General features: G+C 51.5%; 4 protein-coding genes and 1 long non-coding RNA gene across 8 annotated transcripts; 1 reads left to right on the top strand and 4 right to left on the bottom strand.

The window, feature by feature from the left end:
* Nucleotides 1-53,839: 53,839 nt before the first annotated feature.
* On the bottom strand, nucleotides 53,840-71,101 carry LIF (LIF interleukin 6 family cytokine). 2 transcript variants are annotated; one of them, XM_059140136.1, is made up of 4 exons: nucleotides 70,577-71,101; nucleotides 60,199-60,318; nucleotides 58,179-58,357; nucleotides 53,840-57,456 (listed from the first exon to the last, which is right to left on the bottom strand). In XM_059140136.1, exons 2-4 carry the CDS (start codon nucleotides 60,215-60,217, stop codon nucleotides 57,046-57,048), a joined length of 609 nt encoding a protein of 202 aa, XP_058996119.1. In that variant the 5' UTR covers nucleotides 60,218-60,318; nucleotides 70,577-71,101; the 3' UTR covers nucleotides 53,840-57,045. The 2 variants fall into 2 exon arrangements, with proteins under 2 accessions (XP_058996119.1, XP_058996120.1); XM_059140137.1 differs by lacking the exon at nucleotides 70,577-71,101 and adding an exon at nucleotides 62,551-62,724.
* Nucleotides 71,102-75,103: 4,002 nt separating this feature from the next.
* Nucleotides 75,104-79,066, bottom strand: OSM (oncostatin M). Its single transcript, XM_059139704.1, has 3 exons — nucleotides 78,894-79,066; nucleotides 77,196-77,329; nucleotides 75,104-76,654 (listed from the first exon to the last, which is right to left on the bottom strand). The coding sequence occupies exons 1-3, from the start codon at nucleotides 78,925-78,927 to the stop codon at nucleotides 76,106-76,108; spliced, it is 717 nt and encodes a 238-aa protein (XP_058995687.1). The 5' UTR covers nucleotides 78,928-79,066; the 3' UTR covers nucleotides 75,104-76,105.
* LOC131811309 (uncharacterized) lies at nucleotides 78,094-88,245 on the top strand. Its single transcript, XR_009345874.1, has 3 exons — nucleotides 78,094-78,208; nucleotides 83,407-83,764; nucleotides 85,804-88,245. It is a non-coding gene; the product is annotated as an uncharacterized LOC131811309 (long non-coding RNA).
* A 3,723-nt stretch (nucleotides 88,246-91,968) lies between these two features.
* On the bottom strand, nucleotides 91,969-96,708 carry CASTOR1 (cytosolic arginine sensor for mTORC1 subunit 1). Of its 2 annotated transcripts, none has more exons than XM_059139701.1 (9): nucleotides 96,461-96,708; nucleotides 95,776-95,846; nucleotides 94,204-94,391; nucleotides 93,985-94,117; nucleotides 93,590-93,716; nucleotides 93,090-93,203; nucleotides 92,836-92,918; nucleotides 92,640-92,734; nucleotides 91,969-92,509 (listed from the first exon to the last, which is right to left on the bottom strand). In XM_059139701.1, the coding sequence occupies exons 1-9, from the start codon at nucleotides 96,571-96,573 to the stop codon at nucleotides 92,441-92,443; spliced, it is 993 nt and encodes a 330-aa protein (XP_058995684.1). In that variant the 5' UTR covers nucleotides 96,574-96,708; the 3' UTR covers nucleotides 91,969-92,440. The 2 variants fall into 2 exon arrangements, with proteins under 2 accessions (XP_058995684.1, XP_058995685.1); XM_059139702.1 differs by having other exon boundaries at nucleotides 93,590-93,713; nucleotides 96,461-96,703.
* A 2,312-nt stretch (nucleotides 96,709-99,020) lies between these two features.
* On the bottom strand, nucleotides 99,021-130,534 carry TBC1D10A (TBC1 domain family member 10A). 2 transcript variants are annotated; one of them, XM_059140532.1, is made up of 9 exons: nucleotides 129,908-130,533; nucleotides 110,585-110,684; nucleotides 106,265-106,372; nucleotides 102,542-102,648; nucleotides 101,745-101,859; nucleotides 101,600-101,665; nucleotides 100,711-100,900; nucleotides 100,448-100,602; nucleotides 99,021-99,886 (listed from the first exon to the last, which is right to left on the bottom strand). In XM_059140532.1, exons 1-9 carry the CDS (start codon nucleotides 130,225-130,227, stop codon nucleotides 99,395-99,397), a joined length of 1,653 nt encoding a protein of 550 aa, XP_058996515.1. In that variant the 5' UTR covers nucleotides 130,228-130,533; the 3' UTR covers nucleotides 99,021-99,394. The 2 variants fall into 2 exon arrangements, with proteins under 2 accessions (XP_058996515.1, XP_058996516.1); XM_059140533.1 differs by lacking the exon at nucleotides 106,265-106,372 and having other exon boundaries at nucleotides 129,908-130,534.
* Nucleotides 130,535-136,584: the final 6,050 nt, after the last annotated feature.

Genomic DNA, 136,584 nt, shown 5'->3' with positions numbered 1-136,584 from the left:
TGGGTTTATTATATCCTTGATAGAATTGTAGCCTGAGTCACCACAATTTCTTTTAAGAGAATCATTTATAAAGAGATTAGCTGTCTAGTAGAGGGATTAAGTTTATTTTGTGTCTCTCCAGAGGGTAGATCTAAGTCCAAATTGGTGAAGCTATAGGAGGTCAATCTGGCTTGGTATAAAGAGGAACTTTTTAACTCCACATGTTGCCAAAATTTTGAAATGGGCTACTTATGAGGTAGTTAGCATTCCTCCACTTATAAGTGTTTGAATTCAAAGGAATTTTACAAAGATTTTAGGAGTCCTTGACTCAAAACAAATTCATTATATGGAGTAATTGGTCAATCCAGATTTCAGGAGAAATAATTTTGTTTAAAAGGGGAATTTTACTCTCAATCTATATTTATAATTTTCATAACTTAGCCTAAGATATTTCAAGTTGAAGCATAGAATCTGAATTGCCTAGAAAATTTCTGTAGTGATTTTATTGTCTCCATTATAAACACCCCTCCTCCCCCAAAGGAACAGTCTTTTATCAATGCCAATAGGTGGAATGTGTTGTGTATATCCTATGTGGTGTGTGTGTGTGCGCGCAGATAGAGGTGCCCTTCTTGTGCCTGGGCACAAGCACACAAAGAAGGACATCTATTGTAAGAGGATCTAAGGGACACTTGGCTGGCTCAGTCTGAAGAACATGCAACTCTTGATCTCGGGGTTGTGAGTTCATGCCCCATGTTGGGTATACAGAGTATTTAAAAATAAAATCTTTTTAAAAAGAGGATTTGAGAACCATGAAAATGTGAACCGCCGATTATATACAGCAGAGTTCATATATGCAACTAGCTATCAAGATTAGAGGGTATTCAATTCTATTTATTGAATAATTTCTGGTCTTATATAGGAATGGAATGAGTAAACAAGTTCATCAAGGAGCTGGAATTTCAGTGAAAAGAATGAAAACTTGGACCCTGAGCTGGGGAGTCTGAACTGTATCGCACTAGCCATTCCCTCACCCTGACTATGCTTGGTTCATCAGTGCGCTTAGAATGACTAGATGACGACAGCTTGGAAACTGGGACATTGTTAAATTAAAAATGATACAGGGGAAATTTGATTTCAGCTGTTTGGGGTTTTTCTGTCTTTACAGAAAATTGGTTTAGCTGGAAAGAGATGGGGTTAAGCTCATGATTGCTGCTAGCCTTTGAAGCCAGGCACCAAAACCGCACCTTCATTTCCCCTCTTGCAGGTCCCTCTGGTGTCTGGTTCTTTCATTCTCCAGCTCACTTCTGCCAGGAAGAGGCTGGAAATGTTCATCGGTATCAAAGTTGCATTCACACAAGTTCAAAGTTGTGTATGTGTTTCAAAAATAACCCCATTAGAACCAGTTTGTTAGAATGTATCAGAATTGTCAATTATGGTTGCAAATCCAATCATACTGGATCTTTAGAGATTTCCACAGATTCTTATAGTACAAATAATTCTTAGTTATAATCATCACCATTCAGAAGGAAGATCCAGTTGATAAAATGAGGCTTAGCATACTGCTTGTAAGAGGTAAGGCACGGTCCTCTGCACTGTATGAATGTAGAGTCTATACAAGTGAGAAAATGACTTTGTTTATCCCAGACATATCCTCTTTTTTTTTTTTTTTTTTTTTAAGATTTATTTATTTGAGAGAGAGAGAGAGCATGAGCGGGAGGGGCAGAGAGGGGGGGAGAGAGAAACCCAAGCAGACTCCATGCTGAGTGCAGAGCTCCACATGGGGCCAGATCTTACAACGCCGAGGTCACAACCTGAGCCAAAACTGAGTAGGACACCTAGCGAACTGTGCCACCCAGGCACCCCCCAAATGTATACTCTTCAGAAATTATTAGCTTTTTTTTTACTTTAATTTTTAATTTTTTATAACACATAATGTATTATTTGTTTCAGGGGTACAGGTCTGTGAATCATCAGTAGTTTGTGTTTTTTTAAAAAGGCAATATTTTAACTATGATTTTATGTTGTGTAATGAGACCCTGGCTGAGAGTTCCTAAGCACTTTTCAGTTTCTGTAGGGGATGAGGACACCCTTGATGGCCTTAATTAACAAACTCTTGGGTTATGCAATGGTAAAGCCAAGATCCTATCCTGAAATGGAGAAGCTTGAGATACTCATCTGGTCATGTAACTCCCCCTTGGGTGCACTACATCTCTGCGAATAAGGTTTTACCTTCTGGGAGTGTCACAGTTGTTGAGACTGACTTTTGTAGGAGGTGGTGAGCTCACAAGAACTACTGGCTGACCATGCGGGAGGTGGTAGGTAAACATCCCTGCAGCCTGGCTGAAAATTGCATGTGAGACTTGCTCTGTGGGGGATCCTGGGGGAAAGTCTCATTAAACATTATAGCCTGGTCTTAATCATGCCATGAGGTTCAGCAATACTGGGGTTTCCTCATGGCAGGGGTTGTGGGGACAGATTGACTGAGATGGTCAGAAACGTCTAGGACAGACTGATGGATCATGGAACTTTCCTTGGGAACTGAACTATTTAGGGACAGGAACAAGTGAAGGAGTGGACTTTTGGGGATCATTATTTGGGTATTGCAGAACTCCTTAAGGCTACAGAAATCCTGGGCTTCTGAGTTCCATTTAGATAATTACTGGTCAGCTTTGGGGTAAGCAGGCAAAGTTAGGTCTTCATCTTCCTTTTCTCAAAGTAGTATAGGAAAAGCCTAAGCTGCTGGCTTCAAAACCAGACTGCCTTTTTCTAGACAAGTTATTTCACCTACTGGCTCTCAGATTACTCAATCTGTACATGTAGATAATGATGGTACCTACCTAGTGATCCTGTTGTGAGGATTAAGCAAAGTGATGAAAGTTAACTTGCCAGCATACATAGAGCCAGTGCAAAACAGGTGTTCATCGCTTTTGCTATTTTTTAAGTCTTGGCATGTCCCCTTCCTTAGTCTCAGGAACTCATGATGACTGCTTTGCTTTTTGGCTACCTGGAGATCCTGCACCAACACTCCATCCAAACCTGTGCTAGCAGTTGATCCATGCTCCCAGCTGCCTCTGTTCTCAACACCCTCCCTGCTCCTTTCCCCAGATCAAAACTACCTTTCTCTCAAGACAGTTTGATGGCAGGGAAGCATCAGATTAGGTTTAATGTGGGGCGTCTGGCTGGTTTAGTCAGTTAAGCGGCTGCCTTCAGCTCAAGTCATGATCCCACAGTCCTGGGATCAAGCCCCACACTGGGCTCACTGCTCAACTGGGGGGGTCTGCTTCTCCTTCGCCCTCTGCCCCCTCCTCCCTGCTTGTGTTCTCTCTCTCAAATAAATAAAAACCTTTAAAAAAAATAGATTAGGTTTAATGTGGTGCCCTCCCACATTTGCATTTTGAAACAAGCTTGTTAACAAGAAAATTGAATCTCACTTAGGGAATGTGATCTGAGAACAGATTGAATAAACAGGGAAGAAGAGAGTCTAAGGAGAAGTTTGTAGCTGTCTTCAGATACATATGGGGCTGTCATGACATGTAGGGAACCACAGACGCAATCTGCACTCCAAAGAGCGGAACACAACCCAGTGAGAAGAAGTTGCAGAGAGGCAGATTTGGGTTTGGCATATTGAAGAATTTCTATTCCATGCTCTAGCAAAGGGCCTGGCACGTGGAAGGCAATCAACATTTTAGTGTTTTTGTTAACAATTAGAGATGTCAGCTAGTGACTACTTCCGGCTGTAATGAGTTCCTCATCACTAGAGGTGTTCAAGCCAAGTAGTCAGGATGTCGTCCTTTTGGATAAGAATTCAATCCAGTGAATACTGAGATCTCTTCCACCTGTAGAATTTTATGACAATTTTAATTTTTAAAAGTTTTTTTTATTTATTTGTGAGGGTGAGAGAGAGGGGGACAGAAAGAATCCCAAGCAGACTACCTGCTGAGTGCAAACCCTCAGCTCAAGATCTGGTTCAGTGCCCCATGACACTTTTATTAATGGTAGAATTTCAACAGCTGTTTTGGAGCAAAGGGACATTTTATAAATCCTGTTCTCAAAAAGTAGTGAAGGGGTTAAAACAAAGGGTTCTGGGGTTAGACATTACCTGGGTTCAAACTCTGGTCATCTGCTTCCTAGCTTGGTGACTCTCTGGGCAAGTTATTTGTTCTCTCTGTACTTCAATTTACTCATCTGTAAAATGAGGCCAATAGTAGTGTCTTCATCCCGAAGTTATTATGAGATGTGAGTGAGTTAATACAGGTAAAGGGCTTAGAAGCATGCCTGGTACATGGAAAATTAATGCCCAGTACTTGTTAGCTATGAGGTATTATCTGATATCCTTGCTACTCTACACTTTCGATGTCTTTTCAGTATGTGGAAGGAGATCCTTGACCCTGACCTGGTTTTACCCTAAATCATATGCCAGCTATGACCAGTGCACTTTCAATCTCCTATAAGCAAGTCATAGAGCTAACCAAGCAGACAGGGCCCATGACGCACTGTTTGTGAAGGATCCTGCTGATGAAACACCATGATGGCCACGGACACGTTAATTCTGCTATATGCTTGGCAAGTGGTAGGTGCCCAGTAAATATTTGTTGAATGAATAGATGAATTTGGCAGGGTTCTTATTATTTCCTACATTTTATTTATTTATTTTTGATTAGGTAATACATCCACATGATTTAAAATTCAAAAGGAACAAAAGACTTTATAATGAAAAACATCCCTCCCACCTTGTGCCCAGCCACCAAGTTCCCCTCCTCGTAGGGTAACTAATATAACCACTTTCTCATATACCTTTCCAGACCTATTTTAGGCATAAATAAGTAAACATACTAACATATGCACTTTCATTTCTTTCCCTCTTTATTAAATAAATGGCAACGTACACCATTCTAGGCCTGTGTGCTGAAGGGGCCCAAAGGGGTTGAGCCTGGGCACGTTAAGGAGGAATTAGAGAAGGTGCTCCTAGACAGAAAATCAACCAGGAGACTTTCGCATTAACCCATTACCCATACCCATAACGCATTAACCCAGATACAGAGTGATTAGGGCCTGCACTACGACATAAAAAGAGTTTGTCAGGGAAAGAATTGTTTGAGTGGGTTTTTTTTTAACTTTACCCCAGGGTAACCGCCACCACAATCAGGATATAGAGCATTTTTTGTCACTCCCAGAAGTTCCCTCATGTCCTTTTGTAGCTAGTGCCCCTCCCTGGGCCCACACGCCCACTCCTCTGCTTTGTCAGTTTTTCAGCCTCTGTGTTTCGGGCCTACGTGGAGTGGTGGGACCTCCACTCCGCAGAGCTAATCACTTTATTAGTCAACACTAGGGGCGCTGACTCTGGGCCAGACACTCTACTAAGCACCCACACGTGCGCATTCATTTGATCCTCTCCAAAACCAAATGTGGTAGGTACTGCTGTTATCTCGATTTCAGAGGAGATACTTAAGATACAGAGAAGTTCAATCACTTGTCCAAGGTCACTCAGTCAGTAAATAGCAAGAGGCAGAATGTTGAACCCAATGACTCTGCTTCCAGAGACCATATGTGAAAATAATCAAGAAAATATTCAACCTCCAACAGAAGGACTTCATTACTATTTCACAATATCAAAGGAGGCAACAAAATCCTTAGTAGGGTAATATAAAATGGATTTGTCTGGCAGCCTTCAAGTGTGCTTCAAATGACTGGTGGCCTTTTCTCATAGGCATAGGCAGGCAGTGGGCAGTTTCATTCCCCTGCCCTCAGTGCACACCAGCCATGCTGCTTTCTTCTAAGAAATTATAACATTTAGAACTACTTCTTTATGTTAAAGAACTGGTGCGGTCAGGGCATTACTGAGAATGACAACTATCTCTGCCTATCTATGGGTCCCAGAATATGCATGTCATTCTGAAACCGCAAGGAATGTGGTTAAGTCTCCTGGCCACATCTCTCAACAAAGATTTATCTGTTTCACTGCTGCCTCCAAAGAGCTTTTCTCCTGGACTAAGATGTTAATTCCTAGTGATGTCTACTAATGGGCCTTCCCTAAGGAGGAGCCTATTAAAGGAATTAATTGCATTGCAGGTTCAGAAACTCACCAGCATAATGAAATGGCTCCCCAGCTGTAAGAGTATGAGAAAGAAGCCACTGAACTAAGTCATAAGGCAGACAAGTTCCTATAAAGTGAGAGGCAAGTTTGCTAAGATAACTGCAGACCCTAGGAGAAACAGGATGGGGGAAATATTAATAATGAAGCCAATTTTCACTCACTGATGGGGTTTTATTAAATACAAATCATATTTTTCCAAACATTTCAAAATTTTTATTACAACTTGCACCTCTCATTTGAGGCCTATGTTTGCCACTTATTAACATTGCCAATTAACCTAATGATGCAATTTTAATGTGTTTATTTTAATAAGAAAATAGTTATCTCCAGTCAACATAGAATAAAAGAGAATAGGCTTGGGATGCAGTCGGTGTGATCCCAATTTGAGAGAAGGTGGTAGAATTATCTTTTCTGGAAGTCTGGATTGGTTTCAGCTCAGTGTGCCTAAAGCCTGGGGAGTAGATTAGATGATTCTCTGGTCTTTTGTTCCTCTCTATGGTCCATCTCCCACTGTCTAAATCTCCAGAAATAACAATACCAGAAGAAAAAGATAATGGTAGATTAACTGTAGTCCTAGGAATTATGCTTGTTACTGGTGAATCACCAAGCCCTTGATTTCTAAGTTGATTGGGGAGGGTGGTGCAAAGTAGGATAATGTGGGGAATTTACTAGAGATTTGTTAGTCAAATTCTGAATTTTAACCTTTGTTCTCCCTCTATTTCTGGACAAGACATTTACCTCCTCTCTTCCTTGGTTCCTCCTCTTCTTTTCTTTCTTTCTTTTTCTTTTTTTTTTTTTTTTTTAGATTTTATTTATTTATTTGAGTTCTTAGAGGGAGAGTGAGAGGGGAGAAGCAAACTTCCAGCTGAGCAGAGAGCCCCACACGGGGCTCGATCCCAGGATCCTGAGATCTTGACTGGAGCCCAAAGCAGATGCCTAACCGACTGAGCCACTCAGGTGCCCCTCCTCATTTTCATTGGATGGTGATCCACCTGGGGTTTTTAACAACTATGAAGTAGAAGCAGTGGGTGGGAACAGTCTACTCTAAGTCTGATGTGGTGCTTGGAATCCCTCTGCTTGGGCTTTGGGTTAGCTTGGAGGAGGGATGGAGAGCTCCCTTGGAGGGCTAGCCCATTGATCATTGGTTCTAGAGAACGCCTAATCCTCAACAGCCAAGGGTGACCAGACCAGTTCTCTGGCCTCTCCTCCCGTTATTAAGATTATTATGGAGCAAAAGTGAGAGTCGTCTGAACTTAGTCTTATGGTTACCTGAAACATGGGGCTCCTTTAGAATGAGCTCAGCCTTAAGGATGGGGCTTGGGGGAAAGTTGTGTTTGTTGTTGTTGTTGTTTTATATTAATGAAACTCATTTTCAAGTACAGAATACACAGAACAGCCGTTTGCATGCTAGGAGAAAAGTATGGTGATGACACAGGGTGTAAACTAACTTTTAAAAAGTTAGAGATTGGGGCGCCTGGGTGGCTCAGTGGGTTGAGGCTCTGCCTTCAGCTCAGGTCATGATCCCAGGGTCCTGGAATCGAGTTCCGCATCTGGCTCTCTGCTTGGTGGTGAGCCTGCTTCCCTTCCTCTCTCTCTCAGCATGCCTCTCTGCCTACTTGTGATCTCTGTCTGTCAAAAAATAATAAATAAAATCTTAAAAAAAAAAAAAGGTAGAGGTTGTAGGATAATAAAACAGCTTTCACTACTTTGCTATTGCTTGGGTTTTAAGTGTTTCTTAGAATGGATAAGCTACATAAAAGCTAACCCAGTTCTAGCTAAAGGGCTAAGAGTTCTGATGGAAACTGTTAAATCAATTCTGTAACCAGAAAGATAAACATTTTTAAAGTGTCAGGTATCAGTATTATTGTAATACTCCCTTTATCAAAAACCTATAACTGAAATTTATAGGTAAGAATTTACAGTAAGCAGCAGGCACTTGGAAACTTGTCAGTTAAGGTTTCCCATTATACAAGAACTTCTGCTGTAAGCCTTTTAACCCTCCCAAGTCAGAAATTTAAAAAAAAAAAAAAAGCTTTCACAATTAGTTTCTTAGGAAATTATAGAAATGTCATGATACTAAGAGAAAAGCTTTAGATTGTCATTTCCAATAGGACATACATAGACTCCTAAAGAAAAAAACAACCTCTTTTCTTCTTGTGTGGGGGTAATATATAAATAACAATCAAAATCTATATTCTTGATACATTTCTAAAGAAGATGATTGACTAAATTACTTTAGAGTGACTTCATTTCCTGCTACTCCCCCAACCTCCTTAATATTGAGAATACAACAAATATTTGCATAGGTTTATTATTCACATTTAATCATGAATAATTCACTTTGTACAGACAGCTGGGTAAACAAGAGATTTGGAGTTTCCTTTTTCTAGGCTATTTTTCCCTCGGCTCAAAGGAAACAGCATCAGTGTGGTTTTATAGGATTTTCAGTACCATCTTGCCCTCCCACCCACAGGCAGGAGGCACTCTCCGTTTTGTGCTGCTTTCTTTCCAGTTTCTTTCTTTCTGTCATTCTTGGGTTACACCCCACCAACACTGAGCTCAGTTCTTCAGTCTGTACGACAGCACGTGTTAAGTTTATGGATTTGCTTTTGTGTAGATACTCTTGATGCTGGGAAAAGATCCTGCTGAACTCTTTCTGCCTTGTCATTATATCCTTCGTCCTCTCCTATCAGTCATTAACAATTTCACAATTATTTGACTATCTACCACAAAGCCGGTTCTCATTTCCCTCTGCTCCTCCCAGGCCTACGTGAGGAAGTGAAGCACGTATCACTTAACACAGGTTTACCCAGGGCATTTCAACCTGGGCAAGGGGGCAGAATTTACCAAAGGTCAAGGATCCTTCCAGTTCTGTGAATGTCATCAGCCAAATTGTGATAGTATAACTTGTGGTTTAGGAGAGAATTAGGCTTGCCGTAACTCAGTTATGACCAAATGAGGGGAGGGGGGGGTCATAGTATACTCTTGGGAAATTCCTGTTCTTTGTCATGACCTGGCAAATAACTTTAAGAATTTCAGCTACCCATCAAATGTCATGCATCTATCCTAACTATATCAGTTGAGGACAGACATAGGCATAGGGATATATGTATCCTCCATTCAGCAACACCTATAAAATATGAACTCTATAGAAATATGGCCAGTAACATTCTAGAGAAAGCTAACCATAATTTGACTAAATTAAAAATTTAATCTTTATTCTTTTTTCATTTAACAAATACTTGAATAGTGCTTACTATGTATTAGAAATTTTCTAAGCACTTTGTACATAGTAACTCTCTAATTCTCATAACAACCCTAGGAGAGGAATATGAGGCACAGAGAAATTAAGTAATTTGCTTAATGTCACCACAAGAAGTGCTAGAGCCAGGATTTGAACCAGGCAGTCTGGCTTCAAAGTCTGTGCCTTGAACAGAACACCACGCTCTATTACGAGTATTATACCGGCTTATGGTAGAAAGTTTGAAAAAATAAGACAAGTATAAAGAAGAAAAAATTACCCATACTCCCCCAGCCATTATAGAATTTTAGTGTGTTTCTTGTATGTATATGTGTGTGTGTGTGTATACAAAAGCATAGAATTTAATAGAATCTCTCTCTTTTCAGTTAGCTATACCTTGTGAACATTCTCCCATAGAAAGATATTAATTTGATTGAACATTCAGACAATTTTCATAGTCTCCTTTGGAAATACCAGCTCAGCCAAGTGGGGAAGCATTTACCACGATTGGTGGGGTGGGGACTGCTGATTTAGTAGATGTATTATTTCCCCAAGCTCAAAGAGCTTCCTTGAAAATGGTCTCAGCATGATTTCTTTTAAGAAACCTGAAGAAAGTATCATAGCCTAGAAACATAGCGTGACTTTTCCCATGAAAGCACTTTATGTTGTCTCTACTTTGTATTGTTCACTTTTCTTAGGGGTGGGGTGGGGGCTGGTGAGTCTTGGTGCAAAGGAAAATGTAGGCTAGTCAACAGGAAACCTGAAGTCCTTAATATGGCATAGTAGCCTCTAATCATAACTTGGCAAGGCTGCTTTCTCTTTCTTTGATAGGTGTTGAAAAAATAATAATAAACTTACCAAAAAAAAAAAAACAAACCCAAAAACCATTTACCTGGTAAACAAAACTGTGATTATATGCCAAAACATTAAAGAGCAGTCTCTGAAGCCAAGACAGTAGTGGTCATTGCCATGGTCAACGACAGCTTTTGGCCAAGTCACATGCCATCCTGTTAATAGCCAGAGAGGTAAACAGCCCAGATATGTGCTGACCTAACCTCAAAACCTCTCAGGAACACAAGGAAATTGGCTTGAAAAGACCGTTTCTTTTTTTTTTTTTCTTTTTAATTGAGTTTCTAGCTCTAATTAAAGAGGCAGAAACAGAAAACAATAGTCAAAAGGGAAAGTCAAAGAATGACCCCCATCTCTGAAAAAAAACAAAACAAAACAAGTCATTGCATTAGAAACACAGTTGCACCAATTCTCACTCTTTCCTTGAGCTATGCTACCCATTTGTAGGTGAGGAAGTGGAGAGGGGGGCCAAGGGCTAACCTTTTCAAAGGGCCTCTCTGGGCATTTCTTTCTCTCTTTTTCTTTCTTTCTTTTCCTTTTCTTTCTTTTAAGCCTTTTACTTTTTTTTTTTTAAGCCTTTTACTTTTTTATGATTATTTTTTCAGTTCAATTGAGAACCATTCCTTTATTTATTTGTTTGTTTGTTTTAGCAGGAGAGGTGCAGAGGGAGAGAGAGAATCTTTTTTCTTTTTTTATTTGTTTCAGGGGTACAGGTCTGTGATTCATCAGTCTTACACAATTCACAGCACTCACCATAGCTCATACCCTCCCCAATCCTCTGTGTCCATCACTCAGCTGCCACATACCACCACCAACCCCCTCACCCCTCCCCCTCCTACCCCCTCCCCCCAGCAACCCTCAGTTCATTTCCTGAGATTAAGAGTCTCTTATGGGTTGTGTCCATCTCTTGTTTTGTCTTGTTTCACTTGGAGAGAGAGAATCTTAAATGGGCTCCAACCCAGCATGGAGCCTAGCCCTGGGCTCAATATCACAACCCTGATATCATGATCGGAGACCAAATCAAGATTCAGATACTTAACTGACTGAGCCACTCAGACGCCCCCAAGATTATTTATTTATTTATTTATTTGTTTATTGTTTTTTTTTTTAATTTGACAGACAGAGATCACAGTAGGCAGAGAGGGTAGGGGGAAGCAGGCTCCTGTGGGGTTTGATCCCAGGACCCTGGGATCATGACCTGAGCCGAAGGCAGAGGCTTTAACCCACTGAGCCACCCAGGCACCCCAGATTTTTTGTTTTTAGGTAATCTTTACACCCAGTGTGGGGCTTGAACTCCCAACCCTGAGATCAAGAATTGCATGCTCCACCAATTGAGCCAGCCAGGTACCTCTGGGAATTACTTATGTATGCACATAAATTTCCACAATAAGTACCTTCTGGAGTTTGCATGCAACTGAGTTACTCTGTCAAACTTCCTGTCCAATGTTCTAAATTGAGCTGTGCTACCAGAAAATCAGGTGTATCTCAAGTGCTAAGTCAAATTTGGCTTTTTTTGGAAACCGGAACTCACTCACTTGAGCCCCTAAATCCACTGCACCCCCATTTTCCCCTTTAAATTGCCTTCTACTCACAGTCACTGGTACTAGGTCCTCTGGGAGGTACTGTAGGTAGTAGTTGTTTGAAATTTAAGATGTGATATCAGGCAGACAAATAAATAAATGAAGTTTTCCTTTGACCTAAAACTAAGATCAAATCTGTATTCTCTTCCTTTCTCTTGTGAGTGTTTTGAAAACTAGTTCTACTTTTTTCTGTCAGAATCTTCTAGTCCTGGAGGAACAACAAGGCATCAGGATAGGGAACCGATCAGCTCTTCCAACCAACAGCTTGCCACTGCTTCTCTCATATTTACAGAAATTCCTTCAAGGGAGGGGTTGAAGATCTGGGGAAAAGTGTGTGGTCAAGGATGAGATTACTATGACTCAGGTCAATATAGAACTCACCTTTACCTAGGATTTACAAAGCGCTTCCCAAGTTTCATAACTGTGTCATGGGGCAGGTAGGGACCACTCTCCCCAGCCCAGAGAGGTTGTGTTGACTGCCCCAGATCACACAGATGATGTAGAACCTGGGTCTGAGTGCTGTGACCTCAGTGCTGCACTGTGGCCTCGCTCTCCCTTCACCTTTAGTGTCCCTTGTCCACATCTTGTCCAGCTCTCCTGTAGCGCCAGATGCCACAGTCAAAGGCTATCTCTCCAAGGCATACCGGTCTGTTAAATAGTGTTTGATTTTGATGTTCCTCAAACCCTCTCTGAAGGCTCTTCTCCTGAAACCCCCATTGCCTGCTGTCCCCATACCTCCCATTCTTCCAGGACTCCCCAAGGCAACACTATACCCAGGCCTGTTCTCCTAGATGACCACTCGTGCCTTGAACCTAGACCTCTTCTCCCACAGTTAACCTCACTTACTCTGCCTCTCATCTCTCTGAGTCCTATGAGGGGGGAGTTTGTGCTGAGCCGCTAAGAAATGGCACTGACCAAATCGTCTATTACCCCCACCCCTCACTCTTTGGGACCGCCTGATGGCTCTCTGAGCTTGAGCCAAGTGTGTGAGCTGAGCCACACCCGTAAAATGAAACAATAATTCTTTAAAAGTGAGGAACAAGTGAAATCAGCTGGGGGTTATATAGATCTCAATGGAATTCCTTGTTTCCCCCTAATCCTGTCTTTCCCTCCTAAAGCAGAGTTCAGGGCACCCTCCTGTCTTGCTCCAGTTACTGCAGCGGCCTCGCTTTCCTCCAGACCTGGTCCCTGCCACACATTCTCCACCCTTGGCCGAAGATATCATTCCAGAGTACAAATACGACCAGAGTATCCCCTGCTTAAACGCCCCCAGTGGCTCCACAGGGTCTGAGTCAAGGGCAGGCTCCGTGGTGTGGCCCAAAAGTCCTGCATGCTCTGTCCCTGTTCCCCTCACCAGTCCTCAGTGCTCCCCTCTCACGCTCCGTGCCAGGGGTGTGTCACGCCCTCCTCCACCTCTGGGCTGTTGAGCAAGCTGTTCTGTCTTCTACAACTCTCCTTCCTCTTCCTAATTTCTAACTATCCTCTTCATTCTTTCATTTAAGTATCATTGCCTCCTGGACGTCTTCCTGACCTGGGTCAGATGCCTTCCTCTGTGGCCCTCTCCCGTCCTTCCTCCCATTCTAGCATCCAGAACACAGCCTAACTTTAGCCTTGCTGCTTGACCCTCGCTTGCCCATAAGCTCCTTTGGGGTCTAAAACACATGGGTCCCCAGCCCCTGACTCGGGGTGGGCAAGAAATCAATGAATGAATATTTCTGGCCCCTTTCCTAAAACACATAAAATGCTCAATTATTTTTTCAAGCGTGTGACTCTTACTTGAAAATATTTGCATTTCAAACTCCCCACCCTCTTCTTTGAATTTGAAAATTCCTCCTGCCTTCAATGCCTTATCTTTTTTTTAAAGATTTTATTTATTTATTTGACAGAGAGAAATCACAAGTAGATGGATAGGCAGGCAGAGAGAGAGAGAGAGAGGGAAGCAGGCTCCCTGCCGAGCAGAGAGCCTGACGCGGGACTCGATCCCAGGACCCTGAGATCATGACCTGAGCCGAAGGCAGCGGCTTAACCCACTGAGCCACCCAGGCGCCCCCAATGCCTTATTTTTAAATAAAGAATAACTTTGGGATATTGAGTTTTACCAATAAATACAATATTTTTTAATCCAAAGAGGAAAAGGGAGACTCAGATAATAATAATGATACCATAAGAGAAATTAGAATTAATACTTCTATGTCATGCTCATACAAATATCTCAATTGGTTCTTATAATACTATGGATTGTATTGTATTCATATTTTACAATTAATTATACAGTTGCAAGTGGCAGAAACTATCCTTCATTAGCTTAAACAAAAGAAGCAGAAAGGAAATCTTTTAAAAGATTTTATTTGTTTATTTATTTATTTATTTATTTGAAAGAGTGTGTTGGGGTGGAGAGTAGAGGAGGAGGAACAGAGAGAGAGGGAGAGGGAGAAGGAAAGAATCTCAAGCAGACTCCACACTGAGCACAGAGCCTGATGTCGGGTGTGGAGCCCGATATGGGGCTTGTTCTTACAAGCCTGATTTCATGATCTGAGCCAAAACCAAGAGTCAAATGCTTAACCAGCAGAGCCACCCAGGTGCCCCATGCATAAAGGAACTATAACAGAGCAGGGGTGTCCCATGGAACCCAAAACACAGAGTCAGTCATTACAAACCCTTTGAGGTTTTTGTTTCTGCTTCTTTCCACACTTGCAGCTCATTCTTCTCCTCATTATGCATTTTTGATACCCAGTCCATTTGGCCAAGATGGCCGCCCATGGCTCCAAGGTCAACAGTCACAGGCCCAGCCACATGAGGGGGCTGACAGACTGTCCTTGGATCCAGGCACAGGTCCACAAGGGAGCTGCTCTGATGCCAGCTGAGTCAGGTCAGGGAGTGACTTCAGCAACAGGGCAGGGTGGCAGTTGCATTACACAGATGCCCATTCTCCTGAACCTAGCAATGATAAGGGAATCTGGGAAAGGAAGTTTCAAGAGAAAGGGGTCCCCTACAAGAAGGTTAAGGAACTTGTCTGAGAGCAAAGGAGGCCCAGGTGAAGCCAAGATGAGAGTAGGAGTCAAACATCGAGTTTGCCCAAAGATCTCCGATCATGATTTATAATTAAAAATTAGAAATATGGAGATTAATTATAGACATATGGACTGAAATGTGCATTCTATAGTGCCCATGTAGTACTAAATTTACAGAAATGGGGGCACCTGGGTGGCTCAGTTGTTAAACATCTACCTTCGACTCAGGTCATGATTCCAGGTTCCTGGGATCAAACCCCACATCGGGTTTCCTGCTCAGGAGGAAACCTGCTTCTCCCTCTTCCACTCCCCCTGCTTGTGTTCCCTCTCTCGCTGTGTCTCTCTCTGTCAAATAAAGAAAAAAAATCTTTTAAAAAAAATTTACAGAAATGGCCTGTTGGCAGTTTGGCAGGAAAAACATCCAAATCTCTATGGAAACCTTTCACCAGAGCTTAAAATTAAATTAAAGCAACCTTATGTTAAATAGCAAACAAGACAATCCAAAACCAATTAAGTTGGTAAAATAATCGTGTTTAAAGCCCAATGATCATTTTTAAAAATGTAGTAATTTTGAGATTCATGTAGTTTCCCTAGAAGTGGCTTTTAATATAGGTTTTACTGATTTTTAAATTTGCTTTTAAGAATTCTGTAGACTCTTAGAGGCACAAGAGATAAAGCAAGAAGGGATGGGGACCCCAAATCCTGCCTTTAAATTTCCCCTTTGCTCTGGGCCTCACACCCATCTACCTGGGAGTCCCTGTTGTTCCCTCTACAAAACCCTGGCATTCTTCTGAGCAAGGGTGCTGCCCGATTTGAAAAATCTGATCTAGCCTAGGTGAGAGAATGAGGCCCAGAGCAGTGGTTCTCAAACTGGAATATATGAAAATACCTGGAGCTTTTTTTAGAGGCGCAGATTCTTGGGTCCCCACCCTTAGAGACAGAGTCAAGGAATCTGTGACCCTCCCAGGTAGCCCAGCCGGATCTTATGCAGGGGCTCCTCAAACCCGCTTTGGCAGGAGCCATCTGTCCAAGGTCACTAGGGGCAGAGCTGGATCTAAGACCCAGGTTTTCTGAAGTCCTGTTCTATGCTTTTCTTACCATATTTCACTGACACAATGGAATATTATTCAACCTTAAAAGGGAAGCAGATTCTGACACATATTATAACATGGACATTACACTAAGTGAAATAAGCCAGTCACAAAAGGACAAATAGTGTAGGATTACACTTACAGAAGGTACTTAGAGTAATCAAATCATAGAGGTGGACAGTGGAATGGTGGTTACCAGGAGCTGAGAGAAGGGGGGAAAGGGGAGTTGGTGGTTTTTAAAAAAAAATTAATTAATTTATTATTTTAGAGAAGGGGGAGGGAGGGACAGAGGAAGAAAGAGAATCCCAAGCTGACTCCCCACTGATGTGGGGCTCGATCTCACAACCTGAGCTGAAATCAAGAGTCAGACACTTAATTGACTGAGCCTCCCAGGTGCCCTGAGTTGGTGTTTAATGGACACAAAGTTTTAGTTTTGGAAGATGAAAAAGTTCTGGAGGATGTTGGTCATGGTTGCACAACAGTGGGAATGTACTTAACACCATAGAACTGTACACTTAAAAATTGTTAAAATGATAAATCTTGTGTTATGTATATTTTACCACAATTTAAAAAACACACACACAATCAGATTTTTCTCTGCACTTCAAGATTTCATTTACCATTTTGTAGATGGGAAGACACATTTAGAAATCAGCTGACTCCTGGTTGTGGGTTCTGGACGGTGAGTTCCCTCAACTGCTCTAACTGTATGTCTTTGGGCCCCTTCCCCTGCCCTCCTCCCTTCCCACCCCCCCGCCCTGAGAATGGTTCTTTCTCATGGTCACTCCCTTGGTACCTCCTTTTGGAATCTCTGTACCATGACCTGCTCATGGCTCAGCCTAACACCTGCTAAGAGAGTAACCAGGCAGCATGCTAGTGAGGCTCGAGGCACTCACCCTAGAGGGAAAGAAGAGCAGAAGGAAATGGGAGATGGAAAAGCGAAGCTGGAAACAACTCTGGAAATGGTGAACATGGACCTAAGAATTCATGGAGTGAGAGCTGGGCCAAGTGTTAAGATGGGAAACTTAAATGTGGCCCCTTTTGGAGACTAGCTATAGCATAAGAATTTCCTTAAAATATGGGTAAACCTGTTTGAAGACAGTGAAGCCTTGCATGGAAGTAACTGGAAACCAGGCTTCCTTCTGGTTTTGGAAATGTCCCATCACTGAGAAGTTATAAGAAAGAGAAAGCTGGGGCTCCTGGGTGGCTCAGTCAGTTGAGTGTCTGACTCTTGATTTCTGCTCAGGTCATGATCTTGGGGTCATGAGATGGAGCCCTGCATGGAGATCCCCACTCAGCCAGGAATCAGCTTGAGATTCTCTCTCTCCTTCTGCCCACCCCTGCTTAAGCTGTCTCTCTCTCAAATAAATAAAACCTTAAAAGAGAGAGAGAGAAAGCTAAGAACAGGCTGAGAAGCCACATGTAAGTTCTTGGTCATAGGTGGGAACACAAATTCCATTCTTAGTTGAAAAAAGGGGAATGAATTGCCACAAGCAAGAAAGGGGAGCAAGAAGAGAGAGAGTGAAAAATAAGAGAAAGGTCAGTGCTAGCCTTTGAGACTGATGGTATGATGGTTTTCTTGTTCTGCTCAGCAAAGAAGTTTATCTGGTAGTTTTAAGTTCATGGTGTTGGACAACTATCCAAACATTTGGGGAAGTTACTCATGAAGAAGAAGCCAACTCCAGACAGCTCGTGGAGAAATGTGGAGAGTCAGTGCCTGGGTGGCTTTCATGCTAATCCAGGATTTATTAAAACTCAGAAAGCAAGCAGCAGAGAGGGTTTTCGTGAAGAGCCAGAGTCATCAGCATTTTGTCAGGAAGGCTTTTTTCCCCTGGTCTGAAGGAGGTGGCAGGTCCCAGGAGGCTACGAAGAGGAGGGGGCTTCTTCTGTGAGGACTATAGAAGGTCCCGAGGACTCCAGCAGTGGCAGCCCTCTCCCCTCCACGGTAAAGAGTTTTCCATTGCAGCTGGGAGAAATTGGACCCCATGATCTAATAGAGCTGAGTTTTTCCTCTCACATACAGTCTGATGTGACATCAGCATCCCTGCCAGGTTCTGTTGCTACCCAAGGGAAGTTAAATGCAGGTGGACTGCATTTCTAACGTTGACTTATTCCTCCAAAGCTGTATGAAAATTAAGTCATTTTAAATCTACCCAGGCAGTTAAAGAAGCCCTACTTGAAATCTTTTAGAAATCTAAACACGCTGCTGAAAAGTGAAAAAACTTTGAGAATATTTTGCTTGTGGCTCTGAATTTTGCTTTGTCTCCTTTGCTGGTGGAACATTCAGAATGTTGTAAACGTTGTCGTTTAGGTTAATCATCTATCACTCTCTATCTTGATGTCCCAGAATGTTTTATCAAACAGATTGGTTTCTTTTAGTGTGAAAAATATAGTAATCCTACAGCTTCCTTGGAACTTTCTAATACTTTACCAAACTTTTCTTTTAAAAAAAATTTTTTTAATGTCCAAACACACTGGGAGATCACATCATCTGGCCCTTGAACACAGCTTAGGTAGGAGTTTTAATGAAAGGCTAGTTCCTGGGCATAAGTGGATGGCAATTTTCTGTGGCCAGCTCAGCCCACATGCCTTGTTGGGAGAAGGTTCTGTGCAAGCACAGGCTGGGCATCAGGACAGGAAGGCCTGCACTGTTCAGAAAGTCAGCCCAAGCAGTAGCACCAAGCCCTCAGGAGAGATGGGGACCACAAATGTCACAGGGACTCAAAGCACAGACAGGCCTGCAATGTGAGGGACAGCTTCCTAGAGGGGGTGAATTTCCAGCTTTCCCTGAGGGAAGCTCAGGGTCCGGATACTCCAGAGTCAGGAAGAACATTTCCCACCAGGAAGGAGCAAAGGAGAAACTGCTCAGAGGCATGAAGATGGAGGAGAATTTGGGGACAGAAGATGGGCCCATGTGACATGGTTTCCAGAAAGGAGAGAAGGGTAGATCCTGGAAAAGTTTCAGAAAAAATTATGAAATAAAGGTTTGTAAACATTTATGAGAGAATAATAATTGTTAGGAGTCACTGAGCATAGATTCATTAAGAACTAGTCATTTCCTGTTTTTTATAAGGTTACTAGACTGGTAAACCAGAGGACGTAGTCAGGGGGATCCGTGTGATTGGCTGGAAGCTTTTATGGTCCTGCTCAGGAGTGGAACAGAAAGCCCTGAATTCTACCATGTGTCTCATTTCAGTAGGGTCTCTGACACAGACAGGTGCAGTGAGATTCTTGCTAAGAGTGTGGTTTGTATGACTAAACATTCATCCCCAAAAAGAGCTGAGGAGAGATGGTTGGTCGGAGAGAGGGCGGGCTCCAGTACTGACCGGGCTCCATGGTTGGCCCATTTCTTTTTTCCATCTTGCTCGATGTTTGCCAATGACATAAGGAAACACACAGGACGCGTCTTTAAGAGTTTCCAATATTATACAATTGGAAGGGAAAAATAAATGTCCACTGATATATTGAAAAAGATCTTTTCCGGCTAGAATAGTGAACAAAAACAAGTAGCTAAAATACATTAGGTATGAATGCAAAATACTGTAAGTAGGGTTAAAATATCAGCTACTCCAGAAGTGGATGGAGAAATATATCTTGGCAACAGTCAATGTGAAAATACACCTTTTAGTTTACCACAATAAGACCTAACAGAGTGATGTGGTTGGAGAAAAACACTACTTAGTAAATATATATTGTGTATATGTTTTTAATCCAACAAATCCTTGTTTAGCTCCCCCTTGTCCCCCCCACCACCAATAGGGGTCAGGCTCAGGTTGGGCAGTGAACACACTGGAGAACAAGACAGGCAGAGTGCCTGCCCTCAGGCAGCCTATAGTTCACTAGGGAAGGACAAAAACCCACAAAAAATCACTATAACTTGTAACTGAGGTCTTAAGGTCAGAAAGAGGGTGATGGGGGGACCCACCCCCTTTACCTGGGGTGGTCATGGCAGACCTCTTTGAAAAAGTGACCATCAAGCTGAGGCCACATGAAGGGAAGGCGAGGCAAGAGGGCAAGAGCATTCCAGGCAGGACAGCGAGCACGTCAGTCCTGAATGCAGAAGGAGCTCTGTGTATTCTGGGAACTGAAAGATCCATGAGGCTTGTCCATATTTGTGGTCGCCAATATCCATTGTCTCATTCTTGTGACACAGTCATGGGACACCTACCTTGGGCTGCCCGGCCATATTATGTTTCCCAGAGTGCCTTGAAGTTGCACATGGCCATGGGACTGGGTTCTCACTGGTGGATGCTAATAAATGGTCTGGGTTAGGAGCTGGTGCCCATAAGAGGTGTGTACACGGTCTCCCCACCCCATGTTCTCTTTGTCTCTTCATGGCTGCATCCGGGACTTGGCAGCAACCCAGCTTGGACAGGAAGACCCCAGGGTATAGAAAAAGCCCCAGTTGGGAGGCTTCTGAATCCTTGGATGACTGCAGAAAGCAGGGCACTTGCTCAGCTGGGTCACTCACCTCAGACAATTACTTGAGAAAGAAAAAATGTCCTCTACTCTTTAAACCATTGAATTATTACCACACCTCTTACCTAAACCTAACTATTATAGAAACAAAGGAGATACTACCCCCACCAACCGGTCCATGTTTAGACACTGCATTTGGTTCACTTTTTTAAAAAGAGACACTGGCCATTTGAAGCTTATCCCTGGAAAAGTAAGAACCATTTAGGAATCAAGAAACCAAGTCAATGAAAATCTGTTAAAGATGCTGTGGTTGTTTAGTCTGGAAAAGGGATTTCTCTAGGTGACATGATTAATGGCGAACTTCAAATACTGAGGAAGAAGAATGAGGCTGAATTGGGGTGGCTTCTCTTGGACCTGTGGGCGGTAGGGATTTACAGTGAGGCAGATTCTACTTCGATACAGGGGAGAAGCTTCTAATGATGAGGGATTCTTAGAAAATTCCAGATTGCTTTGATTGTCAACAGCTTCTCCCCCAACTGTGTTCAAGCAGAGTCTGGCTGCCCCACTCGTGAGAAGATATTTACAGAGGCAGTTCTGGCATCGTTGTGGGGATTCTAGTGATTCTAGGATTGGGGAATTAATTAATGCAAACCCAAGTCATAATGGGACTGAATGTCAGTTCAGATTGAATCCTGGAGGCAAGGGGACTCTTGGAGGTTTCTGAGAGAGGAGCAACACAATAAAAGCAAGGAACATGGCTTTGGCCAACACAGGGGGAGAAATCCTGATTATGACAGCATGTGTTGATCATTTGGTGTTTGCCTTCCCTGAACCAGTAGCGATTTAAGAAAAGCCAAGAATAAACAAAATATTGATATGCATTACTCTATTCTTGAGATAATCCAAAAATATTTGGGGGCTAACTTTTTTTTTTTTAACTTATCTTCCAAGATGAGTGATCTTTTTAGTCCAAGGAACTCAAAGTACTTCACACCCTTGTCTCATTCTTCTCACATATCTGAACTGCTATGTTCTCTCTCAGATAAGGGGAAGGCCTCACAAAGAAGGCCAGTGAGTTGTTCAAGGTCACAGCAATGAGTCAGTGGCAGGGCAGGCTTCTTGACTGAGGTCTGCCACACTGCCCAGAGCCCATGCTAAGGGTACCCTCAACTAGAAATGTCTTCCACGTACCAGAAAGACCAACTTGAACCAGTGGTCTCTCCAGCATTGGAAATGACCTGAGACATTTCAGTGTCAACCAATTTCACTTCGCCGGATGAAAGAGGAGGTGAGGGTCTGCGAGGCCACACCGGCAAAGGCCTGGCTATGACTTGAACTCAGTTCTTGGGTTCCTGGCACTAGATCTTACCATCACCTCTATCCAGACAATGGTGGGCTCAGAAACAACCCTCCACACCATTACCTGGAATCATCAGGGCCATCGGCATTTGCTCCACTGTCTGGCAATGTAAAGGCTCATATTGGCTTTGGCCACCAAAGAGAGGAAACATTCTGCAATCCTTGAAATCTCACAGCTGAGGGGGGCGGGGAAGGATTGTTTGAGCCTTGTAACTACAAAGTCAAAAGGGAAAACATGTGTTTCACATTTGTCTTGGGATGGGAAAGAAAAACTTTTCCTTTCACTTAATCTCGATTTAAACAAACAGAGAGACAGCCCCTTTTGTAAACTCACTGAACGTCAAATATTGTTCACTAACATGGCATCAGTTTACTAAGCCACTAAGGAGTCACTTTCCTCACGTAATCCCCTCGATTAGAAGGCACTTCAACTTAAAGTGGGGCAACTAAAATAATACACGGTTCCTCGGATGAATTGGATACGAGTCAGACGATGGAGTCAGGTTTCCAAATCTATAACCTCCCGGTTTCAGCCAGAGACCCGAGGCAATACGGCTTCAGTCATGACTCAGGATTTTGGGAGTGAAAGCAAGCACGTCAAGTGATGTAAGAAAATTCCCCCACTCCCCCATCCCGCTGCCTTCCTCCTCCCCGGGGGAATTCAGTCTGAGCCGCACTGTGGGGGAGGGGTTGCCAAGTCACTGGGCACTGAGTTGCCCGCGCCTCCCATCACTGTGGCCATGGCCAGCGTCAGCACTTGACAAAGGAAGTACTCAGTTACAATGACTTTCCTGTTGGCCTGAAGAGTTCAGATAATTGCTTTGAGATGTGTGTGTGTGAGAACCTCATAAAGTAAACCAAGAAACAGAAGGGCCAGGTCTGGGCTAAAGGGAAGTGTCAAGTGGGGGGAGGCGCGTGATGCAAGCCTACCTTTGAAGTCACTTTGTTTGTGAAAAGTCTGCTGGGCTCTCTCTTAAGGAAACTCCACTGGAATGAGGTTTCTGTGCATGTGGGGTTTAAGGCTATTGTCTTTGGCTCCCATTTTCACCTCAAGCCCTAGCTAGGACATGTATAAATCCCATAACAACAGCCTGACATGAAATTGCTCACCCTCTCAGAGCATCGGGGGACTTTTACTCAGGCGGATTTTGAATGCCTCATTGTTCAATAGGACAGGAAGTTTACTCTGAATGTAAATGAGGAATCTTTTTTTTTTTTTTTCTCCTTACCTCCTTGGAAGATTTTCATAGAGGGCTGCCTTGTCATCATCCCCAGTCTAGCTCCTTCCACAGCAGCCGCGGCCTGGCAGTGCTGTCCTGGTTCCTTCTCTGAGTAGGGGTTTTCTTAGGACCAGGGTTTTGGGTCCAGTGTTTCCCTGGAGGTGACACTGGGTGGTGGTCTAAGGGACACCTAGAGACAGGGCAGAGTTGGGTTTCTTTTCTCAGTGTCTTCAAGTCTGATCTTGACCTAGGTTTGTTTCTTACACACACACAGAGGGGAGCCCCCTCCCTAAACCTTACAATGAGTTTCTTCTTAGGACACACCACATGGTGACCAGCTCACAATTGGAACATCGAACTAGGACTCTGATGTTGGAATGTGTCCAGTTAACTGGCATGAGCAAGTAGATGCTTAATTCAGAACCATGACCCTCCCCTCCACTAGAGCAAATCCCTGAGAAGGCTAGAAACTTCTAGAAAAAGCATGGCAGGCTCTCCCATCTCATGACATATTCTGTAGACAAACTCTTAAAAAGACACAAGAAGGGGGCGCCTGGTGGCTTAGTAGGTTAAAGCCTCTGCCTTCGGCTCAATTCATGATCCCAGGGTCCTGGGATCGAGCCCCACATCAGGCTCTCTGTTCGGTGGGGAGCCTGCCTCCCCCCGTTTTCTGCCTGCTTGTGATCTCTGTCTGTCAAATAAATAAAAATCTTAAAAAGAAAAAAAAAAAACACAAGAACCTTTTCAACCTTTTGTTGATGCCCCTAGTCAAGAGACTGGCCAAGAGAGACCCTCCAAAAAGAAGGGGTTCACAGACATAACTACATCTAGTCAGAGGAAACCACATAAGGATGATGAAGAGGTAAGTGACAGTGACACTGACCTTGTAGGATGAGTAAGACCTAGTTTGTTTGGTTCTGTTATCTCCAAAATCTTGTCTTTTCTACATATCTGACAAAAAATCAGCTTTTCTGAAAAAAAAAAAAAAAAAAAGTGAGCACTGCTCATAAGACCTAGAGATCAGTCTAAAGTCAAAATACCATTGCAATTGTCTTCTGAATCTTCATCATCAACACGTTCGCCCAGAGTCTTGATGGTACCAGACAGCATACATGCTAAAGACTTCAGTTTGTTTGAAATTGCGGTGTTGACCAGGCCTTTCCCATGTGTGTGCATGTCTCTGTGCATACGTATGTTTCCATTTGCACCAGGTCAAGTACCATTAAGCAAGAAAGAGTAACATCCCTCCTGGCTGGGGCTCTGTTCTCAGACCCGCTTTCACATAAGAAACCGTGTAGAGATTTGTCTCCAACACAAGGAAGCCTGAGTGTCTCCGTCAGAAATTCTGATTTGATTGGGCTGGGCTGGGATCTAGACACCTCCATGGCTGTATGCCTCTAGTCACCATCCACCAAACTGGTCCGGCCTCTAACACAGCCTCCCTCCACTGGCCCCCAAGGCCCAGAATCACCAGCTGCTGGGACAACATCCCTCTGCTGTGACATTTGTTTCCTCTCCCAGGTGCTAACCCTGTCTTCCCCCTAGGCTTCAGCATCTGGGATCTGGTCTCCCCTGTGACCATCACCATGGCAAAACAGCTCTCCAAAATGCCCTCAAGTAGAAACCAACATTCTTAGTTACTCCTTCATACTCAATAAAAATGACTGTATTTGTAACACATCTGGTCATCCTTACGTAATGAGGTGAGGAACGCCAAGCTGTACTTTGTGACACCTGACTGTAAGGGCCCAGGGCAAACCCGTCCCATGTAAGTCACCCATAGTTACATGTGGTGAACTTTCAGGGCCCAGGGCCCAGCCCAGAGCTTGGCAGCTCATAGATTCTCAGGAAACTTCTGAGGAAACTCACAACATTAAGTCTGCAAATTCAAGGTGCTTCCCCAACTTAATGTGGTTCTGGAAATTCAAACGACTGGATTAAGAAAAAGATGTCTGGGTGATAACGAATCCCTTCTCAGAGAACACAGTGAGTGGCAGAACCTAACTGAGGAAATGCAGCGGGTATTAGCAGAGACGTCCATGCTCCTTACCCTCCCCACCTACCCCACTGGAAAGCTAACCTTAGAACAGCATTTTATGCCATTGCAGACACAGGACTTGGGGGGGTTCCTTTCCAGCAAGAAAGCAACGAAGTTGATGGGGTTATAAACCATTCCTCTGGGTGAGAATGATGTTCTGCATTGCAGATTGTCAGTGGTAGATTCTGGAATATTCTTCAATTTGTGTAAGCATCCAGGTGCCTCAAATCTAAAGTTGCCATTTCGTCGTTGTCTTTGGGCCCCATCTTGCCCACTTGGAACCCATTTCTGGAAGCGGGTAAGAGACATTGAGGCAGCATCTGTTGGTTTGTGGTACTATTTTGGTCATACTCATATTTTCAATGTCTGCTAGGACATTCATACTCATATATTCAATGTCTGCTAGGACTGGCCTCTCCCAACCTCACCTCACCTGTCTTTTTCAGAATTGTCTTTGTCATTCTCTCTCATCCATTCAATGTCGATCTGTTTATTTATTTACTTTTGAAATCAATGACTCTTCTGGGGTTTCGATTGGAATTACAATGAATCAGCAAATTAATTTGAGGCAAAAGAATTTTTCTAAATTGAATTCCCCCACTTGCCAAGACCTATTTTTTTTTCACATCTTTTAAAAAATTTCCCATTAAAATGGTGTCGGGTTCTTTCCTGGGATCCCAGGTGGGTTTATCCAGAAATGGTTATGGCTTTAGGTAACACCGTGACCAGGATTCTCGGTAGCTTACTGGCATAGAAGAATGCCTTGACTTTGGCGTGTTTATCTTGTGTCCAGTCATTTTTCTGAATATTTTTATTATTAATTCCAGTAATTTTTATCTGGTACCTTTAAATTTTTTAAGAGAGCAACCACAGGGTTACAAAGAATTGGTGCTTTGTATTGTTACATGAGTCAAGGGGGTAGTGGTCTAGTATGTTCATGCCACAAAGTGGGTGGCTTCAAACAACAGAAATGTATTTTCTCACAGTTCTGAAAGCCTGAAGTCTGAAATCAAGGTGTCAGTAGGGTTGGCTTCTCCTGGAGGCCCTGTGGGAGAATGTGTTCCAGGCCTCTATCTTAGCTTTCCCTATTTGTCAGGGATCCTTGCTTGGCAATCCTGTATCACCCATCTTCTACTTGTGTTTTCACATGGCCTCCTTCCCCATGAGCATGTCTGCGTATCTCTGAATTTCTTTCTTTGTAAGGTTATCAGCCATTGGATTTAGGGCCCACCATTAATCCAATATGGCCTCCCCTTAACGCCTCTTAACTCTATCACCAAATAGGATTACATTCACAGGTACCAGGGGTTAGGACTTGAACATGTCTTTTTTTTTTTTTTTTTTAAGATTTTATTTATTTATTTGAGAGAGAGACAGTGAGAAAGAGCATGAGTGAGGAGAAGGTCAGAGGGAGAAGCAGACTCCCCATGGAGCTGGGAGCCCGATGCGGAACTCGATCCCGGGACTCCAGGATCATGACCTGAGCTGAAGGCAGTCGTCCAACTAACTGAGCCACCCAGGCGCCCGAACATGTCTTTTTGATGGGACACAATCCTGCAATAGTCAGCGTTCTTGTCTCTGACCAGGTTAATTCTAGAGTATGGGTCCAATTCATGAACCCTATTTTCAAGATGTCCGTTGGAAATACTGCTCGTAGTCCGTGTGATATAAGGTATGGTTACGGTGACTACATTCAGTTTAGATCCAGGAGGCACCGAGAGGAGTGTAATGTCTGCTTTCCCTTCATTACAGGGCTTTGGTGGTACCCAGAATCTGTGTTGTTCCAGAGGGTGACATTCAGAGGGAAGCAAATTTTGGCTCAGTATAATTTGACCACATCCAAGGGATCTTTGGATTAAGGCCATCTTCCAAGGGTCGTCTATCTGCAATAGTAACAAGTTCCATCACCCTTCACCCACCTGACAAATATGTACTGAGGCCAGGCACGTGTCGGGCAGCAGGCCCTGAGCCAGACACCAGGGCAGCGACAGGATCCAGAGAGACCCAGGCCTTGTCCTCAGAAGGCTTATAGTGTAGTGGCCCCAGAAGGGCCCAGGCAGGTTGGGTGGGAGCAGCGCTCAAGGGGTCATGAAGTAGAGTCTCTCTGGAGAGAAGGTGGTTAGATGACTGCCATATTCCCCCAGAGCTAAGGCACTGGGGTCTTTATGAGCCCTGAGGCCAACTGTAAAGGAAAGCAGAGGCTTGGAGTGGGAGTTTGGGGGTGAAATGAATTCATGAATGAAAGAAAAAGGGTTTAGATGAACCCAGAGGGGCTCTCCTTGGCAGAACAGATGCAGGAAAGCAGGCTCCCTTGCTCCATTATGCCTGTCTACCCACAGAACTTTATGTAGGCTCTCCTGTCTCCCACTACAGTGTTCTCAGCCTTATACCGCCCACCCGGAGGAGCAGACGCTCAACAAACAAACAGCCCAGACCCACCATGGCTGCTCCAGCTGCGGCCACCTCTGTGGGGAAACCAAATCCCTTTCCCCAATGTCAGCAGACAAAACAGCCTGGGCCCTAGGTGTTTCCCCTTCTGCCTGGGACACCCAGCCAGGGAAAGCAAAGCAAGAAGCTCTAAATCAAGTGTTTTCCGCAGAACTAGGCCCGGGGGTGGAAGGGAGAGGCCTCCGCTCTCAGCGGCTCCTCCTCCTTAATGAGCCAAAATAAAGCCAGTGCCAGGGAAGTTAATCTGCCTTGAGATAGGGGAGTCACACCCTGAGGTGGAGAGGGAGCGGGCCCAGGGCACCGCAGGCCCAGGAAACTGGACCTGTGAGTCGAACCTCGCCAAGGTAAACGTGGGTCTCTGATGCCCAGGAGGGAGAGGTCCAGTCGTCCAAGAAAAGAAACCCCATCTTCGCTTAATTGCTGCCCTTTGACCATGTGATGAGAAAGATACATTTTTTTCAAAAGATCTGTCATCAGTGCTGGGAAACGCCTGGTACTCGACACCATTTGGTCGTGATCATTGTTCCTTTCCCCACCATCCAACTGCTTCCCCATGTGTGCACACATGTCTTCACATGTGAATGCACATGCACATGGGTGCACGGGCTCTGACGTTGATGCACACGTGGGCACACCCACGTCCCACTCATACATTCGCCCTAAGCTTCACCCTTCCGTACACGCAGCCCCACACACATGCTCACACGTGTACACACTCACATACGTGAGTATGCCTGCCTCTACCCTCGCACCCAAGAACACACATGTGCACCCGGATATGCAAACGTGCACAGGCTCACACGTCCTCATGCAAAGCACACGTGTCCTCACATATGTTCTCACATTTACATGTATTTCACACAAACAGCCTCACATACACACAACCCTATTTTGAGGATGCTTCTCCAGGAGTTGATTTAATCCTCTGCTCTGTGATCAGGCAAAGCCAATGACTTCCTTATTGGGCCAGATTTCAGTCTGAAACCCATGGCCTGGTCCCCAGGCCGGCAGACGACTGGTCACAAAGGCCCAGAGCCTAGGATATACTCAGGTCATGTAGGATGTTCCTGCCCTCTGTCTGTCTGGAAAAAGCTAGGGCTTTGGAGGGGGGGAATATGGTTCTCAGTGACTTTAGACAAGTTACATAGCCTCTACAAGTCTCAGGTTCTCAAAAAAGAGGAGAGCTAATATCACCCACTTCATGGGGTTGGGAAGAGGGACACGACCTAGGTGAAGTGGCCATGTGGCTTGGGTGTTCGGGAGAAAGCTTGAGCAATTCTCCTCCCTTGGGAGACTGTCAGGGCTTCCGGCACGTGCAAGATGGGACTAATGAAATCCAAGTGCAAAACACAAAAGGCATTTCACATTATTGCTGCAAAAGGAACATTTTATAAGCTATCCAGCTGTCTGGCCAAAGACATAGCCAGGGATCTTCTCTGAGAAAGGGACCGTGGGCAGGAGATTTCGAAGGCAATGAGCAAGATGTCATTTTTTTTCGTCTCTAAAGCTGCGGTAGCCCACTGGGGAAAAGCAGAGGAAGGAGAAGCCACAGGAAAGGAGAGCCAGAGAAACAGAACCTGAAAAGAATTCAACGGACTGCTGCCTGAAACATCTGGAAACATGCTAATGGGCATAAAGGAAAAGGCGGCGCCAAGCCATCTCTTGGCAGGGGCTCCGAGAGCCGCCCGAGGGAGTTGGAGCAGACACTGTGGGACTTTTCTCTTGAGTTCCTGTAGCTTCCTCCTCAGGCTGGCCTGGAGTGATGGCTGAAACATGGAAACGTGGCCTGACTTCTCTTCCCACCAACCAACTCCGGGCTTGGGTTTTCATCCGGTAAAGTGAACGGTTCGGTAAAGATGAACAGGCCCACATTTCTGGGGGAAAAATAAAAAATCTGACATGAATGCCAGGCACTGTGCTGAGTTCTGCACACGCATCCTCTCAGTCCTTACACTAAGTCTGGAGGGGGTGACAGTGTGAAAGGTATGCCCCTTTGACAGAGAGGATAACCGCTCAGAGAGGGTCTGGGCATTGCCTGAGATCACAGAGCCAGCCAGGGGACAGGGTGAGATTTGAACCTGGAGCCCAACCCTGTGTTCTCCTGCTGAAGAAGAGTAAGTGTTAATCTTCCCGGCTCTCCCCCGCACTCAAGGGCCAGAACCCCCTGGGACCAGCTGCCGGAAACGGATGACCTCAGCCAGCCTCCTCCGTTCACAGACAGCGGGGAAAGTGAGGAAGCCAGGGACTGGCCCTGGGTCGCGACGCATCCCCTGTCCAGTCCTCATTCCTGGACTTCACTCTCCCTAACAGCCCCAGGACAGAGCTGGGGAAAAACTTCAGAGACATCTCCTGGGAAGGCGGCCGGAAGGCGGGGCCGAGCTGGGGGCTCTTGTGACGTGGTGATGAGGTGATGTTGATGGCACTGTATTTCCCGCTTTTGAGAAACGCTCTGGCATCGGAGAAGTCGTTGGGGGCGGTGAGAGGAATTTGGCAGGGATCTGGTTATAAGCCATCTGGAGGCTGGTGCGAGGACCAGAAAAGTGGCTGCCTGTACAGTGTGGTGTCATTCCCTGAGTGCGGTCACAGCTCTCTGTTCACAGGAGGCGTGGTCACGACTGGGGAGACCAGAGAGAGAGAGAGAGAGAGGCTCTACCCTGAATCCCACAGCAGGGCAGGGACATTTCACCATGCCCTTTTGCAGCCTTTGTCCCGCGGGACCGCATGAGGGCCCGTTGCACACTCGCCTGCCCGAATGCAAGCAACTCTCACGTCATTTCATCAGAAGCGTGACATGCTAGCACGACTCATCGTTGTTATGCAATTCCCGTGTGCTGGGACCGGTGCTCAGGATCTTATCCACGTCCTCTTGCTTCACCCTCAGCACCCCGCTGCGGAGTCAACAATTACCACCCCCGTTTCTATGTTTCCACTCGAGGACACAGAAGCTGGGAGGTTTGATGAAGTTACAGAGGTGATAAGGGCGGAGCCGGAACTCAAGTGCAGGTGTCCAAGGTCCCAGCCCAGGCTGCCACCCTCGACACTGGGCTGCACCTGCATCACTTCCAGGCACTTCAGGTGACCCCTGAGTATCACTCAAGCAGGAATGGGCAGAATCCTGGCTGTCGCGACTGCCCCCCCACCCTGCCGCTCTGCCACTTTCCTCTCTGAATTGGGGACGTTGGCAGAGGCAGAGTCCCGGGAGACTCTGCCCGTCCCCTCGTGTTGGCCTAGCTCACCCACGGATGAGTCAGCTGGAATTTCTGGACATCGCGGGCTCACAACCGTGGTACCAGGAGCTGTCAGGAGGCAGGAATGCACGGAATGTGGCTTCGAGCGCTCTGCCTGCACCCCCCTCCGCCCCTGCTCCCTGGGGCTGAGTCCACAGAGAGGTTTGGAAGGTGAATGACACAGTGTTTGTCAAGGGTTTGGGACGACAGGTGCATTCGAAGATGAAGACAAAGACCGATTCTTTTCTGGGGCTGCCGGCACAGTTTCCCATCCCGCCCACGCACGCACGTCTGTGTTCCAGGCCCGGATCCTCCGTGCCCCAGGCTCGGTGAAGGGCAAGAAACCACTGATTAGGAAGCAAGAAGAAAAAAATGTCCTGGGCTCACAAAAGATGGAATGTTTGACCTCTTTGCGCAGCTCTGACCTGGCCTTGCGACTCCACCATCCTGATTTTGTCCCTTGCTGGCTCACATGCCTTTGTGGAAGCCGTGGGGATTTGCCCCATACTTTCTCTGTGTGGGGGGCTGTGCGTTCCCTGGGTAGAGGGCAGTGAACCGGGCGGTGACCCTCCTTCTCTCTGGGACTTTTCCCTCTAGAGGCAGGGGACTTCAGATAACAAAACGAGCAGAGCAGCCACACAGTTATAGAAAGCAGTCAAGCGGATGAAGGAAACCAACCAGGGCCACGATGGAAATGAGGGAGAGGGGGTCACTTTAAAATAAAATGCACCCCTCAGAGCTGTGTACTGTCAAATGTGTCACCTGCCCCAAAGCTTTAGCTCATGTCATTTCCCCACCCGGGTTCCCTTTTTCCTCCCACCTTTGCTGGACCGGGTGTGGAGGGTAGTTTCCTGACTCCCGGAGCCCTTCTCGCCCACTTGCTGCTTTGCCCCGTGGATATTGGATCACTTTATTTCTCTCCCTGGCTCGTGAGGCTCTCAGAGGCAGGAAGCGGAGTTGTCTCACACACCAGCGCCGCGTGAGAATTCCCTCTGACACACGTGCCCCAGAACCTTTTATTTTGGTGCCAGGCCCCGGGGAGATACATAATAAATATTTCTTTAGGGAACAGGCATCCCCAGACGCTGGCTGCCTGTGGAAGGTTGGGAGGAGTTGGGGGTCTGAGCAAAGAAACCGTATTTCAGAGACACTCGGGGCATGGGAACCAGCTTGGAGCCTCGTGGATTCGGACAGTCACATCAGACGCATGCCTTTCAGGAAAGAGGAAGGGTTGAGGGTAAAAACTGTTTCATCAGCCCCTCTTCCACAAGTCCGGGCCCGCAGATGGTGCCTTGATTACCTATCAAAATGAGCAAATGCCAGAATTCACCCAAGGCCTTGCTGACGCAGGGCACTAGAGAGAGAGAAACCGCTGGGCTGATTATCTTGGCTTTATCCACCACATCTGGTCTAGCTCAGCATCTCTGCTTTCCATCTTTAAAGAGACGGCTGCGGAGTTCGAGAATCTCAGAGCAGCAGAGGCCTAAAAAAAAGACCTCACATCTGACCTCCTCCCTTTGTAGATAAGGGCCGTGTCACTAGGAGAGGCTGTGACTCACCCACGGCCACACAGCTGGTGGGAGACCCAGCTGGGACCATCCCATGGCTCTCCCCTCCCAGGCCAGAGCTTTTCCCGGTTTTCCAAGCTGCCTCTTAGATCTCGCCAAGTCATTTCCACATTCTCCTCCCTCTGCCGGGCCGGTGGTGGGCCATTAGTAAGAGAAGCTGGCCATAGTCCTTTCTCCCTCCCTCCACAGGACCTCACCAAAAAAGAAAGAGATTTCATTCCAGAACCAAACAGGGATCGTTTTTGTTTCTGTTTTCGTTTTTCTCATCATCTGCTGTATTGTACTATCCAATATAGGCTCCCTTCTTGGGGTACAGCTCCCTGTCTTCAAGCGATGCTATGGAAGTGTCATCCACCCTCCTGTCAATCCTGAGAACAAGAGGCCATGTCTCGGCTGTGCAATCAAGCCACCACGGGTACCAAGGTGAAGGGGGGATGCCTCCCACAGGCCTGTCAGCCGAGGCCTCGCCTTGGAGAACAGGTGGCCCCAAGGCTTCACAACCCCATTTCCTGAGCTCCTCTTTTGAGACAGTTTCCTGGCTCCCAGGTGAAGTAGAGCATCTCCCTGGAAGGTGCTTCCTAGGCATTCTGGAATGGAGAAGTGCCCATACCCACTCCGTTTTTTTTTAAACTGATGTAGAAATTGAGGCTCAGAGGGGTTAAGTTACGTGCCCATGGTCACCCAGCTAGTGAGTGGCAGAGTCAGAATTTGAACTTAGGTCTGACTCTAAAACCCATCTATTCCTAAGACACCTCCCCCATGTGCCTCAAAGGCGTTGGAAGCGTCTCAAGAGCCCCCACCTGCCCACATGCTCAGAAATAGTGCCCCCGGCGTTGAGTCCCTCATTGGAGCCATCACCCAGTGACTTCAGTCTCTGGTGGCCAGAGATGGTCAGGGATGGGCAGAAGGAAAGTATACAAGAAAGCCCTCAGCAAAGCTTAGATTGTGGTAGGACGGACCTAAGGGTTGGGAGGAGGAAAGGGCCCAGAGGCTGGTGGGACCAGGCATGAGGGCAGCCCCCCTCAAAAGCCCACAGGGCCACTCCAGGGCAGGGACTGGTTTTGGGGAGGAAGGGCCCAGCATGACTGGGAGGCATTAGTCAGCAGCGGCGGCTTATGAAAGGAGGGATTGTCTGAAGCCTCCTTACTCACCGGGCCAATCGGGTCGTCCCCAGAGCCCGGGAGCAAAGCTGGTATCAGAGGGGACCGGGAACTCGGTGCCGCTCATTGCCCAGGTTGAATGACCAGGGTATTGGGGGCTGAGTGTGAAGGCCTGTGAGTCACAGCCCTTGGCTGGCAGGCTGAGTGTCTTCATTGTCCACTCGGCAGTGGGACAGTGGACCTAGAGCCCTGCCGGGGTGGGGGAGGAGGCGGCGGAGCCCCCCTCTTATGTCAGAGGAAACCAGGGGCTGATTCACGGGGTGCCTGCCCTCGCTTATCACTCTGCCAACCTGCTCCCCCCCATCAGAAATTCAGGTTTGGAGTCACTCCCCAGCAGCCCCCTGGGTTCACCCACTCGTTGCTTCTTCCATCATTCACATGCTCTTTCTGTTGTGGGGTTTTGCGTTTTGTGGGGGTTTCCCCCCCCCCCCGATTTTTATTTTCTCTGACTGAAAGTAATCTATTGAATATTATCCAGCCTTATAAAGGAAGAAAATCCTGACCCATGCTATGACAGGGATGAACCTAGGAGTGAGATAGACATTGGCTGTTATGAGCCCATGTTTGTGAAGCACTTAGGACGGTTGACATCATAGGGACAGAAAGTAGAATAGAAGTTGCCAGGGGCTAGTGGAAGGTGGAGAGGAGGCACGGGGAGTGATGCTCGATGGGTCAGCTCACGTTTGGGAAGATGAAGGAGTTCTGGAGATGGACGGTGGCGGTGGTTGCACAACAGGGTGAAGGTACCTAATGCCAGTGAACGGAACCGTTGAAAATGGCTAAAATGGGAAATTCTCTATTTAGTATATTATATCACAAGAAACACAAACCAAAAAAGGTAATCTGTTATTCAAACAATACATAAAAGTAAGAGATAGCTAGATGTCCTCATCCTACCCTCTGTTATTAATAATTTGGCATATTTCAAACCTTTTCTTTTAAATTTCATTTATTTATTTGACACAGAGAGAGCGATAGATAGCACAAGCAGGGAGAGTGGAAGACAGAGAAGCAGGCTCCCCGCTGAGCAGGGAGACTGACGAGGGGCTCAATCCCAGGACCCTGGGATCATGACCTGAGCCAAAGGCAGACGCTTAACCGACTGAGCCACCCAGGCGCCCCTTCAAACCTTTTTATATTCCTGTATAAACATGCATGTGTGTGTGACAAAAGTTCCCCGAGGTGGGAAGGGAACAGGGTCCCCAGGGGCCAGCTAGTCTCTGGCTCTCTCTGTGTCTCTTTGAAGGATAATGTTACATCTCCATCTCACCAAACCCCAGATAACCCCTCAGAGCCAGGTAGCAAGGTCATGGCAAGGTCACGACATTGCCAATGATACCATCCAGTGAGAGGTGAGCCCTGTCTGGCTTGGGGCTAAGCCCTAACGCACAGGAACGCACTTCATCCTTACACCATCATGTGAGGAAGGTCCGCTTTATGCCCACCCCAAAGCGCATTTCATACACGGAGACTCAGAGGCTTTGAGAGCGAGGGAACTACCAGGTCCCAACGTTAGAAGGAGAAAGGAAGTCAGGTATGTTGTACAGCGGGACTCAGAGTCGCCCCGGCTGCCTCGTGCCCCTCTCCTTGAACAGTGATCATTTATAGGGCGCTTGTCCACTTCGCAGGAATCCCTTCATTTCTGGCTTCCCAGAGGGAAAGGACTCCTGGAGTTTTGTTCACTGTTTGGTCCTCCTCGAGTCCTGGAACACAGTAGGTGTTCAACAAATATTTGCAGAGAGAATAGTTCTCATTCATGCCTCTGTTTGATCTTCCCCCACACCCTTGTGAGGTAGCAAGTTAGGAAACAGGATTGCTGCTGGTGTTAGTCATCTGGCTAGCAGGCGAGATGGAGTGACTTCCTCCTGGTCACATAGCCAGGCCCGGCTGCCGGACTGGGCCCCCCCCCCGACCCCCCGGCTTCTGGCATCCTTCCCAGGCCTTTCCAACTCTGTTGTCAAGGCTTGGGCCCCTGCTGTTACGGGACAAAGATATTAATGGAGGAGGAATCCTTTGAGTCATTACCAGCAATAATAATAATAATTGCAGTCATAGTCTCTGTAATCTTTAACTCGTGTGAGCCTCTTATCATTGGCACCAACAAGGCACTATTATGTCCGTTCTACAGATAGGTCCAGAGAAATCAAGCAACTTTCTCAATGTCGCACAGCTGGAAGTGGAAGAGGTGGGATTCAGACTCCATCTGGCTCCAGAGCCCATATGCCACATCCCAGTAACATTTCAGGACCAGCTGGCATCCTGGGCTGGACCCCGCAAGGCTCACAGCACAGCTAGGCTGAGCTTTGGTGAAGGCTGGGGCTGAATGAAACGGCCACCCTTCCCTCCTTCTTTCCTGCCAGTCATCGAGTCTTCCCCGAGTTCCACCTGTGCGCTCCGCAGCGGCCCCAGGACACAGCCCGAATAGAGGAGGGCCCTCCCTGTTCTGACTGAGCCTTTGGCCTGCCTGGCAGGAGACGTTAATGTCATAATTATGTGGTTAATTGTTTCATTAGAGCCCAGACCAGTGCCACCGAGGAGGGCTGAGGCTTTGCCAGTCTGTGATGGGCACAGACCGGGGCTGGGAGCTGGGGAGGGCTGCCCCATGGGGCTGACTTCTCGACTGAATGCCGAAGGGTGTTTGGGGTGAGGCGAGCCAAGTGGAAGAGCATTCTGAGCAGAAGGCCTGGGCAGCTGCAGGGGCTCTGACTGCGGCCTGAGCTGGTGTGGGAGGAGGACAGGCGGAAGGGGTCGGGGGAGCCAGGGATCAGGGCTGCGCCAGCCTGCCCTGGGCCCGAGGCCTCTCTTACGGAACTGGGACGACTGTCATCATCTCTCTTTCAATATTATCCTTAAAGCACGCATGGGAAAGGGGACTTTAGGAATTCCTGCTCCCCCCCAGGGGAACTTACTCTGTAAGTTCGGGCAGCTGTTAGCACCTGACAACGTGTCTGCTGTCCTGTTTGACCCTCACAACCACCTGGAGGGAGGAAAGGTGAGCAGGTATCAGGCCCCGGTGCAGCAGAGGAAACTGAGGCAGGAAGAGGTGGTGCCTTTCCCAGGGCCCCACCCCTGGCATACCTTCCTTTCATGGCGGCCTTTTCTCCTCTTTGAGATTGCACTTAGCAGCACCTGAGTCCCTGGACTGCTTGGGGGGGGGGGGGGGTACGTGACAGAAGCCAGGAAAAGGGCTGAGCAGGTAAAGGCTCAAGGTCAGTGTTCCGGAAACAGTGGCTGCCCTCATTATCATCACAACCATAATCATTATTCCCTGATTCCGGTGCTCGGCTTCTCCCTGAGCACCTGCTCTGCTGTGTGCCAGGCACTGTGCCAGGTGCTGAGAGGCGGGAAGGCATAGAATGCCTCCCCTGCTGCTAAAGAACTTATAGTCTAGTGAGGGAGGCAGTTAATTAGCAACCTGGGGCAGCTAGCAAAGCACCCACGAAGGGGCCGGCCACGGGGCAGGCGTGGCAGGGGAAGCCCAGAGGCCATGAAATCTGAGCTTCAACTTGATGTTAGTTTGGCCCTCGGAAGTGGGAGAGTGGGCGAGGACTCCGCAGACACCTCTAGGTGGAGGTGGGTGTCTCTGATGCTAGAGCAGGCGGAGCTGAGTTAGTGCTGGCCACACTGAAGGGCCTCGAACGGCTGCTCCATGCCTTGTGGTGAGCAGCGACGCACGGGGGATCTGGTGTAAGACCTTCTGCCCAGAGGGTCACAATCCACACAACAATGACAAACAAGCTGCCTCGGTAGATGAAGTGGACCAGATCCTTCTCGACAAAGTTCTTTGCAGTTCTTTCCTAATTCTAGGGGTAAATGATGCACAATGCAGGAAAGAAAGGCTGCGTGCCCACCAGGGCAAATGTCAAAAATGTTTGTAGCTCACCACACCCAGATAGCCCTGATTAACCCTGGTAAGCAGAGTACATCCTTCCAGCCTTCAGGTAGGTTCCAAGTGCTGTGAGCGGGGAGCCAGGGTTATGGGGCCAGGGGAGGGCTGGGATGGCACTGCGGGGGGAGGTGAGATTTGGACTCAGCCTTAAAGGAGAGGCAGGGCTTGGAAACCACAGAAAAGGAGAGAGATTCCAAATAAGGGGACAGTATGGCTAAGACACAGAGCTGGGGGAAATGGATAAAACAAAACAAAAAACAGGGCTATTGGTACCTGCTCATGGGCCAGCCTCTGTTCTCATGCATATATCATGTACCCTCATTCAATCTTCCCAAAACCTCATGGTACAGAAACAAGAGAACCCTCATGTTAGGGTAAGAAGCGGAAGCACCCACACCCACTGTCTGAAACATGGCTCTGGTCCAGACCCAGGGCCACCTCAGCCCCAAGCCCAGGGAACCATCAAGAGGGGTGGCCGGGAGTGGGCCCCTGTGGACAGGGGCCTGGGCACATCCAGGCCCCCTCTGAGGAAGGGGGAGGAGCTGAAGGAGCATAATGGAACCTTCCATGAGGCTGGATCTGTGCTGTGGTGGCTTTATCAGGACCCCACAGGTCTTGACAATCGCTGCTGCCCATCTGAAACCAGGCTTCTCAGAGCACGGATCTGCTGCCCCCCAGGAGATAAGGCAACTCTGGTCATGCGGCTGTAACTGTCAGTGACCAAGCAGAAGGCACAGCAGGGCTGATGGCCAGCTCTGTGACCACGGGCAGGTGACATTGCCTCTCTGAGCCTCGGTCTCCCCGTCTGTCCAATGAAAGCAGCCACACCACTTCTCTTGCCCCAAGCTTGGTGTGCAACCAGCCCGCTGCTGCTGCCTTCCTCCCAGCCCTGTTCCCTCACCCAAGCCCCCCTCCCAACCAGTTTCCCCAGAGGGCACCACCTTTGCACCACACTAGACACCAGGCTGGGAGTTGAGTCAGATCGTGGTCCACCAACATATTGCTGGGGTGGACGGGCCCAGACAGCCAGAGGATTCTTGTCCAACTCCCATCTGGCAGCCAGCATTTGCCAGGCCCAGCTGAGGCTGGCGGAGCCCGAGGGAGAAAAGGGGGGTGGGGAGCCCCGGATGGGGAGGCTCTGATTTTGCCAGCAAAGGCTTTTGTGCTCTGGAATGCCAGGCCAGGGTAGTCGGCTCTGCCAGTGAAGAGACCAGCCTCCAACAATAATGTTTTTCCCTGGGTTTTCCAGAAGGCACCAGCTGCTTTCTAATTCAAACCATCAGGAGGAGGAGCCTTACATGTGCTGAGTCTCAAAACGCTTGTATAAAGAAAACTACTCCCTGTGCCAGACAAGAGCCGGCTTGGACAGGAGTTTCGGTCAAGGAGCCTCCGGACCAGAGGCTGTGAGGGCCTCCCTGGGCGCCCCTGCCACGTCCAGCCCCGGCCCTCAGCTAGCAACCTCCCTGGGGCACGTTTGGCACCAATCACCCCACCCACCCACATGGGTTGTTCCATGCATGGTCCACCATGCACCAGGGACTACAAGGTTTTTGGAGAAATCATCGTGACTGTTACTGTGGTTCACACGGCTCGAGTCTGTGTGGTACACCAGCAACTACACTCAGTGCTTTCCGTTCACCATCTCTCTGGACCACCTCCTGTTCTCCCATTTCACAGAAGAGAATAGTGAGGCTCAGCAAAGTGAAAAGACCCTGCCTTGGGTCCCCCAGCAAAAATAAAGAGGTGGGCTCCCCACTGTGGGTCTGCCTCCAGGGTTTCACTGCCCCACGGCCTTGCTGTGCTGCAGATAAAAGATTGTGTGCCTCCCCACACCAGCACCCCAACACACACGCAAGCATGCATGCACATGCGTACACAAGCACACTCTTTTCATTACAAATCGTATCAATATCAAATGACTGCCGTCATCCCAATAAATGCAATTCCTTCCTCCTAGTTCATTATAATGTCATCTCCTCGGTTTTAAAATTTGTATTCGTCCAATAGATTGTTTATGAAAAGCACATCTCTTTGAGGGGTCCATAAATAAATTTTTGAAAAAACCCTGGGATAAAAAGGACACCCGTGTCCCTTCCTGGGATGGCTGGGATCGAAAAGTCAGATAATAACAAGTGATGGCCAAGATGTGGAGAAATCAGAGCCCTCGGAGCTGCGGGTGGGGGAGAAGACGGTGCAGCTGCTTTGGAAAACAGTCTGGCAGGCCCTCAAACAATGAAACACAGAGTTCCCTATGACCCAGCAATTCCACTCCTAAGTATGTACCCGAGAGAAATGAAAACATATGTCCGCACAAAGACTTGCACAGGAATGTTCAGAGCAACATTGTTCCTAGTAGCCAAAATGTGGAACCAATCCACAGGAATAAACAAAATGTGGTCTCTCTGTAACATGGAATATTATTCAGCCATAAATAGAACTCAGGTACTGATAGGCACTACCATATGGACAGCCCTTGGAAACATTGTGCTGAGTGAAAGAGGCCAGTCACAAAAGTCACATACTGTATGATTCCATTCGTAGGAAATGTCTGGAATAAGGAAATCCACAAGGATGGAAAGGAGATTCATGTTTGCTCAGGATGGGGGCCCAGGGTGGGGTGGGGACCTGGGAAGTGGTAACAGCCAAAGGGTCGGGGCTGTCTTTCTGGAGTCATCAAAAATGCTCGGAAAGTGTGATAGTTTCACACATCTGTGAACACGCTCAAAGCCATTTAAATGGGTGAACGGGATGGTATGCAAATTTGATCTCAATAGAGCTGTTAAAAAGAAAAGATTGAAGGTGGGGCCCTTAAGGGTGAGGGAGGTCAGAGGAGCAAACGCTTTTATTCACAACATCAGAAAGGACAAGCCAGGGTGAGGGAGACAATCTGCGAGTCTGGTTGAGGACAGGCATTTTGAGTCCTGGTGTGGAAGTAACGAATTTTCCACACGACTGGAAATGAGTGGTAGGTGTAGGAAGAGAGGGGAATGGCTCTCAGCCTGGGAGGAAGGAATTGGCAATCTAAGGAGGCTTCCTGGAAGAAGTGACGTTCTGCTGCGTCCTGAAGAACAAATTGGGGAAGAAAGTGAGGGTGGGGGCTCCTGGGTGGCTCAGTCCTTAGGCATCTGCCTTCAGCTCAGGTCGTAATCCCAGAGTCCTAGGATTGAGCCCCATGTCAGGTCCTCTGTTCAGCGGGATCCTGCTTCTTTCTCTGCCTGCTGTTCCCCTGCTTATACTCTCTTGTCAAATAAATAAATATCTTTAAAAAAAGAAAGAAAGAAAGAAAGAAAGAAAGAAAGAAAGAAAGAAAGAAGTCCCCAGGTGGAGGTGACAGAGGCATGCTCAGGGGATGTTCTGCGGGGCTGATGGGAGTGGGGGAGAGTTTGAGACAGGATTCCTTCCTGGCACAGTGGGAAGGGCAGGGGGCCCCATTTGCCCCTAACAGGCTGTGTTTCCCTCAAGCAAGCCCCCATCCCTCTCTGGGCCTGGATTCCAATAAAAAAAAAAAAAAAAAAAAAAAAAAAAAACCTCCCTTCATCCCTGATTCTGTGAGTCTCTGAGGCTGAGATTGGAGAGAAGAGGGCAAACCAATGACTGATTGGGGGGGGGGGGGCAGAAGTAGAGGGGGGTTTTGAGTGTTAGAGCCTAGCAACAGAGGGACTAGGGCCTCTCAGACACAAGCTCTCCAGCTTGTCAGAGCCGGACAATGACTTGCTGCCCATGGGCCATGTCCCACACCTTGACCTCCCCAGGAAACACAGGTGCCTGAGAAGAAATCGAAACAGAAACACAGGTGTCTCTCCCTGGGCAGATTCCAAGAAAGAAAAGAAAGTGGCTTCTAAAAGAGAGAACCCATGAGCTTTGAAGGGAGGAAGGAAACCCAAGCCTCGAGAGGAAGCGAGGGAGGAGGGAGCTGGGAGAGAGCAGCAGGTGCCCTGGGTGTGGGTACGCGGCCCAAGGCCACCCCGCTGCTGGTGTCTGAGCGGGCCCCAGCCCACGGGTGACTCCAGAGGGGCAAGAGAATTGTGTGTGGAGGAGGCGCAGGTCCTGCCGCCGGTGGGGGGCTTTCCGCAAATGGTGGCTGCCAGGCTCCCGTCTTCTCAGCCTCCCTCAGCCCTCGTGGCTCAGACGTCTGTGGTCCTGCATTTGGAGCCAGAGGATCTGGGTTCAGATTTGGGGTCTTAATTGCAGTCTCTGCCGCCTCGGTTTGCTGATCTATGAAATGGGATCGCCAGCGCTACTCCGCCTCTGCTATCAGAGAAAAGGGAGGAAGACTGTCGATGGCCGGTCATGTGGAAAAAGCTGGCCCATGGAGATCTAGGGCGTGGGTGAACTCTGGGCTTGAGGACGGTAACCTCCTGAGCCGTCCCATGCAGCGCTTTTACCTGTCAAACACCTTCCCCTGTGCTGAGTCCTCTGCGCGTGCCAGCCCTGAGCAATGAAGGCCAGGATGTCCTTCTGTCCATTTGACAAGAGACTGAATGGAGGCTCCGAGAAGCTGCATGACCGATGGCGCGGGCTGCAAGCAGGAGAACATCAGGACGTTGGGCTCCCCAGGCCTGGACCTCACGGCCAGTGGGCCCGTTCTCCGGAGAGGGGTTGGGGAGATGCTGATGCCTTTCATCCAGGCAGGGAATCGATAAGCTCTGGTCCTGGGTCCAGGGTCCTTCGGAGGCTGTTTGGCCTGGCAGCAGAAAAGGCTCACAAAAAGGCCCTCAAATACGTAAATTTTTCTTGAGCAGATGCTGGATTACGCTAGTTCCGGGGCTGGAACCAGGGCAAACTCTGAAAGACTGTAGGGACATGGAGAAGGAACATGACAAAGCCACTGACCTTAGAGATGGAACAGCCTGCCTGAGGGGGTAGTGAGCTTCCTGTCACTGGTGGGTGCTCAAGGGCAGGCCTGACATAGCTCAGAGGGGGGTGAATTGCTGAGGGAGGGGAGCCTAGAGGCGGGCTTCTCCACCGGGGCATGGTTGGTATTCTTTGAATCAGGGGGCTGTCCTACAGGCACCTGCAGGACACTCAGCTACATCCCTGGTCTTAACCCACTAATTCCGGTCGCACCCCCCACCCCCACATTTTGTGATGATCAAAAATGTCTCCGGACACAGTCAAGGGTCCCCTGGGGCAAAATCACACCCCCCGTTTGAGACAAACTGGCTTAGGTGTCCTTTAAGTTGCCCTGAGACACCTTGATTCCGTAATTCTAAAGAAGGAGACCCAAGAATCCCTGATATTTTTTGAGCCCCTCGTGGAGTGCACAAATGCTTAGACCCATAACCTTGTTTAATGTCGCGATCTGTTCTGGTGGTTCTGTCTTCTTACTTACTCTGTTCTCCCCACTCCTCTGCCTGCCTTACTCCCATTCCTCCTTATGTCCCAGTTTAAGTGTCAATCCACCTGCAACCCCTTCCTGCTCCCCGTCTCATTCATGCCCCTCTTTGTAATTTAATCCCAGCACCCCACAGCTCCTCTAAATAGCGCAGCTTCAGAGTGCCTCCCTGTCTGTCTTCTCGCTAGACAATGAATGCCCAGAGGCCCCCCCCCCACGGGGCTTGCTCCCCTCTGGGTCCCCACGTGGTAGGGGCTCCATGCACATGCCCTGAGGGACAGGGGAAGAGGTCAGCTCAGCACATGACGAACCTGTCACGGTCTGCGGGGCTGCCTCAGCCCGCAGCCCGAGCTGCCCACTACCCATGCTGCCTGAGCCAGCCCTGAACACCTCCTTGGGAAGCCACCCCCTTTCTGGCCATCCCTGGTTCCTCCTGAGCACAGGACTCTGACCCAGACACTGGCCTGTGTCCAGACAACCAGGTCCCCAGAAAGGACGAGGGGCGGGCCATGTGTGCAGGACCCTCCCCTGCAGGAGGAAATGACCTAGCTGGGGAGAGTGACCACAGACTTGTTCAGTAAATCCCGGGTCCCCAAGTGGGTCCCTTTCTTCAAAGCAGAAAGGAGGTCACTCCAGGATAAACAAGGGAAGCCCGGTCAGAACCTGGTCGGGAGATGGCCAGGGCAGAGGGTGTTTCTGTTGACTGTCTATTCTGATGGAGGCTGAGCTGTCGCACAGGAGGACAGGAAGCTCACCGCCCTTCGTGGCTCAGGTTTGGTCTTGAAATGCAGCTGCCCCCCCTCCCCGGGGGGCCTTCCGCCAGGTGACCTCTGCTAAGGCTCTCTGGGGCTTGGATCCACAGAGATTTCTTTTGTAAAGTGAGGAAGATTAGAACAGCATTGGTTTCTGAGTTTTGGGGTGGGGGGTTCATTTTGTTTTTAGCAAAAGAAGCCCCCCTTCTTAGAGGAAAATCTCATGGGATATCCCAACATATAATAAAAACCCAAAGTCTGTATTCTCGGTGTGCTCTATTCCCCCCACCCCAAAATAGTCCTGGGTTAGCTCTCCTTCCCACAGAGCTCTCTCAGGGCCCAGTTTGAAACCCACAGGGGTTTCTCTGAGGCCCCTCTAGCTCCAATCGTCTGCAGTTCTACCAATGACCCCACCAAATGGTGAAATGCAACCGAACATAATGGGGGGCTGGGGCATATGTGGTGGCCCTTCAGGGTCTTCCAAGCCCCTCAGGGCCAGGGGGATGGCTGTGACTTGGGTTATCCTTAAACATGCTGAGATGGAAAATTCTGGTCATCTGAGTATTCTGTTTATTTCTGTGGGTCCCTGGATAAACAGGAATTCACAGTACCCAACAAAGATAAACTTATGGAACTCATTACCCCAAAAGGGGTTAGAAGCCCAGGACGTGAGCACACCCCAGCAGGCCCCGCTGTGTTTGGATGACTGGAGCCCAGAGTGGAGACACCCAGGTCTGGTCCCAGCCTGACGCAGTGGCCACAGCTGTCCTGAGGCTGGAACTCGGAAATGTCCCACAAGCACAAGCACTTTCTCATCCCTTTGCTTAAGAAACTCAGGCTTCAAGAATTGGAATCATGCTCAAATAGCGGAAACCAGAGCCCTCGGCTCCCCCGTCAGAGGCCTCCCACACCATCCACTGAGAGGCCAGTGGCAGACCCAGACTTGGGCTCCTTACCTGGGAACTGGGCGCGTTTGACTGGAGAGTCTTTTCCCATCCACATGCGTGGGCCTGGATGGCTCCAGGCAGGGGACTGAGTTAGCTGCTGGTAACAGAGGGACCAGAGGCCAAAAGTAACTCCTCAGCGAGGCAGCTGGTCAGTGAGCATCTGAAGAAGGTTTCATTGAGAAGGGATGCCTAAGTCCACTTGGAGCCCAGGTAGTCAAGGGGCAGATAGAGGCAGCAGGGAATAGCATTTCCCCCAGAGGGAAGAGCCTGTGCTAAGGTTTAGAGGCGTGAGAGGATCTCGAAGGATTCCTCTAGCTCTAACTGCCTTGGGTGTTAGTGGGTGATTAAGGGTTGATGAGGGAGAAAATGTGGGTATCCCAGATCAATGTCTCAGAGGAAGAATAAGGGTCTCTTACCTGAGTCAGATTCTTGGGCTTCAGGGACCCTGGGGCTGCCCATGGGAAATCTGATCATTGTAAGATTCTCTTAATCAGTTCTCACAGGAGCTAGGAGAGCCCTTTAGAGATTATAGGAGTTTCCTGGGACTGCCATAACCAGTTCCCACAAACCGAGCAACTCAAAGCAACAGAAATCTATTCTCTCACTCCCCTGCAGGCCAGAGGTCTTAAATCAAGGTTTTGGCCGGGCAGGGCTTCGTCTGCAGGCCCTAGGGGAGCAGCTTTCCTGGCCTCTTCCAGGTGGTTTCTCGAGAAGGTGGCTTTAGGCCCTTCTTAGCTTATGATTAGGCTACATCACTCCAGGCTCTGCCACTTTCCTCTCTCAAATATCACTCTGCCTTTCTCTTATAAGGATATTTGTCATTGGATTTAGGACCCACTTGGATAATCCAGGATGATCTCATCTAGAGATGCCTGACTTAAGACATAAGACCATTTTCCCAATAAGGTCACATTGACATGTTCTGGGTTGTCGACACATTTTTTGTGGGGGACACCCTTTAACCTGCCACAGTGATCAACCATGCCCTAGCCTTATTTTGAGGACGCCAAGGCTTAGCCAGGGAAAGGCTTTTGCCTGTGGCTAGCTGGTCAGTGACAGAGCTGGCACAGGCACCCTGGTACTGATGTCACCATTGTGACCATAGCATTACATGCATATCACTTAGCATAGGCCAGACGTGGTTCTATGCTGCACATTTACCCATTCAGAGTGACCCCATCCTACAGAGGAGGACAGAGGCACAGAGAGGTCCAGGAACTTTCCCAAGGCCACACAGCCCATCTGTGAACCTACACTGTCCCCTGAAAAACCCCATGTGTCTCCTGATATGTAAAAGTGAGGGGCAGCCATGGAATGGTCTTTTGTGCAGTTTGGATCATTTCATAGAACCCAAGGGAGACACCAGCCTAGGGGTTCAGAGAGGAATCTCACAGGAGAAAAGACCAATGTCAGGAGGCCCTCCAGGGAGGAATGAAATCATACAGAGGAAGAAGAATGGGAAGGATATTCTAGACACGAGGACTGGGCATGCGGAAGCAAGGAAGCAGGAATGAGCACGGCATGGCCTGGGGAATTCCAAGTTTGGTTTTTCTGGAACAGAAAATGAAGGGGAATGAGGTTCAGGTGTGGGCAGAGCACAGGCTGAGGTTCTAGACTCCATCCTGAGGGTACTGGGGTGTCACCAAGAGTTTTCAGCAGAAGCTGCATTGCTGACTGGTGTTCTAGAAAGATTCTCTCAGGGGCTTAGATAGAGGGATTAAATGGAGAAGTCTCTGCAGAGACCTCACTCAAGAAGGTGCCACAGGCCCTGCACCTGAAGTTTAGCCCTGGTCAGTGGCGGGCGGGCATGAGATGAAGCTAAGATTTTGCAGCAGGAAAATCTGCACCTGGTCAATTCCCTTCCTCTCCCCTTCTGTTCTAGAAGCCCAGGTCATGCTGAAAGAATGGAGGCACAGAAGAGAGAAGGTCTATAGACAGAATTTAGCCCTGCATGCATCTCTGTGTGGGGTAAGCCAGTGGTGACTTCTGGAAAATATGCCTAGAGTATATTTAATAGGGTATTAAAGGAGGTTGGCAGATCAGCATTTTGCAGGCTGTGTCCATGGATATAGTTCTGAAAGGTCGATGAACACACTGTTCCATCCACATCTGTCTTTTTTTTTTTTTTTTTTTAAGATTTTTTATTTATTTGAGAGAGAGAAAGAGATCACAAGTAGGCAGAGAGGCAGGCAGGGGGCGGCGGTGGGGGGCGGTGCGAGCAAACTCCCTGCTGAGCAGAGAGCCCAATATGGGACTCCATCCCAGGATGCTGAGATCATGACCTGAGCTGAGGGCAGAAACTTAACCCGCTGAGCCACCCAGGCACCCCACATCTGATTGTCTTAAAGGCTCTAAGAAGTCCTACAATGAAGACTTTTTTTTTTTTTAAGTAAGCTGTACACATGGTTTGGGGCTTGAACTCACAACCCCAAGGTCAAGAGACACATGGTCTACTGATGGAGCTGCCCCTGAAGACATCTTTTTGATTTTGTTTAATCCAATGTACCCCAAACATTTTTTTTTTAATTGAGGTATGGTTGACACACAGTATTATAGTAATTGATGCAGGATCCTTGTCAATGAATATCAATGAATTTCCCTTAAGAATGGAGAGCAGTGGAACCCACCTGGGGCCATGCTGGTGCAGAAAAAGGAGCACCGGGCGAAGAGTCAGGGCAGAATTAGGGTCGGTCCTAGCAGAGACACCCAACACTTTCCTAAAAAGCCCCCATTTCCTCCCGGCTGCCTCCTTTGGGGACAGTTATCTTCTGTAGTACAGAAACACCTGGACTCCATGTAAAAGGGGTTTTGTGTTCTCACTATGATGATCTAGTGCCCAACACAGAGCCATGCACCTAATGAATACATGAATGAGAGTCTAAAATGAGACCTGCCACTCCAATAGGATTATTTGGAAATTAAATAAGTGCATGCCTGCAAGATGAGTTTTTTGTTAGTAAACTTTACAGCCTTATTCACCTGTAAGGGACTATTTTTTATTTGCCCTGTAATCGAAGGGGGCTTTTACCACACCCCTCCACTAACTTGCCATGTGCCTAAAATTCCAGTTTGTCACTCATTCTCCTTAAGGCTCTAAAGATCCCAATGACAAGGTAAATGTGTGACCTAGTGGTGTCATCTTTGGGCCACCAAACTCTGACATGACATCAGACCATCGTCACTGACAATTCGTCCATCAGATGAATCTTATCCAGACAAAGGAACTCAAAAGTGGGAAGCCCCTAAGTGGAGTGGGGATGTAGGACATAAAATGATGTTGCCAGGGATTCTGGGGGGCTTTGGGGAGCAGGGGTAGGCTATAAACTGAGCTTGATGGTCACAGTGCCAACCTCCACCACGGCTCCCATCCAGGCAGGCCTGAGCCATGTTCTTTCTTCCCAGGACATCAGGGTCAGGCAGGTTAGAAGGGGACGGACCAGGGCTGGGAGGAAGTCTGGCCCATTTCGCCCAGGGCTGCCAGTCTGTGCAAGGGGTCTAAGCTGGGCTCTGCAGGAAGTCCACACAACACAGCCTTCCTGGTTCCCTGTCTGGCCCCTGGGTCAGGCTGGCTCAGCCAGCTATGGGCTCAGGACCAGACACTCTCAGGACCGGATGCAGGAAAACAGGAAGGGAGGTAGCTGCTGCTGGCCGTGGTTAGGACTAGGACCTTCCTCTCTTCCCCATCTCCACCCTTTACAAAAGCAGGCAGGGGCCCAGACCCTCACTCTCAGCATCCGCCAGGTGGCAGCCCCTCCTGTCTGGACCAGAGGATTCTCTCTTAAGGGTCTTTTGCAAGATGGTTTAGAAGAGAACCCCCGGCACGAGATGATTCATTCCTGCCATAGGCAAATTGGGCAGTCCCCAAGAAGCACCAGATGGGGGATACTGAGGCTCCTCCTTCTCCATCACGTCTCCACTCAAATGTTGCTTCCCTGGCCACCCAGCTCCGGTATTTCCTCCAGGGCCTTTCTCAACCTGCTGACATCAGCTAGTGTGTCCACTCATTTCTCATTTCTCTCCCCACCTTGAAATGAAACTACATGAGAATGGAGACCTATGTCCAGTGGCATCTAGCCCACGGTAGGAGTTTAATAAATATTTGTTGAACAAATGAAGCAAGAAAGAACCCAGCTCAGAGAGAGGGAAAGGACTCTGCCAAGGTCACTCAAAAGTCAGTGAAGAGCCAGGCCTAGAACCTGGGCCCCTAGACCCCCAAGCCAGTGTGCTTTCTATTTTCTTCTAGGCTGTGTTCCCAGGGTGACAGTGCTCACTTTCTTCTGTAAATATCTTCTCTATCCATCACCCCGAGAATGAAGGATTTACTCTGTGGGCTCCAGCCACACAACCCCACCACCCTACAGCAAGCAATCATTTCCTGACATACACCAGGGCTCAGCAAACTTTTTCAGTAAAGGGTCAGATACTATTTTAGGCTTTGCAGGTCATAAGGTCTCTGTTGCAGATGCTGGACAATACTGTAGCATGAAAAGCAGCCAGAGATAATATGTAAATGAATGCGTGTAGCTGTGTTTCAATAAAGCTTTATTTACAAAAGCAGGCAGGGGGCCAGACTTAGCAAATCAAAATAGAATTTCAGTGTCCTGCATTTTGTCTCCACCCTAGGCTGGTGGGCCAGTGTGCTGACCTGAGCATAGATTCTGGATTGGCACAAACCTGGGAAGGAACAGGGGAAGAAACCCTCATGGAGTGGCCTATTATGTGGGTGGCACAGAGCTGGGCACCTTCCTTTCGTTTTCCCAGCAGCCCTGCAAGGTGAGATGTGGGGTACCCATCTGACAACGTCTGAGAAAATGAGGACTTAAGGAAAGGAAGGATCCAGGCTTTTCATAGCTGGCCAGGGACAGAGCCAGGATCCAAACCCGGTTGCAGTCTGACTCCAAAACCCATGCTCTTTTAAACTGATCTCATTGTATTCTGTGGAAACCAGTGCTCAAGAGAGGTGAAGTGATGTGACCAGGGTACACAGCAATGGTGGAGTCCTGCCTGGGCTAGGATGAAGGCTTCCTGGGCCTTCATTCTCTGAGCTTTCGGGGGGCACCCAAGAATTCTGGGAATGAACTTGTGCTGTTGTTGACCTATTGGGTTACTTCCCGTGTGTGTGTTTATACACGTGTGTGTACACGTGTTTATGTGTATATACGGGCACGCATGCCCGTATATACACATGTAAACAAGAGCGGAAGCCATGGATCTGGTCAGTTTCTAGGGGGCTGGAGCCTGTCTGCTTGCAAATGAGATGCTGTGGAATGCTGTGTTGGTTGATGGCTTTGTTTTGACCCGGGCTTCTCAACCTTGGCACACTTGGGCTGGTGATTCCTTGTGGGGGCGCCAGGGGACTATCCTGTGCGTGGTGGCACAATTAGCAGCACCCCTGGCCTCTACCCACTAGAAGCCAGTAAATAACACCCCCATTGGTTGTGTATGACACCCCAACATGTCTCCAGACATTGCCATGCATCTCCAAGTTAGCAGAGGGCGTGGCTGGGTTGGAAAGAAAGAGCCTCAGGCTGAGAACTACTGTTTTTGCCGAATTCAGAGATTTGAATCTCCTTGAGGGTCTCCTGAGGAAACCTGTATTCACCTACCCTCCAGAGACCCACAGATCTCCCTACACTTCTGGCAAAACCATTCCGAGTTCTTGAGAACAGTACCACTGGGAAAACCTGAAAAGCAGGAGGAAGGGTTTATGTTAGCCAAGTGCCGATAAAACTTCCTGTGAACACAGAATGAACCCAATCCCTGAAGCCGCGCTCTGTAGGCCGCAGACGATGCCTAAAGCCAGAGGTTCTGGAACCTGTCTCTGCCCCAGAGCACCCCAGACCTGTCCGAAGGCCCACTCTGGGCCTGTCTGCGCATGCCCAGTGGCCTCTGGAGGGTAATCCCGGAAGTTGTCTGTCCCGTTTCCTCTCAGCCCGTCCAGCTATCTTCTAATCCGCATTTGGGGCCTACTTCTGAGGGCCCCTCAGAAGGGATGAAATGGAGGGAATTGGGGGCCCTGGGGCTGCTGTCAGGGAGAAGCTGTGGGCGGGAGACTCAGGGGTGCAAAACTCCTGCCACATGGGTGGCTGACTTCTTTGCATCAGGCTGGTCTGGTGGAGAAAATGACCTCACCTGCTTGAAAGAACCCTGGGTGGTTGCTGGGATCTGGGGTCGGGGAGGGGTCCCCAGGGCCAGACGGAGAGGAGCTTAGGGGCTGAGAACACCTCCCCCCACAGCCTGGCTGCAGCCCAGCCTGGCTGCCTGTGGTCTGGCCCGGGAGCAGGGGACAGACCTCCTCCGTGGCTGGCACCCGCTCAGCAGCCTCTTCCCAGCCACGGCAGGGAAAGTGAGAGGGGCTGACGTGGGGCTGACCTCACAATCGGCTCCCCATCCTCCAGGACCTCCCTCGGGGGTTCACTGCTGCTGGGAAGCAGGACCTCCCTGGGGTCCCTGGGGGGAGGGAAGCAACTAAAAGATGCCACAGGCTGAGCGGGCGAGGAGGCACTGGGGGCTAGGTCCCCAGCCAGGGCCAGGGGCTGGGGGAGAGGGGAGATGAAAGGCCCCTGGCACCCCAATACCTCCTCTGCTGCCTACAGGAGACCTGAGGTTTTCCTTAGGAGAGTCATCATTGTAGAGGGGCTTTCGAAATTTCTAGAAATGACTTGAGACTGGATGGCCCTTGAGGACAATGAGGAAGAGGCGGGGGATGTGGTTTTTCTTGTGCTACCTGGCCACTCAGCCGACGTGCCAGACATTACCTAGACTATTCCGCTCAACGTTCGTAGGAGGCCCACGTGACAGGTGAGGACACCAGGGTGCAAAGAATTTCACAGGCTTGTCTGAACTCCTGCGGCCCTGGTCAGGGTGCTTACCCTATGTCAGCCCTTCTCAGACTCAAGGGAACAGAATCCCCTGAGAATCACCCTGAAATACAGATTGCAATTCAGCCTGTCTCGGGTAGGGCCTCGATTCTAAATTTCTTAGCTCCCGGAGGTAAAATTCAGGGGTTGGCAAGGCTCTAGAAAAGGACCCCTCCAGTGTCTTCCAGTGTCTTGTGGCCTTAGGCTTTCTCTGGCTCCTGGCTGCGTCCCTCTGCGTCCCTCCCTCTGCCCTCACGGGGCCTCCTTCTCTCTTCTTCCCTCTGCATGTCTCTTAGAAGACAACTGTCCTTGGACTTGAGGCTCACTCAGTTCATTTGGGATGATCTCACCTGGAGGTCCTTCACTTAATTACATCTGCAAAAATTCTTTTTCCAAATAAGGACACATTCGCAGGTTCCAGGGACTAGGAAGAGGATGTTTTTTTCCAGGGGCCACGGTTCAACCCACTGGAGTGGGCGACGCAGGCGACGTAGGCTACACCCCTCTCCAAGAGGGGACCAGGAGAGCCGGCAGAGGAGGAGGCGAAGAGTTCTACCGTAGGCTGCCTACGTCTGCCCTTTGCCTATGACACACTCTTCCTCGAAGAGCCAACCGTCCTTCTGGGGAACTGGGAGGGTTCCAGCTGGCCTGCCAGGGCGGAGGGGTGGGGCCTGGGTGAGCAGAGCCAGGAGAAAGCCTGCTGACAGGTAGAGCCATTCCTGGCTTTGATTCATTGACCGTCCGGGGCAAGAGCTGGACCAAGTCTCTTGGAATTACAAAAATGCCCCACACATATTTTCCCTCCCAGCGGTGGTTTTGTTCTCAGCCAGCAGAGAAGGCCTGTCTGCTCTGCTAACCGCCCCCCACCCCCCCACTCCCCGCTCAGCCTCCTGTCCCCTTGCCCTGTCTGCGGCTCCCTCATCACATCCCCCACCCCCACACCTCTCCCCCCAGAGACACCCTCTCTCCGCTGCCAGTCACTGAGGCCTCAGTGGGCAGGGCTTGACCACGTCCTCATAATTGAAATATTTGGCCCCTCCACTAAGGCCAAAGCAGGGCGGTGCTTCCCCCAAGTCAAAGGGACAGATTCAAGCTGGGTTCTGCTCAGGCAGGAGGGGGCGTGGGAAGTGTCTTGGACACAGGAGCCAGTGGCCAGTAAAAGATTTTCTGCTCAGCACTGGAGGATCCAAGTAGCCTTGGAGCAAGTCAGGGGCCAAGACTCAAGGCCCACTGACCACCCCCTCCCCAAATCCCTGCCTTTGTCATGGTGCCCTCCTTCCCACCTTCCCCTCATCCACCACCTGGCATCACTCCAGGCTCACAGAACCTTCCGGGAGGGAGGAGGAGGGACGTGTCCATTTCGTGGGTCTATTACACATCCATAAAAATGTTCTTCAAATTTCTGGGGACAGAGGGAGCTTCTGAGGCACGGCCAGCCCCTGCTGCCCTCTCGGGACTCAGAAGCCCACTGTTGGGCTGGGCCGAAGCCCCAGTTTGCGCCTGTGTCATCCTGGGTTCTTGTAGAATCCCTTTCTTTGGGCTGCATTGGATGCTGGGCAACGGTTTTTGCAAAGACCGCTGCCGAAACAGCCCCCTAGGAACCCACTCGCTGGAAGGCCTGTCACATGATGACTACCACCCCACCCCCCCCCCGTGGGTCTCAATGGAGAAATCACCCTCAGAACCAGTCCCAGGGCAGGCTCTGTTTTCTCCGAGACTGAAGAAAGCCTCCTCCTTTCTGAGTGTGAGAGGGAGGACCACCGGCTGAGCCCCTGCCGACGCCCAGTGTTGTGATTGCCCTCTCCACCTCGGCTTCTGGCACCTTCTATGTGCCTCTTCCATCACTCACATCCTCCCGGATGCCCTCACTGATTGTCCCCAGTAACCTGTGAGCTTCCAGAAGGCCTAGATTTTATCCTATTCACCTTTCAAAACCAACACAGGGCCTGACACTTCTAAACATTCATGAGTGAGTGAGGAGGTGACTCTCAGAAAAACTGTCCAAATCCTCAAATGAATCTCAGCTGGGAGAACCTCAGACCCAAACCCCAGGGTCCCTGTGTCTATGGTTATCTCATTCTAACCTCCCTTATTCCCCAAGGGAGAAGTCCCAGGAAACTGAGAATAAGGTTGGCATGGAAAGGGGACCCCAGGTGTGAAACAGAGGGACAGGACAGCAGTGTCCACTGCGGGAGAGCTGCTCAGGCCCAGAAAAGCCTTGGTCCTGGTGCCAGCATCTGCCACAATCCTGGGCAGGACCCTTAGACTTCCTGCTCCAGGGTCATTCATGCCTATGCTCTTTAGCTCCCCTTGGACAGTCACCGGGCCACTGAGGACAGAAAATTGGCAGCTGGTCTCTTCTAGATCCCTGGGGTTCCATGCTGCAGAAAGAACATGAAATGTGGAGCTAAGGGGTGGGCCAAAACAGTCTGCCAGTGGGACCTGGGCAAGTGGCTTCATTGCTGAGACTGTTTCCCTCTCTGTGAAATGGGGATGATGACTCTTAGAATCTCACGGGGCTACTGTGAGAGGGGAGGGGCAGGGGCCTTTCTGGATGGCACGCCATGATCTGGAACCCCAGCCATCTTGTTCCACCTGTGCCTGTTCTGCCCACCCCACCCACCCATGCCAGCATCCTTGCCCAGTGGAAGTGCCCCCTCCAGCATCTCCCTGCCCTTTGTCGAGGAGAACTCCACTAGACTGGGTGTCCAAGACAGAGAAAGTCCCAACCCCCCCGCCCCTGTCTCCCCACATCAGTACAGTCTGGAGAGCTTGCCAAGAGCAGATTCTTTATTAATTTCTCTTTTTTCTTAAAAAAAAAAGTATTCCTTCAGTATAAAAAATAAATATTTTAAATATGACATTGAATAAATAAAAATAATCTGTCAGTATGAAACATTCCCACAGGGTACATTCATCAAAGAGGAATTTGTCCCTCAGGGCCAAGTCCTATCCAGTAGAAAGGAAGGAGAGAAACACAGAGGGACAAAATGGGCTAGCAGTGTGGACGGGAGAGATGCCCAGGTACTGGGATCGAGGCGCAAGGGTGGGGGTGACCCGAAAAGTGGGGACATCTGTACCATCTGAAGGGAAATTCTCACTTGATTCTGGCCTCCAACCCCATAGGCTCCGTCTATTCTAGAGAGCCAGCCAGGTGGGGCTGGGTTCCTTGTGAAGAGGGGGCAGGGGGCATCCCCAAGGAGGAGGCAAGGAGAAGGGGGGAGGAGAGGCAAAGAAACCGGTGGTGCTTTTTTTGCTTAAAATGTTTTTTAAATAAATAAAAGTTCCCAATACTCCTTTCTCCATCAATTGCCAAATTATTTGTCCTACCCCCTCCTCTGCTGACAGCCTGTTCCTCCTCCCTACTCTTGACCCAGGATGCAGGTGTGGGTCAATACCAGCAGATGAAAAATGAGGAAAAGGACAGCTTCCTGCCCTGCAAAGCTTTTTCTGCACAAAGGCTCCATAATTTCGGGCTGCTGTGCAAAGTGGTCTGCTGGACTGGTTCGAGAAAGGGTGTGGGGGATGGGATGGGGATTGAGGAGCAGAGCAGGAGATGGGGGTGGGGAAGGGAGAGGGCAGAGGCCGTGGGAGCGAGGCAGAGAGGTGGTGTTGGGCCCAGGGGAAGAGATTCCCTTGGTCCTTGAGCCTCATACCCTGCCCAGGTGGGCTCAGCACGGTAGCTGGTATACTTGAGGGGACGGGATGATGGAAGATCCAGCTGGCCCAAGCCTTCTGAGTCAGGTTCACCAAGGGAGCAAAGTGCTGGAAGGAGGTAGGAGGCGAAGACACCGGATGAGGGTGAGTGTGACCCAGATTAGGACAGCCTCAGAAAACCTGTGGCTGTCATGGTCTCCTCTGCCACCTGCCACAAAACCACCTTGCCCCCACCCTACCCCCACCCCTGCTGGCTGCCCACCCGCCCCCCTGCCCCCAGGGTAAAGTGCTCAGGGAAGACAGAGAGGTGCAAAGTGAGTGTAAAGTACCATAAGAGCATTGGCTGAACTGCTAGGACCGCCACCCGCTCAGGGTTTGAGAAGAAGCCAGAATGTTCCTCTTAGCAGCTGCCCCAGCTCGGCACCCCCTCCCTTGCTCCCAGACTGGAGGGCGTTTCTCCACTTGCCTGGCCCCAGCACAAAGGAAAGGATCGGGTTCCCTGCCTGGGAGCCCAGACATGGGTGGGGGCGTGGGGGGAGGTGGGGCAGGAGGGACCACAGCTTCCTGGTCGTGGGCCCAGGGCCTCCCTATCCTCCTCTCCAGAGCAGGGAGCTCCTCCCTGCACTGCTCCAGCTTCCCAGAGGTCCACCCAGGCCCTCTGGCCCTTTGTGGGTGTTTGGCCCACCCGAGCAGGAGCTTCCCCACTGTGTGCAAGCATGCTGGATGCTGGCTCAGGACGGTTCCAGAGCCCCTTGCTGGTCTAGAGACAGCATGGGAACAAGGAAACAGCAGCAGAGCGGGCCACCAGGACTGCCTTACCCAGGGTTCCCGGGCACCCTCTTAGCCGCGAATGTTACCCCTCACAGCACAATTCCAAGGAACTGCCAGAAAACACAGTGTTGAGTGAGCCCCCTGGAGCCAAGCAAGATGGCGGCCCTAGGAGAAGGCCCCCAGGCCATCACTCCACAAGCCCGCCCAGCCTGCCATGAACCCAGGATCTTGATATCCCCAAATCAGGCCACGGTTGAGATGGGGTATGGAGGCGGGTCCCCTGTCCCCCACCCAGGTGACCAGTTCTCTCCGATCCTGACTCTCTTTTGAGCTTCACCCGTAAGGCTTCTTCTACTTGTAAAATCTTTGACTTCAGGACCAGTCCCTGTGAAGGCTGGGCCCTGGCTCTTCTATGAGACATCGTATTATTTCTGTTGAGTAGGAAGCAGGGAAAGGGAAACTTACTTTGCCATTTAAAGCACCAATAAGTTAATATAAATAGGGCATCATAATAAATAGACAATCGTGCTGGGTCAGACACACAGCACTCTTGGCTCTCAGGCTTACTAAGACCCTGACCTCAGGTTCTGCTGTCCCCTTGTTCTAGGAACCAGAGATGGCCTCTAGTCCCCATCAAGTACCTTTGTGTGACCTCACGGGACCTCCAGGGGTCCCGGATGTGAGCTGCCACCCTGAACTACCCAGTTCTTCCCATCCCTTCCCATCCCTTACAGACCCCGGCCCAGAAGGAAGACTCTGGGTGCCCTCGGAACCTCTTCACCTAACTTTGCCACCTCCCCAAACCCCACCTCCAGGTCCAACCACCAGATCCTGGCCATCCTGGGCTTCAGGAAAGACTGTAGGGAAGGAGAGCCTGCGAAGGCTCTCAGGACCTCTCTACCTTCCCAAGCCTGAAGGTAGCCTCTCAGCCTCCCTAGAGGCCTGAATCCCAGTGAGCTCTTTCTGGAACTTTCTGTTTCACAGTCCAGTCTCTAAGCCTGAGCTCTCCGATCATGCTCAAGAAAAGGAATATCTTAAACCAGAGCTCCCCTTTCTCTCTTCTACTCACTATACTTATAGGGGCCCAAGGAGTCCTCTGGATCCTAGCTCCTCTGGCCTGTTTGAGCTCGGTCAAACTTTCCAAAGACTCCGGAAGGGGCAGCAAAGGCACCGATGGTGGTAATTCTGTGGATCTGACCCCTGCCGTCGGGCCCCACAGTCAGAGTCACCATGGACAACTTGTGCAGTTTTCTCACAAAGCCCCTAGCCAAGTGGGCCAAGTGGGGACAGAGGTCCAGCCCACAATCCCCTCACCAGCCCAACACCCTGGTGTCTGGCTGCAGTCTCCCACAGGAGGGGACCTTCTCCTAATTGGCACTGCTTGGCTTTATCACAGCCCACCCTAAGGGGAGTGGACTGGCCAGGAACCCTCGGGGGTCTGCCGGCAGCCCCCAATTTGGCCTGGCGATACTCTGGGCCATGGCCACAGTCTGAGAGCTGCCTGAGCCTAGGATCTCAGGGTGTTCCCTGCAGGCTTCAAGACCTCCCATCTAGAAGGCCTGGGCCACCACGGCAATGACCTGCTTATACTTCCCCAGGAGCTGACAGCCCAACTTCTTCTTCTGAAAGACGTCTTTGCCCGAGGTGTCAGGGCCATAGGCCACGTCCACGTGGGCCACATGGTACTTGTTACACAGGCGGCAGAGCACATTGCTGAGGAGGCCCCGCAGGATGTCCGCCGTGGCGTTCAGCTTGCTGTGGAGGCTGAGGGCGTTGGGATTGAGGACCTTCTGGTCCCGGGTGATGTTGCCCAGGGAGGCACCAAGGTACGCGATGATACGGTAGAGCTCCACGAGCCGTGTCTTCTCTGTGCCGTTGGCGTGGAATGGCGGGAAGTCTGTCACATTGGGGCCACACAGCTTGTCCAGGTTGTTGGGGAACGGCTCCCCCTGGGCCGTGTACTGAGGAGCAGAGAGGGAGAGGGGTGGTGACGTTGGGGGTGGTCAGGGTTGAGGGTTCCAGCCCTACCGCCAAGCCTCTGGGCAAGCTCTTGGGTCCATTTCCTGCTTCTGGCATAGAGACCCAGCTACTCGCCCTCTAGGCATCTCAGGAGCACTGTGAGAGCCCGGAGTAATCAATGGTGTGAACGCACGTGGTGAAGCATCAAGGGACTCTCGTCCCCCTCACTCAAGATCGTATGGGGACGGAAAGGAAAACACCCCGTCTCACCTTCTGTGGGTGTGCCACACACACTTGCCCTTTCACCCACCGTACGCGCCTTCTTCCTGGACGGCTTTGCACCCCAGACACCCACAGCCCACTTTCTCTCCCAACAGCAGCATCTCCCCAGTCACCCCTCTTCCTCTCTGTCCCTCATTGGCCTCCTGCTCCACGTGGTGGAGGAATGCCTAGACCAGCAGTGCCCAGCTTCCCGCTTTTCCCCTCAGCTCTGCCCAGACCCAACTGGACACCTTGGAAAAGTGGCTTCCAGTCTGAGCCTGGGCTGGGGGAGGGGCACCCCACGCCCCTGAAGCTGTGGCGGGTAGGGGATTGTTGTTGAACCAAGCCCTTTCCCCATTCTCTCCTGCCGGCTCCAAACTCGATCTCTTCCCAGGCCAGCCCCACCAGCCCAGGTCTGTGGAGCCACACCCCCCACCCTCAGGACCTAGAAGGGGGGACTTACATAGAGAATAAAGAGAGCATTGGCACTGCCATTGAGCTGCGCCAGTTGGTTCCTGATCTGGTTCATGAGGTTGCTGTGACATGGGTGGCGGGTGGCACAGGTGGCGTTGACTGGGGTGATGGGAAGGGGGGTCCCTGCTCCGTGTTTCCAGTGCAGAACCAGCAGCAGGGGCACAACTCCTAGGAACACGCAGGAAGGAGCCATGAGCAGGGTGGCTGGGGATGAGCAAGGGGGCTCGGAGCAGAAGATACACCTCTTCTCCCCAGGGACACCAATGCCCCCCAGCCCACCTCCAGCTCTGTCTTCCCCAGGCTGCTTCTAGTTTTCATTGTCTCACTGCATCTGTTTCTGTCCAATTCCCTCTCTCCAGATCTCTATCTCTGCTTCTCTCCACTCCCTTGTTTTTTCCTTCTCTCTCTCCTGAGAGGAGGAAGGGGGTAGGACATGAGCTATTCCCACCTGCTGGGAGCTGGGTCCAGCATGACAGGAACCATCCAGCCCTTTCCCTCAGGAAGGCAAAAAAACCCTGAGGCTTCCTGCCCCCCTCAGGCTGGAAGACACTATGCCCCAGGCCCAGCAGGTCTCAAGGGACAGAGAGGTCCCTATCTTCCCACCTCACAGGATGGTCCAGATTCTTGTGCATTGCTTCATGCCCCCTGGTCCTTTGCAGGAATTAGCTCCCAGATCAGGCTCCCATGGGAACCCGGGGTTCGGAGGTGCGGATCTTCTGCGGACACTCTTCTCCCTCCCAAACCTGTCACTTGATTCCTCTGGGAGCTAGGGGCAGCAGACCAGTGAGGCTGGAGAACCGGTGAGGCTGGGTTTGGCTCCAAAAATTCTGCCACCCTCCCCCATCTCTTCCATTGCTCTTCTCCCAATGGGGCCATTCTTATATTTAGGACCCTCAGCTCCACCCCAATTCTGCAATTCTGCCCCCCTCTCTAACCCCAAATCATCACTCAGAATTTCCTGTCCCCCAGACCTACATGCCACCCCCCTCTTATCTACCATTTGCCCCAGGCGCCAGGTTAGGACAAGGAGAATCCTGGGGTCCTGCAGGCTTTCAGAGCCTTGGGGAGGGAGAGGAAATGGTGCAACCAGAAAAGAGAAAAGGGAAAAAGGTCGCCGGCAGCCAGGTGGGCGGAGGAGGAAGGAAAGTGAAAGGTGACAGGAGAGCTGGGAGCTGTCCGGGCCTGTTCTGGGTCGCCCCTCCCCCCAGGGAGCCTGCTTCCCTGCTTTACTCTCTCCGGTTCCCTCCCAGGGGCCTCTCCCAGTGGCCCAGCAGCAGGAGCTAGGGGCAGCAGACCAGTGAGGCTGGAGAACCGGTGAGGCTGGGGTGAAGGGGGGCGCTGGAGCACTGGGATCTCCCCCGTTGGGGCAGTGGCAGCCTCAAGTTCACTTCTTCTGGGTCCCCTGTTCCTCCCAGCATCCCCAGGCAGCACTGAGACCCCGGGATGGTTGGGGGGCCCCCACAGCCCCTGCTCACCTAGCAAAAACCACAGCTTTCCAGGCACTAGCAGATGGAGGCGGCACCTGCTTCCGTCCTGGCCGGAGTTTGCAAGCTGCTCGGAGGTCGCTGCGCCTCCCTGGGAGCAGCCCGGGACGCGGTTGGAAAAGAGAAAGCGGAAAGACAGACAGACAGACAGAAAGAAAGAAAGAAAGAAAGAAAGAGGGAGGGTGAATCGGGAGAAAGCAGAGCGGGAAGAGCACACGGGAGAGTGGCAGGAGCGAGGAGGAGGAGGAGGAGGAGGAGGAGCGGGAGGAAGACTGCGGCGGCCCCCTCCCTCGCCCGCCAACCTGCCGGCCCCCGGACGCTGAGCGCGCGGTGCCGGGACCATGTGCCTGCGCTCGCTCCCGGCCGCCACCCAGCGCCTCCAGCGGCCCGGGCCGGCTGCACCGGTGCCCCAAGTGTCCGTGTGTCTTCGGCGAGTGGGTGTCCCGCTCGCGATCGCCAAGTGTCCCAAGTCGCCGCAGCACCCTCCGTGGGGCGCGGAAGCCGGCGCGGGGCGGGTGGATTTACCTGCCGCCAAGACCTTCATTATGGGCTGGACTCCAGAAGGCTTTGGAGGAGACCTTAGACGCGGGCAGTTTTCAGAGGTTCATGCTCAACGGGGAATTTGCCTGATTTATATACTGGAGCCTGTGTTGTAAGACAGAGAGAGAAACAGCTATATTTAGCAGGGATCCCCGTCCAGGAAGTCGTTTGAGGTGCATCATAGGAAATTATGAATGGAAGAAAGTGAGAGTGGGGGGGGCAGTGAAGGGGGAGGGTGGAGAGAGCAGACTTTTTTCCTCTTCTAAGAATTTGATTGATAAAATTATAATGAACTCTTCAACAAAACACCCTGTGGTTTTCCTGAGTGGCTTGCCCTAGGAGTTCTTTGAAGTTGGGGAGTGCGAGGAGGGTCCCGAGGCTCCAGTCATCAGGGTCCCTGGGGCTGCAGGTGCTCCAGACAGCCCTGACTCACCTGGGTTTGGGGAGGTGGCTCGACACTAGGCAAGCAGATGGAGGCTGGCCCCTGTGGCCCCGTGATCAAGGGATTTTGGGGGCAGGGGGGAGGAGGCAGTCTGGGGCTTGGCTGAGAAGGAGGCTCCAGGAAGAGGGGCTGGGGCCCTGCTTGGACTTTAGACCGTAATAAAGCAGAACTGGAGTTCTGTGGGCACCTCAGACGTAGCCTCCTCCAACCTGCCCATTGCTACTGGGGCCAAGTGGGGCTTCGAAGGGCACAGGTTGCCCAGAGTCCCACGGGGTCAGACCTCCTGACCACCACTAGCAAGCCTCCATTGCTGATACCTGTGAGGCTGGGGAGGAGCTGGGAAGATAGGGGAGCAGGGAGGTTGCGGTGACTCAATTCTTGGGGGACAGCCTAAGGAGGAGCTTCTGGGAAGGTGTTGTGTGTCGGGGGTTTACCTAAACTTTGTGGTCCAATCTCCCCCTTCAGGGAGCATTTCCATTCTGGAGGGACACCTGGAGCAGAGACCCGGGGAGGCTTAGCGGATCAGACCCAGGTTTCTTCCTCAGGATGCTGAGGGCCTGGCTTGGGAGAAGAGAAATAGCTTGCCCCAGCCCCCAACCTTGGAAGCGCCCTTGGGCTCAGAGAATAATGGTAACCCCCCAAAAAGGTATTTCTAGAGTCTGTAAGGCAGGGTCACAAATAAATTCTGGTGTCTATCATGACCAATTAGATTCATAAACATGTGAGGACAGGCAGGAAGGAATGGTGGAGACTAGGGCAAAATGAGCACGGGACTCCTCCCCACAGAAGGCATTTCTAAAAAATGATGTGAAGAACACCTATCTGGCACCGTACTGTCTCCCCAATTTGCCAGGGCCACCCTCTGTCCCATTCCCCTGGGGAGCTCACCCCAGCCCTCCGGCCTGACTCTAACCAGGAAACAAGGCAGAAGAGTTGGTTTCCTGAGGCAGGGAGACCCACCACCTTTCTCAGGCCCCTGCTCAACCCCTCACCCATCCTCCATGCATGCTCCCAGCTCCTGCCTCTTGCCACATCCCAGACCTGCCCAACCACGCGTTCCTCCCTCATCGTGCCAGGACGAGCCCTCGTGCCTGCTGCGGTCCCCCTTCCCCCACACACACTCTGCCCTATCCAGGCTCACTTCCCCCATGTCCTAGGAGGACATGGGATGTGGGGTGATAAACCTGCCCATCCCAACTGGCACTTCCCAGCAGGGAGGAGGCTGGTAGAGTCCAGACTGGCTCTCCTTCCTCCTCCCTCTCCCTCCTTGTCTCTTCCTTGGAAGGCCCTAGAAGACCCCTCCTGGCACTTGCCCCTCCCATACACCTACTATGGGGTCCACATACACCCCCAGGAGGCCCACCTACCCCTGCCAGGCTCAGGCAACCCCACGGCACAAGACACCCCAGCTTACTTCCCTCCCCACTCCCCTGACAAAAAAATCCCCCCACTCCTCTCCTCTCCCGAGTGAGGGCCTGACACAAACACGGAGCACGTGAACACAAATGCTGGGCCAGCCTCCAATCCTACCGCCACATCTCCCAGTCCCCTGTCACCTGACTCAGCCTGGTGCTTCTGCTGTGGACCCCTCTATGGGTCCCCTTGTTCCCCCACCTGAGACACTCTCTAGGTGCCCTGATTCTCCTGGAGGCTGCCAGCCCTTCCCACCACTCTCCTGCCCCTGTCTCTCCCCTCCAGCCTTCAGAGTAGACTTCCAGGTCCTTGTACTGCATCCCGGCTCCCTGGATCCCATGCCAGCCCTACAGTCCACCCCCAGTCACCATGTAATCTCAGCCCCACCCCACAGGAAACAGGAAGTGGGGGCAGAGTCTAGAAGTCACTTAACTCCCTCCCCAACTGGCCCTCCCATGCCTCAGTTTCCCCTCTCATGGTACCTGACTTGGTCCGTGCTCCCCAAGAGCTGTGGGCCCCTCGGCACCCTAGGCCCGGCTTCCCTTTCCTGCCCATGTCCAGGCACCACCTGCTCTGGGCCTCTGAGGGGAAGCTCGGGCAGGGTCTTGGAGCCGCCAGGCCGAGAGCTGCCTGCAACGTGGCCTTAGTCCCCAGGAATCGGCCGCCCAGACCGCACTCCAGGCCTGCTCTGGTCTCCCGGAGTTTGTTTTCTTCCCTCCCTCTCTATGAGCTTGTGTGTGTGTGTGTGTGTGTGTGTATGTGTCTGTGTGCGCGCGCGCTCGTGAGTGTGTGTGTGTGTGTGTTTTCCCCTCGGCTTCCTCACGGAAGGCATCCTCCCTTCTTGGCTGCATGCTCCCGGGGTTGTGACCCCAGGCCCCACCCTGGAGTGGCAGCCCCAGCTCGGCCCCTTCCAGCTGTGACTTCATCTCCAGGCTGTCCCGCTCCTGCACACAGGGCCTGCTGGGGATTTGACCCGCCTCAGGGTGAGGGGGACCATCAGGGTCCACATGGGGCCCTTTTCTGCCGACCAGGGCCCTGCCAGGTCAGGGCCCCAGGGTGCTGTCTCCAGGTGGCTGTGCCCTACTTTGCTCATCTCCCCTCTCCAGGAAGTAAGCCCACCTGTCGGCCTTCCCAGGGCCCCGAGGGGCTCTTTCTGTCCTAGGTACTCTGCCATAGGCGCCCACCCCCTCCTCCTTTTCTGCAGCTTCTTGCCTGCTACGCATTCGCCCTTCCTAGATCATCACAGGTGTTTTATTTTTCAGATGGGGAAACTGAGGCTTGGAGAAGTGAAGCCCACTTGCCCAGCTCTGTGCAGAGGCACTAGAGCAGGGTCTGGAACCCACACCTCTGGCTTGCAGGCCGAGTTGAGACCGCAAGCACCTCCAGCTCTGAGAGGAGCAAAGGCTCATGAAGAGCACATAGGCTGCTTCTTCCAGGATGTCTCCCCTGCCCACAGCTCAGACCAGCTTGAGTCTGCCTGTTCCTATCTCTCTGCTCTCAAGCGGAGACAAGTCTTCTTCCTCACTCCTGGAGGGCTTGGATGGGGTCTGAGCCTCATTCGTACTCTTGACAGCACCTGGCTCAAGGTTACACCAGAGGCGATGCTAAGTACTTTTTAAAAGCATTTCACAATTTCCAAAAGCCGTCTGGGCCAAATGTCTCGTGGAGAGACCCTGTGGAGCTCTCTGGTCTGAATCGTGGACTTTGGCCTCAGTCAGCACGTTGGAAATTTGGTTTTGCCCCCTCTGAGCGGGGGACTTTGGGGGACGTGAGCAGTTCCTGGCCTCAGTTTCTCCATCTATGAAATGGGAACAATGGCACCTATGCTGTGGGTTGGCCGTGAGGTGTGGGGCTCTGCGCATTTCTGGGCACTCCACAAGCTCTCAACAAGTCAGCATTTATTCTTACCAAGTGAAGAACCTCACCTCACTGGGAAGGAGGGGCTTTTGTCCCCATTTTAGAAAAGAGGACACTGGGCACACTCCGGGGCTGAGGAGGGAAAGCTGACAGGAACTGTATCCCCTCTCCTGATGGATAATGAGGAAGGACACCCTTATAGGCTCCAGCTTCTTCAGGGACACCCCAGACAAGATAAAACAGGTCCTATGGGGGGATGGCATGGCACCACTCGCTCTCCTCATGTCCCATCCTGGCCCCTGACTCCCCCTCCCCTCCTCACCCCAGGCCTGAGCTGAGGACAGCATCTGACCCCAGGCTCACCGCCCCCAGGAACTGATTCACCCCTAGGCCCCATCTGAGAAGGAAGGAGACATAGCTCAGCTCAAAGGGGCTTGAATCACCAGCCGCCCCCTGCGGAGCCCCGGGGGGGGGGGGTGATGCGGAGGCGGGGGCCAGCCCCCTGCCTGCCTGTCTGTCTCTTTCCTGGGCCTCAGGGGCACTCAGGGGAGAGGGCAGCCCGTGGCAGTGGCCATCAGCTGGGGGACGGCTGGGAGGTACCCTCACAGTCAGGCATCCTGTGTGGGTAGCCAGTAGTACTTACTCACCAGGTAAGCAGCTCTCTGGGCATTGGGGAATTCCCCAAGACCAGTGACCCAGAAACAGAGTGCTCTGGGCAAGCCCCACTGCCCAGGCCAGCCCCCACTCCTTCCTTCAGCATCCCCTCCCCTGTGCCCAGCGGAGATCTCAGTTCTCTGAAAACTCAACGGGCAGCTGCTCTTAGCCTCTGGCAACCCAGCCCCTGCCTGGCCTCGATTTTCCCACCTGGAAAATGAGCACAGGAGAATCAGATGGGCCCAAAGAGGCAGTTGGAGGTCAGAGGCTGTGGTCCAGGACTAGGGCCGGTGAGGGGTGGCCAGAGTTGGCAGGAACAGCTCAGGAATTCTGGCACAGCCCTGGCAGTTGGGAGTCCTGTCCAAAAAGGCAAAAACACCTCATTATTCGACACTTGAGCAATGAAAGTGTCACTACGCCTGTGGTCCCAGCCTGCACCCTGCAGCACCACGAAACCATCGTGGACTTTCCTGTGGCCCCTGGCGCCGCTTTGCAAGTCAGCCGTGGGCCAGCCAGGGCTAGGCTGGGGGTAGAGCCTGTGGGTAAAGGTGCGGCTCAGAACCAGGAGAGCCTGGATTCGAACCCTCCGCATACCACTTACCAGCTGTGTGACCGGGGGCCACCGGGCCCCTCTCTCAGAGCCTTGATTTCCCCTCTGGAAGTGGGGAGTGCTGTGTGTGGTGCTGCCATGAGGGGTGTTCAGTGGGAAACACAGACAATGTGCTTAGCACACCATGGTCATTCTAGTCGGAGCTCTGAGTGGTCCCAGGAGGGGTTCAAATCCCAGCTTGAGTCAGGGCCCTGGGTCTGAGAGGCCAGGAAGGGCTCCTGGGTCCTCTCAGTCCACAGAGCATGGGGTGGCTCCTGGGGGGTCAGACAGCCTTTGAGAACCTTAGCAGGAGAATAAGTAATACTTCCCGCCTCAGTGTCCTGGAGAGCCCAACTGTCTTTGAGACTCTAGAGGCCCGGGTTCTGGGATTATAGTCTGCTCTTTCTCACCCTCACCCCGTCAAATCTCTGGCAGGGACCAGCTACACCCCTCAGGGCCAAGCACAGGCCAGAAACCATCCTGGCCTGCTGCCAGCTGCCCCCATCATTACCCGGACATTTCCTGACTGGTTCTGCGTCAGGAATCACCCCCCTGGAGGTGAATCAGAGTGACTGCATTTTTTCTTCAATTCTGATAGAAATTGCAAGGGAAGCAGCAGCCCACAGAGTGCTGATCACATCATTGGCAAGGTCAGAAGCCAGCCTTCGAGGCCCACACTGTTACATGAAGCCCACTTCTGCACCGGGCTCTGCCCTCAGCATCTCTATCTTGAAGATGGGCTGCTCTCCTCTCTCATCCGCCATCAGCATGGTCTCTGTGAGCACCTTGACCTCCTGCTCTAGGTGCTCCCGCTGGCCCCGAGACCGGAGCAGGTGGGATGGAGAGAGCAATGTTTTCACGCTCTGGGTTTCGGAAGCCGGCCACTTAGCAGCTCATGGATTTAATTCAGAGGGCTGCCGCCAGCACTTTCAAAAAGGAAATGGAAGAGCCAAATCACGGGGCATCGCCCAGAGCAAGGGCAAGTGCTCCTCCACAAACTTTTTTTTTTTTTTTTTCCGTTGTCTCTATGTGTCAGCGGCCACATCACCCTCCCGGTCGCAAGGTGCGATGTGTTTCTAACTGCGGGTCGCGGTCAAAAACGTTTGTAAGCCACTGGTATCGATGATGAAAGCCTGGCCCTGAGGGGCTGAGGAGTGTCTTGCTCAAATCAAGGTCACTCAGCAGTTGACAGCATGGGACTCAGGACTTCCATGCCATCCTGCTGTCCCTTCCAGTTCAGGATCAGGCAGGAGGTGCTGCGGGCGGGTCGGGGCCGGGCCGGGTGGGGCGGGGCGGGGCGGGGCAGCTGCTCCTGGTATGGGCTGGAGGCCTTTCATCACCCTGTGTGGGACAAAGGCCCTGGGTGGGGGGGACCCAGCCCCTCACCTTCCACTCCCTTCTGCAGCCTCAGACCCCCAGCTCCCCGCCCCACCCTGCCCCACCTGGGTGGGGTGGGGATAGTCACGGGCCTTTCCTCACTCCTCCAAGGGAATGCTTCATCCTCGCCACAGGTGGCAGCAGGAGGAAGTGGCCAACGTGTGCCCCCCCTCCTTCCAAGGTAGCCTCCCACCTGGAGACTGAGTCTGTCTGGGAGCACCTTCAGGGCATCCCATGGGTCTAGGACTGAACGAGCATTCACACGCGAGCATGCATGTGTGGCAGGGATCTGTGTGTGTTGACCGGTCCGTGCTGGGCTGTGTCTGATCCTGTGGGCATGCACACGTGTCTGTGCTGGTCTGATCGCTTGTGGGAGACAGCTGAGGCATACATATCTCTGGCTGACTTGGTGGCCCTCTTTGTTATTATTGTGTGGCTGTGTGAGTGACCGTGAATGTGAATCCTGCACGAGCATGTGTCTGACTTGGTGTCTGTGTGAGTCTGCGTGGCAGGGAGGGTTTCTGGGCCCAAGTAGTGAGGCATGACCCCTGCCCAGGCGAAGTGTGTATGTGTGTGTGTGCGTGTGTGTGTCCCAAGTGTGCCTCCAAAATCCCTGCCCCTCACCCTCCAGCTCCCATCCTTGGGAACTGTGTGGCAGCCTCACGTCACGGGGGCCACCAGCAGCTGGTTTCCTCCCCACCCCGCCCCAGGCCCCCCTGCCCTGGCCACCCTGACTTTTGGCGCAGGGACAAAGCTGATGTCAGAGCTGAGCTGACAGCTTCCTTCTCCCACTGGATTTTCCAAAAGAGAGAGACCACAGCTCGGCTCCTATTAAATAATCGTGGCGGGGGGGGGGGGGGGGAGGATGTTTCACTCAATGATTTCCTGAACTCAGAGGCAATAAACAGAACAGGAAGCAGCCCCGGGGACCCACTCAGCCTGAAACTGGCCAGCCAGAGGTGGGGCCCAGCCTTCCTCCAGAGTCAAGCTCACTGGAGCCACCCCGACCCGACCCCAGAGATGATGTCAGGGAGGCAGGCAGGCCTTCTCTCCAAACTGTCCCTCAGTGCCTGTAGGGACTGAGGAAATGTTCTGAGGATGGTGGGTGGGAGGTGATAAGATGGATAGAGTAGAGGGGGCCCCTCCCAGTGGGTGGAGAGGATGGAGGGAAAGAGGCCCAGCCAGAGTTGGACCATTGTCTTTCTTGGGAAGAGAAGAAAGGGGGAACTCCTTGAAGTCAGGGGAGGGACAGAACCAGGTAGGGGAGCAGCTCGTGGGGAGCAGGGAAGACAAGGCCAGGCATCCCCCTGCCTCCCTCAGCCAACCTGGAAAAGATGACTGTCTCCCACAAACCCAGCAACTTTGGACCACTCCAGCCCTGCTTCCTGCCCTTTCTGGGGCACACTGCAAACCCCAAAGGCCATCAGGGGGCTCTCTCCCATCCACATCCCCCAAAACAAACCATTACAAAGTGCTGCCTGGAGCCCCCACCTCCAAGAGAAGCATTTAAATCCTGTTTCACAGACTTGGAAACTGAGGCTCAGAGAGTTGAAGGTTTGCCAGAGGTCACACAGGGTGTGACAGAGCCAGGTCTCTCCCCCACATTCCCCACATCCCTACAGGGTTCCTATAATAGAAGCCAGGATGGGCAGGGTTCTCTGGCAACAGGGGACACAGGGGTCCCCAGGATGAGTCTTCCCCAGGGAGCCCCTCCTTCTGCTTGGGCCGGCCACTCAGCTGCTTATCAGCCACAGGACTCCATGACACAATCCTGCTCTGATCTCCTGCCCAGTGGGGCCCCTTCCACCCCTGCCCCTCCCTTGGACCCCATTTCCGCTTCCTCCCTTTCGGGGTGGGACCAGGCCTGCCCCGGGATCACAGTGGGCTGTTTGGAGAGCCGGTATGCCTGCCAGTCACTCAGCAGCCAGGAGCTCCCATGTCCACTGTGGCCAGCAGGTAGCCAGCAGGAGACCCTCACAGAAGGAGGAAGGTGGCCCGCAGTTCCCCATCCTTAGAGTCCCTTCTGAGAGCCCACTTACCTCCCAAGACCACCACGGCCTCTCCTGGCCTCCGGATCCCCACTTGTAAAGGGACTATGTTAGGAAAATAAGCTTGGGGGGGGGGAGGGGAGTAGGTGGGCTCAGCCATCAGCCAGACCACAGATCCGGCTGTAGGTCAGACACTTACAAGCTATGGCCCTCAGACAGGGGGCCTTGTCGCTCAGACATTTACAAAATGGGACTTGATGTCATCAGCCCATAAAGGGAGCAACACCCTCTGGAGGATATGCTGGAGTTACTGATACTAACTAGCTGGTAAGATTTCACAGGTGGGATGCAGAGAAAGAAAGTTGCTTTTCCAAGGCCACAGGCCACAAGCAAATTAGTGGCATGTTCCCCAACAGCATGTGGGCGGCCTGCCTCACTTGGGACTCCCAGATGTGGGGGAGGGTCAGGAACCCCAAGTTTTAGTCGCCATTGGTTGTGAGAATTCCAGAAAGAAGCTTTTTGGCGTCTTGGCTTCTCCAGCTGTAAAACGGGTCTAGAGAAGGCCACCAGCCTCCAAGAATCTAGAAAAGACTTTTTGAGGTGTGGACTTTGGGGTCTGGTCATGGAGGAAAGGGAAATCCTTCCCAGGGGCGCCCTGGAAAGCCGGGCCCAGCGAGGTTAGGGCTAAGTGTCCGGCTCCTGGCCCCGCGTTCTCCTACACCCGGCGGCTTAGGTCGGTTCCAAGCCGCGGGCTGCAGCGCCCCCCACTGCCCAGCCAGCGGCAGCCGTCTTGGCCACAGCACCACCGAGCCCCACGCTGGCGTGGCTCCGCCAGTGCCTCCCCCAGGGCTGGGCAGGGCAGGGCGGGATTTGGGGATTGAGGAAGTGGGCGGGGATGCCGGAGGCTCGGAATGGAGGGTAAGCAGAGGCCATTGGCCCAGGCAGGAGAAGAAGACGACACTCGGAGGGGTCCTCCAGGGGCCTCGGCCTGGCCCAGGACCTACCCGGGTACGGAAGGGGACAGTCCTGAAGACCGGCCTCAAGAGGGCGGCCAAGACCGCACTCAGTGGGCCCGGGTGGGGGCGGCGCGCCTGATCCAGCTAGAAATCTGGAAGGAGGGAGTTGGGGAGATCACCCTCTCAGGCCCCAAACCACCTAGTTGCCACCTGGGACAGGCCCTGGGTACCATGTGCCCCCATCCCGGAAGCTTCTCTGCAGTCAGGAACTGCTGATGGCAAGATTGGGATCCAGCCCCTTCTCAGATATTTGTGCCAATGAGCCCCCTCCTGCGGTGCCAAGCTGCGCACAGACTTCAGTTATTTTTTACTTTTTCTTCACCATGGCCTTGTGAGCTGGGGCTTCCACAATCAGGCCCATCTTACAGAGTGATCAGAGCAGAGTGGTCGAGTCCTGTGCTAGTCCAAGGTCAAAAGTGTAGGGACCATGACCTTGACTGACCACACACCCCAGAGCCTCCCAGGAGGGACTTGACTTTGTTGAAGACTACTGCCCTTCTCCCCAAAGCAGAAGCAGGCAGGGGGTACCCCGTGACCTACCACAGCCCTTCTAGAGGGACAGGGACCCTCCGCCTGCCACATCTCCATCTGAGGAAAAGCTAGGCTGCCACAGACTCGGAACCCTTTACTGCCCTGGGATAAAGGAAACTGGGGGTCCCTTGGGAACCCAGGAATCAAGACCACCCCCCATCCCCACCCAGAGAGGCAACCCCTTCGGGATCACGCAATGCCAGGATTCTGGCCTCTCCATCTAGTTCTCTCTCCTCTGCCCGTCCATGATCTTTAACCCTTCAGTGATCCATGACACTTTCACATCTGGTCTGTCTACCTTACCTCAACATCCTTGGTGAGATGGGCAAGGAACGTCCTACCACACCCATTACACAGCTGAGAAGACCAAGGCTTGGAGAACCGTGGGGGTCACTAAGTACCCCCCCAGACATTGGAGGATTTGCCAGTGCTGAGGATAAATTGGGAGGCTGGCAGCTACCCCCCCTACCAGCCCTGCCCCATCAGGGAGGCTTACCGTGCTCTGCACCCATGCAGGACCCTCTGGAGTCTCGCAGGTGTTTTCTGGGTCTTCAGGAGGACACCATCGACTTCAGGGCCAGGACCCCTCTGCTTCCCTCTCCTGCTGAATCTTCTCTGGAGACAGCTCCTCACACTGCCCCCCACTTGACTTCCCGTCAAGTGCCGGGTGGCCCTGAGGCTCCCCCCACTTCCACCCCACCCCCTGGCGGAAGGGCTGGGTGCAACAGGGGCAGAGAACCCCAGGCTCCTGGCCAGCCTGCGCCTGATCGGTGGGACAGGGTCTTTGGGGTGGCCAGGGGTAAAGTGGGGCTGGGGGTGGGGAGGGGGCGACCCTGTGCCCAGCACCCCTGCCCAGCACTGCGTGGCAAGGCCGCTGGGACCTGAGTCACAACTGACTGGGCCGCGCCCAGCCTGCCTGGGTGACCCAGGCCAGCATAAGGCGATGACTGAGCAGCCCTCCGCATGACCGGCCGGGGTCGGCCTTAGGTGTTTTGACTCAGACCTGCCACAAGCCGTGTGCACCAGGGCCATGCCCCTTGTCCCCGTCCCCAGGAGAGTCACAGGGCCGTAGCCACCCTTCCCCTCCCCCAGGGCACAGGTCCCCCCAAGCCACCCCGCGCTGTCCCGGCACCCACCTCAGAACCCCAGAGTCACCTGTCCCATCTGGTTGGCCCTCCTCCACAGGCTCCAGGGCCCCACCTGCCCAACCCACATCCCTGGGAGACCTTCGCCCCTCCCCGCGCCAAGGAGCAGAGCCCAGCCCTTGGGGCCGCCCCAGGAAGCAGGGAGTGGGGCTGGCCAAGCGGAAGGCCTCCCCAATGCTGACCGTGGACTGTGAGCCTTGCCTTAGCATGGAAAAGGGGTTCTGTGTGCACTCTGGGTCCCAGGCCTGGTGTAGAGGGGAGGAGGGCAGGGGGACAGGGACAGAGAGAGGAGTTGTGAAGAAAAATCAATAAGGAAGAGAAAATGAGGGAGAAAAAATAAAGAGAATGTTGCTTGTGCACCTGCTCAGCGACAGCTTATGATAACGCTGAAACAGTGTTGCGTGTGTGTGTGTGTGTGTGTGTGTGTGTGTGTGTGTGTGTCTTGTCTCCTGGGAAATCTTACAGCCAGGGAGGTGAGCCAAGTTAGCCCATTGTGCAGAGGGGAAAGCTGAGGCTTGGCTCGGCGGTCACACAGGTTTAAGGGAAGGGTGGGTGGGGTTTGAACTCATTTTGCTTGACCTTCAAGTATTTTCTCATCCCTCAAGAAAGAGGGAAAAGAACCAGATGGATTGTGGTGGACAGTGAAGGTCATGGAGGCCAGAGAGCCAGCTCCGCTGTTTGCAAGCCCTGAGTTTGTTTGGCAGTTAGATAGTGAGCGCTAGGCACCCCATTCCCACCTTTTCCCAGCAGTTTCCCTGCCCTCTGGACCTGGGGAGCTTTCCATCCTTGTGCATTACGTGCTGTTGACTGAGGGGCTGAAAGGGTCACCTTGAAAAACTTGAAAAAGACAAAGAAAATCTGGCTTTGAGTCGATGTCCACACAAGGCCAGGACCCTTCTGTGTTCCTGAGCCTGTGCTGGTTCTGCCGGGGCCTGGGGCCATTGTACCTTCACACAATCCCTGGGGAGGAAGCATCCAATAGCCGTGAGCCCACAGCGTGCCACCACTCCAGGGAAAAACGCTTCCTCTGTGGCACAAAAACGTTATTTGAGCCCTGCCCCACTGCCTGTCCCAGCAAATGGCCGTGGGAACCCCAGTCTCACTTGGAGTAATCAGAGAAAGCTTATTCTAATTCTAGATGCCGACTCTAGAAATGATGCCCTGCCAGCAGCCACCTGCGCCCCTCTGGATGGGGGAATCGAAGAGGAGGGGGCATTTGAACTCAGGGTGGGAGGTAGCAGCAGGGGTGGGAAAACGCAGGCTTTGGCAGAGAAGGGGGCGCGGCTGTCGGGATGCCTGGATGGTGCGACAGAGAGCGGGAGCCTGGGGTTTGCAATTGGTACAGCAGCCAAAGGACAGGTGGGAGTCCCCAAAGGCTTCTGAGCAGAAGAAAAGGTAGCAGTGAGATTTTTGACCCATGTCTAGGGAGCCAGGACCTGGCTGGCTGTCGGGAGAGAATCAGGCATGTGCCTGAGACAGGCTGTGGAAGAAACCCCGGGACATTGTGATCAATGGGGAGAGGAGAAGCTGAGAGAGGAGAAGGTGAGGACCGAGGTTCTGGAACTTCTATGGGGGCAAATAGAAGGCAGAAATCAGGTGTGGGGTGGGGGTGACCTTGGCCTTGAGGTATCCACAGGGCTCCCAGCTCACAGTTCCTAGCTATTGGGCCTGTAGACTTGGGAGAGCACCAGGCTGGAGACAGCAGTTTGGGGGCACCTGCGGCTGTGGTCTCAGCAGGGGACAGCGTGGAGGGAACAAGTCCTTGGAGGTGGGACCCCTGAGACTCCCTCCCCAGATTCTGGAGCTCCCTCATCTGCCTCCTACGGGGTGGGTGCTGGTGCAACTCAAAGCCTGGGGCTTATCCACAGAGTAGGGGGCTGGCAAGGGGCCTAGGCAGAGGTGGGGGGGCAGTCCCCCGGGCTTCCTGCTCTTCCTCCACAGACCAACCTCTGCTCACTCCGTGGGCAACAGCACGACCTGCCGCAGCCTCAACTCCCCTTCCGCTCCGAGAACCTGAGCGAGTCTGGCTCAGTGTCTGCTGCCTCCCACCCACAGCTTCCCAGCAGCTCAGCCTCAGGAAAGGCCCCCACCCCCATGCTGGGGCAGGGTGTGCTGCTCAGCTCTCTGACTCCCTCCAGGGCCCCACCTGCCCTGCTCTTCACTGAGCTCCTCCTGGGTGCAGGCACCGAGCCGGGTGCTATGTTGGAGCAGAGGGAAGCAGACACCGTACCCATCCTTGGCAGGTTTCAGGCCAGCAGGGGAGGCAGAGGGTAAAACACCACAGTGGGGGAGGGCTTGCCAATAAGACAGTTTTCAGAGAACAAATAAACCAAGTTGCTTGACCCAGACCATGGGTAATAGGGAAGAACACCCAAGGAGGTGCTGATCAGAATGACAGGGAACACTGTTTCAGACAGAGGGAACAGCATAGGCAGAGGTCTCTTGGTAGGAGGGAGCCTTGGGCCTATCGGGAGCCAAAAGGTGGCCTGTGTGGCAGGAGCCTTGAAAACGAGGGAAAGCCCAGTGGGGGACAGTGGGAAGCTCTCACCAGGTACTTGGTCAATCACCTGGAACACTGGGCACTGCCCTGGAAGCCTGCCGGTTGCAAGTCCAGGCGTGGAGTTGTGCACGGGAGTTCCCTCTGTGATCTTGAGTAAGACACTTCCCTTCTCTGGGCCGGTTTGATAAATCAGTCATGCCCACCACTTACTTTATGCTGATCCTTAAATGCTTGGAGCCTTTGCTCTAGCTGTTCCCACCACCTGCAAGCCCCGCCCCTTCTCCAATGTGTCATTCTGGGTTTCGGAGTAGATGGAGAGGCTTCACCTCCTCCAGATGCCACTCTGACCACCCCTATTGCCTCTCACTCAGTTCTATCACCCTGTGTTGGTTTTTGCTGAGCTCATGCTGCAATGTCTTGTTGGTTCTGCGTGTCTGTTGCCTGTCGGCCCCCTGGCCTGGGAGCTCTGTGCCCCCAGGTACTCAGTGACATTGTTGGCCTAGTTACAGAGGCTAGAGTGTAACAGAAGTTGCTCCCACCCTGCATCTAAAGGACCTGAATTCAGCACACGCCTGCCCTCCCTGTAGTCTCCCTAAGTCTCAGTCTTCTCATCTGCAAAGTGGATCGTATCTATTGTGGAGAGACTTGCATGAGGCTTTCCTCCACCCCTGATCTTAAGTCCTGTTCCATCTTGTCCCAGGAGGTGGGGTGCCCAGGGATGGATCCAGGTCAAGTTCATCCACTTCTATTGGCTCTTCCTTTGTAGCTGCTGCCTTAGCTTTCATTGGCATGTACACAGTGTCCTATTGTGCACAATTTTAGGGTTTGCATTTAATCCTCAAGGGTCCACTTTCTTTCACAGATGTTTATACTGTATCCCTATTTACGAAGTGGGAAGGGGGATCCTTTATATAGTGCTTCAGTATTAAGTCAACACCTGTTCTGTTTCGGGGAATGTTCTTTTCACGCATTAAGAAATTTCAAGATTAAAGAAAAGGCGGGGCTCTGAGCATCAGGACGGAGCCCGGTTTTCTGGTGGCCTGGTGGAATTCCTACCCCCTGGGGCCCCTCAAGAAGCAGGTTCAAGGACAGAGCAGGTCACAGGTCGTGTCTGAGGCAGGATCTGTTAGTATCTTGTCTATTTCATGGAACCCACATCAGCACATGGACTCCCAGCCAGACACGCACAGGGGCCCACAGCTCCAGCCTTCCTCCTTTCCCTCTTGCTCCGAAACCTCGACATCCCTAGCCCCTAGCATCTCAGGGGAGTCACGTTCAGACGGGCTAAATGCTCTGTCTGTGTTTGAGACACCCCACAGTTGGAGTCCCTGTCTCTCCAAAAGGCCAGGCTCCCCCAAATCCTTTCCCACCAGACAACAGAGAGACACAAGGGCTTTAGAAAAAGGCAAGTTTTTTAAATATATGTTGACACAATATTAACATTAAATACACATCATAAATAAGCCTTATAAATAGGAAACAGATAAAAACTGATAAAAATCGATAAATTAGTCATATCCCTTTGAAGAATTGAGCCAGCACCTTCTGGGCCTCCCTCGAACCAGTTTCAGCATGAGAAATTTTAATGATGCACCACCAGGGGGCGCAGCCAGCAGCCGGGACCCAAGACCAGGCCCTTCCAGGCAGTAGGTCTATAGAGAACTCCAGGCCCTGCCCATTTGCAAGGCATTGGATATTTGCTCTATGTAATTGAATCAAGCGGAGAGGGCTTTACACCAACGGCTTGAACCACAAAAAATAAAACTGAGGTCCAGAGAGGTAAAGTGGCCTGCCTGAGGCCACACAGTGAGTTAGGGGTTGAGCTGGGAACTGAGCCCTATTCTTGGACACCCCTGCCCCCAGATCAGTGCTCCTTCTAAGACACTCTGCATCTGTCACAGCTGCCTAAAGTGAGGTCACCCAGATATCCAGGTGTCTGGCCTGAGAATGGCAATGAGCCTTCGAAGGCCAGCTCAGGCCCTAACCCTCCCCTTGGAACCATGCTGCTGTGGAAAGGAGGAAGTCTGGGGGCAACGGCTCTGTAAGTCATGAGAGGGAAGGGCCAGCAGCCCTCCGGGAGCAGAGCGGCGGGGGGGCAGTCAGTCTGGCCATGAGTCAGCCTGTGTCATCAGACCCCTGAATCAATGGAAAGTTGGCCCCGCGTGGCCTGACCCAGCCACCCCACCAAGACTGACGAATTCAGGGCTGGGGGCTCAATAGCCTGACCCTACCCTCCCATCCCGGAGCCTGACTCCCACCCCTTAAAGTGCACTTCTGGGAGGTGAGGAACAGAGGGGAGCAGGTTTGGAGGCCCTGGGGGGAGATGCCCTCCTAGGGAGTACATACGGATCCTTTCTCTGCCGGGTGGTGTCCCCTAAGACTACCGGGGCAGCTGCCCCCGGGGAAGGAGTCTCTTATTCCCCCTGGAGAGTGGCACTCTGCGGGCCCCCTTCCACAGGCCACGGCGGGGGCTGTGTCTCCGGCTCCGACTCGGGCTCTCTGCCCACTCTCGAAACACCTGCCCCACAGAGTGCATGAAGCGGTGATAGCCGTGCAGGAACCTGCAGCCTTCGAGCCTGCGCTGGAAGGTGTCTGGGGTGGGGGTGGGCGATGGAGATGTCCCTGGGCCTATCGGAGGGGGCTCAGTCCTCTCCGATGAGCCTGGAAGCAGCTGGGCCATGCAGTGGATATTGTTCTTGAACCCGCGAATGTTCTGCTTTGCTCTATTCACTGTCTCCAGGTCCTGGGCTTTGGGGATGTCTTGCTGCAAGGCCATCAGTCTGTGCAGAACGTGATCCAGCATGGTGTTGAGAGCCCGCAGGAGTTCCTGCCTGCTGAGCCGCTGCAGGGCCTCTTTGCTGGGGAAGGTCCCTGGGCGCTCCCGGCAGTGCTCCTTCAGTCCATCCTTGTCTAGGCCTTGGCTTTGGATCTGGAGGGAAAAGAGAATCAGGACGTGAGTGCTCAAGCCCCCAACACACACACACACACACACACACACACACACACAGGTCTGCTCTGGTCTGCCTTGAAATGCTGGACCTCATGCACCCCATCCCATTCAATCCTCCCATTGTACAGATCAAGAAACTGAGGCCAGAGAGGGGTGAGGACTCCCCAGTGTCTGTAAGCAGGGACAGAAGGATGCTGGGGGTGGGGGCTGGTTGGGGTGACTATGATGCAGGGAGCGTAACCATAGGCTTCAGGAGAACAGGACTCTGTTTGGGTCCCTGCTGCTACACCTGAGAAATGGGACAAGCTGGGAAAGATCTCTCCTCTCCTTGGTGTTTCAGAGTTAGGCCCAGAGAGGTCCAGGGGGCCTTGGAATAACACAGGGACTTGGTTTCCCCGCCGGTCCCGTCTGGAGTGGGGATTGTGTGAATGGGAGTTGGGCCTCATCCTCTCCAGGCTCACTCGTGCCCCAGGCCTGCTGTCCTCTGAGACTCAGATGCCACCAGGGGCCAGGTGCTCACATAGGGGTTCAGGAGCATGCTGGTTCGCTGCATGATGTCCGCCTGCTTCTGGAGCTGCCTGAGCAGCTCTTGGTCCTTGTCCAGACAGCTGCCCATGACCGGCGTGCTCAAGAACAGGAGTCCGAGGACCAGACCTGGGGCAGAGAAGGGGGGAAGATGTCACCTGACTTGGGGAAGGAGGTCAGCGGCTTTCAGAGGGGAGGACACCCCCAGGGCCTCAGAGGGCATAGCCCATTGGCTCAGGCTTCGTGCCATTGAGGGTGGGGCTGGGCACTGTGTACGCACCTGCTGGGGCCACCACCACCTCCCTGGCGAGTCACAGCCCAGCATCCCTAACAATGATTCTGCTTCACCAAGCAGGCCCTTAAGAGAAGTTCCCGCACCTGCCAATCTTGCCAGCCTCAGGATCTGACAAGGGCAGCCCAAGCAAGGCTGCTCTCTGCAAGACCTCTGGACCAAGATTCTGGGCTCCCCTGTCACAGACCTGGCCCTCTGCGCAGTCGGGCTCAGCCTGGGAGCAGCCTGGTGCCTAGAGCTCTGTCTGTACAAGCAAAAGAGGCTGCCTTTCCCACAGAAGGTTCTGTCTGCAAAAGATGTGTGGGATCATCTAGACCATAGCCCCATTCTACTGACAGGAAAATCGAGGCACTGAGGGAGAAGGGCTTGCCCAGTTCACACAAGGCCAGAACTGTTCTCGACCTCATGCACCTTCCTCTTCTCTTCCTTAGTGGCCACTTCTGTCAGGCCCACCAGGGATGCTGTGAGCCACACTCTTGGGGGTGGTTGGGCATAGTTACTGCTGGCGACCTCTCCACATCCACCCAACCCCCACCCCCAGGCACCGGCAGCCATGTGGTCGGAAGGGGCCTGTGGCGCAATGGCCCGGAAGGCAGTGACACCATGTTCCGTTCCTAAGAACCGTTCAGCCCCTTGGGGAAGACGCTGCCGGGGACAGCTGGGGGGCTGGCCACCCAGGCACCGAGACCATAGGGCGCTCCTCGCTACCTCCCCAGGTATCTGCAGCCGGGTTTGGGCGGGGGGCGGGGAGGAGATCCATGTGAGTGCTGCGTGCACGTGGGACTAGGGTGTCTTCACGGGTGTGTGTCCAGGTCTGCATGAGGTGAGAGGAACAAACTGGCCACACACAAGCGTTGTGCCCAGTCCACCCTGGGGCACCAGACTGCATGTGGGGGCTCCCAAGTCGGTGAGATTGAGGGCTCTGAATGACATCACATGGCTCTGTGTGTGTGTCACCCTGTGGGTGTGGCTAGGCGTGCTGTGTGATTGTGTGGGCTCCGGGGTCCCCGTGTCTCTCCATCCCAGACCCTGCGGATCAGGGCAACAAGGAAGCCTCACTGCCCCTCCAGACATCACACTGCTTTTCTGCAGATTCCTCCTCTCCCAGCACGTCACTCACCTCCCTCCTGCTTCCCTGGCTTCTCCCTCAATCTATCCCCTTCCCTTATTCTCTAGCTCCCATAGTCACCTCTATATCACCTCCCCTTAAAAGTCTTCCAGGGATTCTCCTTCTTTACCCTGTGAAGATGCTCTGTTCTCAGTGGACCACTTTCTTTGCCTGACCTCCTGGCTCTCTCCCCTTAGCATCCTTCTGGCGCCTGGCCTTCCCAGCCCCTGCACCACGCTGGCACCCATGGGCACAGCAAGCGGGGTGCTGGTGGAGAGGAAGGAAGTACTTACTGGGCAGCGTCCTCCACATAAGCTGTGCCCGCATGCTGGGTGCCCGAGCTCCGGCCGGCGCCTGCTGGGGGTGACACCTCCTGGCTGGGAGCCTTGCGGGCTGGCAGCCACTTTATGCCTGCCAGGGCGATTGGCCAACACCTCGTGAGGTGGGTGGGGAGGGGGGGAGGGCAGGCCTTCTGGGAATATAACCCCAAAAACCAAAGTTTCCACGGGCAGCCAATGGGCGCTGTGTGCGGTGGCATGCCTCCTCCTCCTCCTGTTTTCTTCGAATTGATTCTTCGAGATCAGGCTCTCTCCCAAAGATGATGCAAACTGCAGCCTCAGCCTTCCTGGGGTGAGCAGGGGCAAGGGGGTCCATGCCATCTGTAGGGAGCTGTGCCCAGGATAGAGGGGAGAGTGTGACAACTGGGTCCTTGGAGGACTGCAGGTCAGGCTTGGCCCAGGAGCCAACAGCTTCACAAGTCACTGTGGTTTGGAGCTGAGAGTAGTGAGACATCTTCCTTCTTGAGTGCCCTTCCCGCCCTCTTGCTGGGACTGTTGGGACATCTGTGAACAGAAACCGCCACGCTCTGGGCACAGAGCCAGACCCAGGCTGGCATATTCGAGATTGTGGTCCTGGCCCCAGGACCACCAGGGCTCCCAGCCATCTCCTTTCTCCCATCATGCACCCCCTCGCAACTAGCCTTCCTTATCCCAGATCCCTTGCCTGCAGCCAGGACCTTTCTTTACAGACGGGACCTTTTGGGGGGAAACGAGACATAAGAAATTAGGGTTCAACCTGCCAACATGCTGTGTGACCAGAGGCAAGTCACTTAATGTCTCTGGGCCTCAGCAGCCCCACCTATAAAATGAGGATTCGAAAAGCATTTCCTGGGCCTGGCTCTTAGCCCTGCCGCTATCATGGACATAAAAGGCAAAAGTCCTTTGAAGGAAAAAAGAAAGATGAAAGTCTAATTCCAAGTACTCGCTGCTGAGGGCTAGTGTGGGGGGCGGAGGAGATGGGGAAGCTGTGAGCTCAGAGGGGAAGCCAGGGTGGAGGAGTCACCGTGGTGATGGTTGGGGACCAGGTTTCACTTTCTCTGAAAGATAGTGATTTTTGGTTAGTCTTCCGCTACTCGCAGACCTCAGTGGATGTCAGAGTCAAGGCCCTGTGGAGACCATGCCTCTCTAGTCAACCTGCTACTCTGTTAGGATAAACTGAGGCCTGGCCTAGGGCAGACAAGGAGGCTAAGAGGCAGCCCCAGCATATCTCCTTGGCTTGGAAGAGGGTCTTTGGCCTGCACCCTCAGGAGCTCAGTGGGGAGGAGGGCCTCAGGAGCCCGGAGAACCAGGGTAGGACCCCTGGAAGCTGCCAGCTAGGGAAAGCATTGGGCCTTTGGAGCCTGGACAGGGAGACCTGAGGTGGCAGGGGAGGGGGTGGGTTGGGCAGCCATCCTGGCCACCAGGGCTGCTCCCACCTTCTCTATCCTCTGCAGACACGTTCACCATTACTCATTTATTTGTTCAACGAACTTTTATTTGACCCTACTCTGAGCCAGCCCCTCCCAAGCGCTGAGGATCCCATAGTGGGCAAAACCAGACTCTTCCCCCCCCCACACCCCCATGCCCAGGAGGCTATTCCTCACCTCCCGCCCACTCCCTGGCACCCCAGCATGGCGCTCACCACACCTCCCATCACCGCCCCCAAGGACCAGTTCTGGATTCTCCTTCTGAGAACGTGGCTTCTGCTCAATTCCTCATCTCTGTGCCCACCCCCACAAGACCGTTTCCTGGGGCCCATGCCAAGCTGGGATCCTTCTTCATTTCGCATCCCTGATCTCATCCAGCAACAGCCCTGGAAGGCAGAGAGCACCAGGGCAGGGATGCTTCGGCTCTCTTGAACAAGGAAACTGAGACACTCAGGGCCCGGCTCCGGGCTGGAGAGCCACAGCTGGCTGGAGTGCCTCGGCCGTCTCAGCTACCGAGGACCGCCCTTCGCACTCAGGGTGGTGGGAAGGCACAGGCCTTTGCTTTCCTGTTTCTGCATCACCCTGGATGGGAGAAGTTACGAGGACAGACGTGCTGTTCACAAGGGGGCTCTCAAGTCTGAAAGACCATGCTCTGAGCAGCAAAGCGAGGTGCTGTGTGCAGGCCCCAGGGCAACGGCCACTGACAGCAAGGAGGAGTTAGCTATTGGTCTGCTCGGGCTGCCCTGACAGCATAGCACAGACGGGAGGACTGAAACAACAGAAATGGCTGTTAGTGCCATCCCGGAGCTAGCGATCAGTAGGGTCGATGTTATCCTGCGGCCTCTCTCTTGGCTCCTAGACGGCCACCTTCTTGCTGTCTCCTCATGTGGTTGACCCCTAGTCTGTGTGTCTGTCCTAATCTCCTCTTCTTAGAAGGACAGCAGCCATAATGGATGGGCCACGCCCACCACCGTGGCCTCCTTGTGCCTTACCTCTCTGAGGACCCTATCTCCAAATACAGCCACATTCGGAGGTACTATGGGAGTCGGTCTTTAACACAAGAATTTAAGGGATAAAGCACTGCCCAGAACAGCTTGCAAGAGGAGGGCATGGTTGGAGGGCTGCGGGGAGTGTGGACGATGGGGGAGTGCCTGGAGCTTGGTGGGAGGGGACAGTGAGGCAGGAGGACAGGCAGTGCCCCAAGGTGAGGAGACCCGGCTGGCCAACTGAGCAAAGCATGAGGGGAAGATGCGTCAGCATTTCTGGTGAGGTCAGCGCCCAGTGACGTCCCTCTCCCCAGCAGGAAGGGCTTGCAACACGGCCCAGCCAGTATAAATAGGCTCCCCGACCACAGGCCCGGGCTGTCCCCTCTTCCCGGGCCACGTCAGCTGGGTCCTCGTGATTCGGAGGGGGAAAGAGGACTGGCTTGTTTCCTCAGAACTGCTGTTTCCCTGTCTTTCCGGCCCACCCTGTGAGGCTCTACGGCTCTAAGTGCAAGAACAAGACCTGTGGTGGACTGGGTGGGTCAGAATTGGAGGCCACTCATCTGGGAAGAGAGACAGTGACCCGTGACCTGCTAGGGTGGGAGCTAGACACCAAACCAGTTACCAGTTACCAGTCTCCATCTGCTTATGAGCTTATGAGCCTCGTCGCGTCCCCTTTCCGAGCCTCAGTTTCCCCTGTGGACAGCAGGGGCACAATGTAACAGTCAAGAGGCAGACAACCCAAATTTAAAATGGGCAAAGGGGGGGGGGGCGCAGCTGAGTGGCTCGGTGGGTCGGGTATCCGGCTCTTGGTTTTGGCTCAGGCTGTGATCGCAGAGTGGTGAGCTCGAGTTCTGTGCTCATCAGGAATTCTGCTGGAGGTTCTCTCTCTCTCCCTCTGGCCAGGCATGCTCTCTCTCTCAAATAAATAAATAGATCTTAAAAAAGAAAAAAAAAAAATACAGGGGCACGTGGGTGGTGCAGTTGGCTAAGCCTCCAATTCTTGGTTTTGGCTCAGGTCATGATCTCAGGGTCCTGAGACCAAACTCCGTGCTCAACCCAGAGTCTGCTTATGTTTCCCCCTTCCTCTCCCTCTGCCCCTCCCCCCTCCCCGCTCGCGCTCTCTCTCTCAGGTGTGCGCTCTCTCTCTCTCTCTCTCAAAAATAAATAAATCAATCTCTAGAAACATAATGAAAATAAAAATAAAATAAAATGGGCAAAGGAGAAACAGACAGCTATTTCTTCAAAACAGGCAAATGCCCAATAAACCCATAAAAAGCTGCTCAACATCGTTAGCCATCAGGAAAATGCTAAATGAATGGGTCTGAGGAAAATGCAAAATGAAAACCACAGTGAGATACCTCTTCATGTCCCCTGGGGTGCCTGTCATCAAAGACAGACAGTAACAAGTGCTGGCGAAGACAGGGAAGAATCAGAACCCTAGGATACAGCTCCTGGGAATTCAAGATGGCACAACCACTTTGAGGACCAGCAGGCCTTCCAACACACAAACATAGAGATGCCCCATGCATGAGAGTTCCACGCCCCCGTATGCACCCAAGAGAATTGAAAACACGTGTTCACACAGGAACTTGCACACAAATATTTATAGCAGCCTTTATTCACAATAACCAAGAAATGGAAGCAACCCAAATGCCCATCAACAGAAAACGGATTTTAAAAATTGTGGTCTAACCATACAACAGCATCTTACTGAGCCACAGAAAGGAATGAGGTCCCGATTCGTGATAGACTGTGGATGAACCTCAGAGACAGGACGCCAAGTGAAAGAGACCAGTCACAGAAGGCTACACGTTGTATGATTCCATTTGAATGAAATGTCCAGAAGAGATAAATTCATAGAGACAGAAAGCAGAGGAGTGGCCGCTGGGCCCGGAGGGGTCTGAGGACAAGGAGTGATCACTAATGGGCATGGGGGTTCTTTGCGGGTGATGGAAGTGGTTTTGAGTCAAATTGTGGTGGCACTGTCATCTGAAGAGACAAAAACCCAGTGAATTACCCACTTAAAGTGAGGAATTTGGTAATAAATATTTTGTATCTTTATTTTTTAAAATGCAGTGGCGAATACTACTTGAAGAGAACAGGGAATGTAACTTGGTGAATAACACGTGCCAATGCCCGGCCCATCGCTAGTCCTCCAGAAATACCCGCCAGCCAGCCAGTCACCCGGACAGACAAAGGCGCACATCTCTTTATGTCATAGGCTGGCTTTGAGGACGATTGGGAAAGAAAATATTACATAAACCCTGGGGTGAGCAAGGATCTACCAGCGCCCTCCCCACGAGGCCAGTGAGGTCATCCTGAGCTGAAGGATTCTTCGGTTGAGAACTGCCAAAGTTCTTCTGGGACCTGGTGTGTCTTCCCCCCTGTGTGGGAAGCCATGCCCCCCATGTGCCCAGTGCCTCCCCCAAATTGGGTAAGTGAGCGCCCTGCCAGAGGCCTAAATACCTACTGAGGGAAGTGCAGCAGAGAAGGAACTATCTTCTGTTCGGGAGTCTCTTACTGTTTGCAGTGAAGGGGTAGGGGGGATGTGTCCCCCTCTGAGGGGAGATGACCAGGAGATCAGAGTGCTGCCCCTCTACCCTCTCTCGGATTAGCCTAGAACAACTTCCCCCTCACCACCTCTCTGAGACCAAGGTCCTCTCTGTCAGGTGAGGGGACAGGAGAGATGAACACAGAGGGCCTAGAACCCTATGGAGCCCCATGGGGTCCCTTAGTGGCTCTAAGCACTGAAATGTCACTGTAAGTAAAAGCAACCTTAACCATTAAACAAGGACCGGCAAGTCCCATGGAGTCCTGACTTTTCTCGTGATGACAACATACAATGTCTATTTTGAACCTTTACATTCCTGCCACATATGCCCAGGTGTCCCAGGCATGTGCTGTTTGCCCAGCGGTAATGATCAGAGATGTCTCTGTGTGCTGAGACCAGTTCTGAGTATCTACTACAGGCTGGCTCTGTGACCCCTCCCAGCCATCCTCACAGAGATGGTTTGTCTCCACCCTATAGATGGGGTAACTGAGGCCCAAGAGACGGGGCAGTTGGTGGGAGGTCACACAGCTAGGAGGGAGCAAAGGCAAGTTTGAGTGTGGGCAGCTGTCCTCGGCCCACATGCTTGGCCAGCACGCCATCCACACTGTGGCTTGCCCAGAGCTCATGCAGCCACATGGTGCAACAAGCTTGAAAACATATGGCTTTTGCAGTGGGAAGATGGAGATCCACTTGGTCAAGGGCCAGCCAGGGAGAGGGTTGGTGTTTCTACAGGTCTGGAAAGAAAATGCCAGTTTAACTGGCAGAAATGCAGGAAAGAGATGCTACAAGTTCCATGTGGAGGGAACGTCATGAGCTGCCCACCAAGCAAGATTGTCTTGGTCTAGTTTATTCATTTGTTTTTAAGATTTTGTTTATTTGAGAGAGAGTGAGAGAGATCACAGAGGGAGAGGGAAAAGCAGATTCCCCGCTGAGCAAGGAACCCGATGTGGGGCTCGATCCCAGGACCCTGGGATCATGACCTGAGCTGAAGGCGGACACTTAATGACTGAGCCACCCAGGCGCCCCAGTCTAGCTGAGAGAGGAGCAGGTGTGGCTGAAGTCTAACGGAGGGGAGGGAGGAAATGGGGCCACCCACAAAATGGCTTTACTGCCATTACAGCCCCTCTGGGGGGCTTGTAGAACACAGCCTGGTGCCACCCTCTTGTTTAAAACACTCCCCTGGCTTCACATTGATGTTCAGTAAGGCCAAGGCCATTACCACAGCCACCAGGCCCTCCCCACCTCCCCAGCCTCACCCACACCTCTCTAAGCCATCACCTTCTCTCACCTTCCTCAGTCCCTCAGGGGAGCAGAGCTCTCACCCCATGGCCTTTGCATATGCTGTTCCCACTGCCTGAATCTCCTCCTACTGAATGAACTGTCACCCAGACCAAGCTTCACCTCTCCAGGGAAGCCCTCCTGGAACCTTTCCCACCCCAGGCTGGTCCCTACCCATCCCCCTCAAATTCCATGGCTCCTCATGGCCTCTCCAGAGCACAGCATAGGCCATATAATTTAGTAGGTGCTCAATAAATCCTTAGTGACTGGATGAACACCCAGACATACAGATGTGGGCATCTGTAGAAGCCCCAGGAAAGGTCAGCCATGGCTTCCAGGCTGCAGGACCCAGATGTGTGCCTCCCACATCCAGTGCACTTGCAGCCAGGCCTCAGGAAGTGCAGGTCCACCTCACTGCTGGGCAGGAACAGGTTCTCTTGGAGCCTTTCTCGTGCCTTCTCTTGGTCACCTTTCCTCAAGGAAATCAGAATTATATCTCTCACAATACACCAAAGCACATGATCTCTCTCTCTCTCTCTCTTTTTTTTTTTTTTAGGAAGCCTTGATTTTTAAAGACGCTGACTTTTTCCTTTATGATATTTTTTTAAAAGTGAATTCAAAATATATTCCTTCACCCACTGCAGATTTCAACACTTCCCTGGAAAACAAGCTGAAAAGGAAAAACATAAGGCATTTCTCCTACTTCCTTTAAAGAATTCACTTCAGAATGAATTCCATAAGCAGCACCTGACAGCCTGATAGAACGAGACCAGTCTTCACTGGAGGGGCTAATCCTGCCTTTTGCCAAGACAGATGAAGGATGGTGGCTTTTTAGGCCTTTCTTCAACCTGTATTTAAGTAATTAATTATATGTGTCAGGCACCAGGCTATGCACGGGGTGTAAATCAGCAAGACTAGGCTTCCAGGTAAGTGAATTTGTTGTGAATGCCTTTTTATATCCAGGTCTTGAAGGGTGAATAAACACACTAGCCAACATCCAGCATGTGATCTGGAAACCCACCATTTGTCAGCCTACTCATTTCTTACTCTAGGCTTAGGAGGGAGCGCCCAACACAGCCTGATCCTCATGGTACCCTGGAGTCTAGCACTGTACCTGCATCCGGAGCAGAACCAGTCAGAATCCTTCCCCAAGACTGATGTCAGACTCAGGAGACAGGCCTCCCTTACATGGCCAAGCCTTTGGAGCTGGGACGTCACAGGTCTAGCGCTGTGAAAAGCCACTTTCCCCAGCTCCATGGGGTGGGTTGCGGTCTGATAAAGTGGGTGAGAATATGGCCAGTCTAGCTGGAGAGGCCAAGCAACTTCCCTGAACCCTGGTCTCTGCCTGAAGCCAGGACCAGCCCCACACTTGTCCCAGCTACACAGGACAATGATGTCAGTCTATTTTCTGCTAGTTGAGCTGGTTTCCTGGCACTTGCATGGGGAGTCCTTTGTCCTGCATGTCCTGTGTGAGGATGAAAGCGGGAGGGGTGGAGGAGATGGAGAGAGGAAGTGGGATGGGCTTGGAGACTTCTCTTGGTGCCAACTGCTGCAAAAGCTCAAAAACTCTGCTCAACAGAGAGAGCAACTGGAGAAAGATGGAAGGGACCAGCCAGGGTCCCCATGGGGCTGTCCGCAAATGATAGCCCTGGTCCCAAGGGGAAGTCCAGGACACAGAGGTGGGACTCATTGGCAGGGATGCCTGGAGGAAATGACCTGGGACAGGTGTTGTGGAAGACCTGCCTTCTTCCCCTTCTTATTCTTGGAGAGTTGCCAAGGAAACTCTGGGTGTTTATCTTGATAAGAAAAAAAGAAACAGGGGCACCTGGGTGGCTCAGTCAGTTAAGTGTCTGCTTTTGGCTCAGGTAATGATCTCAGGGTTCTGGGATCGAGCCCCACATCAGGCTTCGGTGCTCAGCGGGAGTCTGCTTCTCCCTCTGCCCCTCCTCACCTCATGCTCTCTCTCTCTCTCCCAAATAAACAAAATCTTTAAAAAAAAAAAAGAAATAAAGAAAGAAAAAGAAAAGAAAATACATCCTGCAGCTCCAAGGGGAGAAAAGGCCATCAAAGCTTGCTCTGTCCAAAGGCCAACTGGTGGACATTCAATGGCTGATGGACAGTGGTCAGCTGGGGCCAGGTCACCTTGTCCACCGAACACGCATGTAAGGAAGGAAGAGAAGCGGGAGATGGCAGAAAACACAAATGTTGGGCGCCCCCACATTAATAGCCCGAGGTGGGAACCCAAATGTCCACCAACAGATCATGAATTGTTAAAAAGTGGTATGTCCACTTATTCAGCCAGAAAAAGGAATTGGCAATACCGATAAAACAAGCACTGCAAAAACACCAGGCTGAGTCAAACAAGCTAGAGGCCCAGAGTCACATATTATCTAATTCTGCCCACGTGAAATGTCCAGAACAGGGAAATCCACAGAGATAGGATGCAGATTGGCCGTGGCTGGGGGCTGGTCGGAAGGGGAATGAGAAGGGACTAGCGACCGAGTGTGGGGTTTCCTTTCAGGGTGACGAAAATGTTACAGGTGGTGGTTGCGCAACATTGTGAATATGCTAAACGCCACTGACCTCACCACTTGAAAATGGTCAATTATGTATTATGTGACTTTCACCTCAATTTAAATTTTTTTTTTTTTTAAAGGCAGAGCTTAAAAACAGGGCAACTCCAGGAAAGCCAAGGGGCAGGAGAGAGTCAGAGACCTCCCACAGCCCCTCCTGTTACTGCTTAATTAGGACCTGTCCCAGAGCTCTTGCTCGTTGACTTAGAGAAGGCTCACCTCAAGTTCAAAGGCCGGGGCAGGCCCTTCAGGACAGCCTGAAGGCCTGGCAGCCGCCCCACACAGAAGCTCCCAGCAGCAGGGGAGAACAAGTCAAGGGCAAGGCACAAGGGCAGAGTGGGCAGAGCAGCTGAAGAGCTGCTGCTGCTAGGAGGTCTCAAAGGCAGACCTCCTGAGCAAGGGTCTGCCCAAGGCTAGTGATCGGGAAGGGAGGGGACGCACCAAGATTTCTTGCGCAGCCAGATGACAGGGACCAGCAGGAAGCCCGGGGAAGCACAGGTGAGGACAACTGAAGGCTGAATCAGGACCCAGGGAAGTGTGGAGGGCCCGGCTGTGGAGGACGGAGGAGTGGGAAGCTCAAGCTCATAGTGGGCGGGCGGGGGTGGGGGGCGCTGGTGTTGATTTCTCTGTGTCCCCGTGGGGGGTCCAGATGGAGGGGCAGGAAGTCGGGCCAGGCTTGCTTCAGGCTGCAGACAGAGGACGAGGGACAGGGGAGGAGTGGACAGAGAGGCAGGAGGGAGACTGAGGAGGCTGAGGCAGCTGGGGTGGAGGGCGAAGGTGGAGGGGTAGAGTTGAGGCACACCCAGCACAGTCCAGAAGTCCCCTGATGACCGCAGGAAGCTGGGCGTCCTGAGATTAGGGTGAGGCAGGAAGGCCTGGGAGGATGTGGGCCCGGAGAAGGAAAGTGGACAGGAGGGTACGTACGGACACACATGTGAACACAAAAACACCAGATGTGGACGCCTGCCCTGGTACACACGGACATACAGAAACTGCCCTGCCACAGACGGGAGCAGACGTACAGACACTGGCACCAGCACGTGTCCACATGTGCACAAACAGGCACAGACGCATCCGGCCACGCACACACAGGACGCGTGCAGAAACACAGCCAGACACACAGCTGATTTCGGACAAAACCGGATGCACGTAGGGCCACAGAGGCCCAAGGACGCATTGGGACATATGGATTCATGCGTGGACAGACAGACAGACAGACACACATTCTGGCTGAAACAGGTCCATCTGCAGAGATGCACTCAGAGGTCTGCACTGATTACAAGCACGGGCACCAGGAAAACATCCTCATTGGCATCATGATGGATTCCCCCTGAGAAAGCAGCTCCAGGCACCACTGTCTGCGGCACCCTTGGCTCTAGAACACCAGCACCAGGTTCCGCCTGGGAAAGTGAGACAAACCACGGCCATTGCCCAACACACCCACTGGGCCCAGCCCGGGGTCAGGAAGGAGCCAGGGCCAGGCCTCGCGTGCCTGCCCACACATTCACTCCCTGCCGCCGACGCAGACAGCTGGGATTGCGAGGGAGCTTGCAAAACCATCCCCATCCCTCAGGGTTCAGCTAAAGTGTCCCTTCCCCCAGGGAACCTCCCCAGGCTATGCCCAATGTTAACCTTTTTGAATTCTCATTTTGCCATGCCCAGCTCTGTGACCTCGAGCAAGCACCTTCTCCTCTCTGCTCTCAGTTTCCTCTCAAAGGCCGGGTGGGTAATGAGAGCGTGCTTTGAATACACAAATGAATGGAGCACATCCCTGTCCCACCTCTTGCACAGCTGGTGGAATCAGCTTCCTGGTACTCAGTCAGCAAGCTGCAGGGGGGCTGCCCTCCTGCCTGGCACCTTCCCACCAGGTGGGATCTTGGTGCCAGGTGGGACATCTGAGAAGGTAAGGGTTTATTCTCCCTTCTACACAGGACCAAGGAGCCAGCTTTGGGGTAACTTGGCAATAAGCACTAAACCAGACAGCCCTACCTGGCAGAGAGGTGGGGATGATTCAGGGTGCCCCCACCCTGAATTTCTGCTCAAATAATTTCAAGGAGGACTCACAAGTTCATTCGCCCTGTATGGGCAGGTAAAATCTGAGAGGGTAGAAATGAGCCACTGCGGGTACCTGCCTGAGCTTTCCTCATCTCCCATCCCCACCCACCTAAGAGCATCCCCCACCCCAGGTTCACATCCTCCCAGCAGATGCCAGACACTAGGCTGGCAGTCGGAGGGCTGAGAGCACCTTTCTACTCCTCAAGGGACTGTAGGCAGGGCCTTCCCCAGGCACGGGCTGCCGTCTTTATGAGGATGGGCACTTGGGCTCTGCAGTCTGGGGCCTTGACCCCTGCACTCAGGAATGGCTGTGCTGATGTGGACAGGTGCTGAGTGTGTCCAGGGTTGGAAGGACAAGGACATGGACTATGTGCCAATGAACACCCCCAACCTTAGTTATGAATGATCCAAGCTGAGCCTAACTCCAGGCCTGGGCTAACCAGACAGACTTCCTTTGTTCTATAACTGTCCAGGGGCTCAGGTGGGACAAAGAGGTGATTCTGCGAGGCTCCGCCATAGCCTGGCACAGCTTAAGCCCTGTCTGTGTGATGGCACCGAGAGCATTAGACAAGTGTGAGGCCAGGGTCACATCCCCCTTTCAGCGGAGTGTGCGCCAGTCACTTCCCAAGCCCTGTGCTCTGACCCCAGGTGGGTCCTCGGGTCCCTGGCAATCCCAGAGCAGATCTCCCCATTTATAACCTGTTGACGGTCAAGCTGACCCAGTGACCCCCAAGGACCCTAATGCCCAGGGAGCTAAAACCCCTCCACACTGACCTGGGTCCAAGTCAGAGTAGACCACTGGAGCCCCCTTACCCAGGCCAGTCCTATGGGAAGCACCTGGCACCAATGCCAGATTAGGGCCTGGTTTGAGGGACTAGGCAAAGCCTGATGCACCTGGAAAGCCAGGATAACAGAAATACCCAAATTAGGCAGTGACTCACAAGCAGACAGATGGGACAGGATCCCCCGGAGCTGAACATGGGGCCTAGAAACTCTCTACCTACAGAGTTGGGAGTCTCAAGGATTCTGGTTCTAAAGCCCCCACTTAGCCCAGGACATCCTTTGAGCCAGGGTCCAAGTTGTGCCCTCCAGAGAGAAACCAGAACTCCCTCTTCCCCCTGAGCAAAGAAGCAATGACCCCTTCCCAGCGCCAAGAAGTAGAGGGGTACTGAAGGATCTGCCTCCAAGATCTTGATACACATGAGGAAACAGAGGCTGAGGGGAAGGGGCTGGCCTAGAGTCCCTGACCATTCACTCACCGGCTGGCCTTTGCTGCGCTCTGTTCCTGTGATCTGCAGCTCCTGGGTTCCCAGGGGCAGGGCGGGCACACTGCCAGAGGACTGGCCCCCGTTCTGGCTTTTCTGGGGAGCCACGGTGACCTCTGAATACGCCGAAGTCACACCCTTCTTCCCTTCTTAAGTGCGGGCGGGTCTGGGCTGAGGGTACCTGATAACCTCCCCGAGGACATCTGTAGGGTCCCATCAGGCTCACAGTGGAATCCTGGTCTCACGGAGTGAGGAGGCACCCCCTCTGCGACAGGAAACCTGGGCCCACACACTGAGCCTCTGGCCCAGGAAGGCAGCCTGTGAAGGCAGAGTGCTTTGCAGGTGGCCTTTATACCCATCCTGTCATTCTAGCACCCAGGTCCCCACTCTGGCTGGCCCCCTCCCACTACTACTCCAGGAAAGCCCTGGTGACAAGAACTAATTGATCTCTTGGCCAACAAGAACTCCCGTGAGGGGCCTCCATGACTCAGGCATGGTCCAAAGGCAAACAGGCAGCAGCCTGGAAGAAGGGTGCTTTTGGGTCCTCCTTGAGGGGTTTCACAATAGGCCAGTCACACCCAAGGTGGCAGGGAAGGCTGGGGGACCTCCAGACAGAAGGATCTCAGAATCTCTAACCACATTCAGTACTTTCCGGGCTATTCCAGAAACAGCAAGGAAGGAAGGAAGAGGCTGGGCTTCAGAGGCAGGTAGCCATGGATGGGAATCAGGTGACCTTGGCCAAGTCACTTCTCTTCTCAAAGGTTCAATTTCTCTCAGAGGTGAGAACTGAGTCAGGTGAGCCCAGTCAGAGCCGGCAACATAGGGACAGAGCAGGACTTCCGGCAGAGGGGCTGGGAGGAGGCACAGAGCAGCCATGTCCAAACTCAGACAACACCCACTGGCCACAGCCCAACCCTTCATTACTCCAAGGCCTTTATTAAGTCAATAAAAAAGGGAGAGAGATGTAAAAATACTTTTCTTGGAGGCCCCCAGAGGGGCAGGCACTGTCAGAACGACCCGGCCAGGGAAGGCAACCCAGCCAGAGGCAGAACGGAAATCAGGGCCCTATCCAGGGAGCAGCTGGCCTGGGGCGCTGAGGGTGGGGGCAATGGCTCGGACCTCAGGCAGGGAATGTGCAAATGCTGAGGCCCAGCAGGGAGTGATGGGGTGAGGGGTTCCCGGAGGAAGCCCAGAGCACCGTGTTCCCTTGCGTGGGCAGACACGCGTGTCCACGTGAGAGCCAGTGCCTGCACGCAGCTTATATACAGAGAGCAGAAGGAGGGGTGCCCGGCAGGAATGGAGGCGGTGGGGAGGGCTCATCCCAGAGCTTGAGGAAATAGCTTAGAGAAGTCTCTGGAAGACTGGGGCGAAGGGGGAGCGAGGTGGCCTCAGGAGCCCTGGCTGTCCTGCCGTCGCTGGAGGACTTCAATGACACTGCCGATGCCGTCCTCAGGCACCTGTGGGCAGGTGGGCAGAGGGAGGGGTCAGGGCCATGCTGACCTCCTGGCCTAGACGGACTATATCCTGCACCCTCCCCACCCTCCCCGGCCTCAGTGTCCTTCCAGGAGCCCAACCCATGGCGCTCACCAGGGCATGGTCAAAGTTGAAGGTGCTGATGTAGTAGGCAGAGATGTCGGCCGCAGCCAGGGGGCCTGCGATCTGGGCCACGATCCCACACTCATCTGAGGGTTATTGGGGGGGGTGGAGGGAGTCCATGTGGATCATCCTGGCCACCCCGCCCAGGTCCTCTCCAAGTCCCCAACATGAAAGAAGCAGCCCTCACCAAAGCCCAGAGGCTGTCCACCGATGCGTACCATCCTCCACAGCTCTCCTGAGGAGCTGGTCAGCAGGAGGTCACTGGGGAACCTGGAGAGGCAGGTGGGTAGTGGGCAGGGCACCCACCCAACCCCTCCCTGCCCCAATGTGAGCCCCTGGAAGCAGGGCGACCTGGTGACCTCAGAGTCTGATGCTCCCCCTCCCCCCTCCCTAGTGCTGGGCTTGGGATCTCTGGTCCCCAGGGCCTAGGGGGTCACATACTTTTTCTGAGTCTCAGCATCCATAACGATGGAGATGTAGCCCTCGATGAGGGAGAAGGCAAAGAATGTAATGGAGCTGGGTTCAGTACCGCCAGAGGCTGCCTCCTTGGGGGCACTGGAAAAGGAAAGGAGGCTCAAGGGTTCTTCAGGGCACTCAGCCCACAGCATTTCCTCCCACTCCCTGGGCCGCTTTCCTCCCCTGTCTGAGGGCCCTGGTCTCCTGATGGGGGTGGGAGGCGGGAGAGGACGATGACTCTCACCTCGTCCAAAGATACTGGACCCCCGGGATGGCCTGACTCAGGGTTGTCTCAGTTCACACTACAGGAAGGGGCTGCACCTGGGACATTGAGATCTACCCTGAACATCAGTCAGGGGTACATGGTTACCGCAGGCTGCCAGGAACCCAAGACACAGAACAGGGCACAGAGTGGCAGAATGGTGGGACACAGCACGGGGAAAAACCGTGTGAGGACAAAGACATGAGGTGCAAACAAGGCGCACCTGTATGAGTAGAAGAGGACATCGATGAGCGTGGTTGCGATGGCTGGCAGGGTCTCAGGGTCCAGGGTGAGGACACAGAAGCGGTTCTGTGGGCTCTGGATGGGATGCACCGTGGGGCTGGGCCCTGCTAGGAGGGACCAAGCAGCGGCTGTCAGGGCCACTGTGGGCTGGGGCGCCGCCTGGTGGCCAGATAGGGAGGGGCCTGGGAGGGGTGTAGGATCATGCTCTATGGGTACTTCCTACACTCGTGCTCTCTTTCCACCACATCTCCCTATCTTGGGATGCAGCCGGTGTCAGCTGGTATCCCCATGCCTACAGACCAACCCTCACAAGGGAAGGGGCCCAGTGTGAAGAGGAGGCCCTCCCTAGGTCTGGGTGTCAGAGGGAAGCCTCACCATGCTGAGAACGGGGAAAGCCATTGCTGGAATCATCCCTGGCAACAGGCACAGGCTCCCCGCCCACTTCTCGGTAAATGTCAAACTCCTGGGATAGCGTGTGGATCACCACGGACAGGTCCTGCTCCCGAACCTGGACCACAAGGGGACGAGGTATCATGTTAGTGCCCAGGCCCCCAGGCTCACCCTGCCCCACCCTGGAGCCTGCCGAAAACTCACCAGGATAAAGTCCGTCTGGTAGGTGGACAGCATCAGCACAGACACATGGTGCTCCGCCAACGGTGCAATGACTGAGCGGGCGATTTTGGTGACCCCAGCAGCCTGCACTGCCGCACCGCTGCGGGATGACACGTTCAGCACCAGCCATGTGGCCTCAGCCACTTGAAGGAACTCAGATGGGGGAAGCTCTGTGAGCAGGAAGCACACACCATGTCAGAGCCTACGGGACAGGCCCTGCCCCTTTTACCCTGTCTGTGGTGGGGGTGAGGGGACGGTGGGGTTCTACCATGGTAAGGGCAGGTCTGGAGACGGGGGCTGTCTCCCTCTCCCAAGTTCTGCTCCGGAGAACCGCATGTGTGCAAGGACTGCAAAGTGCTTCAAGTGCTAACCTGCTAGGGATGGAAACTTCCCAGTTAAGACTGGAGCTCCGAGGTGCCTGGGTGGCTCAGTGGGTTAAGCCACTGCCTTCGGCTCAGGTCATGATCTCAGGGTCCTGGGATCGAGTCCTGCATCGGGCTCTCTGCTCGACGGAGAGCCTGCTTCCTCCTCTCTCTCTTTCTGCCTGCCTCTCTGCCTACTTGTGATCTTTCTCTGTCAAATAAATAAGTTCTTTAAAAAAAAAAAAAAAGACCGGAGCTCCAAATTCAGACAGACCTGGGTTCAAATCCCAGCTTCACCATTTACTTGCTGTTGACCTGCGGTAAATGATTTAACTTCAGAATCTCAGTTTCCTTATCTGTAAAATGGGATGAGAGTTTATACCTCACTCGTGACGGCAGTCTGTGGATTAAGGCTTTATATGACGTGGAACCACTAGGGGGCGCCAGCAAATCAGGTTAGCTGAGGGATGCCCTAGTCCCTCCGCAGACCCAGACTTTCCTGCAGTACAAACCGGGAAACTAAGGCCTGAAGAGCTGTAGTGGAGGACAGGCCAAACCTCAGTTTTGTGGCCTGATGTTGCAGGCCGGTGAGGAGGGGTCAGGCTGGCAGGAGTAGGAGCCAGATGTCAGCTTCAGAGACCAGGGAGGAATCAGGCTGGCGTCCAGTCCAGAGCAGGAGCCAGAGATCTCCCAAGTGCAGCCAGAAGGCTCCCCAGGACCCTGAGGTGGGCTGGCTGCCCGCTCCTGCTTTTCCTTTCCCAACCCTCCTACTCCTGGAGTTCCCAGACCAGCCAGGGAGGGGGTGATCGGCACCAGAGAGAGAAGTCCAGGGAAAAATAATGGCCCGGGGGATATAACTGGCACAGGAACCCCTGATTTTTGCTCTGAACTGTAACTGAGACCCAGCTACTGGCCTGAGGCTGCTAAGTGCCCTTCACAGCCCTGTCTAAAAAGTTCTCATGGGACCCTATTAGATCAGAACCATAACTATGCCATTTTACATAAGAGGAAACAAACAGCTCAGAGAGAGGAAGTGACTTGCTCAAAGGCACACAGCCAGTGAGTGGTAGTAGTTGAATTCGAACCCAGACCCATCTGCCTTCAAAGCCCCAACTCTTGTGACTTTGGATCCCAGGATCTAGTGAGAATCCCACAAAGAGGGGAGCACATCCTTCCCCAGCCCAGCCCCCACCTTTGAAGCCCTCCTCGTCCACCATGAGCGTGTAATCCTCGGGGGTCTCCGTCAGGCTGAAGAACTTGCACCTGGATGAGGGTGGGGGGCATCTTCAGCCTGGGTTGGGCGGAGGGGGCAGGCAGGATCTCGCTCCAGTTCGCCCAGAAAGACCCTGCTGAACCCCTCCCTGCCCCCTCAAGCCTCAATTTTCTCTCCCGGGCCAGTGGGTGTGGGCCTTATCTCCGGAATCACGAACTGTTTTTCGTCTCCGGACCTCTGTAGAAGCTCCCAACCCTCCATTCCGGGAAGGAAGAGAGGCTCACCCACGACTACAGCTCTGGGGGTGCCGGACTTTGGGGCCCCTAGACCAGCCCCTCTGACCCGATGGGAGGCATCTGTAAGAAGTTCCCCGCAGTCGCCTGGAAGGAACTGCCCCCATTTGACACCACTTGGAGTTAAGCATTGCTCACCCCAGGTTGTTTGCGCCTTAACTGGCCCTGGGAGGGGGCCTGACGGCGCCGGATAGGCGCGGCGGTCCCAGGGAGGATAGGCCCAAGCCGGATGGCGGCGGGAGGAGGGTAGGAAGGAGAAGCGCCCTCCCCGCCCGCTCCAGCTCGCCCTGCGGCGATGTTAATCTCCCGAACCCGTCCCGGATCAAAAGCGGAGCCCACCCCCACTTGTGCCCCCGAACCCGGGCGCGCACCGGCTGCGGCGGGGCAGGAAGAGTAGCTTGATGAGCGGGTGGGTGTAGAGCCAGAGACCTGGGCGGGCAAGGCTCAGCACCCGCACCCGGTGCTCCAGGATGTGCAGCTCCATCACGGTCCGCGCGGACCTGACGCCGCTGCCAACCAGACCCAGGCCGCCGCCGGGGGCGGGGCGGTAGGGGCGGTGTCGAGGGCTTAAAGGAGCCGCCGCGCGGCCGCGTCCTTGCCGCCAGCTACGCGGCGGACCCTCCCAGCCCCACGCCGCGTCCAGTTTCCTGACAGCCACGCCCTGAGGGGCGGGCTGCTTATCAGAGTGGCCACGCCTCCTTCCTAGGGCCGGAGCCTCACCCCTTAGGTTCCAGCCCGTTGAGCCCCGCCTCTGATGACTCCTCCCCTTTAGGATTGCTTCGGGGATCACAGGCTGATCCCACCCCGCTTGAGTCCTCTAGGCCCCGCCCATGCCGCGCCCCTTCTCCGGGACTCTGCGTTTTCTGTAGGTCGCCTTCCTCGCTGGGGTCGGAAACAGGAAGGAGATGGGGAATGGTTTCTGTCCTTCAGTCTTTTATGATTGATATCCTTGAAGTTCCGAAGGGCAGCGAGACGAACCGGGGTTCAGTTGGGTCCAGAGTGCTGCCCAGAAAACTCTGGAGTATGGAGGGATAGGGATAGGCTGTGCAGCCCTGGTGACTGATTCTCTCCCCACAAAGTGTCCTTTCTTCCTTCTTCCCCTTATGGAGGAAGAAGTCCAGTACACAAAAGGATCATAGAGGTAGGGAGGACCCCAGCCACTTATATTTGAGTAACATACCGTGGGCTACGTAGGGGATGAAGGTGGCCAGGCTTATGGCTTGAGACCCTTCAAGACTAAGTGCTTGGGCCGGGGATGCCCAAAGGCCCAAATTTCAGGGGACAGGCCCATGTATCTGGGGCTCACTGGATACTCAGATCTCAAACCTGAGATTTCAGCCTCCTGAGGTCTCCCAAAGGCTGCAGCCATTAGCAGAACCCAGTTGGCCCCAGCGCAAGCACATGTAAACTTGCTTCATGCCCATGGAGGCCCCCAGCACTGGCAGATGCCCCAGATCTGAGGCTTATTAGACTAACTTGGGGTCATTTCAACATTAGACCTGGGTTCTGCTCTGGCTGCCTCACATTTAAGAAGACTCCAAGGCTAAGTATCAACACACTTAGGCTGGCTCTGTAGCAGAACAGACACAGCATGCTCTGGGGGGACTTTGGCTTGAGCATCCTCTGGCTTCAGATCTGAGGCTTTGAACCAAACAGATTAAAGCCGCCCTCCGGCCTGACTGGGGACCCAACAGGCCTACACAAGCCTCGTGCTCAAGAACCTCTACTGTAGGTGGATGGAAGCTGGGCAGCACCCTCCAGCCCTTGACTCTCTGGCTCAAGGGATCCCTGGAACACTGCGGCTGCCATATCCTGGCCTAGCCCCTGGAGAGTTGGGGGGGAGGGGACTGTCCTAAAGCCTCTCAGGGCAGGTACAGAAAGGTGGGAAACCATAGGGATGAGGGGTGGGAGGCAGGAAATGGGTAGCTGCCCTGATAGGCTCATATGACACTTGACCTCCCTAGGCCTCATTATCCCCAGCTATATCAGGACATGACGTTCCAGGCCCAGGCCCTGTGATGCCTGAAAACTCCTAGGGAGGCTCTTCTCCTCCCTCTCCCACCCCCTCCCACCATGGCCCAGCCCAGCTTGGTAGCCTGCCAGGAACAGCCGCTATTGTTTGACTGGAAAAGCTGCTTCCTCAGCAGAAGGGGGGGCCTTTCCCAGGGACACCCTGTCCTCACCCTCACCAGTCATCAGGTTGTGACCGAAGCGCCTGCCTGGGCCCTCAGTGGCATTGCCAGGTCACTAGGAACCCTGGTCAGGAGAGTTAGCTGAGGGGTTTTAGGTGCAAATCGACCAGCTTCATCTTTCTCACTCATCTCCTGCTTCCTCATCTGTAAAATGTGGACAATAGAGCCTACCTGATCGGCTAGTGACATACCAGCCCAACGTGGCACATGCTAAGTGTTCAGGAAACAGCAGGCAGCCTTCTATCAAAGACCCAAACTTCTTCCCTCATCCCTGTGTGTCCAATGGAGGCTTAGACTAGGCATGTAAGGGCATTCATTCATGGTCCCTGACCCCTGGTGACAGCATTCAACCCAAAATAAACATTCAGAACCTCACTGGGGTTTGATGTGGCATCCAGGCAAGGGGCCTTGATGGAGGAAGCCCCTGGAAAGACCTCCTTAAAAAGCCTCTCCCCCTCAGAGATGGGTAGGTGTCAAGGCCTGGGAAGCAGGCCCTGCTCTGCTCCAGCACTGGGCTCTAGTGACCCTCCTCCATGGCAGACTGGTGGACATGGGGCAGAGGGGATGAAATGAGGGAAAGTGTGGGCCAGAAACAAAGACTGGCCTATGACAAAGGTACTTCTGAGAGAGGCTCTTGTGCTGGGCTGGGGGGCCAGGATGGGGGGCTCTGTAGGGTAGAAAGAAGAGACGCTGAGCACCAGGGGTGGCTCCCCTTCCCAGTCCCTAGCCACACACCAACTCTCTACACAAGCTTGTTTATTTCTGTACAAAATCATGTTTCTATTTTACACAAAGAGCACCCCACCCTTTACCCCACCCTCTCTCCTCACAACAGCACCCTAGCCTGGGAAGCATCCCCCCAGGAGGAGGAGGCTGAGTGAGGCCCCACCCATTGGCCCTCACTTCTGCCTGCCTGAGCTGGGCTGGCCCAAACTCCACTCTGGAGAAAATAAATAAAAAGGCTCAGGCAGAATCTGTGCTGGGCCAGCCAGACTCTCTGCTGCCCAGGGGCCAGGAAGCTGGGCCCTCAGAGCATAGGCAGGCCCTTGAATGTCAGTCTGTGAGCTGTGTAGGTGTGTGGAGACCCTTCCCCACAGGCCTGAGCTGCCAGGGTTACAAGTAGGTGTCCTCACTCTCCTGGGATGTCAGGCTCTCCTGGGAGTGGTGGTGGACTGAATCCTGGGAGTGGTGGCAGGCTGAATCCTGGGGAGCTGAGTCCTGTGGGGCTGGGTCCTTCAGGAGCACATTCTGTGGGGGACACGCATCTCCTGCAGCGGCTGCCACCTTGGCTTGACCTGAGGTTGGGGGCTTATCCAGCTGCCCACTTGCCTTTGCTTGCTTCCATTGCTCCTTCTCCTTCTGGATCTGTTTGGGTGGCTTGGGCTTGCCTTTGGAGCCAGGGAGGGGGGCATCTGGGGGCAGGCGGATAGATGGTGAAGGTTGCAGCGTGGGCCGGGGGCCTGGCTCCGCCTCCATGATGGCCTTGGCACCATGCAGCCTTGGTGGGGAGCAGCACTGCAGCTCACCCCGGGTCTCCTGCCAGCGCCGCAGCTGAATGAGATGTTCACGCTCAATCTGGCGCTCTGTCACCGGCAACTCTACCACCTGTGTGGGTAGTGACAGTAAGATGGGTAGCAGGAAGAAACTTCCCCTCTACCTTCCAAATTGTCCCTGTTCTCCCTCACAGCCCTGGTCACTAAAGGCTGACCCTAGGAATAATGGGGGTCTCGTCCCTGTGACGATCACAAGTTCAGGCACTTGAGACCCACTGCCTCGAGGAGAAAGCTGCTCACAACTCGAGTCTACTTGCCTAAATATGTGTCACCTAAGTACAGCCCCTGAGACAAAAATCCACAAAAGAAAGAAAAAAGGGAAAATAAACCCAAGGCCATGGATGTGGTACCAGGGAAGAAGAGAGGGTAATGAGTCACAGCTCCTCTAATTCCCAAGTGGTTCAGAACAGGGAAGGCCCTGCAAACCTAGGCCTCCCTGTGCCCCTGTCTTCTCACTAAGACAGGAGGAGAAGGTCTACCCACACCATCCTGAGCTGCTGAGCACCAGGCCTGGCACCAATAACCCACCTTCAGCCAAAGTTACAAGGCTGCTTCTAAAGGGCCCCCACATCTCCCACTCCCACCCAGGGTGATGGGAGGGTGTAGGCCGCACCTCCTGGACCAGGAAGGCCTCCTGCATGATCTTGGGGCTGAGGCTCCGCAGTTGCTCGATAGTCTCGTACTGGCCCTGACAGGCTTTGAGCTTTTCTGGGGAGCCCAACGCATGTTTCAGCAGCACCAGCCCCACCCGGAAGATGATCTTGACTCCTGCATGGGGGGATGGTAAAAGGGCCTGTAAGGAATTTCTCTGAAAATAGAGGCTCCCTGTGGGCTGGGTTAGAGGCAGGGGGGTCCCCCACAAGCCTAACCCAGTACCTTCACAGAAGAACATATCCCAGACGCGCAGCACAGAGCTCCAGGGCAAGGTGCGGGCAAAGGCACACATGAACCACTCTGTCATGTATAGCAGCGGGTCGATCTTCTGCCGGCTGAGGTGTTTGTGGGCCACAGGTGACACCTTCTGCAGCAGTGAGAAGAGGATCTCCCCATCCAGTTGGATTGCCTCCTGGGGGACACAGTGAAGCTATGGGGCCAGGACTGTAGGCTAGAAGCAGGCATGCCAGACTACGCTCTGGTTCCCAGTACCAGGCAGGCATTCATTCATCCCTCAGGCAGCAACTGCCTGCCGGGAGCCAACCTTGTGTTGGGGCTGGGATACACTGAAGAGCAAAACAGACCTAGCTGGTCCACCTCACAGAGCATGTAGTGGAAAGGAGCAGACAGATGAATCACAGGAGCAAAGAGACTGGGGGCAGGATAGGCATTGGTGAGGGAGGTGGCTAAGTGCCCAGAGTATGGCAGAACCAGGAATGCTGGATCAGCATGTGCCAGAGGTCCCACCTGCAGGGTCACAAAAAGCTCCCTGAGGGCTTAAAGCTGAAGGAAAGGAGGGGTTATTACAGGAATGAAAGGAGTAGAGGTTTAAACCTATGCCAAGGCTGAGGCAGGGAGGAACTTGGTGCTCTGGAGGAACTGAGACCCTAAAAACCATCCAGACAGCTAGAAGCAGAGATAGAGGCCGGGGTGGAACCAGTAACTCTGGAGCCTAGAAGACCTGACCTTGAAAGGCCTTGGGTCTTCAGCCTTGAAAGCAACAGAAGTCTGGGAAGATTTTAAGCTAGGGCAACAGTGGCTGTGGAGAGAAGGTCTAGAGAGGCCACAGAGGTCAGGTTCCAGGCCTGCTCTGGACCCAGGAAACACTTACCAGTTTCTCACTGTAGTAGCCAGGCAGGTACTTCTCACAGATCTGCACCAGGCACCAGAAGGCTTGCTGTGGGCAAGAGAGGCATGAGGCCTTGCTGCTGGGTACTCCCTGCCCACCCACTCACCCGTCCAGGGCCTGGTGGTACCTCAGCAGGCATGTGCATGAGTAGAACAGCGGCAATGGGTGCCTGGGCCTGGCAGTATCCCTCCTCGGGTCGGTAAAGGGTATAGGCCTTCAGCACACGGAAAAGGTCCTGCTGGCTGTAGAAGGGCCAAGTGGGGCAGGAAAGATAGGTATAACTCTGCCGCCCCTATCAGGTCAGACTTGTTTCAGAACTTGACCTCCCCGGGAACCTGACTGTAGTCAGCAAAGGGTCAGTCTCCCACTACAGCACACAGATTCTCACAGGACCAGAGCAGGAGACAGGGAGGGCACCTCCCCAGCCCTGCCCTGCCCCATATGACAGGTGAGAGCAGAGGCAGAGCAGCAGAGAAAGCGGAGGCAGAACCAGGCAGGATGCCAGATACAAGGTAAGGGTGTGTCAGGTCTGGAAGTGTGGGCCTCTCATTCAGCAGCTATGTCTCCTTAGCCAGACAGCTTTGTCCCGGGTATCTGTCTTCGTCCTCTGGCTGCCTATCCTTCCCCTTCTCCATACCCTCTGCCTACCCAATTATCTCTAACACTCTTTCTCCTCATCAAAACCTGTTTCCAAAAGAAGACCAGGCAAGCTCTAGCACTTTGGGCATAAATGAAAGTTGCCCTAAAGGTAAGAGAAGGAGCTAAGGAGAGACCCACCTGATTCAAACCAAAGGAAATAACAGTGGAGTCTGGGGCTCCCAGCTTCTGGGTCCCTGAGATACACCCAAACTCATTTTACTTCCTCTGTGCCCTGAGGAACAGGGCCCAGAACCACCTCCAGCCCATAAGATCCAGTCTGCTTACCCATGGCCTCCCCGGGACACAAACATCTCATGGAAAGGGAACTGTCGGTGCAGATCACGTTCAATCACGTCCAGCCACTTGGGGTCCCCAGGGGACATGTCCAGCTCCTAGAAGCAAGATCAAGAGCATGTATTAGAGGAGTCAGTGATGGCTGCTGGGAAGATACAACTGTCCCAGGTATTGGAGGAACCCTCTGCCAGGGGCAATGCCCACCCAATCCCATCATGAACTAGGCCTTCCTGAAGACAAGTCAGGAAGCTCAAGAATGTCTGTCATAGCTGTAGCTGGAAATAACCTCCGGGCAATTTATTCAGGACTCACTCAAATATCTCAGGTCCTTAAGCTGGAAGGCTACTATCAACGCAATAGCTACCACTTTTGGCACTTCTCTGAGCCACCCACAGGCCTCACTGACTCTTCTCAACCTCAAAGAAAAGCCCTATCATTACACTGTTCACAGATGAGGAAACTGAGAATCAAAAAAAAGTCACTTGTCCAAGTCCTCATGATTAGAAAAATGGTGGTGCTGGGCCTGGAAGCCAGGCTGACTCAGAGCCATTGATCCCAGTTCCTCTGCTTTCTGTCTCCCTGTGCAAGTGGCATCACCTATTCAGGAAGGAGTGTGCATGTGTGTGTGTGTGTGTATGAAAGAGAGAGAAGGAGAGGGATCTGCATGAGTGCTATCTGGAAGGATGTGACATTTGTCAAACATTAAACTCAGAGCCATCTCTGGGTACTGGGGTTTTGACAAAGTTTTACTCTCTTCAAACTTCTGTGAACATTTTAACATGAATACCATTTAAAAACAAAGCATTACACAAAGAAAAATCATTTCCCCATCTTTTGAAATGTTCTGTATCATGATTTGCTTGTTGTTATGTGAATATGTATTATTTGTCAGAATTCACTGAACTGCACACTTAAGGTCTATGCATTTCACTCTCTGTAAATACCCCAACTTAAAAATAGAAAGGAAAAATCGGGGTGTTTGGGTGGCTCAGTTGGTTAAGCATCTGACTCTTGATTTTGGCTCAGGTCATGATCTCAGGGTCCTGGGATCAAGCCCCACATCACTTTTCCTGCTCAGCGGGGAGTTTGCTTGTCTCCTTCTCCTCTGCCTCTCCCTCCACTCATACATACTTGTGGTCTCTCTCACTCTCTCTTTAAAATCAACAAATAAATCTTTTTTAAAAAATCATAAAAATAGAAAGAAAAAAATCAATAAAAAGGAAACCCAGAGGGCTGAACAAGGAAGCAGACCATGTACACGTTGCCTGCAGGGCTCATGCAGTATTAGGGAAGGCCCCTGGGATGACAGCCAGATTCTCAGCAAATACACTCATGGGTACAGACCCAGGCCCTGGCCTTGACTGGCAGGTGTCTTCATAAAAGCCCCTTTATATCTTGTGTCCCCTCAGTAGGTGTGTCCCAACATTCAACTAAAGATGTCAGGTAACTTGACACAAGAGAGTAAGTATTGGACTAAAAATCTGATAAGACTGTTCAAGGCTGGAGGTTGGAGAAAAGGACCAGGTGCCTTTAGAGGGCTTTTGATCAGGCACACAGCTGAAGAAGTGGGTGTACAACCTCTAGAGCCCCACATATTCTCAAAATGGGGCTTGTGTGTAGCCTATGAATCTCCCAAGTCAAACCGAGGGCTGGATACTGTCTGAGTACAATGCAGGATTGTTTTTTTCAGAAAGGGGAGGAAGACCCCACAAATTCTCCAGAGGGCTCTGGTAAGGTAGGGACCTGAGCACCCAAGAAGTCAGTTCCTAGGATGTGCTCACCTGGTACCTCAGCAGCCCAAGGCACTTAATGATATATGGGTGGCTGAGAAAGGAAGAGGTATAGCAAAGGGCCTGTGGCAAGTAAACGCTCTGGGGATCAAAAGCAGGTGTGGGCCGCTGGCAGCTGATGCAGATACTGAAGCCTCCAAGAGAGCCTGAAGGCACTCACACCATCATGAGGTGAAGCCAAGAAGAAAACCAGGTAAGAAAAGGACAGAGGTCTTGCCCTGCCCAATGAGGGAGGAAGAAGTAGCAAGGATGGGAGAAGACAGAGCCATGAGCCATAAGAGGCTGCAGAACCTTCCTTGACAGCCAAGACTGGGGGACTTCCGGGGAATTCAGGAATAGGTACTGCTGCCAACAGTCTGTTACTGTACCCACACTGTGGGTGTGGGGACACTGTCATGTCCACAGCAGCCAGAGGGAGCTTCTCATCCTTGCTCACTTCCTCCATGTCATCCACAGGCAAAGTCCTTCTAGGTGTGCTCGAAACCATTGCTCCAGCCCCCAGGACTGCCTTGGGGACCCACCACTTGGCTTCAGAGGATCCAGAAGCCCTTTCTTGGCAAATCTACCTTCTCCCACAAGAAACCCTCATGATTTCACAAAGGTGGCTGGTTTCTCTGCAGATACATTACTCCCCACACACAAAATGCACACACAGCTCTGTGCCCTGCTACTATGGGATGTGCTCACATTTGCTAACTATGGAACCAGGAGTCTGGCCATGCTGACAAAGCTCTTGGCTCCCATGCCTGTGCTCTAGCAGCCAGAGGTAAACCACAGATTTGGGGAGAGGTTCCCAACCGAACCTCTCCCTCCACCCAGGATGCAGCCTCCTGGAATGAAAGAGACGGAAGAAGAGACTGGAGTCAAGAGGTCTGGTATTGCTGCTCTGTGGGACAGTCCAATCACTCTGATTCCCAGAGCTGCTTCCAACCACACTCCACCAAACACTGCAGCCCCATGGCCAAATGCTGCTAGCAAATGACTCTCACACTCTTCGGGTCAACAGCAGAAACTCGGGCTTCCCCGCCCCGCCCACTCTTCTCAAGGAACAGGTTTGGCAAAACAGGAGTGTTTGCCAAAGCATGAACTATGTCAACAGAGAGCTGGTAGCTGGCAGTTCTGTCTCACTGCCGCTCACCAGTCCTAAGAACTTATGAGAAACCCTGATGCCTGGGGCCAGGTCTGGTGGGTAAGCAAGGGCAACCCCAGGGGAGCCAAGTGCCTCTCACAGGGGTACATGCTGGAACTGCTGCCCAGCCCAGGTAGACCCTAAGAAGTCCCATGAAAGGAGGGGTATTCTTACTCCGGCAGCCATGGGGCAAGGGGCAATGGGCAGAGAGGGAAAGGCATGCCTGCAGAGGATATCCTCTCTGGTCACTGATTGGTTTCTAATCCTAAAGGATACTGGTTTGACTCATCCACCCCTAAGCCTGACAACCTCACTAGCAGCATGGGTGAACTATGTCTGGCCAGCTTGGATGAGGCAGGAGAAAAGAGTTGAGGATGGGAGGCCAAGAGTTACTGAGGGTTCTATGACCCTGAGGGCAGTCCTTCAAAGGCTCAGAGCACAGAGCCCAAGGCAGTCAGGGGAGTGGTCTGAGGGTCCCCTCCTGATGACCAAGAGCTTGGAGGTAGTCTGCTGAGCCCAAGAAAACAAAACTGGGTGGTTGACAAGAGAAAGAGATGGAATGGAGGATGGAAAATCGGTCCAACCCACTAAAGCCTGTTTAGCGCTGGAGCTTCAGATGGGCAGAGCCCCCAGGAGTTACAGGTTGGACAGGCCTGGTCAGTGGAGTATTTGACGGGTGGGCTCACTAATCGGCTCATACTGCTGAGGTCTAAGTAAGTACCTGGAGGATTGCTGCCATGTGAAGGACTTCAAGAGATGCGGGAGGGAGGGTAAGATGAAAGAAGGGCTACTCACATCAAACTTTCCAGGGTTCTGCTGTAGCTTCACCTTGCCTCCTGACAGGTACTGCCAAGCACGGCCCCGCAGAGAAGGTGGGATGCCCTTCTGGCACCGGAGACGGATCTAAAAGTTAAAAAAAAAAAAAGACTGTGCTCTTACATCCACTAAGGCAACACCTCCAGAGGCTGTGTGCCAGCCCCACTCTTCTCTTGGTGTTTGGTGGGCCTTCAATTATCACACCAGGAAAAGAAAAGGGGGGAGAAAAAAGGACTTCCCTCCTTTTGCTACTACTGCTACAATGCAGAGCCCAGGATACCAGGGGGCAAGGGGAATAATGACTATAATTAGATATGCTGCTACCAGGTGTTGTCAGTCTCCCTGTCCCCTGACCCAGTGATGAAACAGATATTCCTGAGGTCTACTACATAATTCTGAATCCCTATGACCATTTTCTGAATCAAAATGGAAATGAAGCAAAATGTTCCTCCAAGCTGGAGAAGCCCCATGGGACATCACTAGGGAGAGATCTGCATGGTGTGGGGCACAGCTGTAGTTGCAGGGTGGGTAGCTTTTGAGATGACCCTGACCCAGAGACATGGTCTAGGCATTTCTATGGGGGTGCTTGTTTAAATAGCCATGTGGCAGGATACAACCCACCTAGAGGGGAGAGAACTCAGCAGAACTCAGAAGGAAGATGGGAGCTGATCAGAATGGCTCCCTCTTTGTTTTGGTCATGAATCCTCTCTTCTGCTCTCCTTGATCTTGAGCTCCCACAGTCACCAGCACAGGGACTGTGCTGGACTGGATGTGAGTCCTGATTCCAACTCTTGCTACAATGGCACAGGTCTTTCCTACCACTCACAGACTGGGAGAGGAGAAGAAGAAAGTGTTTGAGGTAGCTCATGACCTAGAGCTTAGGGCTCAATTCTTATCCTTGCTGTCTTAAAAAAAAAAAAGGCTTCTACCATCAAAATCCAATTTGGAAAATCATCATGTCTTTTACATATGGGAAAACTGAAACATAGAGTGGAAAAATGTTAGATCACACCATCAGGAACCCGTGACCTCCTATACCACACAGGCTAGAGGGATCCAGTCCCATACACTTTGCACTCCACTGGACTCTCAGAGCTAGACAAGAGGTGAGCTCTACCTGGGCTTTGGGACAGAATGAGACTGAGGCAGCTGCCTTGATCGTCCTCCTTGACCTCAAGGCCAATGGTCAAGGAGGGTGAGGGCAAAAGCAGAGGCACCACTCCTATAGGATGGAGGTACGGGTACTGGCCAATGACAGTCCCTTCAGTCCCTGCACTAAGCAGCCTGGCCTGGGATGAAGATGGGAGCTAAGGGCAGTGGGAAGAGCAAATGCATGTGCTGACCTTGAGCCAATCAATTTGCATAAATAGTTAAGAACAGAATGGCAATACCTAGGATCCTATTAGAAAGGTGGGAAAATGCCTAGCAGGGAGTCTGACACACAGTCTGTGTTCAACAAACGCCTTCCTCTCCACCCCTCCATCCCAGGAAAATGCCTGACACAGAAGCCCCAGGGGCTCCGGCTCACACCTAACTTCCCCTCACCTGGAAACCCCCTCAAACAGTCCCATTGGAATCTCTCAGAGGAGCACAGAAGGCCTAGCCTTCCTGATGACCAGCACAAACAAGAGAAAACTTTCCAGGGGTCAGAGAGTGTCAAGAACCAGGAAGGAGATAGGCAGACAGTCTGGAGGGAGTGGGGGAAGAGCAGAGTGGCTGGTCATAGGAGCTAAGCTCAAGCTTCTGGACTGCCCCTCACTCAAGGGGGTGAGGAGGTGGGACGAGGAGGGGGCGAGAAAGGGAGTGGAAGAGAACTGCCCCAGACTCTGGGAATAGTTTCCTGCTGCTGTGGAATAAGGGTTTCCTTAAGGAGGCCAGTTGGTCTGAGAAGACTCTGGTAAAGGGATATAGTATGACCTAGAGCCATAGGTCCTTTAGGCTTTCTTCAGGGCCAAGTTTAGCCTGACCTGAGCCAGACCCCCACATCATCACAGTCCCCTGTCATAGTTGGCCTGCCCCAAGGGAGCCCAGGAATACCTTCAGTCCTTTAAGGTTCTCAAAGACGCCCTGCCTTCACAGAGGCCGGGGCCGGGGAGGCGGGGATGAAGAACCAGGAGTACAGCCAGCTTTTCCCACTCTGGCCTCTGGAATCCTCCTTAGTACAGGAATGGCAAGCGCCACCTGCCTGCCTTAGAGAGGAGGCAATGGTGGGGATCAGAAAAGATAAAGCCAGAGAAAGTTTTCAGCAAACAGAAAGCACAAAGGATTATCATTCTCTGATTGACAGCTGAGTGAGGCCACACCCTGCCTGCTGAACTCTGGGAGGCCTTGGCCACTGTTTAAGCAGAGCTCTACAGGGCTTCCAAGATAGCATTCCAGCCAGAACCTTTCCTCCATAAAGTTCCCTCCTGGGGACTCAGGATAAGTCTAGAAGTGTTGGGTCTGGACCCACTTCCTGAAGCAGGATTTGTCCCTCCTGTGCCATGACTTCCTGACCACGGGGAGAGCCTAAGCCTGTTAAGGCAGGCAGGAAAAGCTCCTAGGGTGACCATAGCTGAGGTAGCAAAAATGGAGAGCAGAGGGCTAGGGCCTCTCGGTAGGATAGGGTACAGTCTCCTGTGGTGGCCCCTACTGGGTAGGGGGAGCACTTGGCCTCTAACCACAGTTCCAGGGAAGCAAAAGGAAAGAGGAAGTAGTGCTGCCTGCTCTGCTGAAAGGAGATCCCCAAGGCTTCCCTCTGGAATCCCCATTTGCAAGGGAGGCTGGGGCATGAAGGATCCGCTGTCCCTGCCAGCCACTAGTCACAACAGAGAGTGGAGAGGGAGCTGAAGCTCAAGGTGAGGGCCTGAGGGGTAAAGAGGCAGGAAAATAGACCCCAGAGTCATGCAGGAAGCAGATGAGAACAATTATCTTTAAAAAAATTTTTCTTAGGAAAAATGTTTAATGAGTACAAAATGAATGCTACAGAGCCTATATAGAATAGCAAGAAAGAGCTGAGGTCTAGGTGTGCCTCCCCTCCATAGGTATAGGACCTTAAAGTCACCAGCTCATGGGAGCCTCCCAACATGACTGTCATTATCACTCAACCAGGTAACCTGAGGCTCAGAGGGTGAAGTGACACACAAAGTTGCACAGCTAGTCACAGGCACGAAGAGGGGAAGGTAGTGGGACTGGGCCAAAGCCCACATCTGACCTTCAGTCCTGAGCTTTCTGCTAGGCCCTGCAGCCAGCTGTGCCAGCCTGGACCAGACCAGCATGGCAGGTGACAATAGTGGGACAGCAGGTTCACTCTCTGCCCTGGGAACTTGTACAGAGAGACCCTGGCTATGAATTCTAGACAGGCCTTCAATAGGCTGGGGAGTAACTGGATCCTGCCCAGGTGGCGAAGGGCATCAACACTGTGGTGGGCAAAGAGTTCCTACAGAGCAATAGAGCTAGTGTCTAAAGAAAGACCAACTAGGAGAGGACCACTGGGTATTTTCATTTTTATAAGACCATTCAACTGTGAGATTACTTTTTAAAAAAAATTTTATTTATTTATTTGACACAGAGAGATCACAAGCAGGCAGAGAGGTAGACAGAGAGAGGGAAGCAGGCTCCCCGCTGAGCAGAGAGCCCAATTTGGGGCTCGATCCCAGGACCCTGAGACCATGACCTGAGCCGAAGGCGGAAGCTTAACCCACTGAGCCACCCAGGTGCCCCTGTGAGGTTACCTTTTATTCTTTTTCCTTTGGCCAGGAAGCAAGAGGGAACCCATCACATTAATCTAGAGGGTGGTGATGAAGTATGCAGGCACTAAATTAGACTGCCTGGGTTCAAACCTTGATATGTGGTCACCCATAAAATAGGGATTCTACTGCTACCAACCTCATTGAAGAGTTGTAAGGATCAATCAAGTCAAGTATCCAGCACTGCAAATGTTCAACATGTTAGCTATTATTAGTATTATAAAGTCCTCCCTGATAGGTAGCAGCAAGAACTTCTCCCAAGAGGGTTGGAGGAATGCTGCTAATAAGGGCTTTTGGCTATAAGTGGTTTTGAAGTTTGACTCCAGGACAAAGTTTGACTCCAGGACAAAGTTCTGTGTGATTCTGAAGTCATCTTGGAGCACCAAGTAAAGACTACTCTCTGCCCTATAGCCAGCTTCTGTTCCCTCTTCAGAGCTGGCAGATGGGGACACTCAAGGCTACTGGTAGTTGGAGAAGCTCCTGCTCCTTTAAGCTGATACAGTTCCTCCCACTTCCTTTTCTTCCCCAGGCTGCCAACTCCCAGCCCAAGGCCCAAGGCCAGGCCCCTCACCTTTTTGTGCTTCTTGGCCATCCATTTGTCCCAGTTGTTGAGCATGTCCAGCCACTTGGACTCCCTCTGCCTCAGCACCTCCAGGGGGACTTCCTCTAGCCTGTGGAGCAAAGGGCAGGGCCTGTCAGAAGTGCCAAAAGAAGCAAAGGCCCTGGCTTAGGCCCCAGCCACCAGCCTTGTTAAGGCCTTCATTCCTGCCTCTGTCTTCCAACCCTGTGTTCCCTTTGGGCTGCTAACCCATGAACATCCTAACACAGACGATAAGGAATGCTGCCCCCTCCCTAGAAGGCATAAGCCAAAGAGACATGGTTAAGTGCCCACTCCCCCAACATGTCAGGGAGATAGGGGTCACCATGCCTCTCTGGGGGGTAGAGGTCTGAGTGCCTGCAACTGTGCACCAAAGCAAAGCATTCCTGTCCTGGATCCATCTAGATAAATATGCCTCTTCAGAGGGCCTACACGCAAGGTGTAGAGCTAGATTGGAAAAAAAAAGGTCAAGAAATAACATGCTCACTTCTTCGAACTCCAGCAAAACTAGTTATTCATAGTTTCCCCAGTTATACCCTGGCCCTCTCCCACTTCTCAACCTTGCTCATGCCAGTCCCTTTGCTGAAATGGACTCCAAGTTGTCTCTACCTATCAAAATCCTACACATGCTTCAAAACCTCACCAAATATCACTTGTATTTGTACATCTACTAACTGAGCAGCTATCACAGCTATGCTGGTATTATTCTAGGGCCAGGGCTTCTGGGCAGGCTGTGGGGAAATGTCCCTTTGATTAGAACAAAGTCTGGGCCCTCATGGTGCTGGCATTCTGCTGGGCTCTGAATGCCCGCTAGAGCCACAGGGGAAAACACTGGAGCATGGAGGCCTTCCCCAGGCAGGCAGGCAGGCAGGCACCGGAGCAGCTGAGGCAGTCTGGGACATAATCCCTGGCTTAGCCAGAGTGTGCTTCAAGTGAGTGAGCCTCCTCCAAGGTGCGAGTTCCTAGGAATTCCTGAGTTCACATAACTCTGAGGGGTAAAGAGCAGGAGACTAGCGTTTGTAGACTGGGTATTCTAAAGATGCTTTCTTATTCAGTCTACAGAGCAATATTGGTAAGGAAAAAATGTATGTGTATACTTCTGTACCACATATACATGCTCTCTTCTTAAATCACTTTTAAAGTTGTGGATTATGGATCTTTTGGCTTTTTTTTTTTTAATTTTATTTTATTCATTTACTTGACAGAGAGAGATCACAAGCAGGCAGAGAGGCAGGCAGAGAGAAGGAGGAAACAGGCTCCCCACGGAGCAGAGAGCCCGATGCGAGGCTCGATCCCAGGACCCTGGGATCATGACCTGAGCCAAAGGCAGAGGCTTTAACCCACTGAGCCACCCAGGCGTCCCTTGGCTTTCTTTTTTTAACCTTTTATTTTTTTTCCAATTAAAAAAAGTACTGGATGTTGAGAGGTAAGATGCCCTGGGAGGGTATCTTGCTCAGAGTCAAAGAGCGCAAATCAGTGGAAAAACCCAGACTCAGACCCAAGTTAGATCCTAGCCAAGAGCCCATACTCAGTCCTGCCTGACCTCCCAGAAAGGAGTGCAGGGTCAGAAGCACTCCGGCAGCTGGGAGGAGGTCCTTAGGAACAGGACATGATAGGGCTAGGGCTTGGCCCAGGCCTTGATTCTCTAATTCTCTCTTTGACGGAAGGAAATGCACTGCTATGACTTCTACTGGTTGGCAGAGCAGAGGCCTCCAAAACACAAAAGGGCAGGTCTTCTTTAGTACGCTTTATCTGGGGAACTGCACAGTCCTGAGAGCAACCTTGGAGCTGAATAGCTGAGGAGGAATGACAGCCTGGGGCAAACCTGAACCCCCCCCCCCCAATACACTGATACAGGTCTTCTTCTTAAACTGCTTAAACTGCTAACCCTCTCACTACCTAGAGGCACAATCAGGGTAGGAGGACACTCCTTTCCTTTCCTTCCCCGTAGAAGAAAACCAGAGACCACACCTTTATATCAAGACATTTACAAACTGACAGATGTATGTCTCCAGGCAACCCCTACACACACAGGGAACGGAAACCAAAGGCCCAGACATCACAGGACATGCTGCCTCCCCACTCCCGCCTACAAACCACTAGCTTATACAAGTCAGATGAGCATTCTAGTTAACTAAATGAAACGGGATGGCCGTACTATGTTAACAGGAAGTTTTGGCAGTTGTGGATGTGGCTAATATTTGATCCAACCCTCCCACTGAGCAGATGAGAAGACAGAGGCTCACAGAGGGCAAGGCTTTTGCCTGAGAGTTCCAGCTTCCGGTAAATTTCCATGTGATTAAATATATGCCCATTTGATACCTCAACCCTCCAGGTCTGTCTTTGTTGATAAGATCTGACTACAGGGCCTCAGAAACACCCATTCTCTCAACTGTAGATACATAGGGGAACACCTTCAAGTTCAGTGTTCCTTTAAATGATGTCAGATAATGGCTTTGGCAGTTTCAAAACCCCAACATCAAACCTCAGACCGGAATTTCAATTGGTTACAAAACAAACAACCATATTTCCTGGATTCTAAGACACTACTGATTTTAACCTATACCACTAAATTGGCAAGATCTTCTCAGAAACAATTGGAAAAAAAAAAAAAACCCATCACTACTTCAAATGTATACATAAACTGAAAGATCCGTTTGACTTTTAAAACCTTAAATTGAGGGGCACCTGGGTGGCTCAGTGGGTTAAAGTCTCTGCCTTCAGCTCAGGTCACAATCCTAGGGTCCTGGGATCGAGCCCCGAGTCGCGCTCTCTGCTCAACAGGAGCCTGCTTCCTCTTCTCTATCTGCCTGTCTCTCTGCCTACTTGTGATCTCTGTCTGTCAAAAAAATAAATAAAATCTTTAAAAAAAATAAAAAATAAAACCTTAAATTGAGAAAATTTTGAGGAAATATGGTCATTTGAGTGGCTTCTCCTCCAATAGCAGAGGAGTTTAAGCCACCTGGAGATGGTGAAAAGAATGACACTAGAGGTCTGGCTATACCCACCACTCAGCACATCACATGCTCTCTAACTGCAGGTAGATTTCTCTTTATGTACAGGATGTGCCCCCTGAAAAGTTGCAGGCTATCTATCCTTTTTTTTAAACCAGAAGTTTCACATATCCTTCAGTCTAGTCAGTCAGTCAGGATCTCAAAACGCATCTGATCAGACTGCTGTCTGGTATAGGAATCCCTTCCACAATAGGTAAGCCCTGTGCCCTCTCTGGACCTCAATTTGCCTAGATGATTGGAATGACCTTAATTGTGAACTGATCCTCAAAGGATGCCCACAAAGGAGCGATGAGGTGAAGATGGAGTCAGGGGTATCCCTGCAAATAGCATGATGGGGTAAATGCTAACTCAGGCAATTCCCTCCTGACAGTGGAGGAAGAGCATGAGCCAGCTTCTAGTGACAGGGAAGCTGACCAAATGCCCAGTTTAAAGTACCAAATGGCACATCAAGGGAGCGTCAGTTCAAGGGCTTCACTTACCCTTCAGAAAACCCCTCTTTCTTTAAGGTGGCCTGAGGGAGTCTCTGCAATCAAAAGAGCCCAGTGAGAACAGTCTCTAGTGGCCCAACCCGCATTAGGATTCCACTAGGGATGGGGCCTCATTATCACCAGGTGAAGCCACCCTATTGTTGAAACTTTTACTCTTAAAACTTTCTTCCCCGTGCAATGCCAAAATTTTCCTGGTAACATCTATCTATACTCTCAATACCCTCTTTTTTTTTTTTTTTTTTAAAGATTTTATTTATTTATTTGACAGAGAGAGACCACAAGCAGGCAGAGAGGCAGGCAAAGAGAGAGGAGGAAGCAGGCTCCCTGCTGAGCAGAGAGCCTGATGTGGGGCTCCATCCCAGGACCCTGAGATCATGACCTGAGCCGAAGGCAGCGGCCCAACCACTGAGCCACCCAGGCGCCCCTCAATACCCTCTTTTAAGGTGGCACAAATCTCAGTCAGACCAATCTCATACCAGGCACGCAAGTGCTTATCCCTTTTCAACCATCCATCTTTACCTGGAAGGCCCTTCTCCCCTCTCCAAGTCACAGCAACTCCTTCAGAGCCCAATATAACAATAAAAACCACAACTTCAAATACCAGCAGCAATAGCAGTTACCATTTATACAGCACTTACTACTTAGGAATTTCTTCCTATTCCTATTTCATAATAACCCTACCATACCATTATCTCTATTTTCCAGAAGTAGAATCCAAGACTTAGTAAAGCTAAGTGCCTCCCTCAAGGCCATATAGCTGGAAGTGACAGAGCTGGGAGTCAAACAGGCTTGCCTGACTCCACAGCCCAGGCTCTTGACCCTTAAACTATACTCCTCTGTTCCTACAGGGTAAGCCCTCAGCCTCCACATAGCCTCCACGCCTGCCCCGATTACATTAACTGTCCTCCAACCTGAAGACCTCTATCTTGACTTAGAATACCATTTCTCAAAGTTTTAAAACTGAGATCCACAATAAGAAATACATTTTATACTTAGATTTTACACACACATACACACATGTATAACTGAAATACATTTTATGAAATAATTTACTCTTACATGCACTCTGAAATTTTCATTTTAATTTTATATTATTCTAGTCTATTTCTTTTGTCCTTTTTTAATGCTGGTCCCAATCCCCTAAAACTGATTTCAGCAGTAATTCATTAATGAATCAAGAGATGAAACGAACACTTCATTACAACTTGCTCATATTGCTTAGCACTGTTCCTCACTAACTGGACTGATCTTGAACTTTTATAACTCCCACCAAGCATCTCATAGGTATTTAACAGGTGCCTGCTTGCTTTTCTTCATGGTATCATCACTTTCATATAAATTGCATTCAGGACTATAAGCCACTTCAGCCTATACCAATTTTATCTGTGCCACTAATAGCTCAGTGAGGCAGATCCCTCGCTAATTAATAGATTAATTACTATTTGGCACATGAGAAACTTGACTCAATCAGAGAGGTTATATGACTTGGGAAAAGTCACAAAGCTACTAAGTTAGGTGGTAGAACCAGGGCTTCCCCTCTGCCACAGTGACTCATATGCTGCTTTGGACTCCCCTGGGAAGACTGTGAGGAAATCAGCCGTACTCCATATGCCACTATGGGGCTCTATCTTTGGTGCCCAAGTCCGTGGAGACAGTCCATCCCCATCCCCAATGCTGCGACTGCCCCAGGGAGCAGCCTGCCTATACACAGCAATGCTCAGTGAGGCCAATATGCTGGATGGGCACAGCTCCCAAGCACTACCTCAGTAAGGAAACGGCAAGCCTGGGCAATGTGCTGTTTGCCGGCCACTCCCTCCTGAGGGAGAAAGGCAAAGAGCAGACAAAAGTGGGCAGCCAGGGGGTAACTGATCCCAGATTCTGTTGAGCTCTCAGGCTGAGCTAGACTTAGCTGTGCTATGCCAGACCATGGCCCAAAGCAGCAGCGATGCTCTCCTGACCCCATGGTCTGTAGGCTCCCAGTTTCCTGGCCTTCTCCCCAAACCGAGAAGCCGAAGTTTGCAAGAGCTCAGAGGAACAAGGCCAGTTCCCCAGGCTATAAGACCAAGGACTGTTGGCTCTCTCCCTACTGGTCCTTCTAGCTGTCTGCCTTCTGCCTAAGCATACCTCAGCCCTTCTGGCTGGCAGTCAGCCAGGTATGGTGCCCATGCCCCCTTCATCCGATGGTGGAAGACAAATCTTGGACCCAAGGAACCCCCAGTTTAATCTCCTCTTCCAAGCCTCACTCTCCAACCCAAACAGAAAGCCTCTTCATTTGAAGAGAAACATAGCCCAAAAAGAAAGCCCAAGGTCATAGACTATAGGATTTGATTCTCCTCACCTCAACCACTGGAGGCCAGCTGGGGAATGGGGAGAGTGAACAGAGAGGGTATCTTGAAGCCAACCAACCTAGGTTTCCATTCCAGCTCCTCCAGCTGGGAGACCCTGGGCAAAATACTCAAGTTCCTGGTCTCAAATTCCTCATCTTTAAGTGGGACCATAATACACACCTCAGATTTCATAGGACTGCAACAAGGAATAAATATATGTAAGGGCCCAGCCTGGTGAGCAGCCAGCAAATGGTAGCTATTAGGTGACTGGTATTTGCAGCTTACCTACTACTTTCATATCCTTTTTCTCATCTGACTGGTCCACACACACAGACACAAACACATGCAGCAGGGCAAATTATGCCCATTTTACCCATGAAGGAATTGACGCCCAGAGAGATTAAGTAATTTACTTAATGACATAGAGACTGTAATTCCTGGCTTCTGATCCCAACTCTAGATCTTATTTTATAGCTGTCTGAAAGTGGGCAGGCTGCTCCCCTCTGAGAAGGTTCCCTGTCTGTAATATGGGGGCAATGCCAACTCCTTAGAGGGCAGCAGTAAAGATCACATGAGGCAGTAAGAGTGGACACATTTCCAGCACTGGCCATGAAGTAGCTCTGCCAAGTACCACATATGCACACAATTCCCCAAGGAAGTAGCTTTTATTATCTCCATTTAATAGACAAGAAAACTAAAGCTCAGCACGGCTGAGTAATCTGCCCAAGGTTACACAGCCTGGAAATGGAAGCTGCCACTTAAGCACTAAATTATCCAATAAATATAAAGTGTCTCACCACCTGGCCTCAATATAACCTAAAGGCCTCAGTGCCTGTCACATTCTCTTCTCTCTTTTTTAGCACCCAGCAGAGAATCACTACCCTCTGTGTTGAGAAGGGCAGGAATGAGCAACAAAAAAGTGTGGAAAACTGGGAAGTGGACGTACAGAAAGAGCACAGCCAATGACAGATCCAGGGACAAGGGTGGGGGAGGCTCCACTCTCCCAGAGCTGAAAAAAGTGAGGATAAACAAAAGGCTGACCTACTTTGCACGCTGGGTAACAACCTCAGGAGTTCATTAACCTAAGAGGTGGTAATGACTGAAAGTATAAATAACTTTTATCCCAGCTCCATAATAACTGATGATAGGAAACTGGAAAGCAAGAGAGGGTGGGTTGGAGGGGGGAGGGGTGCAAATGGCTGACAGACAGGGCTGGGAAGACTGTGAGATGACCCAGTGAGACTACCTCCTCCCAGACAGCCTTGGAGGCCTATAGCCCATAGAGTAAGTGATCCGCCCGAGGCCATGCTGTGAGACAGTGTGGAAAAGGAAGATGGTCTGCAGCAGCCTGGCGCTCCCTCCTGCGGTCTGGCAGCCACTGACTTAAGGCTAGGGCAATGTCCAGGCTCTCTGTCTGGGTGAGAGTCTGGCTTGCTTCATTCTCCCCAATTCCCAGTGCAAGCTAGTTCTGGTCCTGCCTCCCTTCCCCATAAGGAATTCCCTGGCTTTGCTCCTTCCAGACTGGGTGAGTACACAATGGTAAACAGGTTCTCTCCACCCTTCACTGGCCTTGGTGCCCTGGGCCTCTGCCCAGCTCTCCACTCTGTTCAGCTCCTCCCCTCTTGATGTCAGGCAGACGAAATGGTTCCTTTAGGCATCAGCCTTGCTGGCTCCAAAAAGCAAGGAACCCCCATTCGCCCCATTCCCCACCCACCCCACCCACCTGGCTAGGGGCAGGCACAGACCATGGCAAAAACCCCCAGGGCAGCTCTCCCTGAGGACTGACTGCAGAAGGTTATGGAGACTATTCTCAGTAGAAAACTTCCCTTCCCCAAACCCCTTCCCTTAGCAGGCAGAGTAGTGTTTGAAACTTCCCACAGGCAACCAGGTCCCCAGATCACAATCTGACTGTGGGCACCCAGGGGTCATCCTGACTCATGTACAGCCCTCTCACCCATCCTTACCTAAACTGCTAGATCTTATTGATACATCTTAACCAATTAATTTTTGACTCACTGTTTGACTCACTGCTTCCTTCCAGGCTCCCTACTGCCCTCCTTGTCCAACAGAAACCTAAGGCTCTGGCTCTCAGGCCCTCCTACTTTCTCTAAATATCCCTCTTCTTTCCCCAGCCCTATCTGTAGGTGGCCCTCTCCTGAAACCGCCCTCCATCACCCCTACACCCCTACCCCCACTCCAATTCAGTCCCACTCATCTTCCAAGGCCTCATTCAGAACTCCCTCTCATGTCTACAAAGCCTTTCCTAACTACTCCAGGGACAGAACACAATCAGCTCCTCATTATATTCTATACACATTTCTCCAGGCCTGAATCTACAAAGAGAAGAATAAAATGCCCTTGAAGAGGTCAATCTGGCAGAGGAAACAGATGGATGAGTGGATAACTGGTATATATGGAAGTGCTATCACAGAAGTATGTGGGAAGTGCTAAGAAACTACAAGAAGCCCCCAAGGTGGTGATAGTGGTTGGGGGGTTATTCAGGTAAAGCTTTAAAGGGGAGCTGACTTTTAAGATGGTCTTCAAAGGGTGACAGGAAGTGGCCAGGGTGAGAAAGGAGAAAAGGCACAGCAGGCAGGAGACCCAGTTAAGCACAAGTTAACAGAAAAGGGCACGGCTTCTTTAGGGAATGTGAGCAGTCTAGTGGAGCAGGTAAGGCTTCTCCACCGGACCATCGCTCTGCTGAGGCAGCATTCCATAAGAAGGTGTGCTCCTAGAGGGTTCTGCTCATCTCATTCTCCACAGTGTGTCCTGGGCCTAGAACAGAGCCTGTATGGAACTGGTGCCCAATAAATGTGTGCTGACAGAATCATTAGCTTTGTGATCTCAGGAATTCTGTGTTTCAGTTTTCTCCACAGTGAGATGGGAATACTATCTTCTACCTTGAGATCAGGTGGGTAAAATACCGAAAGTACTTGATAAAGAACATTTCCTCTCTGGCCTTATACCAGCTCTGGATCTTCCTTGAAGCCCAGCACAAGGCTGAACACAGATGTGCTTGATGACAGCCTTTTATAACATTACAATTCTAATACTCAATTAATGTAACCTAATATCTGTTAGAGCACTTAACCAGGCACTTGCTATAAAACAGACATGGTACTCAGCACTTAACTTACATTATTTCATTTAATCCTGACAACAAGCCTATGAAATAGGTCCTCTAATTATCACCCCTCAACCCCCACCACCTTCCAAAGATGAAGAAACATGTTTTCAGCAAGCAAGTAACTATCTAAGGTACAAGGTGAGCAGAAGATAGTCCTGGGTGATGAACTGAGGCCCCGCTCTTCTCCTACTCTGTCACTCAACTCCAGCACAGAGTGCTGACCACTGGCCTACAGGTACACTAGCCCTGATCCCAGGGAACTTGATGGACTCACAGCCATAAACTGTGATGCTTGGCAAGTCACTTTACCTCTCTGAGATTTAGTATCTCCCTCTGTAATATGGGGATTATGATGGTCCAGCCTGGTCCACCATGCAGGCTTCTCTGTACAATGGCACTATCATGTGACTATGCTGGGAGGATGGAAGGGGTCACTCAGAGGCAGGACAGGAAGCCTGGGATGAAAGTCCACATGGAGTATAGAAGGAGGATGGTGGCAATTATGATGCAAGTTCTGATTTCTTCTCCAAGTGACTGTCATTACCCAGGGGGCTGAGACCCCAAGCAGCAATATGGTTGCTGGCTTCAAGTTGAATTTTTCAGCAGACACACCTCTATTTTCACTTCTGTTTTATCTTCACAGACCAAAGAGAAGGAAGATCAGATATCCTCCAAGTCAGGGTCACCTGAGGACTCTGTTCCAAATGACTCAAAGAGGAACTGATTGGAGAGGGGGGGATTTCCCAGCTTGCCCTGGGAGGTCAGAAAGCTCCAGACCACAAGCTGAGTGGGACTCCTTACCCCTGAGGCCCCAAGTGTGGTAAGCAGAGAACATGAAGGAATCTGGATCTTCACCATTAGGCCAAAGGCCTGAATTCACACAATTCACACTCGAATTTTAAGAGCCACTCTGTACCTTTATTTTGTGGCACACACTATGCTGGGTGTTTACCAACATCACCTCTCTTTATCTTCATAACACCTCCTCTTCTCCCAGTGCCACCAACTGGCCATTTACCTCAGAGGGGTCACATGACTAGAAAGTGACAGAGCCAGGACTTGAAATCAGGTCTGCTGGTAGACGTCTTGAACCCAGGCTCTCCTGGTCCCAGATTTAGGTTCTCCCTTTTTGTGAAACCAAGACAGAAGGGGAAGGAAAAGAAGCAGCATCCTCCAAAACTGTTTGGCTGGGAAAGATAACTCCCGGACACACAGAGCCCAGGGTCCAGACTGCACTCTGGAGGAACAAGAGTTCTCCACACTATGTTCCTGGGCCCCCTCACTAGCCAGCTGGTCTTGCCTTGTCTTAGGGTACATGTGAGGAGCTGTGTTTGGAGGTCTGGGACAGAAAGTGTACCATGCATCACACCTCAAACAACTTGAGATGCCTACCAGGAGAAGCACAGACACTTATGGTTGGACTGAAGTCCTAAAGCTGGGACAGGGAGGAGCCAAAGAGGTCACACAGTGGCCACCAACTCTGGTAAGATAGAAAACTGGAAATGAGGACTCTTGGGTTCCAGGCCCAATTCCATCACTTGCCTAATTTTGGTTTCCTTGGCTGTAAACAGGGAAAATAAAACTTACCCTACAGATTTCCCATTGCTCCTGTAAGGACTACCACAAGACAATGGGAATGAAAGCACTTTGCACACTGAGGAGCTAGACAAAGGAAAGTATCCTTTGATTTGATTACACTCCTGAAATCATGGGGGCTACTGGTCCTACACACAAAGAGAGGTCCTCTATAGGAAGAACAGAGCATGCTGGAAGAACCGGCCTCTGTGGGCTGTGCCATGATGACCCTATGCACTTGCATGGTACCTCATAAAAAAGCACTTTTCATATACTTCAAGGTCAGTCTCAGAATGTTAGAAGCAAAAGAGCTCTTCAGCATCATCCCATTAAAACTGCCTTGGTTTATATGTGAGGGAAACTGAGGCTTACAAAGATTAAACAACTTTCTCAAGGTCACACAACTAGTTAGGGATCCAACGAGGAGGCTCGGGGGACTCAGATCTCCTGACCCCTGTTCAGCAGTCTTTGTATATGCTATGCTCCTAATCCAGTTATCTCATTGGATCCTCACGATCCTTTTGCACACAGGCCACACCTTTAATTACCTATTGAATATCTGAATTCCTTGCTAGGCTCTATGTCCCTTGGAGGGCAGGACCAGGTCTGCATTCCCCTAGCCAAGCACACAGCTGCACACATAGTAAGAGCTCAGTGAGAAACAGGGAGCATCAGTCTCATGGTCAGGAGAGGGGACATACCTAAGTCACACACCGTAAGGGGTCAGTGGTGGAGCCAACACCAGCAGCTTGACTCCTGTGCCTCATTCACAGTCTTTTCCCACTACTGGCCTAAACCCACATTTCCAGCCAGAATCTTTCACCTCTGAGAAATGACTGGCGATGCCCCTAAGTGCTAAGGTGTTCACCTTCTTATAGGTACAGGACTTACTTCCACTTGCCCCAGCTGAGGACCCAGCTCCAGGAATAGGATAAAGACTCAGGGAGAGATCAAGCTGGCCCTGGCTGCCATCTGTGCAGACTTGATCAGTTTATCTATACCCAAAGCCCCACATCTACCCTCTCCAGCTGCATGCCACCTTATGGCTGGTTTTCCATGCCCTCAGGCATTTCCCCTCTCTCTTTGAAGAAGAGAGAGCTCTTCTTTTTTTTTTTTTTTTAAGATTTTATTTATTTATTTTGACAGAGATCACAAGTAGGCAGAGAGGCAGGCAGAGAGAGAGAGAGAGAGAGAGAGGAGGAAGCAGGCTCCCCGCTGAGCAGAGAGCCCTATGCGGAGCTCGATCCTGGGATCATGACCTGAGCTGAAGGCAGAGGCTTTAACCCACTGAGCCACCCAGGCGCCCCGAGAGAGCTCTTCTTGTAGCTTTCTTTGCCATCCAATATGTTTACCCGGCAGAGAGCACAAAGCTCAGTACCACTCACCCAGCCCCTCCCAACCAGGCCAGCTAACCCGCTCTCCTACTGGAGAGAGACAAAGAACCCCTTGATGTGTTCTGGGCATACCAGCCATGCCAGGCACCTTGGGGAGCCTGAGGCTGTAACAAGGCAAAGTCAGCAGCAGCCCAATGTCCACTTCAGAGGAAGGCTACAGCTGGCCTACCCTCCCTGTGGTCAAAGGGCCCTAGTATGGGTTCTGTGAGAGGCCAGGGCCACTTCAGCTTGTCCCAAGCCTTCCCAATTCTTCATCAGTCCACAAAGCCAGTCAGGCATCAAGCCTTGCTGATTTGCTGGCTTCTTCATCCTCATAGCTCCAAACTTCTTCCACGCCTCTCCATAGCCCTTTTGGGATATCCTGAACTCCCCCAAATGATCTCACTGCTTGTGGTCCAGCTGCTCTCTATACCAGCACCAGACTGACCTTGATGAAACAAAGGAGGCCTAAGTCTGACATTGAAGGTTAGGCATGGTCCTCCCAATCTATTTTCCTAGTCTCCCCCTGCTTCACATCCTCCTCCTGCCTTGTTCTCTTCTTGTCACCTCTGCTCTTGGTACACTATATTTCTCAAACAGCCAGTTTTTAGGGGGACTTTGCAGATAGGTACCCTCCCACCCAATGAAATGCCCTTCCTTGCTCCTTCTGAGGCCTGGATCAAATGTCACTTCATTCTGGGCTCCTATAGATGAAGCTGGCTGCCTCTTCCTATATATTTCAAAGAAACCGCACACCTCAACTATAGTCTTTATTGCTCAACACTGTAATGATTTGTCTGTGGTTCTATTTTCCAACAAGTCTGTGATCCTCTTGAGGGCAACAAGACACAAATGCTTTGTTCAGTTCTGTAGCCTTTGTCCCAATCACAGGGGCTGACAGAGTGATGCTCAATGTTTGGTAGGGGTGCCTGGGTGGCTCAATGGGTTTAAGCCTCTGCTGTCAGCTCAGGTCATGATCCCAGAGTCCTGGGATCAGCCCAGCATCAGGTTCTCTGCTCAGCAGGGAGCCTGCTTCCCGCCCCCTACCCCTGTACAGGTGAGGAATCCCACGTTCGGAAAAGCCTTGCAGTTAGTTAACTTTGGAGCCAAATTAAGGAGGAATCCCAGATCTTCTGCCTGCCTGTCTACTTGTGATCTCTACCAAATAAATAAATAAACAATCTTTTAAAAATAAATAAATAATAAATAAATGTTTGGTAAATAAACTCACTACTAAGATGGATAAGCTGGCAAAAGTAAGCCTTGGCTTTCTCTCCCAGTCTCTTGAGTCTGCTGCCTACTTCCCTCCCTGATGAGCAGTGAAGAACTAAGCTGTGACAGTCTCAGAGGAGCTTCAGAGGGCATGCAGAGGCTGGGGTGGGATGAAGAAGGGAAAGAGAAAGGTAAACTAGATTAAAGCCAAACTTGGCAGCTGCCCTGAAATCCTGGATAGGAGGCTTCTAAGCAGGTGAAGCATCAGGAGTGTTGGTTTGCCAGTGGGGCAGACAGGACAGTTTCCTCCCTGCCAGGGAGGGTCATTGGGCCTGGAAGAGCAAAGCCTCTAAAGGAGGTGTCCTCTCCTCATGTGTACTGCCTGCAGGATGAAGTAACCAGCTAGGGCACTGACAATAGGTGGATAATGGCTGGGTTCTGCTCTGGTGGACAATGTATCCTAGCCTGGAGGCTCAAATGGCTGAGTCAGGAAAAGAATGGGCAGTGAGTGACATGTAGGGTAGCACTGGGCTACCCTAATCAGAAGATCTGGGATTCCTCCTTAATTTGGCTCCAAAGTTAACTAACTGCAAGGCTTTTCCGAACATGGGATTCCTCACCTGTACAGGAAACATAATACTGCCTTAGCTACAAAGAAACAAAGGCACAGAATGGATATCAAAGTCAGATGACCATTCAGCAGTATTTTGGGGTCAACAGCAATGCAGCATGGACTCTGGCCTATGGGACAGCTAGACCAGGCTTCATCTTGTCATGCTTCCAGGGCCTCCCAAGGATCTTTCTCACTGGGTCCTTCTCTGACCTGGCTGGCTATGGACTTTTGCTGTCATAAGACCTACCTTGCCCTCCACACCAGGATGGGGAGGTAGCCAAGTTCCTGCTAACTCCTGTTCTGGGTGTGGGGGCCTCAGGGACTAGTGAGCACCTGTCATCTGCCTGCTGCCGCCTAAGCAAGGCTTAGTCACTGCATTTAGCATTGGGAAACAGGTTCTAGACCTAGTTCTGCCATTTACCAGCTGGCAAACCTCAGAAACTTTCTTCTCAGATCTTTGGTATGCTCACCTATAGAATGGCGGTAACTACCCCTCTCAGGGGAAAGTTAGGGTACAACACTGGTTACAGTTCACTCCTGCTCACAGGGGAATGAACCCCACTGACACTCATCACTGTATCTAGAGATGCAAGTAGAAAATGAAAAAGACATAACCACTAGCCACTCCAATTTTAAAAAGGAGTAAGAACAGGGTTTCCTGGCTAGCTCAGTCAGAAGAGCATGCAACTCTTGATCTCAGGGTAATGGGTTCAAGCCTTATGCTGGGTATAGAGATTACTGAAAAAAGAAAGAAGAAGGAGGAGAAGCAGCAGCAGCAGAAGCAACAGCAAGAACATTCACTGAGCACCTACAGTGTGCTAGACTCTTTACAAACATCAATTCCTGTAAACCTCACAAAAACCCCTGCAAAAATCAGTATTATCACAACCATTTCACAGTGAGAAACTGGGGCCTAGTAAAGTGAAGTAACATGTCCAAAGTCACAAAGACAAACAGACTCCAGAGTTTTTGTGTAAAGAGGGAAACACAAAGCATCTTTTTTCCCCCACCTCAGTGTAAACAGATGGGGTGGCTGGACCAGAGCCAGGCCTCACTGGTCCTCTGGAGGTTCTGTTTCAGACACAGATGCTGGGAGGACAAAACATCAAGTAGGCTCCACCGCCTTATCTCTTTCCCACAGCTTAGGATTTCTTAGCAGGTGGACACACAGGCACCTTCCCAGGGCAGCAGATGGTGCACTGGTCTCCTCTCCTGCTTCACCAAGTCAAACCTTGTCTGAGGCCCCAGAACACCCACAAAGGCCACCAAACCAGATTTTTCTTTGAAGCTAGAGAAAGAGAAAATGGACGGCCTGTGGTTTAGAGTCACAGACCAGGGCTCCACATCTGCAGCTGCCTCCTTCCAGATGGACCACCCAGGGACCACTCCATTGCCAGCTCCATGCTCTCCTGGGAACCATAATGCTCAAGAAAAGAGGATGTTCTGAGCTTATAAGCTGGAGAAGGTGGTGGGAAGGCAGGGAGACAGGCTCTGGCCTGCCAGGAGGGCCCTGGCCCTGCCCCAACAAAAACTGGCATAGACCAAACTATAGAGATGCCAATTAAGCCAGTTCTATGATTTCCAAAGCCACAGGGCTGCCATAGTTGGCTAGGAATAGTGGAGAGCCCAGGGGACAGGAGAACTGAATCAGCAGAAGACAATACTACTGTTCCAGATGTTTCTCTCTGGACACAGCTCAGATCCCTCTCTCCCCTAGCAGGAAGCCAACACCCACGGGATCCCAGAAAGCATAGCTCCTCACCTCATCTGGCCTGCAGCACTGAGAAGACTGAAACTGGGTGGGAAGCTCCAGCCTTAGCAGGCCAGTCCTGGCAATCACATGGGAAAAGACGGAGGTCAGGAACCCACCTCTCTCAGGCCATCTCCCTTGGCCCAGAAGACCTGGTATCCAACTGGTATCCTTCCTTCTCTGACTACCTCCTTTATGCTACAGAAAGACCTTTCCCATATAGATCTGTTCTTCCTACCCCAAAGTGATAGGAATGGTAACACCACTCTTCCCACCCTTTCCTGCTGGAAACACTTCTTTTTCTTCCTCTGGTCCTTCCAGGGCTTCAACAACCAGGTCAGCCCCCAGCCAAGCCAAATGAACTAATGCTGTCAGCACCTCCATCTATATCCATGCCAACCACAGGGCCCTTCCCTGGCTGATTGCTTTCTTATCTCTCCTTACTTACTGGGTAATGCTCACAAGAAAGCAGAGACTATTACAGGCTCACCAAAGATATCCTGTAGAGTAGGCTCAAAAGACAGACAAGTGAAGAACTGTAAAGGGCCTAGGGCTAGGAATCAGGAGTCCGTGGCTCATTTTCTGGTTCTGATTCTAAAAGACTGAAGAGGTGAGGCTAATCACTTCTCTCAGGCCTCAGTTTACCTATCTGTATGATGATAGCCATCTCTAAGGTCACTTTCAGCCTTCTGACTTGAAATGTCTATCAGTAAATGTCATTCAGTAAATACATACTAAATACATACTTCTCTGCAGGCCTGAGTAGAAAAAGGTGAATAAGCCTGGTCTCAGCCCTCAAGCTGATCATTCTAACAAACAGGTGATGATAGCATATTCTTACCCTTGTTGGCCTGTCCTTGTTAGCCTCCTACACTGCTGAGCTAAGTCGGGGAAGATGAGGGCAGGCAGGTTCCTGCGAAGAACCTTCTGTTCCACCTATCCGGCACGTGATTTTCTGCTGGGGCCATAGGCCATATTAATGGATGGTGAAGGCAATGGAAACTGTCCTGACCTAGGAATCAGAAACCTTGGACTCATTAGTTCTGCCAACTAATAAGCTGTGTGATTTTAAGAGGCCCCTCTGAGCCTCAGTTTCCTCATCTGTAAGAGTAAGGACTAAGCTGGGTCAATCTCTTGAGATCCTTTCCAATTTTAACAGTCTATGATTTTACAATCTACTCATGCTGGGCACATAACAGTTACCTGAGCAGGGTAGCCTCTGATCTGCTTTCTTCCCCACCCCCTAAGCCCCTGGCAACTGCCAAAACTGACCATCTTGAGACAACCTTTGGTCCAGGGTGGCTGAAATGGACCTTTAATCTGGAGCCAGAGTCCCTGCCCTCTCCATGCAGCCATCAGTGCTAATGTTTCACTTCTCTGGGATAGCACATGGACTCCTAGCCCTTAACCACGAGATTAGCTTTAGAGCAGTCACCCTGAAACTTCCCATAACTTCCCCTCCTCTGGCCTTGGGCAGGGACTTACTTTTGGCTTCTTTGGAACCACAATATAAACTAAGGGAACAGCCAAGTTTTCAGACACCAGAGATTTTAGGTTGATCAACAGGGTCAAGAAAATGAGGCAGGGAGAGAGGAGGGAACCTGGAATCCCACCTCAGCCCCAGTTCTATAAACCCAGTGATGAGGAGGGCATTTGCAAAGCCTGGGTTTGTGGCTGGAGTGTGGGAGAAGACAGATGTCTGGCTGCCTGGTGAGGGAATACAGCCAAAGGGAGGTGCTCCCACTGGGGCGTCTCTCTTCATAAATGCCAGAGGTACGCCCTCATTTTTCTCATCAATTCTCAGATCCTTAGAAGGAAAAGAAAGGAAACTGACATTTTTCTAGGCCACTACGTGGGTCAGGCACTGTGCTAGGTACTGTCATATACATGAATTCATTTAATTCCCACAATAATCTTGGGAGTACATGTTACTGTTGTCCTTTATGGTGAGCATAGGCTCAGAGATTCAGGATCTTGCCCAAGGTCACACAGCCAGCAAGTATGATATTTTTCCTAAGTCTGGCCTTTTCCCCTGTATCACACTGCTCTGTACCCTGATATCTGGTTAGCTGCCTATAAGAATGTAGTAGGAATTCTCACCTCCTAGAACTCACCAGCAAATCTAAACTCTTCCTTTCAAGAACCCATAAATGCAACTGGTAACTCCTTTCCTGCTTCTCAAGATCCCATCCCTCTCAGGGCCCTGATCCCTAGTGACTGCTCAATTAAAAAAAGAAACCCTAAGTCTCCTTTGGTTTCTCAAAAGCTAATCCCTAAGGAGCTGTGACAAAGCATCAAATCAAGGTGAGGCATCAGAATACTTCTGTGAGCAAGTGGGTAGAGGCTGGAAGAGACAGATCCAGTGGGTAGGAGAGAACTCTCCTTAGGGGAGGGAGCTACGTTTCTCCAAAGGAGAAGCAGGCCTAGTAAATACAAGGCTTTAGGACTGGGTACAATCCCGGAAGTGACCTTTATGGGGCTGCTTGTGTGGGTGGGGTTCTTAACACATGGTAAAGGCACTTTCCTAAGTCATAAGAGGGGCTGGGGGAGCCTTGGACAGTCAGAGAAAGGGAGAAAGGATCATATGGAGTAGGGTTCTGGCTGAGTCCTGTGGGCCCCTGTTGTGTGAGTCTCTCTGTTGAAGGGGAGGTGCACCATGAGGGAGCCTTGTCAGTTTTGTGCAGAACACTAGTCTCCTGTGACCAGCTGGGATGGGAGTGGGGTCTGGAGTCTATCCTTCTTAAGGGGACTGTGAGCCTATACATATGATCTCTGTTCAGACCAGGTTCAGAGGGTTCTGTAGGGCAATGTGGCCGCCCAGTAACCCAGCTTGGAGAGAAGACGCTGCCTCACATTTCTCTGCCTGCCAGCTGGATCCTGGATGCTCTGGGGTGGGGAATCAGGGCGCACTACAGCAGGACCCTGCTCTATGACTGCCCCCTTGAGTCAGTGTTTTGGGAGGAGGTAAGTTGTTTCCACAGCATACACAGAGGTAACCAATAGACCGTCCTGGAGGTGAGGCACTGTCACCCTGCAGGAACTGCGAAGGGGGAGTGTCTGCCCACCTGTTGCCAGTGACAAAGAAATCTGCCTCTAAAGGGGGAGGAGAGCATTCTGTGACCCTTCCCTGAACGGAAGGGACTCTCTGCCCCAGGGTGGGACTGTCTGGGAGGGAGCTGATCAATGTCAGTCCAGTCCACCCAGAAGTCTGCGTGTCTTGAGGTAAGAGTCAGTCTGTCCTGGAGTGGAATGAGGGCAGGGCGGTCTGTCCCTTTGAAGTCCTGTCTGCCTAAGGTATCTCCCTGGTGTGGGGGTAGCAGGGTCGCTACAGGGCGTCTGTGGGTCTTGAGGGATGGGGGTGGAGAGGATATCTGTCGGGGGAGGGGCAGCCATCTGGGAGTCTCCAAGGTGCGGGGTGGGGGGCGTTAGGCACAGTCAATCAGGCCTAAGGCCTTGGTGGCAGCAGTGGGGCTGGGCCGCGGTGGCAGCGAAGGGGCTGGGCCAGGTGTCTGTCGTTCCTGTCTCGCCGTTGGGAGGAGGGCACTGTGGGCGCTTCCTGGGGGTGGGTCAATGTGTCTGGAGGGCGGGGGCAAAGGGGAGGTAGGACTGGCCGGTCTGTCCTTAGGTCGGAAGGGGCTCGCGAGTGAGGGGCGGGTCAGTCCTTCTAGGGAGGAGGTGGGGGTGGGGCAGGGAGGGGAGGGTCGGTGGTCCCAGGCTGGGACGGGAACATGTCGGTCCGTCCAGAGGGAGGCTCTGTCCGCGTCTAGGGCCCCCGCGCGGATTCCGCACCCAGCCCCGGCCCTCCGGAGCTACTCACGCGCCCTCCGCGCCCTGCGAGCCCACGATGAAGCCGAACTTGTCGATGCGGCGTTCGGCGAAGCCGTTGGCCTCCGAGTCCGAGCCGAGAGAGCTGAGTTCGTCGGCGGCTGCGGCGTCGGGGCCCGGGGCCAGGCTCTCCCGGGTCCCCGACAGACTCCCTTCGGCCGCGGGCGCGCGCGGCCCGTTCTCTCCGCGGCTCTTCGCCATCCCGGCCGCGCCCGCCGCCTCAGCCCCAGCGGCCACCTCAGCCACCTCAGCCGCCTCAGCCTCCGGGCCGCCGCCGACGCCGCCGACGCCCCGCCCACGCGCCGTGCCCATTGGCCGCCGCAAGGCCAGGGGCGGGGCCCTAGTCCCTCTCGGGAGCTTCCCCCCACGCCCAATGGGCGCCGTGGACCCCCAGGGCCCGCCCACCTCCCTTAGACTGGCGCCAACCTACTCGACGTGAGGGGGCGGGGCAGCCGTCACCGGGAGCCCACCCCCCCGGGCTGTCAATCAACAGAGCTTACCTGAAAGAACTCCAAGGGCCTTTCCGGTTGTCCCCGCCCGCCTGTCACCGGCAAGCGCCGCTCAGTCAGAAGCTGAGGAAGTGCGCTGGGGATTCCGCATCTGCCTCCTGAATCCCTGGCTCCTCTCCAAGAGATATGGGAAGGGATGGTTTCACCCATTCATTTATGAGTCGCTCTGGGAAGACCCAGGATGGACTGAGGATTCGGGGACTCGCCCAGAGACACTCAGTGGCTTAAAGACCCAGGCTGAGCTAGAAATTTTGGCGCCCCTGCTCACTGCTTTTAGGGCTTTAAATTAGCTCTTGGGAGACCTATTTAATAAGAATAATGACCAGCGTTCTTTGAGCTACTTGTTGCCCCAAATTCTATAGTTTCTCCTGTAATCTTTTTGCCAACAGCTTGAGACATAACCTACCATAAAAATCACCCGTTTAAAGTGTATAATTCAATGGTTTTAAGCATATTTGTGGAGCTGTGCAACTACCACCACAACCTAATTTTAGAACATTTTCATCACCCCAAAAACAAATTCCTATCTATTAGCAGTCACTCCCCATCCTTGGCAACCACAAGTCTGCTTTCTATTTCTATAGACTTGCCCTTTCTGGACATTTCATACAAATGGAATCCTACAAAACGTGGACTTTGTGTCTGGCTTCTTTTACCCAGCATGTTTTCAAGATTCATCCATGTTGTAGTATGTATCAGTTCTTCATTCTTCTCTGAATAATATTCCACCAAATGCAAATTCCACATTTTATCCATTTGTCAGTGCCGGTCACTTGGGTTGTTTCCATTTTGGGGAAACATTGAATAAGTTTTTGTATGGACATGTATGTTCATTTCTCTTAGGTAATTCCCTAGGAATGGGAATTGTTAGGTTATATAGTAACTGTTTAACCTTCTGAAGAACCGGCAAGCTATTTTCCAAATTGGTCACACCTTTTTATCATCTTTGTGCAATGAAGTAGGCACAATTTTGTCCTATTTTTACAGTTAAACTTAAGTGTAGGGAAGTGAAATCGGTTGCCCAAGGTCCCAGCAATAGCTGTCACAGAGGCAGGATTTGAACTCAGCTCTTACCAACAACAGCTTGTATCAGGAGGCACAGACCAATTGTATCTATACAGCCTTAGCCCCCAAAAACCTACTTCTCACCCTAGAGATTGTCAACTCTTGGAGCCATAAGGATAACTGCTCACTTAAGCCCAGTACTTTATAGTTTATAGGCAGCAACCACACTGTCATCTGATATTCCCAGTAGACCTGAGGGAGACAGACGAATAACAAGAAAAGACTGGAAGAGCCAGGCCTGAGCTGCCAGGGTGGGACACGTTGGGGTCCTAAGACTTGAGTGATTTCAACAGCCGTTTCCTTGATGCCACATGGCCCAGACATTCTTGAAGACTTCACTGTGCAGTCTTCACATTCCATAGGCTTCTGGTTTTCCATAAACAGGGCAACAGCAGACATGGGAGTGGGCACAGGCTATTTTGGTCTTTAACTCTCAGTCTAGGAAGACATTCCTCCTCTCCAATGGCTGTAGACAGTGGTGGGTTCTTAGTCCCAGCTTGTAGGAGGATCAGAGTGGGACTTGCATGGGGATGTGGGCCTGTCCCAAGTAAGGGAAAGAGGAGCCAGATGCAAGAGAAGCAGATGTGAGGCCTCAAGCCTGGCAAAGTATTCACAACCCTAGAGTTCATAATTCTGGTCTTAGGGTCATATCCCAAACACATTCAGCTCTATAAGGGCACATGTACAGTGTATTTGGGGTGGGGTGACAGGTAAAAAGCACCTGGGTGTCCATCTCTGGAAGAGTAAATGTTTCTCCAGTTAAGGCTGTGAGGAGGCCCCAGCTTTTAATTTTCTTATACAAGACCACCCAGGATTCAAACCCCTGCTGTCACTGTATACCTTAAATCACTTCTCTCTCAGCCCATTTCCTCATCTGCAAAATGGAAATACTGGAAAATGTACCTCCTTTGGGAGGTACTGAGACTTTAGTGTGATAATATGTGCTAAGCATCTGGCACATGGAGGTACTCAGTAGGTGGAAGCCAGGAGTGATGGTGTTTGCAGTTTGCAAAGCACTCCAAATCCATTATTTTCTTGAAAATTTCCTGCCATAGTCTGCGGCTGCAGCAGGGGAGTTTACCTAATTTAAACCATGGATCATGGCTTGAGAGACTTTACCTCATGGCTGTGCCCCTCAGTAACAGGGCGTTCCTGTGTAAAATTGCTTAACTTCTCTGAACCCTAGCTTCCTCTTCTGAAAAATAAGAACGTCAATAATTACTTGGTGAGGGGGCACCTAATTGGCTTAGTCAATAGACCATGTAACTCTTAATCTTGGGGCTGAGTTCAAGCACTACACTGGGAGTAGAGCTAACTCAAAACACGAGAACAGAACGACGGCAACAATTACTTGGTGAAGTACATGAGCTGTCTCTGAAGCCTCCAGCACATAGCAGACTCTCACTGTTCTATTTCTTTACTTCAATTTCAGAGCTCTTTATCTGATATTTAGTGAAAAAGAGATGAAGACCGGGATCAATAGTTTATTTGAAGGACATCAGGAGAAGGAAAGGGGATTCGGGTAAAGCAGAGAGGAAGAACGTGTGTGTGAAAAGGACAATAAAGCGGGGTTAGGAAGGGATGGAGAGTGCTGGGGGCAAGGGTGCCAATGCAGGTGGGGAATAGATGGAAATAAAGAAGCTTCTCTATAGGGATCTGGGAGAAAGAGAAGCAGGCTCAGAGAACGGGGCGGTTAAACTGCAGTGAGAAAGCAGGAGTGAATGAAAGAATAATGGATCCAAAGGAATGCCCCGCGAAGTCCTGTGGCTTCCTGGAATAAGCGGCCTTTGGCAATGCCGGGAAACATCCCGGTGGCCTGGCCGCTATAGGTGTTGAAGAGATGCTCAGTCAGGACTACTGGAATGTATGCACAACCTGGGGATGCCTTCTACTGGGGTCATTCCTGAAAGTTTAGCTTCAGGTGCTCACACAGGCCCCAGGGAAGTCCCCTCTCCTGGACCCTGGAATGCATGTGCTCAGAAAATCTGTTAGCACTGGCCGTCAGGAGACGTCCAGATGTCAGAGCCTTTATTTGTAATAAGGTGAGAGCTGAGGTTCAGAAGGTAGACGGCTGGTGCCCAGAAGCCAATGGAGAGTAGGCAAACGATAGTGTCTTTGCCCCTACACGGCGGATAACGGTAAGACTCTTAGGTCTAAGTGGCAGGGAACAGAACTCAAATGGGCTTAACCCAAAACTGCATTTAGTGTGTTCTACAGCTTAAAAAAATTCATAAGCCAATGAGCTTCATGAGACATCTGATCCAGAGGCTGACCGGGAATAGCAGCCTTATTTTCCTCTTTTCTCTTTTCTTTGTTCTCCTTCCTCTGGTTGCTTCATCTTAAGCTACAGCCCCTCATGGCAGCAGCTCCAAGCTCACTCCTTCCTCCAAACATCCATACAACAGACTCTTCTGGTAGCTTCTGCTCAAGTCAGGAGGCAGCGGCATTCCTTTGTGTCATCTGTTTATACTAGGACGCATGCCTATCCCTAATCTAATCACCACAGCTCAGGGACAGGGAACACTGAACTGAACTCAGTTTAAGGCAAAGGTAGTAGTCCCTTCTCTGTAAGGAATAAGTGTATCTTGTCTTACTTCAGATTATATGACTCAGGGATATCTAGAATAATTCACTTACTATTTTTTTTGAAATATTTTATTTGAGAGAGAGAGAGAGAGCAAACACAAAGGGTGGGGAGGGAGAAGCAGACTTCCTGGTGATTAGGGGGCTCTAAGAGGAGCTTGATCCCAGGACCCTTAGATCATGACCTGAGCCAAAGGCAGACACTTAACCAACTAAGCCACCCGGCACCCCAGCCCAATTCACTGACTTTTTATCAAAATGTAGCAATGTAAGAGCAAATTCCCAAATTAATGATCTCAACTTGAAGATGGTACATCTTTTAAAAAAGCAAATGTCTAAAAATCTTATGTACTAGTATGCATTTAAGCCACACTGTATTTTGCCTTTTTGATTTTTAATTATAAGGATAAATATTACATAAAAAATTGCTATAATTCTAGTACACCACATATTTCCATTCAAGTATATATCCTAACATAACCTAAAATAGCCTTTTATATATTCTCTAATACAAATTCTAACTGTAAAAAGCGAAATGGGTCAGGATACCAGGGTGGCACAGCTGTTAAGAGTCCGACTCTTATTTCGGCTCCTGTCATGATCTCAGGGTTGTGAGATCAAGCCATTCGTCAGCCTCAGTTGAATCTTAAGTTTGCTTAAGATTCTCTTTTCTGGGGCGCCTGGGTGGCTTAGTCAGTTAAACATTTGCCTTTGGTTCAGATCATAATATCAGTCCTGGGATCGAGCCCCATGTTGGGCTCCCTGCTCAGCGGCAAGTTTACTTCTCTCTCTTCCTCTGCCTCTTCCTGGCTTGTGCTCTCTCTCGCTCAGTCGCTCACTCTCAAATGAATTTTTTTAAAAAGATTTTTATTTGAAAGAGAATAAGCAAGATAGCGAGAGAGAGCACAAGCAGGGGGAGTGACAGAAGCAAAAGGAGAAGCAGGCTCCCCGCGGGGTAGGGAGCCCAATGTGGGACTCAATCCCAGGGCCCTGGCATCATGACCTGAAGGCAGACACTTAACCAACTAAGCCACCCAAGCACCCCTCAAATAAATAAGGTCTTAAAAAGGGGGGGGGGTCTCTCTCTGCCCTTCCCCTACAAATTAAACAAGTCTTTAAAAAATAAATAGATAAAAAGTGAAATGGGTCTAATCATAGATGGCCTTCTCTGAGCTACATGACAAATACTCAAGCCACTGGCAGAGTTGAAACTGAAATTCCTTAATGTCTATAACTCCTGAAGTCCTCTGTGCAAATCTAAAAGGAGAGCCTCTCTGACAGCATCAAATCATGCCCATTTTCCCAGCAGTCCCACAACAGGAACATTTCTCCCCATTTCACAGTCTGGTCTGATGTGGCAGTGAGAACGATGTGGTCACCAGGAATGGAAGAGCTGATTTGGCCTTCCGGAGCCCTCATGGGCTGTACCACTTTGGGTATCTACCTCATCTAAAAAATGGATGAGACAATCCTCAGAGGATCACAGTGAGATTCAGAAAAGCTGTGTCAGCAAGGCATTGCCTTCATGTTACAGGCCCTAAACCAGAATAGCAGAAGGCTGGGCCTGAGTGCTGGGCCCATGGCCACTGACAGTCACAAGGCCACCCTGGTCAATGGGCCTCCTTCGACGGGAATGAGCCAGAACAGATGTTCATTCAAGAGCTTCGGGAAACTGGGTTCAGGCCTTGGAGGGTGGCTCAAAGGACCCATTCACTCACATTCCACCCAGCAGCATTCCTGGTCTCTATTCACAGCCTCCGTCATCGGGGGCCCACAGGATCTGCCATCTGTTCCCCATTCCCAGAAATAATCCCAGGTGGAAAGGAGAGCTTGGAGCACAAGACACCCTAGGTCTCCTGACTCCCTTCCCAGTTGGTGTTCAGTGCAATTTCTGGTGTTAACTATGGAGAAGCAACCAGCAGTGCCTTCATTTTAGACACCCCAAAACATGGAACCCACTTCAGCCCTGGCCCCTGGGGAAACTTCCAGCAACCAGATGGGAGGCAGATATCAAACAGGTAAGGAATAGCATCCCTTGACCAAGTTAAAAGTGTAAGGGATCAGTAGTTTGTAATGGAGCCATACAAGTGGTACTGCAGAAGGGCCACCTGAGCCCTACGTCTGGAGTCAGAAGCTGCAAGCTTATGTGTACGGGACTAGGGGTGGGGACTGCTGGTGGTACAGAGGGTGGTGACTAGAATACTGGTTCTATGACTTTGGGAATGGCCTTACTCCTCGGAGCCCTGGAGATGACCTCGTGGGGCAGGTAGGAAGATCCAACGGAGGGACTACAAAGAAAAGGCACTAGGTACTCTCAGGGGATAAACACACGTGAGATCTTCAGAATAGAATGAGCTTTAGGTTTCAAATCAGGAAATAGTTTTCAACAGGCTCTCACCTTCCTCCCTCTAAACACCCACAGCAGCGCCTAGCTCCCCGTGATAGCACAATTCCGAAAATAACAGCCTACGTCTGGCTCTTACTAGGAAGCTAGGCCTATGACAAACATTTT

Source organism: Mustela lutreola, chromosome 11 (genome assembly GCF_030435805.1).
Source record: "Mustela lutreola isolate mMusLut2 chromosome 11, mMusLut2.pri, whole genome shotgun sequence".
Taxonomy (NCBI): Eukaryota; Metazoa; Chordata; class Mammalia; order Carnivora; family Mustelidae; genus Mustela; species Mustela lutreola.
This window is presented reverse-complemented; position numbering and strand designations above follow the sequence as displayed.

What these genes read in the sequence shown, in the direction of transcription:
- LIF (XM_059140136.1), bottom strand. An exon ending in ATGCTCTCTTTATTCTCTAT is followed by an intron (nt 57,457 to 58,178) that starts GTAAGTCCCCCC and finishes TCTGCTCCTCAG; the next exon opens with TACACGGCCCAGGGGGAGCC.
- OSM (XM_059139704.1), bottom strand. Translation starts at nt 78,927, where the DNA reads ATGCGGGCACAGCTTATGTGGAGGACGCTGCCCA. An exon ending in TATGTGGAGGACGCTGCCCA is followed by an intron (nt 77,330 to 78,893) that starts GTAAGTACTTCC and finishes TCTCTGCCCCAG; the next exon opens with GTCTGGTCCTCGGACTCCTG. An exon ending in GCATGCTCCTGAACCCCTAT is followed by an intron (nt 76,655 to 77,195) that starts GTGAGCACCTGG and finishes TTTTCCCTCCAG; the next exon opens with ATCCAAAGCCAAGGCCTAGA.
- CASTOR1 (XM_059139701.1), bottom strand. Translation starts at nt 96,573, where the DNA reads ATGGAGCTGCACATCCTGGAGCACCGGGTGCGGGTGCTGAGCCTTGCC. An exon ending in GTCCTCTTCTACTCATACAG is followed by an intron (nt 93,204 to 93,589) that starts GTGCGCCTTGTT and finishes TTCCTTTTCCAG; the next exon opens with TGCCCCCAAGGAGGCAGCCT. An exon ending in GATGCTGAGACTCAGAAAAA is followed by an intron (nt 92,919 to 93,089) that starts GTATGTGACCCC and finishes CTGCCTCTCCAG; the next exon opens with GTTCCCCAGTGACCTCCTGC.
- TBC1D10A (XM_059140532.1), bottom strand. Translation starts at nt 130,227, where the DNA reads ATGGGCACGGCGCGTGGGCGGGGCGTCGGCGGCGTCGGCGGCGGCCCG. An exon ending in GTGTCCCGGGGAGGCCATGG is followed by an intron (nt 101,860 to 102,541) that starts GTAAGCAGACTG and finishes GCCCTTCTACAG; the next exon opens with CCAGCAGGACCTTTTCCGTG. An exon ending in GCTACTACAGTGAGAAACTG is followed by an intron (nt 100,901 to 101,599) that starts GTAAGTGTTTCC and finishes TGTGTCCCCCAG; the next exon opens with GAGGCAATCCAACTGGATGG.